Source organism: Mya arenaria, chromosome 10 (assembly GCF_026914265.1).
Source record: "Mya arenaria isolate MELC-2E11 chromosome 10, ASM2691426v1".
NCBI classification, from domain to species: Eukaryota; Metazoa; Mollusca; class Bivalvia; order Myida; family Myidae; genus Mya; species Mya arenaria.
In genome coordinates, this window is record NC_069131.1 from 7,418,337 (window position 1) to 7,522,053 (window position 103,717).

Sequence of the window (103,717 nt, forward strand, 5' to 3'; positions counted from 1 at the left end):
TTTAATTAGTTAATAATTTTCAAAAAATATAGTTCCTTTTATATCTATATAAATGAATATTTAAATGAAATCAACAAAACACGTTTTGGTAAGATATTATTCATGTGTCAATGATGAGTAATGTTCCGTAAAACTTTTAGATGATATCTGTATCCGAACTAGATGCAACTTTAAAATTTATTGGTCTTATAAAGTTTAAAACGCTACATAATTGTGTCACAAAACAGCCTGTGTGAAATACAAACTTTACATGATATTTCTACTCACGTTAAAATGGCGACTGTAGCGTCAGATGGAAAGAAAATGCCTTGATTTACGTCAACGGTCCTTGCCGGAAGTTGTGAAAACGGTGTCGAGCTGAATTATTTCTTTTGGCTCATTTTCTTCTTTCTTTTCAGTAGTTAAACTCCACTGATTCTTATCGAGTTTATGGACATTTTCATTCACAATTTTATGTCAGCATGTTGGTCGTTTCAAGAATTTAACATTGTTAAAAAAATGTATTGACACATTTCTTTGTTTCAAGTATAATTATTATACTTCTAATATTATGAATTATTTTCATAACCTGGGTCTGGGAGAAGGATTAAACATTGTATAGTAACTTTGAAGTTATTCGGCGTACGTACGTGATCCGAACTAAATCTACCGTTGTGATAATATCTTCTCACCAGGAATCAGCATAAACCACAGGAACTGGTATGTAAAAAACAAAAACAAAACAACAACAACAACAGCAACAACAACAACCGAAAACCGAACGATACTGTATGCTGAAAATGAAGTTAAAGAAAAGAACTACCAAGAAAAAATTATGTCTATGAGATATTTAAAGTGCGCTCAAATGAGTCTAGAAGAGTAAATTGGCAGGGGTTGGCTTACAGATCACACACGGTCAGTGTAAGGATGCCCGACTAGTAAATCTCATATCAGGCAGCTAGTAGCAAACGGTTGTTCCATCCTGCACGGCTTCAACAACGGTGAAAGAAGCAAACATATCATGCAGAAGTCAATTGTACCCCCCCCCCCCCCCTCCTCCCCTTCCGAGAAACTTGGCTAAATCGCGGACGAATCCCGTTTAAAAAAAGAATAATTCCCGGCGCGAAAACAAAACCACCGAATTCACTCGGCACGTCCCATTTTCCCCACTATAACCGGTATACTGCCCCGGACCGTGGGGCGGGTATAATTAACTGATGCATACGGGCCTATTCTCTTCTTGCGCTCCACACAATGACATATTAATTATGTATAGATGGCGACAGATATGAAGACCAATTCGCCAGACTAGACATGTCTTCCATTCTAATGCCTCTACAGCCTGACGGCAAGGAAATAGAGAGAAACCGAATGAAGACTTTTAACAAAGATAACATAACTTTCCTATTTCTTCACCATTTTAAATTAGCGCAGTCTCAAACCCCGGTAATAGAACGAAGGCGGGGCTCTCAGTCAAACCCTAAAGACTGCCCGTTGTTTCATTAAAAACTGGAGCCACAATCCATCTTTTCATTTATCTGAAACGTGTTAGCCGTCAGATGGTATCGCACAATTGCCTTTCACATATAATTTTATTCTAAAAAGGGAATATTGAAAATGTTAACATTTTTTAGTCGGAAATGGTGCATTTCGGGCGTGTTTTTTCTCCTATATTGAAATCAAAATTAAACTTGGACGAATAAAGGGGAGGGGGTGCTCCGGGTACACCCCAAGGGTGGGGGCACCGGGTGCATCCCCTCTGTATCCGCTAGTGAACTAAAAGACGTTTAGTGGTAAGTCAATACTTTTTTTCTATTTTCTCTATTTACAAAAGGGGGATAACTCTGACCATGCAATCTACAGAGGTATCACTTCAGTCGTGTCACTTTGAAGATTAAGTTTTCAGTGTAATCATAGCATCAGAATATCCAGTAGACCATGGTCAATGTATATCTTTTTCTTATTTTAAGCAATATAATAAAAAGTTGTTGGGAACTGAATGATAAGTTCAGAGAATGTCAGTTTGGTTAGGGGCGTATCTAGGAATCAACGTAAGTGGGTGCGTAACGTAAGGGCCTACAACCTTTTGACTTGCACACCTCCCTTAAAATCGAAATTTATTTGGTTAAATGTTTTGGCAGGGCGGTACTCCCCCAAGATTTTTTTTTCACAATTTCTAATCCGAAATGGTACATTTTTGGTCGTATTTTATTTCGTTTTCCGCCTATATTGAAATAAAAAGTTATCTTGTACGATTTTAGGGTGCGCCGGGTGCGCCCCCCCCCCCCCTCCTGGATCCGCGAGTGTTGGTTTTCGTGGTTATCATTCTACAGCTGATGCCATATATCTGTTTCATGCCTAGGTTATAAATGCTATAAGATGTTGGTTTTAATTGGGCTTGTTTTTGTAGTTTTTGACATACTTAGTATTGTCTGTGTTGATGTGTATGTTGCCTGTGCTTTTGTGTACGTTATGTATCGCTCGTTAGGTGTATGTTTGGCTTTGACCTTGTACTTTAAAACAGGGTCATCGCTCAATGTGTTGTAATCAGTTACTGGGCTTTTCTCTGCAGTGTTCTTGTATTATTAACGCTATGGTGTGTAATATTTCGTTTCAAGAGAACATTCTATATTGTATGTGGGTTATATTGATTTACAATTGTGTGATATGATAAAAAAAATCCCCGTTTAATTTCAAATTGAGCTACTATGGAATCGTTAAGTGGAGATGCGAATTTCCATTTTATGTTTTCAATATTGTGTTATTTTAACAAGTGTGTTGAAAAGCCAAATAAAACCAACGGCATTCACACTCGTGAAATCAATCAACCCAAAATTGGATGTCATTGGCCGATTTTCTCTTAATGAAATTTTGCAATAAAACAGGCACATTATGACATTTTGCAATGATCCCTCCAAATATTTTAATATAAAGTGGCATTTAACTGTCATGGTCTCATTTAGCCTCCATAGTCATATAGCCTTCAAATAATGGGTAATGTGAATAATTATGTCAAAGATGCACTCTTACTCCCAAACAAGATGTACCACAATTAATACAATTGTTTCAATTTACCCAAAATGATTAATAACTATCGGTGTATAACAGTGGTTTTTATAAAGAATACTGTGTTTAATTTGAAAGAATCTTAGGTGCAAAAAAAACATGGGTTTTCTATCTTATGAGACAAAAGTTGATCACTGTAAATCTCTTAGGACTCACCAATCATTTACTATTTGTGCGTTTCAAGCAATAAAATACACAGTAACAATCTTGTTATCAGTAATTTATATTTTTCATAAATACATTATTAAGTAAAACATTTATTTTTGTTAGACACGTGTATGTATTAATTTCAAATACGAGTGTCACTTTAAGATACCAAACAGGATTTAAACGATAAAAACAGGTATGAATATAAAATTACCAAAAAAAAATATTTTCATCTCAAATGTATCTTCTATTCACAAGATAAATGACGGAAGACAAGGTATCAAATGCGTATTATATATTAATATATTATGATCTTAACGTTGATAAAAGTTAAAATCAGTTGTGCATGGGTATTGCATGTACCAAATGAATGCGAAATACGTGGTGAATTCATTTCTAGATACACACGTTTTAAAGTTCAATAACCCCCTAAGGAAAGTAAAGTATAACCACATGAAACAACTACATAAAACAACAACCATTTTAGTAGAAATTTGCCAGTTGTCAATCAAACATTCAGTTGACCAATAAAAGGATTAAACTTTGTAAATACATGTAAGCACTTTGTAAAATTATCCAATGGATTGACTGATAAATAAACCACCGCCAAATGACCTTGACATTTTGCAATAATTGCCATGGCAACTGGTAGATGCCCGTCCATTTTCGAAGAAAACAATCGTGGCATTGGCAATGTGAGAGCCTCGTTGTGAAAAAATACCTTTAATTTGGCTAACTAAAATACCGATCAAGATATTCACATGAGGCTAGGTACACATGTTGCCGGAGATAATAAGCCCATATAAAGCTTCTATGAGCATACATATGGCCACCTAGAACAGATCGCTCCGCTTCTAACTGTTACCATTATAGGGACAGTGTTTGGGGAAAATGAAATTATATATCACAAACGAGGTACGAAAACATTGCAAGATTGAAGCACAAAATATTTATATTCAGCATGTGCCTGTTTTCATATTACTTAAACAACTGGACACAGCTAAAACTGTGACTTCCTTGATGTAAAAGAAATAGCCATATCATTTACGTTTGTTGACCGTTTTGCATAAGCATTACAAGACATGGAACACACTTTACCATATTATTGGTTGATTGGCGGTTTATCGTAAAAAAATCAAGAAATCGTGTTCAAAAGGTACACACTTCGTAGTTACGAGTTACGACTGTTCAGCCTACGTAGTTGTATCCAGTTACAACTTATCAGCATCCGTAGTAATATCGAGTTACGACTGTTCAGAATCCATAGTTATCGAGTTACGAATGTTCAGAGTCCGTAGTTATATCGAGTTACGATTGTTCAGCCTCAGTAATTATATCGAGTTACGACTGTTCAGAGTCCGTAGTTATCGAGTTGCGACTGTTCAGCCTCCGTAGTTATATCGAGTTATGACTGTTCAGCATCCGTAGTAATATCGCGTTACGACTGTTCAGCCTCCGAAGTAATATCGCGTTACGACTGTTCAGAGTCCGTAGTTATATCGAATTACGACTGTTCAGAGTCGGTAGTTATATCGAGTTACGACTGTTCAGAGTCTGTAGTTATCGAGATACGACTGTGAAGAGTCCGTAGTAATATCGAGTTACGACTGTTCAGAGTTCGTAGTTATCGAGTTGCGACTGTTCAGAGTCCGTAGTTATATCGAGTAAAGAATGTCTAGCCTCCGTAGTAATATCGAGTTACGACTGTTCGGAGTCCGTAGTTGTATTGAGGTACGACTGTTCAGAGTCCGTACTTTTCGTGTGACGACTGTTCAGCCTCCGTAGTAATATCGAGGTACGACTGTTCAGAATCCGTAGTTGTATCGTGTTTATCTTATTTATTTTACCAGTTTTTATGTTACTTACTAAGTGGAATTCGCAAACCATAACTAGATAACCTGTTAATGTTGTGCAGCTAAAAAGGTAATAGGTGGCAGTTCTGGGCACTTTCAAGCCTGTTTTTAGTCTTATGATATTTATCTTATCAAAAAAGTATCGTGGATATTAATAAGTTAGCTAGATAATTATCGCAAACATAAAATGGTTAACACGAAACAGTTCAGGTTATCTTACGGCAGTTATAATTATGCTACCATAGTTTACTTTGTATTGATCTATACATATTTAGGCGTAAATTAATCTTTGTTGGAGAAGATCAGTTTTTATTATACACAATTTATGGGAAAGAGTAACTAATGGCAAAATATATAATATATTAATCCAAATTTAGCTCAGACTAGGAAGAGGGAGATAAATAAATAAATAAATAAATAAATGTATGGACAGAAATAAATTGACTTATCGCACGAAATTGCCTCACAAGCTTAAAGGGGCTGTACTCCGTATGATGAAATAGTGAGAATAAAAAGAAAATTGTCGAAAACTGACATAAACTTGGTATCGATGTGTACAATGCATTGTCACTTACTAACTGAAGTATCACATAGTTTACAATTAATTTATTTTTCGATTTTGTTTTCGTATTTTTCCATTAAAAAAGATTACTAGGTATGTCTACCTAGTAGAATTCATTCCTTATGCGGGATTGGCTAGTCGATGCTATCACATGATAATAACAAGTTAGGTATATAGCTTAAATGTTCCAGGGTAAGCCTTCGTAGCACAGTGGATACAACACTGAACTGCAATTTTGGCGACACAGGTTCGAACTCAGTCTCCGACACGATTTTTTTTTGGTATTTTTTTTTACAATTATGATATCAAAGAGTAACATATTTTATTAAGTAATTGTCCTGAGATTTGTAACAAAATTATTTTATTTTTTTGCTGCCAATCTGGCGTACAGTCCCTTTAATACTACACGTACATTGACGATGGACCAGTTCTAACATTACAATGAAAACTAGATAAAACTAAAACTGTGTTTGATAGCCGTATCATTTTAATTTGGAGACATTTTTGCGTAAAGATGATAAGACAAGTACTAATATGTCATGCTACAGGTTGGCTATTTATCACGTGGTTCGCAAGCCAATAATGATAAAAAAGAATAGTTCATTTCTGAGGTAATTGGTCTTTAATTTAGGGTCATGGGTGGCAATATCGGTCAAGGGTGGTAAAACTTTAATGTTTTGATTTAATCATATATGATATAATCAAAACTTATTTTATGTAATGATATACATTATTTTAATTATGTTTATTACTAGACAAGTAGTAACAATGTTATTCACCATCAATGACCGATAAAGACTGCCACTTCATCTGATACGCGTGACGCCTTTGTTTGGTTATGTATAGATGTACAGAGTATGAGTAAAAACAGAGGCTTTATATGGCAAAGGCACACGAACAAAAGGAAAAGTGATACCCGCACAAACAAAATTGAGACGGAAGCTTTGAAGCTTAGTCTATTATGTCTCGCTTCTCTCATTCCTTCAAGCTGCTTATACTGATGTAAAGGCTGATGTAATTATTCAATATTTCTACTGGTTAAAACATGGTGGATAAATTGAAGGGTATATGACATAGTGCACCAGTCAATTATAACCACGGCCCCAAGGTCCGGGTGTATTCCGGGGATAGCCGGGGAAATGGGCCGTGTTTATACCTTCCAGGTGGCCCCATAGTGCCGGATGAATGCGGTGGTTTTATCTACGCGCCAAAATTAGCGGGGAATGGGCCTTACCTATGGTCCTTGGGTGCGGGGGTATTTGGCGGGGATTTCACCAGCAGTTCGTCCCCACAGGGCGGATATTTTAGCCAGGCTTGGCTGGACCGAAAGTCAAAGTCCCCGCTATTCCCTGGACCGTGGGGGGGGCGTGGTTACAATTGCATAAGTGGTAATACTTGTTTTAGAATATCTCAAATACAGTCATAGCTTACAGGGCGTATTTATGAAAACTGTACATTTCCAATATTAAAATAATACTAGCTTTCATGATGTCATTTGTATATTGTGTAAGTGCGTACAAGATTGTGGTGAATGGTATGAACACACTAAATACATTAACTTTCAGGCATAGTTATAACCGTCTTGCACTGAATGTTAGTTCGCAACTTGTTTACAAGTGACTGGAACGATCCCACATTCAGGAAGTTCAAAATACTACTAGGATATCAGATATAGACATAACTTAGTATTATGCGTAACTTGGGTTTCAAAATGTAATTGAGGAAGTTTTCAACCGGGGTAAATGTATTCGTATTTATTGTCAGGCAACATGCTGAAAGTTTTCATGATTAAAGGTTACCAAGGCACTGACTAGAACCATAATTGAAATACAACATGTATCTATTAAATACAATCTGACCTGTACCGTAATGAAAATGATTTGCATTGAATGAATATTAAATATATATTTTATTTTTACTTTTATCTATTCATCTATGTACTGAATGCACATTGACAAATACATTTTGAAATATATATTCAAACCAAAAATATAAATTCTTTAGGAAGAAAAATGCAAAAAGGTTTCGTCATTTCTTAGATTGAGATGATATTTGAGCTGCTTTGAAGTATTGCGCTATTTTTTATGTTAACTCTTTAAAATACTGCGTATCAGTAATATTGTCCGTGTGTTTATCATGAATATTCGTAAACAATTCAGTTATAAACAAAACTATGAAAACAAAAATGTATGGAAAGAGGGCCAAAGTTTAATATTCCCTGGACGCAAATATGAATCTCATTTTTTCATAAAGTACATATGTTGCAAGTTTTAGGTGAACTAATGAAACCAACGCCGGCCATTGCAATTGATGTTGATAAAAGGTTTTACAATTTACTAGCATAGTGTATTTAGCATAAACACATATAGTTTGCAAAGTGAGTATCATCTCTTTAGTCACCTAATCCTTCAAAACATTACAACTCGCACAGTAAAAGTACCATATCGATTATTTGCTATATGGACAAATGCCCGTCAAATGCCCAAAGGCATGCGAGGAAATAAATAGCGCATGCATAAGACACAACCAAAGATCTGAAACATCGTTCAATGCATATACGCAAGTACGTTGATACAGATGATGACCGTGCACTCCGCTGAACATTATGGTCAACAGTTTATAGTATAATCATCATAATGTATATGTATTGAATAAATGTCTGTAAATTGTGATTCTAAATATCCAAAAACAATGTATACTACCATTTGCCATATTTCAATTGTCAACTTATTGGCATAGACATCATTTGGTCTTTTCTTCCACTGTCTAGACAAAGACAACATTCGGTCTACGTCCCATTCCACAATGAACGTACAGACAACATTTGATTTACTTCTTCCACTATCTAGACAAAAACATTTGGTTTACTTTTTCCACTGTTTAGGCACAGACAACATTTGGTCTACGTCTCATACTTCCTCCACTATGAACGTACATGCAACATTTGGTCTACGACCTGTACTCCGTCTACATTGTAAGTTCAGGAACAGGCAACATTTCGTCAACGACCCTTATATCGTCCACCATGCAGACACAGGCAACATTTTGTCAACGACCCGTACTTCGTCCACGTTGCAGGCACAGGCAACATTTCGTCAACGACTCGGACTTCGTCCACGTTGCAGACACAGGAAACATTTCGTCAACGACCCGTACTTCGTCCACGTTGCAGACACAGGCAACATTTCGTCAACGACCCGTACTTCGTCCAAGTTGTAGACACAGGCAACATTTCGTCAACGACCCATACTTCGTCCACGTTGCAGACACAGGCAACATTTCGTCAACGACTCGGACTTCGTCCACGTTGTAGGCACAGGCAACATTTCGTCAACGACCAGTACTTCGTCCACGTTGCAGGCACAAGCAACAATTCGTCAACGACCCTTATATCGTCCAAGTTGCAGACACAGGCAACATTTCGTCAACGACCATTACTTCGTCCACGTTGCAGGCACAGGCAGCCTTTCGTCAACGACCCGTACTTCGTCCACAGTGTAGCATAGTCAACATTTCGTCTTTTACCCGAATTACGACCACCATGTAGAGACAACCAGCATTTGGTCTACGACACAATTAATGAAACGAAACTACGACACTAAGATGCAATAATTGTTCGTTTCGTCAATAATAAGTGAAGAAAATCAATAAGGTCTCTTTTTTTACTTTTTGTATGGCACAAACAACTATTGCAAAACACTGAAAACGAAATTGTACCATTCGCTAGTGATGTGAAACCGAACACGTGCTGAAACTGAAAACTTCCTTTACAAGCCTCACCTCTGTATTTCGTTCGGGTCTTTCGAGGAGATTGGATGCAAATTAGGTCTGGTATACTGAAGTGACTGTGAAAATGGTGAGTGCAGCATACATTTTATTTTTTCAAACGGTGTACTAAAAAGTCTAGTATAATATGAAAGGAATCGTATGAAAGTCATTGTTATTTTGTTTTGTTTTTTGCTTAAGAAAATACAACATGACATTGTATTGCTCCGATTGCTTGCACTGGAGATGTTAATCCAAACAAGGAGCTATGCATTTCATTTGGCCACTGGGCCTGTTCATGTTGTTTCCAGTTCAGCAGTTTATCTCAAGGACTTAAACAGGGTTTCGTTCTGCACATGTATAACTCATTGTATAAATAAATGCAGAAAATGCATGATGGAAATATAAATAGGCGAAATTCGGCAAGAAATGCAGTGTATCATTTGGATTATAAATTAAAACGAAGAAAATTAGAGATACATTTACCAGGATTTAAACCTGCACACTCACAGATTGAACGTTTTGTCAACTTTTTTATTTCTTTTCTTGGAACGAGCAAATTTTTGCGAAAATGAATGAAAACCAGTGATATAAGACTGCTAACAAAAAATGAGATCGCAGGTTTTCAAAACTTAATGTTTTATGCATTTTTATTCAAGCGTTAGTAACGCTTTTAGATAAAAATCATTAATTTTCGAAAGTAAATATGAAAAACTGCGATATGATCTTTTGTCAGCTGTCTTATATCACTAGTTGTAAGATACTTACGAGTTTTATCTTTATCTGCTATAGTGTACGTGCTTTCCAGGGATTTCACTTCCTGAATGTATGTATATATGTACGCCGTATTGACATTGTCCCATCTTTGTTTACAAGCTAAACACCCGTGATTTGTAGGAAGATATTACCAAAACGAGACAAAGGGACAATAGAATGACGATTTAGACTCCTTTCGTATAAAGGATATATATAGAAGTATAAAAGTACAATTGACAACAAAAAGCTGATGAAAATGTCAATATCAATCACATCAGTTTCGATCTTTTCAAAAAGATTTGACCAACTTATACATACAGAAATAACCTTATATCACAAACCAAAATCATTAAGATAGAACTGTTTGGTCAACTTTTATATTAATTTTTTTTTCAATGGGATTGGCGGCCATCTTGAAAATGGCCGCCATTTTGGAAAAAAAGATGGCTAACGGGTTTTTCCGAATAAGTGACCTATGCAAATTTTGATGCTTGTATCACAAACTGAATGATTTTTCTTAATATTGACTTAATCTGTCGGGCTATTAACAATGTACTAAAAATAACTATGTGAAGAATCACATGTACATGTATTGGTAAAATTAGCCGATACATTGTATTTTAGAAATGCCATGATAATAATATTTTATCTTTCGGAAAAAATATTCCTTTTTATCTATTTATAAATCTGTATCTATTTATTTATTAATGCATTTATTTGCTCACTAATATATTCAATACACTTATCGTCGTATAAGTCAGATACAGTTACTCGTGATTTTTTCAAAAGTGTCCTCTTACAGACGTAAGAAACCGTTTCGCTAGGACGAACACCAATTTTATCCTCGGCTTCGCATCGGTCAAAAAATGTATTCGTCCCAGCGAAACGGCTTCGTACGCCTGTAAGAGGACACTTTTAAAGAACAATATGTATTACATATATTACCTTCCACGTTTAATATTGGAGGCGATATTACCATGATTTTAAATTTCTAGGTCAAAGTCGTCTCATTTAATACTTAAAAAAATAAAGATGCGGCGTTTTCCCCCTTCTCTAAATCCGCTTGTGAATTATTTTGGTACCCATGTTTACTATATAAAAATAGTCGTACTGAATGAAAAAAGAACTCCAGACTACTTGTCATAATGATGACACAACAGTATTGTATCTTTGTTGCAATTGTCGGTCTCCCTGCCTACTTTATAGTAAATAGTCGTAGTGACTGACTGACTGGGAAAGGAACTCCAAAGTACTGGTGACAATGATAGAAAAACTGAATTGTATCATTGTTGCACATAGCAATGCTGTATTGTATCATTGTTGCACATAGCAATGCTGTATTGTATCATTGTTGCACATAGCAATGCTGTATTGTATCATTGTTGCACATAACAATGCTGTATTGTATCATTGTTGCACAAAGCAATGCTGCATTGTATCATTGTTGCACAAAGCAATGCTGAATTGTATCATTGTTGCACATAGCAATGCTGTATTGTATCATTGTTGCACAAAGCAATGCTTTATTGTATCATTGTTGCACATAGCAATGCTGTATTGTATCATTTTTGCGCATCATTGTTTCGCAAAGCAATACTGTATTGTATCATTGTTTCGCAAAGCAATACTGTATTGTTTAATTATTGCACAAAGCAATACAGAATTGTTTAATTGTTGTGCAAAGCAATACTGTATTGTATCAATGTTGCGCAAAGCAATACTGTATTGTATCATTGTGGCGCAAAGCAATACTGTATTGTTTAATTGTTGTGCAAAGCAATACTATATTGTATCATTGTTTCGCAAAGCAATACTGTATTGTTTAATTATTGCACAAAGCAATACAGAATTGTTTAATTGTTGTGCAAAGCAATACTGTATTGTATCAATGTTGCGCAAAGCAATACTGTATTGTATCATTGTGGCGCAAAGCAATACTGTATTGTTTAATTGTTGTGCAAAGCAATACTATATTGTATCATTGTTTCGCAAAGCAATACTGTATTGTTCAATTATTGCACAAATCAATACTCCTTTGTTTAATTGTTGCGCAAAGCAATACTGTATTGTTTAATAGTTGCGCATTACAATACTGTATTGTATCATTGTTGCGCAAAGCAATACTGTATTGTTTAATTGTTGCGCATTACAATACTGTATTGTATCATTGTTGCACATAGCAATACTTTTTATCGTTGTTTTACAAAGTTATACTTAATTTCTTAATTGATGCACACGTTTACTTATGCTGCAGGAGTTCAAATACTGGCTACTGGCTGTTGTGGTGGTAGTGGCGATGTCCTACGTTTCTGTTGAAGGCGGTAAGTTTATAAATGAGCAGTGAAATATAATAAGCTGCAAAAATGGGTCCTTTAGTCCAACTAATGGCTACTAACGGCTGTGGTGGTGGTGGTGGTGGAGATGTCCTACACTTATGTTGAAAGTGGTGTGTTTGTAAATGATAAGTGACATAAGCTGCAAAAGCGAGTCCTTAAGAGAATTGTGTGGTATCTTGATCTTACTATATATTTTGCCCTGAAGCAGGCAACAGTTACACATTTTAAATACATGCAATTGTTCAATTCTACACATATTTCCGAATCATGAAACTAGTTTGTAGTCTGATCAAATGGAATCATTGCATTTGTTCTCAACAACAAACACAGAGTTACTCCCCATGGTTAGTAGTCATAGTAACCGACTGTCAATATTCGTGCAATCTACTACGCAATCCGCCTTGACGACTTCGGAAGAATAGCTTGATTTCATATATAACTAATAAAAGGCCCATATTTTTTTCGATCTCCATGTTTCAATGAGATCATTTCAAATGTTAATTTCAGATGTAAAGATAAGAAGTTCTGAATGATGCAAGCGACTTATCCTTCGTTTTCTACTGAATCACGCGTAAAAAAGGCCCTGAATGCCGCGTATTGAATTCTCATTATAACTATACAGTTGCGGATAACTCGGCACTTTCAAAATTTCATCATCGAGTTTATAATTAAATGATCCAGTCCGATCACATGCATTTGTTTTGTCTCTATAACAAACTTCCTCCACAGGGTTCATATCCGTTGGTGTCTTAAACGACTGTCAACCTGAAATAAATAGATTGTTATGCTTTCGCAGTCCCTCCTTTCACATTACTTTTATTCCAAAATTTCAGCATTTGGTTCTGAGTGCCCAGATGGAAATACATCACTTTGTAACTCATCCGAAGTATGTAACAACAACCTATGTGCTTGCAAACCCGCATACAAGAACATGAGCAGTGACTGCGTGGCTAAAGGTATAATTATTGAAAATGAATTGTAATATGCATGTATACAGTCGAACACCGTTGGCTCGAACTCCAAGGGACCGGCGAAAATACATCGAGCCTCGGAAAATTCGAGCAGAGCGGGAATGCTTACCTTCAGTTTATAGAGATCGGTCCTTTACATTTAGTTAGAGCTAACAAGGAATTCGAGCCAAGCGAGTTCGAGCCAACGGGGTTTGACTGTATATATATAAATTAAACTTTTAAAACAAAAGAAAAGGCCCTTTCTACATGTCTTTTGTTTAAATTATCGACGTGGATTAAAATTTGTTATTTGATATTAAATATACTAGCGGAAAAATGATTGTGCCTTACACGTAATTTGTGTAAATTAGCGTCAAGCCTTTCGATGATTACATGAGGTTTACTTCAACTTTTTGAGACATGACTGTCACTTTAATGCACTATAACAAATGAAGAGGGACACTCCCTCAGAACGTGCGGCAATTTATAAGTCATCGTTACAGGGTCATTTCAGAACTGGTATATTTTCGAATGCACAGTTTCGTTGTTCCGCTAAATGTCTTTTTCACTAACTGTGCTTTCTTACTCATTTCTCCAATTCTAGTTCAACTTGTCATGACTTATCCCTACACTAAGTGACAATACATAAACAAGTCTCATAAACAAGTAATATATGTGATCTTGTCTTAAAATTTTATCGTATTTAATCAGAATACAACGATTCTTGCACTGTCACCCCGGACTGTCAGTCAGGGAATTTAGGAGACAAGGGCGCCTGTGACAACACCACTAAGATGTGTGACTGCAATGACGGCTACTCCTGGAAAGGGGGCATCTGCAAAGCCAATGGTCAGTGGTTGCTTAGATACGTAAGAATTTGCCTGGTTGGTATACTATACTTTTTCGATACACGATTGGGCGTTCACATCTTTTTATTTGAGTTTGCATTCCATGTGTTATGAAGACTTTAATTTACCCCTTACGTCTAAATTTCTCTTTTCCTTCTATCTCTCATTAGATTACCATACCTTTATACAGTATACATACTTATCACATTTTATATGCCATTTAAACGTTTTAAATCAGGGTACAACGATACTTGCAATACCACTCCGGACTGTCAACTAGGGAGTTTAGGAGAGAATGGCACCTGTAGCATGGACACTAAGATGTGTCACTGCAAGGACGGCTTCTCATTGGAAGTGGATATGTGCAGAGCTAATGGTCAGTGATTTATTAGCTATGTGAGTATTTCCCCGACTGTTATACTTCAGTCTTCATTTCGTTATATGTTTCGAGGTTTGCATTTTTTGTTTATTTGAGTTTAAATGCATCTGAATGCATTACATGTGTCGTGCAGACCTTATTTCACCCCATTCGGTCTCAATTTCTCTTAACCGTTTATCTTTACTCGATATAACCATATCTTTTTACAGTATTATCGTTTATCACATATTAATAATGCCATTTTGTCTCATCTTAATATTTAACCATTCTAATCTGATCTTCATATATCACCTTGCTTTATCACAATGTTCATCTTTTTTCAGGATACAACGATATTTGCTCCAACGACACGGACTGTAAATCAGGGAATTTAGGAGATAAGGGCGCCTGTAGCACTCTCAAATGTGGCTGCAAGGCCGGCTACTCCTGGAAAGCAACAGAGTGCAAAGCCAATGGTCAGTGGTTTATTAGCAATGTTAGTATTTGCCAGACTGTTATACTATGCTTGTCTCGGAAAACAAAACCAGATAATTCTTTGGTTTGGTTCAACTTAGCCAAATGATTCATTGATTGGTCAATATTTATCCAATAATACTTGTTGGCCAATTGAATTGCTTGCATGTGCAAACTAACCAAATAATAACCTGCAGATAAGTTACCCAGTTCATGCAATAGGCCTCAGATTGTTATGATATACTTACCGAACAATAACCTGCAGATAAGTTACCCAGTTCATGCAATAGGCCTCAGATTGTTATGATATACTTACCGAACAATAACCTGCAGATAAATTACCCAGTTAATGCAATAGGCCTCAGATTGTTATGATATACTTACCGAACAATAACCTGCAGATAAGTTACCCAGTTCATGCAATAGGCCTCAGATTGTTATGATATACTTACCGAACAATAACCTGCAGATAAGTTACCCAGTTCATGCAATAGGCCTCAGATTGTTATGATATACTTACCGAACAATAACCTGCAGATAAGTTACCCAGTTCATGCAATAGGCCTCAGATTGTTATCATATACTTACCAAACACTAACCTGCAGATAAGTTACCCAGTTCATGCAATAGGCCTCAGATTGTTATGATATACTTACCGAACAATAACCTGCAGATAAGTTACCCAGTTAATGCAATAGGCCTCAGATTGTTATGATATACTTACCGAACAATAACCTGCAGATAAGTTACCCAGTTAATGCAATAGGCCTCAGATTGTTATGATATACTTACCGAACAATAACCTGCAGATAAGTTACCCAGTTAATGCAATAGGCCTCAGATTGTTATGATATACTTACCAAACACTAACCTGCAGATAAGTTACCCAGTTCATGCAATAGGCCTCAGATTGTTATGATATACTTTCCGAACAATAACCTGCAGATAAGTTACCCAGTTAATGCAATAGGCCTCAGATTGTTATGATATACTTACCGAACAATAACCTGCAGATAAGTTACCCAGTTAATGCAATAGGCCTCAGATTGTTATGATATACTTACCGAACAATAACCTGCAGATAAGTTACCCAGTTCATGCAATAGGCCTCAGATTGTTATGATATACTTGTATTTTCGATACATGAATGGACGTTTGCATTTTTTTCATTTCAGTTAAAACACATTTGTACCCAAAACATGCGGAAACCTTATTTTACCTTTGAATTATTTCTCCTTACCTGATATCTTTAGCTACAACTATTACTATATATTTGTACAGTATCCTTTCTTCTCCATTCCGTTTTATGTGATGTCGCCGTCTCTTAGTATTTTACCTTTCTTATTTAGGATACAACGATACTTGCACTGCCGACACGGACTGTCAATCAGGGAATTTAGGAGACATGGGCGCCTGTAGCACTGGCAAATGTGGCTGCATGAAAGGCCACTCCTGGACAGCGCCAATGTGCAAAACCAATGGTCAGTGGTTTAATTGCTATGTCAGTATTTGCCAGATTGTTATAATATGCTGGTCTCGGCTACTGCTGGGACGCGGCAATGTGTAAAGCCAATGGTAAGTGGTTGATTGGCTATGCCAGTTTTTGCCGGCAGCATATAAATCCAGATAATTTTTTGGTTTGGCTAAAGTTAGTCAAAAGATTTATTGATTTGTCAATATTTATCCAATAATGACTGTTGACCATTTAAATTGCTTACGTGTGCAATCTAACCAAGAGATAACCTGCAGAAGATAAGTTATCCAACTTTATGCAATAGGCATTAGATTGTTATAATATACTTGAATTGTAACATACTTGTTTGGACGTTTACATTTTTTCTCATTTCAGTTTAACATACATTTGTATCAAAACATGTGGAGACCTTATTTTACCACTTACGTCTTATTTCTCTTTGCCTGATATCTTTAGCTGCTAATATTACCATGTATAAATTTGTACAGTATAATTTCTTCTCCATTCCATATTTTGTAATGTCGTATTATCTTAGTATTTTACCTTTTTTATTCAGAATACAACGATACTTGTATTTTACCTTTTTTATTCAGAATACAACGATACTTGCACTGCCGACACGGACTGTCAATCAGGGAATTTAGGAGACATGGGCACCTGTAGCTCTGGCAAATGTGGCTGCATTAAAGGCCACTCCTGGACAGCGCCAATGTGCAAAACAAATGGTCAGTGGTTGATTAACTATGATTGATTAGCTATGTCAGTAATTGCCCGATTATTATATTATACTAGCCTGCTCGATACATGATTGCACGTTCACTAGTTCTGTTTATTTAAGGTCAATTACATTTATTTATATACGGCAAAACATAAAGAAAAAAGTTCAACGGTAGAATGCTTTGAAATTGATGTGAAACGAAGCATTTCAGGCTTTGTTTGATTTCTGAAGATATGATATTCCACCTATTTACTTGGATCTTGGTTTCTTGTGTTTTTACCTGGTATTGTTCCTAACATCTTTATTCAATTGGTATAGAAATGTTTAACAAAACAAGAAAAACGGAAAACAAATAAATTCACGTCGCCAAATGATACTAATTGATTGAAACATCCTTAGTAATCACTCAACTGTGCATCCTTAATTTATTCTTAAAATACGGTATTGAAACAGGGATGTTGTGTACACGACCCTCTACATACTGCATGATGGTTTTTAACACGTAGTCAATATTTTTTGTTCATTCTCAGGCGTTTCAGGTCTGACTGTATCTATCACGCTTATGCTTGGAGTCCTCTTGTCCAAACGGATATTTTAGGAACAGCTTCCATCGGCACTGAATACTACAGGAATACTATCATCTACAATAGAAAAATGGAATAAAACACTATGATTTATAAGTCTTCAAAACCCACAACTTCGAGATACACGTAGTTCTTTTTTGTTTTCAAACGAATAAATGCTTGATATTGAGTGTCATTTTCAGACAACTTAAATTAAATGATCTGGAATAAAAATAATGTACGTGTAATTTTAAGATAAGAAAAAGATTAACAAAATAACCATACACTCATGCACACCATGTGTTCGTGTCGTTCATAGTCATTGGTTGTATGATTTGTCCATAGATAGCTTAGAGGGAGATCACCCAATGTTGAGAGGCTATACAATGTTAAGGATATACAGTCGAACCTCGTTGTCTCTAACTCCCAGTGAAAAAACGTCGAGCGTCGGAAAATTCGAATCAAGAGGGATTGTAAACTTTTAGTTTAAATAAATCGGTCCTCTACATCTAGTGCGAGCCAACGAGGAATTCAAGCCAAGCTAGTTCGAGCCAACGGGGTTCGACTGTAGTTGTTATTGTACGCTTGTCCAAGATATTTTTTTATGTACTATACACCATCGACACTGGTGATCAATGTTAGAAATAAGTTTTTGCTTGTTCTTAAGTTAATTTAAATTGATTCCAGAGTTATCGTTTTGAAAACCTATACAATTTTGATGTACTCAACAATAAGATTAACGCCCGACCCACTTAACTAAACATTAAATGAATATATAGCTCCATAAATTTGCTGTTTCCTTAGTTCTGGGAATAATTTAGGTTATGGTCAAACTATATTGTCATTACATGATACGGAAAGAATGAATAACATACAATAATGTGTTCGAATTTCAATATTTAGTGCCGCATACTTATGCTTTAAAAGTAACCAAATATTCATCTAACTCTGTCATGGGTTTATGATCTTTCCACAAACAGTGGATTGGAAGACATTTAGATGTTGACATTTTATAATATTTTAACCCTATTTGTTACTGTATACAAAATAAAATACCAAAAGGAAGGTTGTTAGTTCATGACTTAATGGTCGCACTTATTAATTAGCGGAATTATTTGGCATTCTTAATTTCTTTGAACCTACATGGGCAAGCCTAGTAGTCAGAATTAAAGGGGAGACCACACTTTACGGCTAACGAGAGACAAACAATATCTGAAAACAACTCGGACATACTTCACGTGCACCAACATATTTTTATCGAAAAAGGTAATGATACCGTCGGTAAAAGTTGATATGGTCAGCGCAACCATTTATCAATTAAAGCAAACACAACTATGAGCGCATATATCAACTTAGAAAATACATAATAAGTCAAACAAATCATTTTAGCAGATAAGCTATCCGCATTTACTCAACGACACGATATATACATCATCTGTAAACGAATGAATTGAGCAAACACCTCTAACGTACGATACAGTCATACAAGGACAGCTAATCGACATAGCTCATCAAAGTACATTTAAAGGTTTAAACTACTTGTTCATACAGTCTTATAATTAGTGTTTCACTGTACAAACAAGGACGTGAAACAAAAATCACAAGTACACAAATATGCTGTCGAACGTGACATGACATGTATTCATGACAAATGTATATAAATAACCGGAAAATATATAGTAAATCTCGGTTATGTCACTTTTAAAGCTGCTTATTTAAGGAATGAATTGTGGGGTTGAAGTCATTATCGGGGTATGAACGCAGTTGGGCTAGTCAAAATGTGTGGAGTCCGAATACTTATATTTACACCAATAGTTCATTATTTCATTCAAGAATTGTTAAAAAAATATACTTCATTTCATTTAAGAAATCCTTTCAGTAATCCTTTCTTACCCATTCTGTAAATATAACGACCCGACTGTGACCGGAAACTTTTTTTTCAAATGACGTCACAATAACGCGGATAAGATCAACCACTCAAAATCACTTTTAAACGTAAAATTGAAACACTTATGGCAACAATACATTTAAAATATAATAATTTAACACATTCTAATATGTTGATTTATATTTTACGGGACCTGCTGTCGCAATAAAAATAATAACAAGATCAATAGTTTCCATGTATATTGTTATGCAATGAATTGAGATCCGAACATATCCGAAGATGTTGCGTTCATCGATTGATAAACGCAATTGCCGAAAGGCAGTTCATTAAAGGAATGGAAGTTGAGGTGTTAATATACTGGTATTAATGTTGTTGTGATTTTTATTGATAATTGGGTGGTCAAGTTGAAGGGTATATGACATGAGTGGTCATTTTCGTTGTGCTTTGTTTCTACGTGATTTAGAAAAGCTCCAAAACAGTCAAACGTACAGGACATGTGTTTGCAAACAATGCATCCGACCTTATTGTAATGTTGGCTTTCATAAGTGAACTGAGTGTAGGTGCGCATCAGATCGTGCCTGCTGGGATAAAAATACACTAAATGCATTGAACTGCAGACGTGGTTATAACCGTTCTGCATCAAATGTCAATGTGGAGATTATGTTTCATGAGGATGATGTTATCTCACACTGAGGAAATTTAGAATGTTTATACAAATTCAGATTGAGGCATAACTTAAAAGGGTATGCAAACCTTAAGTTTCGAAATGCGACTGGGGAAGTATTTAAGGAGAGCTATACTACTCACCCTGGCGTTGGCGTCGGCGGCGGGGGCGTCGGCGTATTCTTTAGGGAAAAACGTACTAATTCAAAATGCTACAAGTGTCCTTGATTAACATTACCAAGGAACCAAACCGATCGCATAATGAAATGTTTGTATCGTTATTAAAATCTACATTATCTAATTATTAAATATGTTTTATTTCTTTACTTTTATCCATTCATTTACAGACTAAAATGTTTTTACCAAATACATCTTTATTCTGTTTCAGAATATCTTTCGGCCGAAATTGTTTTTCAAGGAATTTTATTTTCAAAGATTCTGTTGTTGTAATGTTTTTATCTTCTCCATTTGAGATGATATTGAATTTGACATGACGTATTGTGCTTCTTTGATTTACTGCATATAAATCATGTTCTGCGGGTGCAAAGCATGTATTGAATATTCCTAAATATATAAATTATCAACACAACTATTGATATAAAAGTGCATGGAAAAGGGACCAAAGTTGAATATACTCTTATTTCTACCGCAACGCATATTTGCATTTCATATTTTCGTAATGTCATCGCACAAAAGGTAATCCGTAAACTAAATAAAAGCCAGCCACTGCAATGGATGTTAATGTAAGATTTTACACAAGCGTATTATGAAAAGTCACTGAACAGATCATGATCTGTATATTACCCTATCTTGCTATACATAACAAACTCGCGCATTAAAGGAACATAATCACTATCATTGAACCATTAACATTATATTGTATTCCATAATTTACAAAATAACATTACAAGAGGCTTAAATGTACTTGAAAATGAGTGAAATTGATTTGATTTGCGGAATTGGAATAACATGTAGCTCGACGCTTTTACTTTAGTCTGTAATTTATGAAAATGCAAACGCAATAACATAGACAAGCTCAAAAGTATGATAGTGAGTATTTGCTATATGTTCAAAATGCATAAATGCAAATAAAAAACAACACTCATAAAACACAACTTAAAGCAGATGGCATATATGCAAATATAACGCCGACTTTGGTACGTGAGTGGAAATAAGAAAATGTCACTGAACAGATCATGAACTCTTCTTTTAGGGTTAATAGCTTATTATAAATATTGCTAACATCCAAACCATTGGGTTAAAGTTGGACTTCTGTTATAACTGAAAAATGTGAGTACTATATATGAACCCCTTAAGTGTCCTCAACGTAGAACAGTTTTTAGTATGTCCTTCCAAAACAAAACAACAACGTATACTACAACTATCCTTCTTTCAATTGAGAACTTGACGAAAAAAGTGAAAACAGTGAAACTTTATTGATGTCAATATCGTAACGTGATATTCTACAACTATCCTTATTTAAAGCTGCACTCACACAGATTTACCTTTTTGATAACTTGTCTGTACATACATCATGGACAAGACAAGGATTGTACACCAAATGTTGTCTGTACCCACACTATGGACAAGACAAGGATTGTTTGTACAGACAACATTTGGTCTACAACCCTTGTCTTGTCCATAGTGTATGTATAGACAAAATTTGGTCTACAATCCATGTCTTGTCCATGGTGTATGAACAGACAACATTTGGTCTACCATCCATGTCTTGTCCATGGTGTATGTACAGACAACATTTGGTCTACAATCCATGTATTGTCCATGGTGTATGTACAGACAACATTTGGTCTACAATCCATGTCTTGTCCATAGTGTATGTACAGACAACATTTGGTCTACAATCCTTGTCTTGTCCATGGTGTATGTACAGACAACATTTGGTCTACAATCCTTGTCTTGTCCATGGTGTATATACAGACAACATTTGGTCTACAATCCATGTCTTGTCCATGGTGTGGGTACAGACAACATTTGGTCTACAATCCTTGTCTTGTCCATGGTGTGGGTATAGACAACATTTTGTCTACAATCCTTGTCTTGTCCATGGTGTGGGTACAGACAACATTTGGTCTACAATCCTTGTCTTGTCCATGGTGTATGTACAGACAACATTTGGTCTACAATCCTTGTCTTGTCCATGGTGTGGGTACAGACAATATTTGGTCTACAATCCTTGTCTTGTCCATAGTGTATGTACAGACAACATTTGGTCTACAATCCTTGTCTTGTCCATAGTGTAGGTACAGACAACATTTGGTCTACAATCCATGTCTTGTCCATGGTGTATGTACAGACAACATTTGGTCTACAATCCTTGCCTTGTCCATGGTGTATGTACAGACAACATTTGGTCTACAATCCTTGTCTTGTCCATCGTGTAGGTACAGACAACATTTGGTCTACAATCCTTGCCTTGTCCATGGTGTATGTACAGACAACATTTGGTCTACAATCCTTGTCATGTCCATGGTGTATGTACAGACAACATTTGGTTTACAATCCTTGTCTTGTCCATAGTGTGGGTATAGACAACATTTTGTCTACAATCCTTGTCTTGTCCATGGTGTGGGTACAGACATTTGGTCTACAATCCTTGTCTTGTCCATAGTGTAGGTACAGACAACATTTGGTCTACAATCCTTGTCTTGTCCATAGTGTATGTACAGACAACATTTGGTCTACAATCCTTGTCTTGTCCATAGTGTATGTACAGACAACATTTGGTCTACAATCCTTGTCTTGTCCATCGTGTAGGTACAGACAACATTTGGTCTACAATCCTTGTCTTGTCCATCGTGTAGGTACAGACAACATTTGGTCTACAATCCATGTCTTGTCCATGGTGTATGAACAGACAACATTTGGTCTACAATCCATGTCTTGTCCATGGTGTATGAACAGACAACATTTGGTCTACAATCCTTGTCTTGTCCATAGTGTATGTACAGACAACATTTGGTCTACAATCCATGTCTTGTCCATAGTGTATGTACAGACAACATTTGGTCTACAATCCATGTCTTGTCCATAATGTATGTACAGACAATATTTGGTCTACAATCCATGTCTTGTCCATGGTGTATGTACAGACAACATTTGGTCTACAATCCTTGTCTTGTCCATAGTGTATGTACAGACAACATTTGGTCTACAATCCTTGTCTTGTCCATGGTGTATGTACAGACAACATTTGGTCTACAATCCATGTCTTGTCCATGGTGTATGTACAGACAACATTTGGTCTACAATCCATGTCTTGTCCATGGTGTATGTACAGACAGCATTTGGTCTACAATCCATGTCTCGTCCATGGTATATGTACAGACAACATTTGGTCTACAATCCTTGTCTTGTCCATGGTGTGGGTACAGACAACATTTGGTCTACAATCCTTGTCTTGTCCATGGCGTATGTACAGACAATATTTGGTCTACAATCCTTGTCTTGTCCATGGTGTATGTACAGACAACATTTGGTCTACAATCCTTGTCTTGTCCATGGTGTGGGTACAGACAACATTTGGTCTACAATCCTTGTCTTGTCCATGGCGTATGTACAGACAATATTTGGTCTACAATCCTTGTCTTGTCCATGGTGTATGTACAGACAACATTTGGTCTACCATCCATGTCTTGTCCATGGTGTAGGTACAGACAACATTTGGTCTACAATCTTTGTCTTGTCAATAGTGTAGGTACAGACAACATTTGGTCTACAATCCTTGTCTTGTCCATAGTGTGGGTACAGACAACATTTGGTCTACAATCCATGTCTTGTCCATAGTGTAGGTACAGACAACATTTGGTCTACAATCCTTGTATTGTCCATAGTGTAGGTACAGACAACATTTGGATTCCGGTGCGTACTTCGTCCACAATGTAGATCCAAACAGCATTTGAGCTACAACACATTTAACACAACACAACCTAGATGCCATAGTTGGTCGCCATATCAACATGTTTCCTCTGTTTTATGTTGTAAGTCTTAAAAAACTGTTGCAAAACACTAAAAACAAAATTGTGACAGTCGCTTTAATAATATGACTTGCTAAAGATATAAAACTTCCTTTTCGAGCCGACTCTACATGGTATGGAAAAATACCCTGCCACTTCGTTCGGGTCGTTCGAGGAGATTGGATGCAAACAAAATCTGATAAACGGAAGTGATTAGGAAAATGGTGAGCGCAGCGTTTACTTTGTTCAACATTTATTAAAAACTATATACAAGTATATGGAGTTAGGACTCATTTGTTTTTGTATGTGTATTTTTCAGCGATTTAGAAAATGTAACCTACCCTATAAGCTGTGTTTGGTGGCATTCGTTGGGCCAATGGACATGTCCATGTAGTTTTCACTATATTATTATTTTTATTATCATGATGATGATGATGATTATTATTATTACTATTATTACATGTGTCTCTGAAGGAATTGGTGGCTTAACACGCATAGCTAAATCTAAGGTAGAAAGTGCATGCTTGAAATACATATTTCAGATTATTGCAACTTATCGTTTTGATTTTAAATTTAAGAAAAGAGATAGAGATACAGAAACAGAAATTAAATACCAAAATACAAAATACAGCTTAGGCCACACCAAATTAATGTTTAGTTCCTCGGATTTTTGCCAAAAAAAAATTGGAGCGAGCGAGCGAAAAAAAATAAAAATAAAATTTTGTCAGTTTTCATAAAAACCGAAGCGAGCGAAGAGCGAAAAATATATTTTTCCTTATATTCAATATCAATAAGAAAGATTGTTCAAAATAATTGCCCTTAAACCCATTTTAATGCCATTTTGAACTGAACCTCTTATGGACATTGCGAAAATGTCGGAAAACATACTATTTGTTCATCCGTGTTCAGTACAAACATTATATGGATAAATCTAATTTCTTATATAATTAAAACGTCCTTTAATATGACGATCATTCATAATAATAAATAACCCTGCTTTTAGTAAAAAGTTTGAAACAACTTATATAAATCTACCTGAATCAGTTTAACACCATATGCAACTGTATTTAGACATAACTTAGGATTGATTATGGATTTGTAAAAAATGATCACTTACACAGGCATCATCAAACATCAGACTCCATATAACAAAGACTAAATTTTGATGTTATTATCACAGGAAATGCAATGACATGTGCTTATTAAAACAAAAAGAACAAGGGTATTTTTCAGAGTACTTTTTGTACTTTTTTTGGTTATTTAGATGTTTTTATGCACCAGCCATTTGTATATGCCCCCCCCCCAAGTCCGGAATAGCGGGGACTTTGACTTCCGGTCTCTCAAAACCCGGGTAAAATACCCGACCTGCAGGGACACACTAATGGTAAAATCCCTGCCGAATGGCCCCGCAACCCCGAATACCTATGTGAGGCCCATTCCCGACTATTTTCAATATGAAGACAAAATCACATTCACTAGGCACTGAGGAGCCACCTGAAAGGTAAAAACACAGCCCATTGCCTCTGCTGTCCCCGGTATACCCCTGGAACAAGGGCAAGGGGTGGGCAGGGCAGTGGTTACAATTGACAAGTGCATTACAATCCCGGATTATGCTGCAAATAAAAACAAAATATAAGGTGATAAACTTAGGCTTACTTACTTTGAGGTATATCCAAACCAGTGTTTATATCGCTATTTGTGAGAAGATATTTGTTCAAAACTGTTGTTTTGTCAGAATTTGATAAAAAATGAGCTTGATACATCAATTTCGACCAAACAATGACTCATGTTCCAGTTAAGATGACCTGTCATCTTTAGCATCGTCGTAACGAGGTAAAATTTTGGTCCCTTGTATTAGGACTTGAATAAAATAGTACTAAGTTGATCATTCCGATTTCCATTCAAAACGAGTCACTAATTACGCAATATAATCGCTCAGATGACTTGAATAAAATAGTATGAATAAAATAGTACTAAGTTGATCATTCCGATTTCCATTCAAAACGAGTCACTAATTACGCAATACAATCGCTACCAGTCTCAGATACACATGCTTTATTGCATAATGATTGCTTTAAATAATGATCGTTTAGTGAATGAGACGATCAACAATGACTTCAAGCTACTCAAAACATATTTATTGTCAAAAATAAGATTTAATTTCCAAACTTCGAGCCACATTGTTTATACCGGAAGCCGCCATTTTGATTGAATTTATTGAAACTAATGCTAAACCGATCGAGATACAATATAAAAACACTACGCATCGGTAACTTCACTTTAAAAAAACACGAAAACTAGAATAGAAAAATTATACTTGATTATTTTTAGCCTTTTAATAAATTATTACCTGAAAAAAAATGTTTGGCGATCAAAATGGAGGTGCGGGCGCACAAAAAAATAAAAATATTTTTTTACATTTTCAAAAAAATAGGAGCGGTAAATCCGAGGAACGAAATATCAATTTGGTGTGGCCTTACATGTAAACAATTTTCTATTCTGTCTAGTTTGTGCTTCCCTAGGACTTTACTTTCTGAATACATGCAAGTTGTAATGTTAATTGTTTTCCTTATTCACGGGTGTAATTTGTACGAAATTATTACAATTGACAATGCAACAAAAAATTGACTCTTTTCGCATAAAGGTGTTTTACAAATTACTGTAACAGTATTAAAGATGCACTCTTACTCCCAAATTAGAATTACCACAAGTAATAATATTTTTTAATATTCCAAAAAGGATGAATAAATGTCGAAAACAATGGTTCTTATGAAGGATGCCGAGTTTAATTTGAAAAAAGAGCATAAAAAACGGTTTCTACCTTATAAAACTATAGAAGACCACAGTGAATATTTTAGCATTCACCAATCATTTAATATTTTTGCACTTTCTGCTATTAAATACATGGTTACAACCTTATTATCTGTAATTAATATCTTCCATAAATGTATTATTTATTAAGTAGTTAAAGGTTTAATAGTCAAAATTGGTGTTTGTTATACTTGTGCATGTATTGATTTTGAATAAGAGTGTCACTTTAACAATTGACAACAAAAGGCTGAGAAAAATGTCGACATTACTTATATTTATTACAAGCTTTTTCAAACGATTTCATTATATAAATATACACTTATATAATAATGTAAATATAAAATAATACACTAAAGAATAATACAAGAATCACATGTTCTGCTTTCACCTTTGTCAGTATAGCATAAATACCTGGTTGTATTGAGAATTTTTAGGTATCCGTTTTTGATTTATGTTTAAAATTAGTGTTTTGACAGTGATATTATGACGAAGAAAAAAACAACCGGATGTAACCACAATAATATTTTATAATTCTACTTCAATGTGGTACATTAATAGTCAAGATGAAACCCATTGTGATATTGTCAGGTTCCCATGGTTATCATATTACAAATACATTTTGTAGTCTTAATGACAGGGGAAGAAACTCCAGAAACGTGTGATTATGAAACCAATACCGTATATTATCATTGATGCAGATTATGACACATGTTACAGGAGCCCAAGTACTGGCTACTGGCGGTTGTGGTGATGGTTGCGATGTCCTACGCTTCTGTCGAAGGCGGTAAGTGTTTAAAATGATAAGGGACGTTTAATAAATGTTTCGGAGGGATTAAAGAGATTTATAAAAAAATCACTTACGGCACAAAAAATGCATCAATACGCACAGTCAAATAAACAAAAACAAACTGATCTTGATGTTTCAAAAGAAATCCTATCGGTGTCAACAAACTCAGTTCCACGATGACGCATGGTGAAGATGGTAGAGCTAAATCCAAACAAACCACTCTCAAATCACATCATCAGGAAATGCCTCGTCCAGAGATTGAATGACAACAATGTTCATGTGGACCAGATTATGCAAATATCAGGACAAAAGAACATCGTATCTATAAACAACTATAGCCTCATAAATTCAAATCAACATAAGAACATATATATTCAACATCCTACAATCCAGTGAAAATACCCGGTCTACTTCAATGCAAAATGCTCAGTCTAGGTGTACTTACTTATTCATATGCACATCCATCAAAATGACAAAACTCCATGCGGTAATCCGTCAGCTGGAGACGAATTCGCACTATTGAAAGCAACTGTGAAGCTGACTAGCGGTCTTTCAAAACTTCTTACGCCAGACTCGGGTTATAACTGATGACGTCACGCATTTATGGCATTGCTCTTATTATTTATTTGCTTGATTAAAAGGTATTGAAATGTGTAGTATTGTTGTTTTCAAGTGAAACCTTTGAAAATCGGTTATGATAGAGACATGATTTACGGTTTTTTTATTAAAAATAAGAAGTGTTTTTATGTCGGCCTATTTTCTTTCCTGTGGCTGAAGCATCCTAATAACACACAATGCAAATTCTTCACACTAGGACACGATAATGTGTATTGAAGGAACTTTGACCTAGATTTAGACCGTAAGTGAATTATGTCATAAATATAATCTCAAATTCGTGTTTATTTTTTATCAAATTTATTAAACTCCTCATATAAAAAAAGTTAAAGAGAACCTCGGTTTTTTCGTTGTAAAATGTACTCGTTTAATAAATTCGATGCAAAATAATAACTCATTATCCATTTGAATAGCGATAAGGCTACGCCACAGTGTCACTTGTCCTCTTAGTAAGGGCTCTCCGAAAAATACCCAGGCCGGACGATGATAATACAAAAGTTATACTTGACAATCAGATAACGAATGCATGGAGTATAGTAAAACATAGCAGTAAAAGAAAGTATAACATTAAATTAGTTCGTTATTATTTATTGTATGCATTGTATGATTCAGGTAGAAATAATGTCTAAACTTTAAAATAACTTATTTCTAAATAACATCGGACTTTCGTTACAGTAGAACAACAATCTCTATTTCAAAACTTAAATTTAGGGAAACAAAACATATGTATTAATTTCCTTTACGAAAGTCAACAAAAAGGGACGTTTAATTGCTAAGGTCCATTGTCGAAATTCAATGGATTTCGCTGTTTTTCTTCCTTTCTCCATTACAAATCAACTGAGCTGTCTTATTCACTTATATGTCCAAACAAACTTAAAAGCAAATGTATATGGTTCGGATTTAAAACTTTACGCACAAGAAGGAGACAAATTTAAAAATAAATCGCAAGATATCGTCAATATTATACACTAATACTCATAATGATTTTTCTTGTTTTAAGACTAGCGGAAGATATACGTATATTATGCGCGGTTATATTAAGACATTTTGACGGTTGAAATAGTCTACTTAAAAGTATTTTGTTGTCAAACAAATGCAAAAAAAATGCATAATTTGAGCAATATTAGGGAAATGTCAGTATTTCGGATTTCCTTTACTGTCTTTACTAGCTGTTAGTTATGAGAAACATAATTTGTGTTAAACATATAGAAAACAGCATAATTTCACTACATGTACTGTTGATATGTGCAGATTGTCGGAGGTTATGACGGATGGCAACGGCAACTGATAAGCCCCTCCTTATCTGGACGCTGATTGGTCAGTCGTGTATCGACCAGCTGGTTTGACTGACAGGCCGCATCATGTTAATTACGTTGTTTCCGCATTTTTGTTGCGATTTTCCGATAATCTACAATTTACTGTTATTTCATACTCTTTTTAGTAATATGATAAAAAGAAACAGTTTGTTTCAGTGTAAGACCGCCATAAATTTCACCTCATGAACATCAATCATGAAATATAGCTTTTGGTGCTCACTCGGTGAAACATATTCAATTTTCTATTTAACACTGAAACAAACAGTTATCGTCTATATAATGAACTGCAAAATTGTGTCCGTTGGAGAAATAATTCGTATTTCGAGTTAAGTATACATTGTGAGTCAGAAGTAGGCAAAAGTACTTTTCTGAAATGCATACCTAAATCAATTCTACAAATCTTTCAAGATTGTGAATTCATCTTTTGTTCCGATCACATAAACCTTTTCTCTATAACGAACACGCTCCACCGGGGGTTCATAACCGACTGTCAACGTGAAAGAATCCGATTGTAAAGCATTTGCAGTTCCGCATATCAAATTCCCTTTCTTTCAAAATTTCAGCATTCGGTGCTAACTGCACAGAAGATATGCTGAGGAACGGTGAATGCGCGGCTAAAGGTATCATTAATAAACGTTTTAAATTGACATGAGCATAACTAAATAATTTGTTTTGAGTATGCTGTACGAAAGATAGGTTCCTAACTACAAGTCTATGGTAAAAATCAGCAACGTGCATTTCTTATTTGTGGTTATTAACTGGTATAACTTTACATGTACGCTTTCTTTTTTTCCGTTAATACACATGTTGACGATGTAAACATTGAATGAGTAAAGAATCTACATCATTTTACTACATTACTTATTGCATTGATTTATTAATGTATGGATTGATTCATTCATTGTTCCACTCTTCATTCACACATCGTTGGATTGAATGATCCATAATTTAATGATTTGATTCGGCTCCATCCATTCGTTCATTCCTTGATATTTTCATTATTATTGTATTCCCTCATCAGTTGTATATTAATTCATTAAGGTGGCTTATAAACATACTCATCGAATGGCAATACGACAAGAGGTCTCGTGGCATATCTTTAGCCTTCACCTGCTTCCATTCACAGATTTTTGCTTGCAAAATTTAAGCCGAAGATTCCGCATATTTTCGTCTCTTTCCCCAAGTCCACCTCCACATATTAAAACAAAACAAGTAATACTATAGTGTTGTTACTATCAACCAATTCTTTATGTTGATTGAGTTTTTTAGACTATATATATATATATATTTCAGTTATTACATACGCATTCGTATTGGTGTATTGTTTGTTTATTTCTACACTTATGGCGTTTGTTGGACGCCATTTATGCCTGTCGTGAAAAAATAATATGTGATTTTTCACCTCGTACTCAGTAAATGCTTTTGACTTGGAATACATGTCAAGTTCACTCAATGTGGCTTATTTTTCACGTCTCATAATCTAGTTTGATACTGTACTGATTTAGGAAAATAATATAGCATGATCTTATCTTATCCATTCTTTATATGTCATCTTATCTTAATAATTATTATTCAGGATACTCAGATGCTTGTCAAACCAACCAAGACTGTCAATTAGGAAATGTAGGAGCAAATGCCATATGTAAAAATTCGATGTGTGACTGCATGGACGGCTACTCATGGAAGACGGACATGTGCAAAGCAAAAGGTCAGTGGTTGCTAAGTATAGCTATGTCAGTACTTGCTTGATAGGTTACATTACTCTATTCAATGTACTTATCTTATTAGTTACTCATAGGAATTAGAAATGTGCAATGCCAATGGCCAGGCATTGCTTAGCTCTTTTGATTTTTGCCTGATTGTTGCACTATATTTGTCTTATAAGTTACTCATAGGAATTAGAAATGTGCAATGCCAATGGCCAGACATTGCTTAGCTCTTTTGATTTTTGCCTGATTGTAACACTATATTTGTCTTATAAGTTACTCATAGGAATTAGAAATGTGCAATACCAATGGCCAGACACTGCTTAGCTCTTTTGATTTTTGCCTGATTGTAACACTATATTTGTCTTATAAGTTACTCATAGGAATTAGAAATGTGCAATGCCAATGGCCAGGCATTGCTTAGCTCTTTCGATTTTTGCCTGATTGTAACACTATATTTGTCTTATAAGTTACTCATAGGAATTAGAAATGTGCAATGCCAATGGCCAGACATTGCTTAGCTCTTTTGATTTTTGCCTGATTGTAACACTATATTTGTCTTATAAGTTACTCATAGGAATTAGAAATGTGCAATGCCAATGGCCAGACATTGCTTAACTCTTTCGATTTTTGCCTGATTGTAACACTATATTTGTCTTATAAGTTACTCATAGGAATTAGAAATGTGCAATGCCAATGGCCAGACATTGCTTAACTCTTTTGATTTTTGCCTGATTGTAACACTATATTTGTCTTATAAGTTACTCATAGGAATTAGAAATGTGCAATACCAATGGCCAGACATTGCTTAGCTCTTTTGATTTTCGCCTGATTGTAACACTATATTTGTCTTATAAGTTACTCATAGGAATTAGAAATGTGCAATGCCAATGGCCAGGCATTGCTTAGCTATTTCGATTTTTGCCTGATTGTAACACTATATTTGTCTTATAAGTTACTCATAGGAATTAGAAATGTGCAAAGCCAATGGCCAGACATTGCTTAGCTATTTCGATTTTTGCCTGATTGTAACACTATATTTGTCTTATAAGTTACTCATAGGAATTAGAAATGTGCAATACCAATGGCCAGACATTGCTTAGCTCTTTTGATTTTTGCCTGATTGTAACACTATATTTGTCTTATAAGTTACTCATAGGAATTAGAAATGTGCAATGCCAATGGCCAGACATTGCTTAGCTCTTTTGATTTTTGCCTGATTGTAACACTATATTTGTCTTATAAGTTACTCATAGGAATTAGAAATGTGCAAAGCCAATGGCCAGACATTGCTTAGCTATTTCGATTTTTGCCTGATTGTAACACTATATTTGTCTTATAAGTTACTCATAGGAATTAGAAATGTGCAATGCCAATGGCCAGGCATTGCTTAGCTCTTTTGATTTTTGCCTGATTGTAACACTATATTTGTCTTATAAGTTACTCATAGGAATTAGAAATGTGCAATGCCAATGGCCAGACATTGCTTAGCTCTTTCGATTTTTGCCTGATTGTAACACTATATTTGTCTTATAAGTTACTCATAGGAATTAGAAATGTGCAATGCCAATGGCCAGGCATTGCTTAGCTCTTTTGATTTTTGCCTGATTGTTGCACTATATTTGTCTTATAAGTTACTCATAGGAATTAGAAATGTGCAATGCCAATGGCCAGACATTGCTTAGCTCTTTCGATTTTTGCCTGATTGTAACACTATATTTGTCTTATAAGTTACTCATAGGAATTAGAAATGTGCAATACCAATGGTTAGTTATTGCCTAGCTATTTCGGTTTTTGCCTGAATGTTACACTATACCTGTCTTTTCGGGTACACCTGGGAAGCGGAAATGTGCAATGCCAATGGTTAGTGGTTGCTTACTTAAGTCAATATTTGAAGGATTGCGACACTATATTTGTTTTTCGGCCACTCCTGTGAAGAGGAAATGTTCAAAGGCAATGATCAGCGGTTGCTCAATAATGTTAAGATTTCAAGGATTATTATTCTGTTCTTGTCTTTTTACAAAAGCTGTTCCTTATCATATGCATGCATACAATTACATAAATTATGGTGGATTAGAGCACTGAAAACAGTGATAACATCAACTAGTTTCCCGGGTGTACGGCCAATCCACACGCGCACGGTTCCGCTAGTGGACATACCACTGTAAATTGGATAGTTCTTTCAAGAGTATAACTTAAAGGATAGTCGTATACATCTAAATAGGAAAATTGTGAGTAGCATTGTATACAAGGAAATTATAGCATGGAATATTGTTGTGTTGTTGGTAAAAATGTTATAATTAATCAAGCTTGACAGATAAAATCTTTGGAAAGTATTGCTAAGGAGGTATTATATTTATCATGTAATTTAAATACTACTAGATGTTGCTGTTATTTTCAGAAACAGTAGAGTACAAAGGCATGGTTGCTGCCATGATTAGGTCAATCCTTGCCTATAGGTAACCGTCCAAACCTCTGCCCGGCCACTGTTTTGTTTAATTGAGATCGAATGCATTTGAATGCATCCTATTGATTAAAGGAAAATATAAAGACTGATCTTATCTTATCCATTCTTTATATGTAATCTTATCTTAATAATGATTTATTCAGGACACTTATAGAAATTAGAAATGTACAATGCCAATGGTCAGTTATTGCCTAGCTATTTCGGTATTTGCCTGATTGTTACACTATTCTTGTCTTGTCTTTTCGGGTACACCTAGGAATTAGAAATGTACACAGCCAATGGTCAGCGGTTGCTTAGTTAAGTCAGTACTTGCTTGATTGTTTTACTATACTTGGTTTTCGGCCACTTCTTAGAAGGAAAAATGTACAAAGCCAATGGTCAGCGGTTGCTTAGTTAAGTCAGTACTTGCTTGATTGTTTTGCTATACTTGGTTTTCGGCCACTTCTTAGAAGGAAAAATGTACAAAGCCAATGGTCAGTGATTGCTAAGTAATGGCAGGATTTTAATGATTATTATTCAATACTTTATATGTTCAATACATGATTGTACATTATATTTAAAAGTTTTGTTTATTTGATTTAAAATTCATATGAATGCATAACATGTGTCGTGAAGACATAATCGGACCACTTACGTCCTAATTTCTCTTTACTGTATATCTTAACTTTACATGACCACATATAGATTCTTTCTTATACCGCTATATTATGTTATGTTGTCTTACCCTAAAGGTATAGTTTAATCCTTCTATATGTGACCACCCCCAATACTAAAAACAAATAAAAAACTAGAAGCGCCGCAATGCGACGAAACCAGGTTTGTGTTATGGGCAATCAGAAATTATAGCCAATTAATTTGTTGTATGAGCAAGTTCAATCTGCAGCTTCATATAAGCTATATTCTAACTAAGTTGTTGGGCAGAAAAAACATTTTTCTATTTTTAGGAACAGTGACCTTGACCCCACTTCCCAAGCTAGCTCTTCACATAAGCTACCTTCGCTCTAAGTTTCATCAATATCTATCAATGCTAACTTAAGTTATTGGGCAGAAACCATTTGTCTATTTTTAGTAACAGTGACCTTGACCACACACCCCTCAAAAGAAATTCCAAGCTTGCTCTTCACATAAGCTACTAGTACCTACACACAAAATTTCGTCAATATCTACCAATCCTAACTAAAGTTATTGGGCAGAAACCATTTTTCTACTTTTAGCAACAGTGACCTTGACTTTAGCTCCACCCACCTCAAAAGCAATCCCAAGCTAGCTCTGTACATAAGCTACATACACACCAAGTTTTATCAATATCTATCAATGCTAACTAAAGTTATTGGGCGGACACCATTTTTAAATTTTTAGTAACAGTGACCTTGACCTTAGCCCCACCCCCCTCAAAAGCAATCCCAAGCTAGCTCTTTACATAAGCTACCCACACACCAAGTTTAATTAATATCTATCAATGCTATCAAAAGTTATTTGGCAAAAAAACATATTTTTTTTATTTCATGTAACAGTGACATTGACCGTAGCCCCTCCCCACTCAAAAGCAATCCCAAGCTAGCTCTTCCAATAAGCTACCTACACACCAAGTTTCATCAATATCTGTCAATCCTAACTAGAGTTATTGGGCGGAAACCATTTTTCTATTTTTAGTAATAGTGACCTTGACCTTAGCCCCTTCCAACTCAAAAGCAATTCCAAGCTAGCTCTTCACATAAGCTACCTACACACTAAGTTTCCTCAATATATATCAATGCTAACTTATGTTATTGGGCAGAAACCATTGTTCTATGTTAAGTAACAGGCGACCTTGATCTTAGCCCCACCACCCTCAAGAGCAATCCCAAGCTAGCTCTGTACATAATCTACCTACACACCAAGTTTCATCAATATCTGTCAATGCTAACTAAAGTTATTGGGCAGAAACCATTTTTCTATTTTAAGTAATAGTGACCTTGACCTTAGCCCCTCCCAACTCAAAAGCAATCCAAGCACTTCTTCACATAAGCAACTTACACACCAAGTTTCAGCAATATCGGTCAATGCTAACTAAAGTTATTGGGCAAAAACCATTTTTCTATTTTAAGTAACAGTGACCTTGACCTTAGCCCCTCCCCCTCAATAGCAATCCCAAGCTAGCTCTTCACATAAGCTACCTACACACCAACTTTCGTCAATATCTATCAATCCTAACTAAAGTTATTGGGCGGAAACCATTTTTCTATTTTTAGTAACAGGCGACGTTGACCTTAGACCCACCCCCCTCAAAAGCAATCCCAAGCTAGCTCTTTACATAAGCTACCTACACACTAACTTTCGTCAATATCTATCAATCCTAACTAAAGTTATTGGGCGGAAACCATTTTTTTATTTTTAGTAACAGGCGACGTTGACCTTAGCCCCACCCCCCTCAAAAGCAATCCCAAGCTAGCTCTTCACATAAGCTACCTACACACCAAGTTTCGTTAATATCTGTCAATGCTAACTAAAGTTAGTGGGAAGAAACCATTTTTCTATTTTAAGAAACAGTGACCTTGACCATTTTTCTATTTTAAGTAATAGTGACCTTGACCTTAGCCCCTCCCCACTCAAAAGCAATCCCAAGCTAGCTCTTCACATAAGCAACTTACACACCAAATTTCGTCAATATCTATCAATGCTAATTAAAGTTAGTGGGCAGAAACCATTTTTCTATTTTTAGTAACAGTGACCTTGACCTTAGCCCCTACCCCCTCAAAAGCAATCCCAAGCTAGCTCTTCTAATAAGCTACCTACACACCAAGTTTCATCAATATCTATCAATGCTAACTAAAGTTATTGAACAGAAACCAATGTTTGACGCCCGACGACAACCTCATTCAAATAACCCGGTTTTCGTTGAAAACCTGGTTAACAACACCGTGTATTGTACACAACCTCTTCGTATTGATCTTAATCTAATTGTCTTATCAGATCTCCGATCAGAGTATCCTGTAGTGCCGTTTTGGAGGTTTTATTATAGAAATGGACCCTAAAAGGCCCTGAGCCAATAAACAAATAAACAGGAAATTGGCCATTACTGTGACATCAGTGCAATAAGCAGGAGATGCATAGCATGTGATTGTCCTGCCAAAAATTCCCTAAACTAGGCCTTTAATATTAACCTTTTGTATTCAGGATACAACGATACTTGCACTGCCGACGCGGACTGTCAATTAGGGAAATTAGAAGACAAGGGTGCCTGTAGCAACACCACTAACACCTGTGACTGCATGGACGGCTTCACTTGGGAAGAGGATATTTGCAATGGTTAGTTATCGCTTAAAGCTCTGCGAATATTTGTCTGAATTAGATACTATCACTGTCTTTAGGTCATTAAGTTTAAAATTCGGTGTTTTAATAATAAGTGATTAGTTTTCCTCCATGTTACACTTCTCAAGAAACACAGTTTTTAAAGCTAGTCTAAAATATTGATATTAAATACATTAAGAGGTTTGTTAATTACATTATTGGACCTAGATTTCGTTCGTCTTTTCATGTACTGTTACTACCAGTTTTAGAAGTTGTTCGTATAGCTATTGTTTGCATTTGATATTTTAATGAGTAGAGAGTTGATAAACAATACAAGACGAACGAAACATAACTGATATTACATATTCCAAATGAAACTGATTAAAAGAAACGTCCTTATTCATTACTTATCATCCTTGATTAAGCCTAAATACATTGCAAACATATTTTTGTGTACACGACATCTTTACACTGCATTTTGATAGTTATTATTTAGTTCATACTTTTGTTCGTTCCCATACAGATCTGACCACATTTATCACACTGATGCGAATACAGATAAAAAGATTTGTACACGATATGCGACATACTGCATAGTGGAACTTACATTTAATTCATGATTTTGTTCATTCCCAGACGCAGCAGGTCTGGCCATATCTATCACGCTAATGCTCGGGGTCCTCTTATCCAAGACGACACTTTAGGACCAGATATGATCCACACGGGTCACCGAAGGAAAATGATCATCTACAAATGAAACAATAAAAACATTAGGATACATAAGCCTTCATACACCGACAACTTTGGACTTATTTTAAATGATTGTCCAGAATAAATGATTCTAACAAGATTAAATAATGATGGACAACATAACCATAAAATCATGCTTAAGTGTTCGTATCTAACTCTGTCTTTGGTTTATGATCTTTCCACGGAAAGGGAGACCACCCACTGTTAACATGCAATAACCTGTAACGACAATGCTTCGAGCCCTCTTGTACAAAGACAATATTTTATCACCAGTTAGCACCAACACTGAATACTACAGGAAAATGATCACCTATTGATGAAAAAGAATACACACTAGGACATAGAGGATTACTGTTTGTTTCAGTGTAAGACCGTCATATATTTTACCAAGTGAGCCCCAAAAGCTATATTTCACGAGTGGCATAGCATTTACTTTTTGTGTTCACTAGGTGTTCGTTTTTTTGGTGTTCATCGGGCAAAAATTTCGTAACAGTGAATGCTATCGAATTGCTATATCTATCACTGTTTGAAACAATTAATTTTTATTTCACTGATAAATCTCTATAAACAAATGAAAAGCAAAGCAAAATATAATTATTAGTGCTTATCAATTTCAAAAGTTCACCATTCGATTGTTCTAAAGTTAATTCAGAATTTGATATCATTTGAATCATTACACATTAATGGTTTTGACAATGGCTAGATTTTAATGTACTAAACAATAGCTCGCCATTCACATCTACATTGTAGGTCAGACTGGTTCCGTAGTCCCGGGATACAATAACGTTTTGTCCAGAATAAATGATTTAATAATAATTATGATAGAAAATGATAACATGAACAACATACAAGAGGGTGCCATATACCCATGCCTTTTAAATGTTAATCTTACTTTAACAATGGTTTAATGATCTTTCCACTAATAGTGGAGAGGGAAACGTTTAAATGTTGACTTTGTATAGTCTTATAACCATATTTGTTAGCGTATTAATAATAAAACACTGTTATAAACAAGGATGTTATCTCGTCACGTTGCGGTCGTTTATTTTAATTGTCGGAATTATTTGGTATTCTTTACTTCTTGAAAACTTCAGGGACAAGCTTAGTAGTCAGAAGAAAAGCACAGCCCATGTTTTATTGAACGAGGGGTAACAATACACATGCACACACTTGCCTTTCTTGAAACAGTTGAGGTTATTGCCTTGGAATTGTCAGCGAAACACGTGTCATCTGTACCATTTATCAATCAACGTAAACAAAATTATCAGCCATTCGGAGCCAACATCAACTTGTATGCAATACATAACAATTTAAACAAATCATAATAGCAGTTAACTTAACCGCAATATTTGAATGACAAGTTCCATACACCACCAGCTGCAAATGAATGTATGCATCCGCAGCAACATAGAAATCTGCTCTAAGTTACAATACATTCATACAAGGACATCTATCCGACATAGCTCGACTGAGTTCATTAACGGTTTAAGCAATGTGGTCATACAGTCCCATAATGAATGCATCCATGGTATAGAGAATATGAGACCCAGGTTATGAAATATTGCAGAAAGTTCATCGTTAGAAGGATGGGGTTCTAGTACTTACGGTTATCATGAATTGCTTTTTGTATTATATTACGCGCGAACTCGCCTAAATGGACGACGTCGGAGCGTTCAGGGTTGTTTTGTATACACGTGAGTTATATAAAAGGATCGAACCTGACACGACGTATTATTTCTTACTCCTTCTTTCAAAGACATTTTGGTGCCGACACAAAGCCAACTAACAAAACTAATTTCAATGCCAGAGAGGCAAAGGATAGATGTCGCAAAACTATTTTCGGAGTTTGAAGAGGAATTAACGAATTCGAGAGCATCAATCTGGATAAGCCCTAAGTGAGAAAATCGTGCATACATACATTTCTGACTTTGAGACGGAGCTTGTTAACAGTGATGAATATTCCAACGATTTGGAACTAAAAATGCTGACATTCCGTAGACACAACATCCACCCGAGACCACAGACGTTTCCAAGAGAAATGAAAAGAAAAACCGCAATGCAGCAGTTATACAAGTAAACGAACCAACGGTGCCATCGGAAGTGATGGCTTAACTTAGTTCACAGTTTAATCATAAATTGCTTGAACTTTCGCAGCCGAATTTAAATGGTGACATTACCCCATGGCAAACTTTCTGAGACTGCTACGATTCATCAGTGCATTTGTACCACACCCTGTCTGATGTCTAACAATTCAGCTATCTATGACAGTGCTGCCTCGAGTATTGCTGATTTCCCATTAATATATTACGCAAATACCATCGAAGTACTGAAAGAACGTTTTGGTCAGTCGCATAAGATCATCAGCACGTACATGCAGTCATTGCTTGAGCTGTCGCGCATGGAAAATACTACGCACAGTATACAGACTTTCCGTGATAAAATGGAAGCATACATCAAAGGCCTCGAGTATGTAGGCCAATTCCAAGAATATTAGGCGACTTTTTGGTTCCCATCATCAAAGACGAACTTCCGCGAAAGGTGGGACGTTATATGGCCCGTGACCATGGCAACTCACCTCAGGCGCTACCTGAAGTGAGACGAGATATTGATACGAAAATAAACGGGCTTTAGGAAGGAGAAATCTCTGTGCTCAAGGAACCCCGTATTCCAAAGCATCCTTGATCAACCGAGATGGAGGAGCAAAAAGGAAGCTGATGTACAAATGGAAGGTAACAAAACATTAATAATTATCAAAGTCGAGCAACATTTGCTTTCTGCTAAGGTGACCACAGATCGTCTGAATGTGAAAACACAGCCAATGTTGATGCAAGGATTTAATTTGTTAAACGTAAAAGATTGTGATTTAATTGTTTAGCAGGCGAACTTGAATTTTCAGCATGCAAATCAAACATCAGATGTCGCAATTATCAGCGTATACATCACGCCTCTATGTGTGAACAGCAGATGACAATAGGCGAACTGAGCCCGAGAGCAGCTAAAAGTGTAAAAAATAGTGGTTCTAGATGTAATCGAAAATATAAAAATGCTTGGTTCAGTAATGAATGTGAAATTGCAAGGCGTGAATTTAGATTTGCAAATCGAATGTACAGAAAACATAATACTGACGAATTTCGCGCATTGTTGCATATGAAACGTAATAATTATCGTGGTATTACTCGTAAAGCTAAGAGGCAGTTTAATTTTCAACAAAAAAGTGAATTACATAATATGTCTAAAACACAGCCTCAGAAATTTTGGAAAAAATAAAGAAAATTCGAAATATTAAGCCCAAAGAACATAATATTAGCAAAGATGATTTTATGGATCATTTAAAAAATCTTTTTGATGGCGAAACATTCTCAAATGATGTCATTGATAACGGTCAAAATGATGAAAACGTTAATATAGATCAGATGATGATTTTACGTTAGATGAAGTTGTAAAAGTAATAAGTTCATTAAAAAGAGGTAAAAGCGGTGGTGTGGATGATTTAACGCCTGAAATGTTTATTGAATGCAGTGATGTTTTCGCACCAATTTTGTGTAAACTTTTTAATTATATGTATGTAAACTGTGTTTACCCCCAAAGCTGGACAAAAGGTATAATTGTACCATTGCCTAAAAAGGGAAATCTTAATGAAGTTAACAATTATAGAGGTATAACTCTTACAAGTATATTTTCTAAATTATTTTCTATATTGCTGGATAACCGACTGCGGAAATGGGCAGATGATGTTAGCCTTCTCACAGATTGTCAATATGGATTTAGAGGCAAAAGAAGTACTGTAGACGCTATTTTTGTATTGTCACCTATTATTAATAAGGTTATAAATACACTATGATAAAAGAAAGTTGTACTGTGCCTTTATTGACTTTCGTAAGGCATTCGATGTTGTATATCGAAATGGTATATGGTACAAATTATTACAATATGGTGCATCTACAAAACTTGTATCAATGCTTAAAAAGATTTATGAAGATGTAAAGTCATGTGTACGTGTTAAATCGCAATATATGATTATTTTAACTGTAATATGGATGTGAAGCAAGGTGAACCTCTTTCACCACTTTTATTTCTGTTTTTTATAAATGATATGGAAGAGTATCTAAAAATAGATAACATTGACTTATCAATATCGAAGAAATTCAACTATTCATGTTGTTGTTTGCAGATGATACAGTTTTATTTTCATATACAGAAAATGGACTTCAACAATTACTTAACAAATTACACGATTATTGTAATATGTGTGGTATATCTGTTAATATAGACAAAAACTTCGTAATGGTTTGTAAAAAAGGAAATAAAATAGAAAATGTTAATTTGCTATATGATGGTCATAAATTGGATGCTGTTAACAAATTTATCTATCTAGGTATTACTTTATCACAAAATGGAACCTATTTGCAAGCGCAAAAGAAGTTATCGGAGCAGGCACTTCGTGCTTTGTTTTTATTGAATAGTCTTTTTGATGTTATGCTATTAGATATACGTGATAAACTGAAACTATTTGATTGTATGATAAGTCCTATTCTTAATTATGGTTCTGAAGTATGGGGCTTCCATGAAGCCCAAGATATCGAGGGAGTACAACTAAAATTCTTAAAACAATTTTTAGGTGTAAGACAGCAATCATGCAATGCTGCAGTTCATGGTGAATTGGCAAGATTTCCATTAAATTTGTTTAGGAAAATACGAATTATCAAGTACTGGTTCAAGGTTAAACGTTATCCCGAGTCTCTTATGTATAAGGTATTTAATATGAAATCTGTTAATGGCGAATATATAAACACTTGGACAGTTAATCTGAAACAGTTGTTGAAAGAGCTTGGATTTGCTTATTTATTTACATGTGATAATGTAACGAATATACAGATAGAAGCTGTCGTTAGAAGAATATATGATACTTACTTACAACAATGGTATACAAATGTTAGAAATTCAGACAAACTACAGTGTTATGTTAATTTTAAACAAGAGTTTGCAATTAAAAAATATTTATTTTGTATTAATAGCAATAAGTTAAGGATACTACTTACTAGATTTAGATGTTCGGCACACAACCTTAATATTGAAGAAGGAAGATATAGAAACATAAACCGAGAAGATAGAAAATGTAATAAATGTAATATGAATGTTGTAGAAAATGAATATCACTTTTTGTTAGTGTGTCCTCATTATTTGGATTTACATACAAAATATATACCCAGGTATTATATTCACTGGCCTAATACGACCAAATTTAATAACTCGATGTCCTGTAATAATGATAAAATATTGAATAATATTGCTTCTTATTTATCATTAGATAGAAGAAATGCTGCTTAGCATAATTAACATGTCTAAATAAATTTCATGTATAGTTATAGTTCATACTTTTCTCCTTAAGATAAAATGTTGTAAAAATGATCTCATATTTATTTCATATATATATTTCACTCTATTTTGTTGTCATTAATGCCATCTAGTATGTGCTTTGTGTACTGGCAATGTTCTAATTGAATTTGTTAATAAAACTTTGACTTGACTTGACTTGGTCCAGTCATAAATTGAATGACAAAAGGACACTGCCATTTTACATTCTACGACACAGCACGGTCCAATTGTTCGTCTTAATCCTGCGATAGCTAGCATGAATTCCGAACAATATACTACAGGGGCCAACATTTTGTTTGACGAAGGGATACAGTGGTAATTTATTACTGATATTTTTGCAAACAAGATCAAGTTAAGGCAGACGGGAATTGTTATCGTCCACTAAGCTTCTTCTGGCGACTTACACAGAACGTGCGACATATAGCGAAGGCGACAGTGTCTTTGCTTATTGACAGACATGAGAGAATCGGAATTGATGATTTGATAGTTAAAACTATTATATTGCCATTGCTTAACATCCAGAAGATATTAACGTCATTGAAATATCTATAGGGATTCATTGTGGCCCATCGTGTGTCTAATGCCGGAAGTTTTGAAATTCCATTTCTCATTGGTGCGGACTCTTATTAAAAAAGTGTGTTGACACGTGTTGTCAGGGGCAACGGCCCTTGGTAACCGCCGTTCAGCCGTAAATTGTTTATCCACTTTCCGGTCCATTGCCAGCCAGCCCAAACAGACATCCGCTCGGTACATGTTAAATGTCATTACGTCCCCACCGAACTCCCTTGATTTTGAGCGCTTTTTGGACGTTGCCGACCAATTATGACGCTACCTTGATTAAGCGGTTACGAAAAGAACCATTCATATTGCATAAACACAGTGAAATTATTCGTGAACAAAGAGATTGGGGATTTATCGAAGAGGTAGAATATCCCATTCACAACAGTTCACACCATGGGGTAAAAAGGGACCCAAACATCACCCACAGTACGCATTGTGTACGATTACAGCTGCCGTCAATCTGCTAATAAGCTAAGTCATAACCAGTGCCTACAACAAACACCACCTAGATTGAATGACTTCAGGTATACTCGTTCGTTTCTGGTTGAAAATATATGGGATTACAACAGACATCGAGATGGCATTTCTCCACGTTTCGCTGGACGAGAAAGACCCTGACGTACGTAACTCCAAAAAACTGAAAAAGACAGTGATGGAACCTCAAAAATTCTCGCCATGAGATAGGACGCTTTCAACGACATGATATCGTTTCCTGTTAAAGTGATTCAAATGGTGGATAAAATAATTGTCGACAAAGCGAGAAATATTGCAAGCTCTCATCGAAAGTATATGATCCGCTTGGTTTAATTACCCCAGTCACCATTCGTGTCAAGGTCATTTTGCAAGAATTGTGGATCTTGAATTATGACTGAGATTCGCCACTGCCGTTCGAGCTTCAGCAAAAATGGTTAGAAACTGCTAGGGACGTGAGTTTCGTTTGTTCTCGATCATCCAGATGCCTGTTCAACTTTAAATTAGACGACATGGTCAACGCAACAGTTAGTGCACTTGATGTGTTTTCAGAAGCCCGGGGCCTATTTCGCGAAACTTCTTAATAATGAGCTAAGCTCCCTATTTGTTTTTCTTCGATTAATAGTGAAATATTTGCTGTATTCGAAATGTTTTGACTGTATTTTGAAGGAAGCTGTCTGGTTATCACGAAAGCGTAAGTTTTATTTTCCAAAATCAGGCAAAAGTAAAAAAAAAGCTAAACAAAATAAGCTACTTAAGTCTGTGAAACTCAAGAAGGTTCGAGAAATCAGGGCCGGTAGACTGCATATGGTGCAGCCATAAGCATGTTCAGAGTCTATCAAGCATCGCTGATATAAAAACACACATCCTGTGTATCATGTTTATCGTTACAAACGCGTTCGAATCTCATAAAAGTACGAAAGTACTGAAGATCTACTAAACATGTATTACCCTTTTGAAGTTTTGACACAATATCTAATATTCAAGTACAAGCCATTTTGTTGACAGGTCGTATTTTTTTTACAGAAAATCTTCTTTCACGCGTTTTTTTAAATTGTTGTACAGTAATGGCTTAGTAATAGATTAATCGAAATCAACGTATTCACGCACATTATAAGACTTGGGGGAGTGAATTCTCAAGCTTACCTGCTCAAAGATGTTGAGGTTAAAAACTGCAAACTGAACTTGATCGATCAAATGTTCATATAAAGATGAAACCAGCTTAGCTTAAGCTAAAGCGTACTAGATATATATATCTAGTTCATTGAAGCATAAGATGTGAAATGATACATCCAATAATGTTCATGTCAGCACGGTTGCTCCGACTGGCAGATGATGTCTGCGTATGGCCGTTGAGGACATGAAGTTGATTTATGAGTTGATTTTTTGGGTACTTTACGATTAAACACCAACACTGTCTAATAATTTAATTTTAATATTGTTCATATTGCTGTACTGCTGATAACACAAACATGAAATTTGCATAGATCTGTTATCAAAATATAACCAACCTACGAGTTTCAATAATGGACTGCTAGAAGAGTGAGTTATAAGAGTTTTTTTGGAAAATGATTTTTTTTAACTTTTTTTTTTTTTTGTGTGTGTGTGTGTAAATATAACTTCACTCAAAACAATTACATTTGATATCATCATCAAAAGCCAATTGTACGATGTACAAATTTACATGCATTTTCCTTTTAAATGACGGAACACACAGCAGTCACAAACATTCATTGTGTATGATCACCAGGTCCCAATATCACGAAAATTTAAAAAGTTAAATCTCAGTCTTAATCTCAACTCAATTTTCCACATAAAAGCGTAGTTTTATTCAAAATCTTGTATGTTTTCATACTTGTTGAAAATGTATTTTCACATAGAATATGTTACTGAAAGATTTTTTCAATATTTCAACATAACTAATTCTAGAGCAAAACATGGATCAGAATCAGATCATTTATTTACCAGAAGATCATAGACCCACCCATGCGGCCGAATATCATACAAAATACATATAAAATAAATATTGTTAAAATGCAAAGAATTGTACTCAAGTACATTTTTGGCTGTAATTTTTTCCTTTGGAATCTAGACAAAAGGTTTTAATCAACATATTCAAAGATAGAATGTGGTTGTAAAATGTGTAAAATCATATATGTTTTCTATAAATTTTGATGGTAAAATGAGTTGAGATTGAGTTTGAGATTTGACTTTTGTTTTATCGTGATATTGGGGCCAGGTCTGGAGTAACCAATTTAATCACTGTGTTAACGTGGGTTGTCCTCTCCATATTAAAATGTATTTACTCCGGTCGAGATAAAGGGACAAGCAGGTATTTGCCAAATTCGTCAACCGTGTCCACATTAACGCATGCGTGTACCGCCCCCTGTTTGCCTAGAAACGTAGCCTCGTCGTTGATTGGATAAACCGGCTGATGCCAAACGTCAGCGTGGATTTGAACACCAAAACTTCCATCAAAGTAGAAAGCTACGAAATCTTCTAGTTTGATATCATCCCCGGGTAAAGCCAGAAGGGCAATGAATGGGTCCTTGTTTTCGGGAAAGAAAACCTGACCCCCGTCCGGATGGTAGTTTGCTGCTCTCACAAGAACGTGCGTCCTGTTGCGAGGTGACACGTTGCTAGGTAACCGTCCAGTGACGTAGTTCCCGCCTACTGCTTTGTTGATAGCGGTGCATTGGTCTCCTACCCACTTGTACAAAAAGTCCCCGCTGCATTCCCCGCCTAATATACCGGTATTCGGGTACAGTTTTCTCCAGCCTGAAATATGTGTATAACAATTTTTAAAAGTCTTATCAGAATATAAAAATGATACCTCGCAGATGTAGAAGAATATTGGTTAACATCTACATATAATCAAAACAAAACTAAACAGGTTGGCCGGCTAGAACAGTGGTTAGCGCACTCGTTTATTGCCTATGCGACCTTGGTTCGATTCCCAGCCTGGACGTCTGTGAGTTTGGCTTGTGGTCACCAAGTCAGACGAGTGGGTTTCCCTGGATTTCCGGTTTCCACCACAACAAAAGACCACGCTTTCGCGTAACATCTTGCCAACGAGAGATATTAATATTTCCTCTCGTATTAAAGATTTAAAGCTGAAGAGAATGAGTGCTTATTTGAAGATTTTAGGTAAATTTTGATCAAAGCGTATATGATGAACCTTTTACGGGCTACGGTGTTATTTCTACTTTAATTTCATCAAAACTGGCAACTATGGTCCCATAGCCTTTTAGTGTCTCCTTCGTTGCCATGACAACCGGGACCGGAAATGGATCCCCATATTTCGGATCCAGTGCATCATCGTAGTTGGAATAATCGCTCATTCTGAATTAGGAGTTGAAGAACAAATATAAATTATTGATGATGATGATGATGATGATGATGATGATGATGATGATGATGATGATGATGATGATGATGATAATGATGATGCGAGTAAGATGTACGGTTCTTATTACACAATTAAAAAAAAGACTTGATACATTGATACATTTTCTTTGACACAGTGCTTTGAGGAAACGGGACTCGAAAGTGATCTATACTTTATTATATGCCTATCAAATTCCTTATCCAACAGTGCAAATACAGCACGCCGTATTGAAAAATCCGTATCATGATACTGTCATTTTCTGATTCCGTATCATACGAGTACCGTGTGTAATCTCGGAATTAGTTTCGCGTTGCTAAAAATAGCGTGATATAAAAACTGGTAAAATCTGTCAACTTTTATATACATAAAATTTCTAACTTTACTCACGCTCCATAAGCAAATATTCAGGAACATGGTTCTGGTGTTCTTCAAAGAACCATGAGGATAAGCATGAAGCAGAGAACACTTCCAACCTATCAAGACAGATACTTCAGTGAACTAGTTGTTTGCCATTTCTAAGTACATAATTCACCATTTAATTGTAACCACGCCCCCCCCAGGTCCGGGGAATAGCGGGGACTTTGACTTTCGGTCCAACCAACCTCGGCTAAAATCTCCGCCCTGCGGGGACGAACCGATGGTAAAATCCCCGCCAAATGCCCCCGAACGCCAAGGAGCCAAGGTAAGGCCCATTCCCCGCTATATGTAAAGCGAAGACAAAACCAATGCATTCACCCGGCACTGCGGGGCCACCTAAAAGGTAAAAACCTGCGGTTTGGACGGATACGTGTTAACAGACCGAACTCGACGTAATACAGGTCACCAGAAAAGCGTCCTATCATAATATACCCTATATACATGATTCAACACTGACGTATACTCTTTATTATTGAGTAATGCATTATTTGTAGATGCGTTAGAGGTGGCGCATATATTTGGGGCGCACCTCGGGGCATGCGAGTTCTTAACCAGGACCCCGCCCCCCCCGCACCCTGTAAATAAAGAATGCAGCCATCCGCCCCAAACGCAAACCTTAGTAATTGGTCCATTTAGATGTTATTTATTGTTATTTATGTACTAATCGCTATCATATTGACAAGACAAATGGGGGCAAGAAAGCTGAATCTGAACACATTTTATTAATAAACGTTTGGTTTCGCAGGCAGGGGCACACATCTCAAGTTGTGCCCCCATTGTACGCCCTCTCAGGCAAAATCTTGAACCGCTCCTGTAATAATGTTGTTATCGATCATGTATTAATTACAATTACCGAAACACATATTACACTTTTGAAGAAAAAAAAACGTATTCCATTACATGTATTCATTTTCTAAAAAAAAACGTGTAAAACTTACTTAAAAATCTAGGTCGACCAAACCAGTATCCTCCATGTACGTGCAGCTTAAACTGTAACCACTTTGAGCGTCTGCAGCCGCCTAGATAAAGTTTAGGTATCATTGTTAAACCAGTCGAGCGCATACTTTTTTGCAATGATTTTGTACATTAAAACACCCCAGTTCAGTGGGTCTAATTGTAAATACTCCTATAAATATTACGATATTCAGAAACCGATCTGTTGCACGCGTGGTTAATTATTTAATGATTGTATTAATTTATTAACCCCAACGTCATTCAGGTCATATATGTCACAACTTCTTCTTCTTCTTCTTCTTCTTCTTCTTGAACTTACAATATGATATTGCGTAGCAATTGCGTTTAGGTTACTGGCTGCTCAATCAAGAGCCTTTACAGCATCCAGCGTAGAACTGATATCACTTTAGTTGGCAGGAGGTTACAGTCATTCACAGTTCTTGAAAAGAAGGTGTTGGCCAATGTCTGGTCTTGGATACGATCCTGGTACAGTCTCTGATTGCCTATGGTGTTAAGAACAAAATTTTAAATAAATTTCCATGCCCTTTTATGCCATTCGATGTGTATATTTCGATTTATCCAAGTCAAATACAAATATTTTGGGGTAGATTTGCGAGAGTTTACGGAATGCCGCTCGGGCCATCGCCTGTGAATGTATTGATCTGAAACGCGAAACTCGAAGGTACGATGATGAAAATGCGAAATCGCGAAACTACGATGGTGAAACGCGACAGTGTGAGGATGAAAACGCGACAGCACGATGATGAAAACGCGAAATTACGATGATGAAAACGCGATAGTACGATGATGAAATACGACAGTACGTTGATGAAGACGCGATAGTACGATGATGAAAACGCGATAGTAAGATGGCGAAAACGCGACAGTACGATGATGAAAACACGACAGTACGATACTCCGATGTTGAAAACGCGAATTTGATTTAATCGTATTTGATTGCTTCATAATTGTACACTTTTTGACAATGCATGCAAAAGAAAACAGACAAAAGATAAATCTAAGTAACATGAAAAGTATGACATATTTTACTTTGTCAAAAGCAAAAGGGTTGGGCCACAAGTTTTTACAACATTAGAAAACGGCCCTCCCCTAAATCCGAATAAATTATCAAGATGCAAAACATTTTGATTACAAGTGATCTGTAACCTCACAATTAAATTATAAAATTGTGTTGACTGCTACCAACCTGTGTTAAAGGTCGACGTTATATTCTATACACGCTCACGGTCTGACCACTGGAATCTATACACCCCCATTGAAATGTCGTAAAATATATGAAAATTCCTTTATCACTTTTTTGAGATTTCAGATAATAATTAAGACAAAAGATGACAATTTTAAATAAAATAAATACTTTGCAAGGAAATAAACAATTACATCTCACTGTTCCCAAGTTCGATCGACATCGGAATCTATACAGCTATACCGTAGGACAGACAATGGAGTCTTTTCAACTCCAACGTAGCACTAACATTGGACTGTATACAGCTTCATATTAAGACAGATATTGGAATCTAAACAGTTTCAAATTTGAGAGATCTTGGATTCAATTAAGCCTAAAATTTGGACAAACATTGAACGTTATACAGCCCCAACTGAAGACAAGCATTAGAATCTATACAGCCTCAGCTTAAGACAAACATTGGAATCTATACAGCCTCAACTTAAGATAAACATTAGAATCTATACAGCTTCAAGTAGGGACAAACATTGGACGTTGAACAGCCTCAACTGAAGACAAACATTAGGATCTATACAGCCTCAGCTTAAGACAAACATTGGAATCTATACAGCCTCAACTTAAGATAAACATTAGAATCTATACAGCCTCAGCTTAAGACAAACATTGGAATCTATACAGCCTCAACTTAAGATAAACATTAGAATCTATACAGCCTTAACTGAAAGCAAACATTAGAATCTATACAGCCTTAACTTAAGATAAACATTGGAATCTATACAGCCTTAACTGAAAGCAAACATTAGAATCTATACAGCCTCAACTGAAGACAAACATTATAATCTATACAGCCTCAACTGAAGACAAACATTAGGATCTATACAGCCTCAGTTTAAGACAAACATTGGAATCTATACAGCCTCAACTTAAGATAAACATTAGAATCTATACAGCCTTAACTGAAGACAAACATTATAATCTATAGAGCCTCAACTGAAGACATACATTGGAATCTATACAGCCTCAACTGAAGACAAACAGTAGCATCTATACAGCCTCAGCTTAAGTCAAAAATTGGAATCTATACAGCCTTAACTGAAAGCAAACATTAGAATCTATACAGCCTCAACTGAAGACAAACATTATAATCTATAGAGCCTCAACTGAAGACATACATTGGAATCTATACAGCCTCAACTGAAGACAAACAGTAGAATCTATACAGCCTCAGCTTAAGTCAAAAATTGGAATCAATACAGCCTCAAATGAAGACATACATAGGAATCTATACAGCCTCAACTGAGGGCAAACATTAGAATCTATACAGCCTCAACTGAAGACATACATTGGAATCTATACAGCCTCAACTGAAGACAAACAGTAGAATCTATACAGCCTCAGCTTAAGTCAAAAATTGGAATCTATACAGCCTTAACTGAAAGCAAACATTAGAATCTATACAGCCTCAACTGAAGACAAACATTATAATCTATAGAGCCTCAACTGAAGACATACATTGGAATCTATACAGCCTCAACTGAAGACAAACATTAGAATCTATACAGCCTCAGCTTAAGTCAAAAATTGGAATCTATACAGCCTTAACTGAAAGCAAACATTAGAATCTATACAGCCTCAACTGAAGACAAACATTATAATCTATACAGCCTCAACTGAAGACATACATTGGAATCTATACAGCCTCAACTGAAGACAAACAGTAGAATCTATACAGCCTCAGCTTAAGTCAAAAATTGGAATCTATACAGCCTTAACTGAAAGCAAACATTAGAATCTATACAGCCTCAACTGAAGACAAACATTATAATCTATAGAGCCTCAACTGAAGACATACATTGGAATCTATACAGCCTCAACTGAAGACAAACAGTAGAATCTATACAGCCTCAGCTTAAGTAAAAAATTGGAATCTATACAGCCTCAAATGAAGACAAACAGTAGAATCTATACAGCCTCAGCTTAAGACAAACATTGGAATCTATACAGCCTCAACTGAAGACATACATTGGAATCTATACAGCCGTAAATGAAAGCAAACATTAGAATCTATACAGCCTTAAATTAAGATAAACATTGGAATCTATACAGCCTTAACTGAAAGCAAACATTAGAATCTATACAGCCTCAACTGAAGACAAACATTAGAATCTATACAGCCTCAGCTTAAGACAAACATTGGAATCTTTACAGCCTCAACTGAACACATACATTGGAATTTATACAGCCTTAACTGAAAGCAAACATTAGAATCTATACAGCCTCAACTGAAGGCAAACATTAGAATGTATGCAGCCTCAGCTTAAGACAAACACTGGAATCTATACAGCCTAAACTCAAGGCAATCATTGGAATCTATACATCTTCAAGTTAGGACAAACATTGGTGTCTATACAGCCTCAGTATTGTCTTGTACATATAGAGCTTTTAAAAAGTATTTAGCAACAGCTTTGGTTCTTAATCTGTTTTATTGATCATATACAATGTATTATATAACATGAGGTACACTGAATGTAGCAATCACATGCAGGGAAACCTGCATTTTGTAAGAAAAATGTTGAGTTCTCTGTAGCCACTCTACATGTTTATGCATAAAGAACACATTTTACAACAAAGAATATATCTGTTTTATCTTGAAGGCTAGGAATGGACATGTACATGTACCCTATGACACCAATACAATATAATCAAAATAACAAACACATTTAAATTTGTTAAAATGTTTGATAATATACGAATGGGTATTCAATGAAGAGTATAATAAATACAGTTTAAAATGGTTAAACTAAAATGATTTAAATTTGTTAAAATGTTTGATAATATACGAATGGGTATTCAATGAAGAGTATAATAAATACAGTTTAAAATGGTTAAACTAAAATGACACATTTGGTCTTGTTTTGAACAGAAAAATGAAGAGAATGAAGGTACACATAGTGTCAACATAAATACATACTATCCCCAAATAAGAAAATGTTATGATAAAGGTTGATTACTCACCACTTAACATCATAAAAATACATGTAGTTACAAGACAAATTTCAAGTATGTGGATGAAACAAATGGAACACATCCAAGTTAACTGAAGACTCTGACTATGTCTGGATTTATCTTATCTTGCATTGTCAAAGAATATTTTTTCCATATCCATGTTTAATGGAATATCATTACTATTAATATAGATATTCATTATTGTAGTGCATACTTGTTATGTAAGTTAAAATAAATAATGTTCAAATAACAAAGGAAACACATCCAGATTGTCAGCTGTAGTGTGAACTTCATTTTTTCTTTACTTTCTACATGTATGTTAAGAGAACCTTTCTTTTTGTTCTTTGCCTGAAAAAATAAATAATAAAGATATAGATTAAAAGCATCCCCATTTATCAAAGATCAGGGCATTTATCAGTTTATATGCAATACAGGAATAAATGCTGTTAGCAGGAAATTACAAGAATTTCAAATGTATAAAAAACATTTTTGCATAAAGTTTAGTTGTAAAGGATCTTTTAGGATTATGATATAGTAATACTGGCAAATTGAAATTGGAATACATGACACTTAATTATTTCATGGCATAATTTAAAGTTTAACACAGTATTCACATATTTAGAAGAAAACAAATACCACATACATATTATCGTTCTTCAATGCTGCAAGCAAATCCTTATTCGCCACCTCTCGAACACCATTTTGAGTACATACTGCAATTAAATCATAATATAAAAGACAATTCTATGAAAAATATTTCTTTTGTTGATCACCTTCAAAAAATCAAAGTCTTATTATTACCTATTGTGCAAATATTAAGAAGTTTTTTTTACAACAAAAGTATACTATATGGATGGCCTGTACGATAGTATTAGGCAAAATATATTAAAACATACTTTGTGGTTTGCTTTACTGTCATGATATTATTTCAAAGTCTGAAGCAGTTAAATATTCCTAAAAATCCAATAAAGAAAAAGGTCCAATTCTAGGATCACAATACACATGATATCATAATGGAAATCATGATTAAAAAAGGTGTTTTAAACATTTCTTGTTAACATTACCAGACAATAAGACTCTTTCCTGCCTTCCCTCATCATATTGCTCTCAACAATCCGCATAACCTGAAATTATATTTGAATAATGCAATACTTTGTCATTATCAACTATGACTGTAAGTCTTTGTATAAAACCTTTCAGTTCCCACAGTGTTTGATATTCTTCAAGATATATTACAAAAAGAAAAGGAAAATCTTTACTGTGCATGATATCTGATCTGCTTTCATTGCCACAATTGATGAAAATAAAATTTGGACAAATGGAAGCAATTCTCTCAATTAGAATCTGACATTGCATTAAGAATGTTATGCATCAGTCATTTATAACCACAAACACTTGACAAAGTACCATTATGAACCAAACATACATAAAATAACATTCAAATATTCCTCTTTGATATTTCAAACGTCAAAGTAAAATCATATATCTTTTACAGTTAGCATACTTGATCCCAATCCTTTCGTACCACAGTGACACATCATGGTGACGGAGCACTTACAACGTTGACTTGAGGCTGTTTTGTCCATGTCGAAATATTGGAAGTGCAAGTTATAATCCTTAAAAGAGTTATATTATACTAAAACGGGAGCTTAAAGGGCTATCCGGAAATAAAACTAGTTGAAATTGTCGCAGTCAACAGTTTCATGGTTTACTTGGCTACCAGACAAATCGGCCCCTTACCAAATCGGCCCCTAGCTCAAACGGTTACCTTTTCGGCCCCTTACCAAATCGTCCCCATCCCGTAGACGTTTCGGCCCTTAATTTTATTTTATTTTTTATATCTAAATTTATTGTTTAAGTAAAAAACATGTAATTTCATTTTATTCTTTTTAATAGACAAAGCTTTGTACATGCATACAAAGGTAAAGATAAAAATTAGATTTAAAGAAAATATCTGTACACTTGAAAACATATTTTTATTTTATTTCTAAATATAAGTAAAAAACATGTAATTTCATTTTTTTATTTTAAGAGACAAAGCTATATACATGCATACAAAGATATAGATAAAAATAGATTTAAAGAAAATATCTGTACACTTGAAAACATGTAAAGATTTATTCACGAGATATTTTTATAAGACGAAATAGAGTTGAAGAAGAAATGTTTAAACTTCATTTTTTTTAAATAATCTTTATATATTATACATAACTATGTTGCTAATATTATGTATAATGACATGTCCATTGTCTAACATCAGTCTTGACCAAACACCTATCGCCCGCCGTAGATGGCACCAACATTTTTCAGGAACTCCTCGCAGGTGACCTTATGCGAATCGTATGAGTCCCACTCATCCATGATCCTGGCGTTGATGTCCCTGTAACGCTCTCGATATAAGTTATAAATTTTATGAAATTCAGTTATTTATATTCAAATCAGGTATATATAAGGATGAAAAAAAACTATTATTAATCTTATATCGAATACGTATGCAAAACCATACTGGCTTAAACGGTGATTTTAGACAGACGGTTTTATGGCGAATTGTCACATTCCACAGAGGTATCAGGCGTTGAAATTGTGACACTTTGTGTTTACAAGCTTATAAATACGTCTACAAGGTTTGTTCCGACTTTCCCAACCGCTAATTCTCACACTTAGAGATTAATACCAATTATCTCTTCGCACCTCAAACAGAATATTATTTCACTTTTTTTATTACGTATATATTGTTTTACTCTTTTTAAAATGCATTTGAACTATCAAGTTGTATCTTGTTTGCAATTCATATCTATAAAACAAACATTATTTCCTAATTATGTTTAGATAAAACACTAATTGTCAAAAATAATAATTAATAATTATTCTGGAGCAAAGTATACCACATAGATAACAAATTAATGGTTAAAATGTAAAAGGCATTTTTAAAAAACGCAACACGTTTAAAACAAATGGTACCCACTTTTAGAAACGATTTAATATATATACTTACGTTGTTTATATTACTCAAATCTTCTTCAATCAACTCTAAATAACATTAACAAATTAAAGACAATTATTCATTCACACGTCTTTGAATGTCTTTTTCACACCCACAACACTAACAGTTTGCCTTGCAAAAAAGAACGCATGGTTAAAAGACAAATTTTCTTTGAAGTCTTTAATGATCAATTAATAATTAACAGTTATAACAAATAAAATTTCTTAGATTTTCTAACATTTTATATTAAAAATCAGGGTTAATAGTTATTTAGTTTTTTATTATATTTTTATATCAGTCATATCAATGTTTTTCATGCATATCTGTCTATTTTTAAATTTAAAGATTTTATTTACAACTTATTAACAGATCTCATTGACATTTATAAGTCGACCTACAATGTTTTTCTTTATACTCAAGATAAAAAAATAAAATAAAATTAAGGGGCCGAAATGTCTCTATTGAAAATCACTAAGGGGCCGAAACGTCTCGAGTCATTTTAATTAAGGGGACGAAATGGCAGGGCCGAAACGTCTTAGGGGCCGATTTGGTAGTAGGCCGATTTGGTAAGGGGCCGATTTGTCTTGCTCCCGTTTACTTTACGGAAAAATTTAAGGGTGTATAGATTCCAATGGTCAGACTGTGAGCGTGTATAGAATATAACGTCGACCTGTGTTAAAGGGAAATTGAAGACGAATAAATTTAAGGGTGTATAGATTCCAATGGTCAGACTGTGAGCGTGTATAGAATATAACGTCGACCTGTGTTAAAGGGAAATTGAAGACGAATCTATATTCCAGGCAGCGTTTTGATGTACAGTGTATAATTCAGTACATTTGTGATGATACAGATTTAACAGATTTATAGTAAGATTTTTTAACGTTGTAGTGACCGGGTACGTGTAACATGCATACCAGCAGGCGAGTAGTCTTCGGACAGCAATCGTTTTCGGATAGTTTCGATTTTCGCATAATTTTGAAGTTCAATATCAATCGCCTGAAATCAAAGAATTTTAAATACGTTTTACATATTAAACTCTAAAATGCCTGACAAGTTTTAACTCCTCCTTAAACGAAGACATTTCAACCCCTTGATTTCTCACCTTTGGAAAGATAATTAAATAAAGCAATTAATATAGCAATTAATATTTTATTTTCAGTTTGAAGAATATGTTAAGAATGAAAAATAGTAAAATACAGTTCAATAAAAATTATGAAAAAGAAAAATCAAAACAAATATGCACATGGGGATCATATATGAATGAAATATTTATATGTGTTTTAAGTATACATCTCAATGCTCTGAAGTCTAAATCGGATTTTCAATGCAAAAGTTATCTTCAAATACACAAGGACACATGAGTAACAAGCAATTTTAACATGTTGTTGTAAGTTCTCAGAATTCATTTTAATCATTAGTGCTATAAACTGAAAAAAAGTTTGTGTTGTGCAGTTCAATGCGTGAAAATGTCTCCATGAGGATTTAAATGCCTTTGCATCATAACTATTGCAAAGTATCAATCATTGGGAACCTAGTCAAATAGCCCCCAAGTTATATACAGTACACTCCACGCGGAACTACCACTTTCCTCGGTGACTCGGAGGCGTTTTTAATTTATCGCGGATTTCCGCCGAGTACGCAACCTTTTTCCTCGCTAAATTTCGCCGAGTTGCACCGAGTTAGTCGTTTTCTATGGAGGGTTTTATTGCCGGTAGCGCCGGTGATCGTATCGATTTATTGACCTAATTGCGGAACTCCGCGTTTTGTGCATAGCTACTAGAGTACATTGCTTCTGTTAAAACAGTATTAAATAATTAGATAATTAATTTTAAAGTACAGAAAGTTTCTTTAAAAAACAATTATTGTAAATTTTCATCAGCATCGTCAAGCAACTGTTGTTTTTCACATTATGTAATTAAAAGATATACCATAGCGTGCGTTTGTGTTTGTTATTGTCATCTTTCTCTTACTATATTAAGGTGTTGAGAACTTAAATTAGATTGGAGTAATGAAGGTGTTGAGAACTTTGTAAGTGTGAATATTTTTCGGTCTTTTTTCCCTAATTTGCATTTTACCTGACTTATTAATTTATCCGCACTTATCAATGGTTCTAAACTTATTTATAACGCATATAAGTGTAAATCCTTCATCAAGGTAATTAAAATCCCATTAAACACCATTTTATACATGCATTGAAATGAATAACACATTCTATCGGCTTTAGATCAAACAATCACTCTGTGTGACGTCACATAACTCACAGTTTTACCCACGAGGATCTCATGGAGAGCATGTATATTGTTATGCGAATTAATGTGTCTGAGTGGTGTTTTCGAATGTAACTGGAGTATTGCATTTCCAACTTCAAATTCATCACATTAATTAGTTACCTATATCATTGAATGTGTTGACTTTTATTGATGATTCAATAAGTATAACTGTACATAATTGCTTTATACAGTCTATAAGTGTGGTATAAGTTTTAAAGTTTATTGGCAGATTGTTTTACAAAAATGTCATGTATTTGTTTTCTTAATCCCTTGATTGCCATTGTTGTTTATTTAATCCTCCAATAAAAATTTCACACTTTCTCTTTCTACATGCAATACATCGTTTAAGATGGGTATTTACTATTTAACTTGTCACAGTGGTGTACTATACGGTTAGGTAATCTAGCCAGGATAAAAGATGAAAATCAATAATCTTCGTCTGTGAAACTTGGTAAGTGTGAAAGTTACGATTGATGTCCTTTGGGTGTCCGAAAATTAGGTACGCGAAATAAATTATTTTTATAAACAATTATGGGTGTAGCAAAAATTATCAAATAAATTAAACAAAATTAGATACAGTGGGAGATTCTTATCGGTTTTCCTCCGAGTTGCGCGGTGTTTTTACCTCCGAGTAACGCGGCGATTGTAAATGTACGGTCCAGTGATCAGCCTCGGTGGGTGAACGAGTAAAAACGCAGAGGAAAGAGGATTATGATCAATTGGATGTCGTGTCCGCGATGACCAAAATCCGCCGAGGAAAACGGAAAGTGGTAGTTCCGCGTGGAGTGTACTGTAGCCCCCAAGTCAAAACGCCTCCATTTTGGTCAAATAGCCCCCACTTGGAAAAAATATGGTCAAAATGCCCCCAAATTGGTCAAAATGCCCCCATTTTGGTTCAAATAGCCCCACTCCTTTTTTTTATTTGAAATTATATTTGAAGGTAAGTTGTAATATTTTAAAGATATATTGCATTTACATAATTGCTAATCAAACATTTATAAACTAATTTTATGACATAACATTTGTTGAATTATATTAAAGACTTATTAATTAGAGAAGATAGGGCATCTAAATTATCGCATTGTGCAATTATCCCTTGAAGAAAGATTAAAATCAGACTGGTGTTCGCTGCATGGGACCTGTACAGATCTGGCGAACTGACCGACACCGGCCAGCAGAAAAAAGATTTCCTCTATATATGTATACATGCTTCAAAACTAAATGAAACTGAAGATTAGTGACAGCTACAGCTGCATAAGAACATTATTATATTTATTGATATATAATATACATTTTCCTTCCATGTTAATGTATATTGTGTTGTACAATGGATTTTTTTTTTACCATACAGTTTAAATGTGTATTTAAAAGATGTGAAATAAATATGTGAAGAATACAATGTGCAAATTATTTCAAAATTAAAAAAAAAGAGTTAAATTAAATATTCTTGTTGTTCCTTTAATTTTGATGCGTAATCAATATTAAAAGAAAGAAAAACACTTAAAAACTTATGGCTTAGAAACATTTAAAATGTAGAATTGATATACTATTTATAAGTCATGTTTTAAAATGTTTGTTATCTTACTTGGTTAAATTGTCAGATTTATCAATATACAAATAATGTTGTTTGCACTTCATTATGTGAAATTAAAGGTTTAAAAATGTTTTGGAATAACATAAGTATGCATACATACATATAAAAAAAAGAAAAAAAGTGGGGGCGTTTTTGGGGGGCTATTTGACCAATTTTAAAATGTTAGCCAGGGGGCTATTTGACCAAAATGGGGGCTATTTGACTAGGAAGCAATCATTGTACACAATTATAAAATACATTAAACAAATATTTGATATAAGAGGATAACAACACCTGACCTATTTATAGGATCTGCCACAAGTTGTCATATAATACACAATTTTATCAAAATGAAATCAGAAAATATGAGCATGTTTTCAGTGATCAAAATTAGCACAAGACTACAAGCCTGGCACTTGTAAAATGTCTTTCGGGCTTGCTCAAATTAATAAAATTCTGAATTTTATGTAGCAGGGCTTGTTAATTTTTTTTATGCCAAGCAATAGTATAAGAATTCGGGCTTGTTCATCCAAAAGTCATATTTCCACTTCACACCACAGATATTGAACATTCTGAGTGTCCTTTCACTGGCCTTCTATGTAAAACACTAAAAACCTAATATATCTACTCATGGAATAGTCTTTAATTAAATTTACCATGGTATTGCACCCCCTGCTCCACCTTAAGATTATTAAGATGCTTTTAAAGGAGTTTAGGGTGGGCCTGACTTCAACAGATATCGCACTTACATTACCTGATTTCCAGATTTACCAGAGAAAGAAATATAGTAAATACATTATTTATTTTTGATTGTATATATTTTTTATATTGCAGACTTAAATAAATCATCCATTTTTTTTATGATTTATAAATTATATTGGAAACAAAATTCAACATTTTTTCATTTCACTCAAAGGACTGATGAGGCAGTGGAAGCATCCCTGACATCATGGTTATTGCCATTTGATGTTGTTGTTTTGGCTATGGGAGCAAAAGTGTCTGTTTTTCAGTTTTAAAGTTTGCTTGAGTATTGTATTACGAAAAATTATATTGATGATTGTAATGGTAGTGTTTGTACTTTGCAGGTTATCAACAGTTCAAATTGAAACCGTCATTCCCACATGTCAACCTTAAGAGGCCATGCAGTGCTATCCAAGCTGTACCGGGGAGGCTGCTCGCTGTGTGGACAGGTGCGCTATGCAAGTAGGGAGGAGAAACGTCAAGCACGGACGGAAGAAGTGATTCAGTTCAAGGCCCCCGGCACCCAGCCTGCAGAACGAGTGTACGTCTGGGGGCATGCCAGGACTGGAGCCTTAGGTTAGTCATAGGTGCCATACACAGCGAGGGGTGAGTAGGTCCTATGGGATTCTGATCTGTCTCCAGGTAGTTGATAAATATTCCTTGAAATTGAAACAAAATAATTAAAAAATAAATGTACAGAAGAGGTACAAAACAATTTCTTAAAACATATATTCCCAATACAATGCTTTTCAGTTAAAAAGAAATGCCAGTTTAAATAAAATGCTTTTAAAAGTAGGACACCCAAAAATGTCTGCACTGGTGGATTAAATGACGATACATATAAAAACCACCCCTTGTTAAGGGCAATATGCCCTGGTTTTTGGAGCAGAATCCCCTGGGAAGTTTTCTAAAAATTTGGTATGTATGAGATATGGGCACATTTTTTACCTGGCTGCACTATCACAAAAATACTTAAGTCAAATCTCAATCTCAGACTCAACTCATTTTACCATATTGCATCAAAAGTTACATTTGTTTTTATACCTTTTTAAAGCGCATTCTATAACAGAATATCTTGATTAACGCCTTTGGTCAAGATTCCAAGGGAAAACTATTCTACAGCTTAAATAGTATTTGAGTACATTTCATTGTTTTTTAATAATAACTCAAGTATATTTTTGCGCTAGAAGTAGATTGCTTTAAATGATTAATAAATTGTTTTCATCAGTACCATTTATAAATGCGAAAATACATTTTCGAAAATTATAAAAATCATGTAAGACTTAGAATCATACTATGCTTTTATGTGGTAAATTTAGTTGAGATTGAGATTTGACTTGAGTACCCAATATCACAAAAATATTCGAGTCAAATCTCAATCTGTCTCTACTCATTTTACCACATAAAAGCAAGGTATGATTAAAAATATTTTATGATTTTTACTCTTTTTAATAGCGTATTTTCTCAGAGCATGTGTTTAGAAAACCTTTTTGTCCATATTTCAAAGAAAACTAATTTTAGGGCAAAGAAAACTAATTTTAGGGCAAAAATTATAGTTAAAAACATTCAGTTGTACTCAATTCCATTTTCTCAATAAGATGTTTTTTCTTTGGAAGTTTGACTGAAGAAAATAATCAACACATTCAATGAGAGAATGGACTTTTAAAAATTGTATAAATGATTTTTAAATGTGGTAAACTGGGTGAATGAATTGTGATTGAGATTTGACTTCAGTATTGCTGTGAACATGGGGCCTGGGCTATTTTCAGTATTCCCTGGTTCTCTGAAAGCTTCAACACAGCCTGCTATATAAAATCTGGCTTGTATTTAATAACCTTATGATATAATTTGCCAATTTCCAATGTGCTAAACCTGAATGTGATTACAGGAGTGAGGACGTACCTTCGCCCAGAGCGTAGAAGACAGCACGCTGTGACAGAGCAGCCCCGTCCAGCACGCCTGCGATTCATTGATGAAAACCATGTAGAGGTGAGAACAGTGCTCATAATAAGTGTATAGTAACTCGCATTTAGCAGTCCCTCGATGCATACTTTCTTAAATTTGTCTCAGGAACTCACACTGTAGATTCCAGTGAGAACTCATGATGAATAGAATTTTTAACTAATTAAATTAAACTTGTCAAAATCATAACTGTAATAAGGGAAATTTTACATAATATCTACAGATCTAGATGGTCTTAAAATACAGGACCTCAATTTGCTTGCATATACATATTATTTTATACAGTGCTGTCTCATATAAACATGTATTACTGTATCACGGTATATGAGTCATCACTGTAAATAATGAACACCTTGAAATTAGATCCTGTGTACTTGTCATCATACATTGTCTGTGAGCTAAGTTAGACTAAGGTTGAATAAGCTTAAAATTCTTCTGCAATACATTGTTGAACAAGACCTGGATTATAACTCAAGGATTTGAGCAAGCCTGGAAAACATTTTACAAGTACAGGTTGCACTTGCAGGGCTCGCCTGCTTGTATTTTACAAGTACAGGTTGCACTTGCAGGACTCGCCTGCTTGTATTTTACAAGTACAGGTTGCACTTGCAGGACTTGCCTGCTTGTATTTTGCAAGTATATGATAATGTCAGTGAAGCAGTGTATGTCATGTTTCAGGTGAAAGATGTTGCATGTGGCTATGGATTCACACTGTTTGCTGTTGAAAGAAACAGAATACAGATGGTCCTTGGCACTGGGATCAATACAGACTCACAGCTGGGATTCCATGAGTTTCCTAAAAATACAGGTATTTTGTATGCCAAGATTTAGGCTTCTTTTATTGTTTCAGTTATAGCTATTATTATTAAATCCGAAGAGTTATTATATGAGCCGCATCAAACAATTTTTGCTACGAAATACACTTGAATATATTTAGATCATTATTTTTAAGGGGCTTCTTAGCTACTTTTTTAACCGCATTTAAAGCTGCACTCTCACAGATTGAACATTTTGACAACTTTTTTTATTTTTTGTCTTGGAACTAGCCATTTTTTGCGTAAATCCATGGAAGCCAGTTATAAAAGACTGCTTACAAAAACTAAGATCGCAGATGTTTATACTTAAGTTAAAAAAGTTGATGTTTTATGTATTTTTTCTTAAACCGTTAGTAACGGATTAAGCCATAAAGCATTAATTTTCGAATGGAAATATGAAAATCTACGATCTGATTTTTTGTCAGCAACCTTATATCATTGGTTTGCAGATATTGACGCAAAAATTTGCTCTTTCCAAGACAAAAAATAAAAAAGTTGTAAAAATGGTATATCTGTGAGAGCGCAGCTTTAATAGATTTAAAATCAAATGATTGTGATAATCTGTTTTTCTTATAAATTGCATACCGCTTCAAAAGGAGAAAATTAAGTAGTGTCATGACAAAAAAGATGAAGTGAAATTAGCTTAATAGTGTTGCTAATCATGAGCCACTAGAACAGGCTACAGATTTGCAGAGGAAATTGCCACAGAGTAGTGTTATAATGGGCATACTGATGTAATACATGTGTAAATATTTGCAGGCCGAGTGTTGGACTATCTGATAGAGCCAGTGCCGGTTGCTATCCCCGGAATTCCGGAGGGGAGGGAGAGGAATATTCTACAGCTAGCCTGTGGCCGGGCACACAGTGTAATTCTCACAAAACACGGAGGTGTGTGCTTGCTGTTCTGGGGGTGGCTTGACAAGGATAATGAAATTTATGAATACAGTTTGTTTGCTTTAAATAGTAAGGTGTTAAAATGGCTTTAAAACAAATCAACTGGGGTCCTTGTCTCTTAAATGAAACCTTCATACTCAGAATGGGGGTATTAGTCTGTTATAATCCCTTGCCTATAAAATTTGAACTCAGGTAATGTGACAGCCTTTGTGTCATAATTATTATGTCAGCGGCGACAGCATGCAAAAGCTTTAACATAGGCCATAACTTATAGAAGCCCGCCTGGTTAGCTCAATTGGTAGAGTGTTGGACTGTGAATCAGACAACCCGGGTTCGATTCCCGGGCAGACCATGTCACTTGTGTTGTGATTGGTTATGAAATCCTTTCTACGACCATTCGCACTGTACCACTGCCCCTGGCATGTACAGAAGTTGTCAGTTCCTTGCAAAGCTGAAGACACCTAGTACTGGTTAACCCCCAGATAGTCTGCCCAGGATAGGTGTGCGGTGGTTGAACTGTCTCTCTGGGACCCTTCAATGTGCTCACGCCAGGACCCGGAGTATAAACTACTAACACCACAATAACTTATAGTCCAAAATCCTTCAAGATATTCAAATGAAATTTGCTACAAATGTTTCCAACTATTTGCATTATGCACACCTGTAGCAAGGCACGTAACTCTGGTTATATTAATTATGCTATACACTAAGAAAGTAAGCACATATTTTTTGTCTTCTAAACAATAAGTTGGTGCTGGGCTGTGCCCGGCCTGCTGACTATTATAGTTTAGAAGACCCTAAATAAACACAAACCTACTATTACTTAATGTTAGGCAATACGAAATAATTCTTTGTTTAGGGGGATATGGCTGGTTAGGTTTTAGGTGTTCGATAAAGAAATAAAAAAGGTTTTTAAAAATCAAAACCCTGAATATTAATACTATAATAAAATACTAATATACATGTATACTACTAATAATAATACTGAAATAGGTTAAGTAATATATATATTTGAAATAAAAAAGGTACCGGCACTCTTTAAATTAGTGATTTATGAACTTAGGCATATTGAGTGTTGTAATTAAGCTTTACATTATCTTTTCTTTACATCTCATAGAGGTTTAATTAAGTACATTGTATCACATGTTTTTTTTTCTCCAAGGCGGTATAGCATTATCTCTGTTTTGTTCATTCCAGTGTTTTCCCAGGGTAACAATGCCTATGGCCAGTGTGGGAGACCAGTAGTGGAAGGGGAAATCTTCAAGTAAGCTCTGCTTATATTTATTAATGTTGTAATGTGGTAATACAGTACCAAAGCATAGATATACTGCAGAAAATGATGTCAGAAAAGCCTGTACACTGCATCAAAATGACATTATGAAATCCTGTTTTTTTTCCTTATAAGCTAAGATTTTGTCTTATCTTTGGTTTGGTCATCAGCAATGGGGGGAATAGTCATTTTCAGCGATGGGGGTGGGGGGTGGGGGAGTTGTCATCGTCAGTGTGCAAAATCTTGAACAGGCAGACAGACATTACTTGGGCATGATTCTAAAACATTGTCCAGGATACATTTATTAATTTAAAACTTGGTACTTTCTTACTCTTGTAATTGTCCAGTTAAGACCCTGTTAAACAGGAAAAAGTCAGAGGAGCATTGGAATTTTCCCCACTGCACTTTTGCTTTGGAAGTTGACTCTAGCAATAGGATCTTACTGTAGTTTTTGTTCAATTAAGACCATGCTTTTACAAAAGAAGACTGGTTTATTTTAGCGAAGAATAAATATTCCTGTGTTCTAAAGCATTATAACATTTGAAAGAATTTAGTTAATAAGTTAACTGTTTAAAAAGTGTTTTTGTTGTAAATTGAATTTCTTGTTTCCAGCAAAATTTCCAACATTCAGAAGATAGAGGGACTTCCAGATAACATTTCCAAGGTATGATGCTAGAGAAGTTTTACAATTATATCACTCCTCCAGCATGAATGACACTAAGCCATTGATCCAGGACTTGTCATGTGGTGACCCCATATTTCACCACAATGGGTCACTAATCTTTATATCAAACCAAAATGGCACCATATACTGATGATTAAATTAAAATGAATTATTGCCCATAAATTGATAAATGTGAACAAGTTATTGACGTGATAGATATGATAGGTGGTTAGTAGAAGACCCGATATGGGGTGCAGGAGACCATATTCGGGTTCAGTCTTTGCTCTCACCCGATATGGTTTTCTTTGTCCCATATATCCAATATCTGGTCACCTACTAACCCTGTTACTTACATTTTCCTTCTGTTATCTCAATTTTATTTGTCAGTCTATGTTCAAAGGGTTTTCTCATAAAGTCTCCACATAATTAATTGGGTTTCGTTCAACAAATTAAAAAGAATATTTCATGTGTGTAGTTGTGAACAAAACAATACATATATATTTTTATGTTTCTCATGATGACATCCTAAATTCTTTTGGCAATAGTACAGTGTGTGAGATATATTATTTTAACTTTAATTACAATATCATCATTGTATAGTAATACATTTATTAAAGAGTTAACGCTTTACAGAATGCGTATTAATTTTAATAGTGATTTCTCTGACTGAATTACCCTAAACACAACAAGGGTAAAATGGTAATGCAGGTTTGACGTTACTGAAAATATTTATTTTCTTACTTCGAACAAGCACAAAAAGATCATGTAACTGATGCAAAAGCAGCCTTAATGCACATATTATATTAGTCTCAAATGTATAATCCAATGAAATACTATAACAACCTCTGATAACCCCCAACAAGTTACCAGTCAGGAGAAGGTATTACGTGGTAAACACTCGAACCTGTTAATAATAAAGAAATATCTTTATTCTATCAGGTATTATGTGGACAGGACCACACATTGTTTCTCACCTCGGATGGCCAGGTTTTCTCCTGTGGCCTTGGTGCAGACGGACAGACGGGTAATGGTTTTTCTATGTTGTATGGTTACTGGATGTTATCTCTGTTAAAAATAAATTATAAATATTATCAGAATACATTCATATCTTTGAATGATTTCAACATTTCTTTAATTGAAGTAAAGTTATCTCTACTCAATTGTTTCAGACTCTTAAAGTTGATTTGTTCATGTAAATCAAGTTTGAATGGAGTTGTAGCTAAGAGATGACTTAACGTGCATTCCCACAGGGTCCACTATCTCGAAATATCTGAAACATAACAGGTTTTATTTTCTCTTTTCATTTCGCTAATTACTTTTGATTAAACTTGATTTTTGTGTCGCTTGAAAAGACGACATATAGGGGTTACTTTTGTCGTCGGCGGCGGCGTCCGCGTCCCATTTTCGCTTGTCCGGGGTATATCTCCTAAACTATTAGTGGTATCAACTTGAAACTTCATATGTAGATAGATCTAATTGAGGGCAAGTGCAGTGCACAAGAACTGTTACTCTTGCTTCCATATTTTTAGAGTTATTGCCCTTTGTTATTTTTCATGCTTAAAGTTTTGTCCGGGGCATATCTTGTAGAATATAAGAGTTATCAACGTGAAACTTCATATGTAGATAGATCTCATGGAGGGCAAGTGCAGTACACAATAACAGTAACTCTTGCTTTCTTAGTTTTAAAATTATTGCCCTTTGTTAATTTTCATGCTTAAAGTTTTGTCCGGGGCATATCTTGAAGAATATAAGAGGTATCAACTTGAAACTTCACAGCTAGATAGATCTCATTGAGGGCAAGTGCAGTGCACAATAACAGTAACTCTTGCTTTCTTAGTTTTAAAGTTATTGCCCTTTGTTAATTTTCATGCTTAAAGTTTTGTCCGGGGCATATCTTGAAGAATATAAGAGGTATCAACTTGAAACTTCATAGCTAGATAGATCTCATTGAGGGCAAGTGCAGTGCACAATAACAGTAACTCTTGCTTTCTTAGTTTTAAAGTTATTGCCCTTTGTTAATTTTCATGCTTAAAGTTTTGTCCGGGGCATATCTTGAAGAATATAAGAGGTATCAACTTGAAACTTCATAGCTAGATAGATCTCATTGAGGGCAAGTGCAGTGCACAAAAACCGTTACTCTTGCTGCCATATTTTTAGAGTTATTGCCCTTTGTTAATTTCGGTTTTGTCCGTGGCATATCTCGTAAACTATAGGAGGTTTCAACCTGAAACTTATTCCGTAAGTATATCTGATTGAGGGTTCAAATGCCACCTACACTTGAAAATTAAATGGCAACATCATTGTCTATAAATGAATAAAATGCCAATCTAACAGCTATAATGTCGACAGTAAATAATTCGTCAGGCGACACATCCGACTCGCGGAGTTCTAGTATAAACCAAAAGATAGTTTATCAAGATTTACCTGAAAATGTTTTACATATCAAGTCTCAAAACTCTTTAAAAGAGGAAAATCAGACAATTTATACAAATGCTTTTGAGCGTAGCTAATCTTGAGATTTTTGGAGAAAATGTGGTCTGGGGCCGATTCAATCACCATCTTATTGAATATTTTCAATTTAATGAGATTGTCAGAATTTTTGACAATTATTTAAAATACTTGCTACTTTTCATCATATTTATTCATATGCATATATTGTTGACCATTTTCTTGCTTGTTTTCATATTTTTGGTGTACAAACATTGCTCATTTTCTTAAAATTAATATTGGAAAAAAGGCAATTTTTCACTAAAGTTGAAAATTGTCACTAAGATGCTTACTGAATACGACCCCAGGACAACATGGCTTGCTTCATTGTATTCCAGGGCTGGAAACATATGAAAATGTTGGAAGACCCAGGAGATTAATGGGTGACATAGATGGAGTCAGAATCACAGACATTGCATCCCGGGCGGACTGCGTACTAGCTATATCAGAATCAGGAGATGTGTTTGGCTGGGGAAACTCAGAGTACAATCAGTTGTCAATGGTGACGCAGGAAACACAAGTCAGTGTTCCAAAATATTTGCCAATTAAGAATTGTGGGAAGATTACACAGATTGCTAGTGGAGGATCTTCATGTATGGTTTTAAATGGTCAGTTTTCCTTATTATACAGTATTATATTTTCCAGTAAATAAATTACTAATAATCTACTAAAGTAAAGGGAATGTTTACATTGCTGTAGAACTAATATTCTTATTATGGATATGAAAATACAGCCAAAGCTCGCTATGTCCTTGCCATTTGGACCTCAAAAAATATTTTAAGAAAACAAAAAATTTAATAAACCGATTTCTAAACATGTCTAACTAAACCACAAATATTCAGAAAAACATCAAGATAACAGAGTTTGACATAGCGAGTTTCGACTGTATATTGAAGTTCAGTTTTGACTCTGACTGGCAGTATCTCAATAAAGATTCATCCTTATCTAAGAAGCATTTTTGTAAACCGAATTTAAATGAATTTAAAAAGAAGTTCCTCCCTATTATGTTGTATTTTCTTAGAAAAGGGTGAAGTGTATGTGTGGGGTTTCGGTGTGCTGGGAAAGGGACCCAAGGTGGACGTTCTCACACGCCCGAGTCTCCTGCCACCCCCACTCTTCGGAAGGAATGAACTCAGCCCAGATGTTAGAGTCAAACAAATCAAAAGTGGGATAAGCCACTTTGGTGCAGTCACAGGTAGGTTACATTACTGCTTAACATGGATTTGTTATAAAAGAAAGCATCTTTGAAAGGATTTTTATTTTACCACCATAAGCTCCAACAGTTATTCCAAGAGGTTGTGGGTTTATCTCCACCAGGGTACTTTCTCATGGCCTCACAAAATGGACATCAGTATTGGTTTCTACCCAGGAAACAGACTCAAACATGATCCTATAAGCTATCAGTTTTCATTACAGTCAAGCCTAAAGAAATACTATAGTAAGTATAAACTAAATTAACCATGAAATAAAATTTAAAATGTAAACAATAATACCAGCTTATAATTATGAAGTTTAACTAAACTTTACGAATAAATGTACATTGTAATGATTGCACCTGTATACGTTATGCACTGTGCTGTATGTTGCAGACGCTGGTGACCTGTACATGTGGGGGAAGGGTAAACACGGCTCTCTCGGCATCTACAAGATGGATGTACAGTATTTCCCACTGAAGGTATTTTGTGCTTGACTAGTTGTCAACATACAAATAAGTTGGTTTTTATTACATCAGAGAATCTGAGAAATCACGTTGACATGTGCCGCTCTGCATGCAATGTACAATCTTGGGCATAACCTTTGCATTGTCCGTAACCTCCAGGCTCTAGGTATGGTAAACTATAACATGTAGGTTCCATGCATCTATTGTATAATTATTATATGTCTGTATTGTTATTCATGTTTTGATATTGCAGGTGTCCATACCAGCGCTGATACACAGAGTTGAGCTGGGTGTGGATCATACAGTTGCTCTGTGTACCTCATATACCTGAACAAGGCCAGGGCAGAGGAATGTGGTGTGAACTGTGTTATACTAGTCCATTGTCACTCTCTGTACTTCATATACCAGATCGTCCGCCTCATCTAGAGAGAATTTGTAGCATTCCAGCTGATCATATCATATGCAGGACAGGATACCTGGTCATTGTGTGACAATAATTTATAATTATTTAATTGCGCAAGAGGTCAGAGGAAGTGAAATTGAATGTTTTTATCTAAATGTGATTTGTTTAATAAAGTCTACCATAAAACTCGATACATGTAAATCTTTTAGTGCACTACGTCACCAATACACTACTTGTTAGGCAGAGATTCTTATGAACTGAAAAGCCCCAACCCCAGGGTTGGGGTTAGGTTTATAAAAGACAGGTTTAAAGATTATGTTTCATTCTGATTTTTTAAACAAAAATGTTTCATCATGGATGATAACTTTAAAAATAATTTCCTTCAAGTTTCACAGCTCTTTGAAAAGAAAAAAAATGCTCTTAGTCTTTATTTACCATATTTCAAAAAAAGTCATGAGACATGAGATGTTGAAGAAATTGGGACCTATTGATTGCTTTTGGATTTTATTTTACTGTAATGCATTGGATATATTTTTATATTGGAAATGCTTCATCACTTTTAGCTCATTCAGTGTTCTAAGTTTGAATGGTACGTCTTTATTCAGAATCTTAATAACCATGTCATGTTTTTGTATGGCTCCAATGATAGACAGATATTTTGCAACACTATCAGTGTGCGAAGAAAAAACCATTGCTGCATGTCATAGACTTGGTACGATTATCATGATTGGCCGAATTTTGGAATAAGAGCGCCACAGGGTGACCCGATAAATGCTCATCATGAGTGACCTTGAAATCAAAATGGGCCCAACCGGACAATGAACAGTAACATTGTGAAAAGGCATTGAGCAGACATACAGTTCTTAAGTACCCAACCCACAAATATGTCCACCTATATTATTCTGGAATCACTGAAAGGATTTTATGTGAGGAAAATGGAAATGTATTTCTTTTACCCAAAATAATAAAACAAACAAGTTTTCCGGCCTTCCAAGTTTAAAAAGTGTGTCAATTACGCCCAATATCAAAAAAAATAAAACGCAAATATACAAACTGCAGTAACCGTATATATGACGTATTTTGGGTAATTCTTAGATAATAGTAACCTGAAAGCAAAAACCTTTAAAATTATACTGAAATTATACAAGGTCACTAGGTATCCAAATTTTAACATTATGGTAAAGAGTGCAATCAGAGAACTAGCTTATTTGTGGGTTGGAATCCATAGGTATGTTCAGCTGTTTCTGAAAACTACTAGAACATTCATTTGCAGATATAGCAGTCATGTTAATTATTTTAAAGAATAAAATCAACAAAAGAAAAGAGCCAAACTTTGTAATCAGGCAACAAATAGGAATCAAATTTGGAGTCTCAGACTCTAACCTGAGAATGTCATATGATAGATAAAAATGTAGAACTGTGCTTGTTAGTGAGTATAGACTCAAATCGAAAGCATTGACCCATAAAAATGTTACAGTGCAATATAAATATCTTAAACGATGCAAACTTGCGAGACATGCAAAGAACTACTCTTCGTTTTGTTGTTTTGACCAGCAAGACAAAATGTTGCAGTGGCGCTGCATGCCCATCACTGATGAACTGATCTGACGAGGCCAATGAAGACATTAACTGTTGTATAAATATACATACACAGATGTATCACTCGAAAAGGTGGTATAGGTGCCTCTCATCCAGAAGGCTGGAGTCGCGTATGATCATAGGCATATGTTTTTTCTCTCATGGCAGCTCAAAATGGACTGGATTCTACACAGGAAATGGAAATAAGCAGGTTTCATATCATCTTATATTGTATTGTTGTCTTTACAATAAAGCAAAAATCTTTTAGTGTCAAACAAGATCGCCACGGAGCAAACACCAATGGTATACGGATTGTTTTTCAGTACAGCAAGGGGCAAAATAGGAGATTTATTACAGCCAGAGTTATGGGCCTCATTGCACATCTGATAATTTATCTGGCAACATATGTACCAAGTTTCATTTTAAAACTGCTAGAATGGTTTTCGAGTTCTGGCCAAGGTTAAAGTCTGTCCATGACGTCAAGAACAACGTTTAGGCTAAGAGCAATACAGTACATCACTACATCACTAACAGATAACACTAGAGTACTACATTATAGTATGTCACTAAAATGTTTTTCTTTAGAAAACAGGCAAGCTTATTATCATTTATTTCAATTTGAGGGGTTTTGTTAACACAAAGCATTGTTAACATGTTGTATTTTAATACACACAAACAAACAATATATTACTAAGTACAATCAGATTTACAATTTTGTTCTATTTTAGCCTTTTGAATTGAAAGCATCATTTTATCCAGAAAGTTATTATAATCTTCAACTCTTTGAAAGCTTTCAGCTTTTGCTTTTATTGCTTGTTCAAAATTAGCAATATCTGATGCCATGTTGGAAATAGGAATCAAATTTGTATCCAACATATTACCAGAATTACTTATACGATTTTTCACTCGATAATCACTGTCTACAGTATGGATTTCATTTAGCTCCATTGTCCCGTTACTTGGTGTATTTGTCTGAGCTTTAGTAGAGCCAAATGTGTAACTGTTTAAATGTTCCACTGTTTGAGGAATGTTTCCCGCACTTAATTGCTCCCTGGAACTAATACTGCTTGGGTTAGAACTCCCTGGTTCAAAATTCCCCAAACTACCCATAATGCCATTTGTCTGAAGGGATCCAATAAGATCATCAAGAGGTTTTTGTTTTGACAACAGGTTTGCAGCTCCATCATTGGCAATGACTACTGGATTGTGTAGTGGTTCACCAATGTGATCATTAAACACCTCTATTATCTCACTACTCTTCTCACCAGCCTGGTCAGCACCTTCAATGCTCTCAGTTAAGATCTGAAACTCCTGTCCGTCTATGGTAAAGGTGCCTTCTCCACTCTCTTTGTCAACTATCACAACTATGTGATCTTCCCTCTCAACCAATACATGATTATCACTCTCACTCAAGTCATACTCTACATTATTTGTCTCATCTTCTAGCACAGCTGTATCTTGTACAGTGTTTAAATCTATACCAGAAGCTATTTTTAATCTGTTTTCGATATTCACATCCTCATGGCTGTTGTCCGGAACAATGACATACAGTTTTTCATTTTCATTTATTGTGCCAGCCATATTAGGTTTCTCCACTATATTGTATAATATATTTTCTACATTACTTGTCTCATGATCTGTTGATGCTGGTATATCAAGAGAAGTCTGAGGTATAATAGTTATACAACCATCACCAGAGTTTGTTACTATGGCTTCGTCACCTTCAACATAAATGCACTTGTACTGGACTGAATTATCTTCAATATTGAGATCGATATCACCAGTTAAAGTAACTGTTACATCCTCTTTATTAGTTTTTCTCTCAGTTACTAATTTGACTTCTTCACTTTGTTCCCTATCAACTATTTCATCAGCACTCTCATTAGTCAGCCCTTTATCTCCATCTTTCACCGTTACAAATACATCCATTTCTTCATCCTTATAATACACCTTGTAGTTCTCCTTGCCTTTCTCCTCCTGCAGCCTCAGAGTTATAATCCTGTCTGTGTCCTTAGCCTGGAAAAAGGTTTCAACGTCTTTTTCCTTCCAATCATGTTGCTCAATCAAATGATCGGCCAAGCATTCCTTGTTTATGAACACTCTCTTACACAGTGTACACATCACCTTATCCTCTATAACAGCTTCGATATCAACCTTCCTCTTCCTACTCTCTCTCTTATCCTTATGTTGCTTGAATCTATGGGAAGCTAGGACGCGTTTGTTGGAGAACTTTTCCCCACAGAACTCGCACGAGTGGTCAGTGGCGTGCGACATGTAGCAGTGTTTCTTCAAGGATTTCAGGGACTCATAATACAAGTTACACAGAGAACAGTGGAAGTCGGTTCTCAGCTCATGGTACTTGGAGTGGGCTTTTAACTGTCTAACATTGTTGAACCTGAAATATTTGACATCATGAGTTAATTATCAAAGTTACACAGAGAACAATGGAAGTCGGTTCTCAGCTCATGGTACTTGGAGTGGGCTTTTTACTGCCTTACATTATTGAACCTGAAATATTTGACATCATGAGTTCATTATCGAAATATTGGATTTGAAGAAATACTAAATATATATATATATATATATATATATATATATATATATATATATATATATATATATAACATAATACATGACAAAAATAAAACATGTATGATTGTGCTTTTATGTTATTCTTTGTAGCACAGTACATCATGAGCTTACATTATGATCGTATCTTGAATAAAAAAGTTTGATATTTGTTCAAGAACACGCTGGAAAAGTGATATTTGTTCAAGTACAAGCTAGAACAGTGATATTTGTTCAAGTACAAGCTATAACAGTGATACTTGTTTAAGTACAGGCTAGAACAGTGATATTTGTTTAAGTACAAGCTAGAACAGTGATATTTGTTTAATTACAAGCTAGAACATAATATATTTGTTTAAGTACCTGTAGGCTAGAACAATGACATTTGTTAAAGTACAGGCTAGAACAGTGACATTTGTTTAAGTACAAGCTAGAACAGTGACATTTTTTTAAGTACAAGCTAGAACAGTGATATTTGTTCAAGTACAAGCTAGAACAGTGACATTTGTTTAAGTACAGGCTAGAACAGTGACATTTGTTTAAGTACAAGCTAGAACAGTGACATTTGTTTAAGTACAGGCTAGAACAGTGACATTTGTTCCAAGAACAAGCTGGAACAGTGATATTTGTTCAAGTACAAGCTAGAACAGCAATATGTTTTTTTTCAAATTTAAGCTGGAACAGTGATATTTGTTCAAGTACAAGCTAGAACAGTGATATTTAAGTAAGTACAAGCTAGAACAGTGATATTTGTGTAAGTACAAGCTGGAACAGTGATATTTGTGTAAGTACAAGCTAGAACAGTGACATTTGTTTAAGTACAAGCTAGAACAGTGATATTTGTTTAAGTGCAAGCTAGAACAGTGATATTTGTTCAAGTACAAGGTAGAACAGTAATATTTAGGTACAAGCTATAACAGTGATATTTGTTTAAGTACAGGCTATAACAGTGATATTTGTTTAAGTACAAGCTAGAACAGTGACATTTGTTTAAGTACAAGCTAGAACAGTGATATTTGTTCAAGTACAAGCTAGAACAGTGATATTTAAGTACAAGCTAGAACAGTGATATTTGTTTAAGTACAGGCTAGAACAGTGATATTTGTTCAATTACAAACTAGAACGGTGATACTTTTCTTAGAAACAAGTAATCACATGCATTTCTTGTTGTTTGACACTGATTACCTACATAGTAGGTGACATATAGATCAATGCACATTTGCACTAAAGATATCAAGTTAAATAGTATAACCATGGAACTCTTAAGACTTTACCCTTGAGTTAGTTCAAGTGAGAGTATTAATTGCTGCCTACCTTTTCCCACACCTATCACAGGATACAGGCATCTCCCCCTTGTGCCGTAACATGTGTTCCTGCAGACTCTGGTTGTACGGGAAACATTTCCCACATTTCTCACATGTGTATGGCTTATGACCTGAAATAAAGATGGAATACACAATGTACAGAAAAGACTTCTATTAAATATTTTTACACTGTTTACATACAGTGCTTTCAGAATTAAATTATGTTTCTGGAATGTCAGGCCAGAGCAAAAACATTTTAGTTCCGACCTGCCCCACTCAAACTTATTTATTTGATGAAAATTTTCCATGGCAAAAAGAGGTCAGAATTCAGAGATTAAGGGAATTTTTGAAGAAATACATCCTTTTTTATTAATGAATGAGTTAAAATGTTCAAATCTTTCTGATTGGTTTACAATCTGGATGAAAATCATAACTGTCCCAAGGTATGTATGAAGTGTAACGGAAGAAAGTACCGTGGTTGCAGACGATGACAATACACTACATACCCTCATGTAGACTGACATGTTTCCTTAGAAGGGTGGCATTGATAAAACCCTTCCCACACTTCAGGCAAACATGCGTCTTGGTACTGTGGTGTTTCAAGTGGGCATCACGTGACGCCTTTGTCTTGAAATACTTGGAGCAAACCTCACACTTGAACTCACGCACGTCTGAAACAAATATTTGTTAAATTACAAAAACATAATGTGGCACAGGCTATTACTAGAAATATAACAAGAGCTGTCGTAGGACAGCGCGCTCGCCTTCGCCGCTTTGACTCAGAAGTAAATACAATAACAATGTAATATTACCAAGTTTGGTCTATTTATGTCAAACCTAACTAAAATTATTCAATACATAAGGTGACTTTGATGCTGCCCTCCCACCACCCGAAAAATGACGCAAGTCATTCAAATAACTTGTAAGATGGTTGTAAATAATTTTGAATTTTATTAAATGCATTAAATGAAAGGTATAGAAGTTTTTTTTTATTAAAATCCCAACTTGCCCTTAACTTTTACTTGGCTAAAACTTTAACCTAAGTCAATCAGGGGCCATAACTTGTATTAAGGATATGGAGTTATGTAACCTCATTGGGTGATGGTCCTGAACAATTGTGTGAAGTATTAAGTCAATTGAATGAAGGGTATAGAAGTTATTAATAAATATCCCAACCTGCCCTAAAACTTGAACCTAAGTTCCATAGTCAATCAGGGGCCATAATTTGTATAAAAGATAATATGGAGTTATCTAACCTCATCATGTGATGGCTCTGAACAACTGTGTGAAGTATTAAGTCGAATGGTATTGGAGTTTTAAGTGAAAATCCCAACTTGCCCTAAAACTTTAACCGGACACCGACTCCGACGCTGGGGCGAGTAGTATAGCCCACCTATTCTTCGAAAATTCGAGCTTAATACTCAATAACTTGTTGATTTCATTAAAAATCAAATTAAACTACAAGATGCAATTATATGCTCTCACAAAAGCAAAGGCTCAGTTAATCAGGATTTACAATAAATCACCTAAAATTCTTTATTTCAAAAAATCAAACCTGCTGGAGGACCAAGACATTTTACCTGTATGTGACTGTTTATGGGCAATCAGATTTCCTCTTCGGAAGAAGGCTGCACCACACTCGTCACACTTGAACTTTCTCTCAGCGCTGTGACATGTCATGTGACTGGTGAGGTACTCCCGCAGAGAGAACAAGGCACCACAAATCTCACAGCTGTATGGCTTCTCTCCTGCAATGATTCATACAATGTCTGCAGCAGTGACAACATATAGGTCTCATTATAACTAAAGGTAATATGAACATCCAATGCACTTCAGTCTGAAAGGAAACACATTGTAAACAGAAAGTATAACTGTCTCATTTAGACAGCATATTTTTGGATTGTGTAAGACAATTATTTTTATTCTTAAACTTCATAAATAACACTATATCTTCAGTCCATAGCATTCGTTCATGGACATCCTAAGTAAACCTTAATAATTGGCATAATGTTAACCCCAGTTTAAGAAATTTGGTAGAGCACCCGGCTGGGTAGATTCCCAGACTGCCTGCATACTTTTCTGAGGCTGTGACATTTGGTGCACAATATCTGACTTGGGCCTAAGTGCCCCAGAGCATCAGTAAGAGTAACAAGTGAAACATTGTATGTCTATTAGGCTCATTCTGGGAACTATAGAACAAAATTCAATGCAGAGGGTATAACGTCACAGTTAATTTCCTCTGTTAACTGAATGAAATTGTTTTCATGTTGAACAAATCGACATGAAAAGCTATACTTTACCATCTTCATCTTACCTGAATGTACAGCCATGTGTTTCTGGTACACATATTTCGTAGAAAATGTTTTATCACAGATCTTGCAGTTGAAATTTTCATCACTTTTGGGAGCCTTTAGATAAAAATGTCAGAGCTGTACTAATTTTTAATACAAAGATTGTGATCAAACAATGAATGAGTAGTAAAACTAAAAATATTCAGAAAGAAAAACAATTAATTAAATGACTAAATATACACACTTTACATAAATATAATTATGGAAGTTTTTGAATTCATACATTTATACATAAGTGTATTTATAAACAAAATAATGTGCATAACTACAAGCTCTTCAGAAAAACCTATTTTAAATGTATGTTGATTTAAACACAAATACCAATTGCATTTATAATTATATGGGGTTAATGAATAAATTACACTATATTATGTACTAAAATAAATAGTCCTAGTAGCGGTCCATTCATGAAGATAATTAACTTTAGAACTCTAGTTCTACATGTAGGTTTCAATTTAAGATACCATAGCTTACCTTTCTTATAAGTTTTCTTTTTGATGTGTTGGATCTACTGCAGTCACGTTTTCTGGTCATGCTAGATGACTCTAAACATATTGGCTGGTCAGTACCACCAAAACCACCATTTTCAGTGTCATCCATTAGATCTGTTACTTCAGATTTAACTTCTTCAATCAGATGTGCAACTTCATTCAGACTTACTTCCTCTGATTGAATACAAGCGTTCTGTTTTTCTTTACTTCTCACAGACCCCCTCCTGCTCCTCATTAAATTCAAGTCACAAACAGTGCCATCTTGTTTCTGAACTTCTTGTTTTATCGGTATTTGAATTTCTGGTAACTCACTGTCATTTTCAATTTCACTTACACTGCTATGAGCATTTCTAATTAGGCTTATAGCCATTTCTGTTTGACTAACTTTGGTTTCCTTTTGTGCTTTACATTTGCCCATTTTGTGTTTTAAATTTTCGTTACTATTGCCATTTATGGTTTGCTCTTTTATTAACCTGCACAGCAGTCTTGTTGTATTAATGACTTCATTTAGCCTGAAAAACAGGGAATTCTGCTTTAATCTAACATTTTATATGTTATTTGTAATTCAACATAAAATATATTCAATGAAAATCCATAATAAAATTTTCATATATAACAACACAAATGATTACAGTACCTGTAAAAAAACATTAATAAATTAAAGACACTAATTCATTCACACTTTTTTTAACATCTTTCATACATGCCATATTTTCTGGAGACCATTCAGGGGGATTTGTTCAAAAGGCTGAAAATTCAGGGGGATTTTGGTTGTAATCAGGGGGATTTTTTTAGCAGGTCTAAGTTGGCGAAATTTTAAAGTATTTTTAGACGCAAGTACGAAAAATGTATTCACATATAGTTTGCTTTGAAAACCTCTTAACTTTTTCACTATAAAGAATTATTTTTTGTCATGATTTATCATATTCTTATGATACACTGTCATGTCATACTGTAATGCACTTGCAGAACAAAATATGTCATTGGAAAAATATGTTTTCGTGATAATTAAATTAAATTTACCTTCCTCTAAAGTCTTTTAAAAAATTGTGCTTAATTCTATCAGCTTGATGACTTTCAGACAATAAGAGAATCAAATAAATAATTTTAATTTCTTCCGTCCAAAATAGTAATATTTCTTTGCCTTTGATTATTACTACAAATTAATTGATCACTTGTTGTAAAAGTTTCCTTTCACTCACATACTGTGGTTTCACTTACTTTGTCATTATTGCCTGATGTAAAATTTATAAAGAATTTTTTTTTTTTTTTTTTAATTCCGGGAGATTTTTATCTCCCGCCGGGAGACCGGGAGATGGATCGAAATTCCGGGGGATTTTCCCCCCCACCGGGTGATATGGCATGTATGATCTTTTCACACCCACAGTTTGCCTGGCCTTGATCAAAGACAAATTTTCTCTAAAGCCATTATTGATCTTTTCTATTTTAAACGGTTGCTGGTGGTGTGTAAGCTCAATTATACTTGCAATCGCGCCTTGCCTTTTGGCGAGTGCTCCGATAAGATTGATAGTCATTAAAGGTTTTTGAACTCAGTGCACAGACAGAATGTAGTCCATATAAACAACCACTTCAGAGTCTTTGACGATTTTTGTTAAGGGGACATAATGAATGTCCACATATTAAAAAAGTTCCCTTAACGCACATTATTATGGCTAAGACAGAATGTAACCCTGGTCAGAGCTACCCTGGTTCTTTAGCATGCACCAGTGTATAGCACTGGACCCCCATTTATTGTCCGTACCGGAAGACAATTAGTATTTATTAATGGTGCGGCGGGGAATTGAACCTTTATGCATGGATTGGCAGTCAAGTTTGTTACCACTAGAGCACAGCTCTGGGACTATATTTATCAGTTGTAACAAACTTTCTTTCATGTAAAAAAGGGCCGATACATCTCCGTAATCAGGAGCCGAAATATCTACAGGATGGAGCCGATTTGGTAAGGCGAGACTACCGTTTCAACTAGGGCCGATTTGGTAAGGGGGCGAATGGTCTGGTAACCTTTCAAATAATTTAATCAGGGAATGAACATTTTAATAAAGGGATCTTAAATAAATTCTAACACCTAACTGCAAATCACATAAATGTTCAACGAAACGCTAGAAAAACGAATACATACCAAAATAAATCGCATGGCAACTTTTTATATAAGGGAAGTAACTTCATATTTAACCGTTCTTCAAGAAATCAAAGGGAGGTTACTCGAGTCACGAGGGTCACGCTTCAAGGGTCATGTTTACAAATAAAGTTTAACACAAAAGATGACAAAAATGATACAGTCCGATGAAAATGCACCTCTCATCTCCCAAAAGAGTGCGGGACCAGAGAAAGTACACAAAGGTTATGGTTAAACATATACAGTATTGTAGGAAACTAGCAAATGTAACATGCATTTTTAAAAAAGGAGACAAAACAGACCCAGGAAATTACCACCCCGTGTCATTGACTCCTGTGATTTGTAAACTGCTTGAGAAAATAATTCGGGCTGTTATAGTTGAACATTTGTCCCGTCATAAACTTTTGTCAGACTGTCAGTATGGCTTTCGTAAAAACAGAAACACTATTATCCAACTACTGTCAGTATTGGAGGATTGGACTGAAGCAGTTGACAATAACATTCAAGTTGATACAATATACCTTGACTTCAGAAAAGCTTTTGATAGTGTACCACACCGTAGACTTCTTAAGAAAGTAAATGCATATGGTATTTCTGGACAAATTTTGAACTGGCTTGAAAACTTTTTAAATGGATGCAAACAAAGAGTAGTTGTTGATGGTCAAAAATCTGATTGGAATCCAGTTTTGTCAGGAATTCCCCAGGGCTCCATACTTGGGCTGATTCTTTTCATAATTTTCGTGAACGATATACCGGATGTAGTTGGATGCCTCTGTAAAATGTTTGCAGATGACTGTAAAATCTATAATAATATTCTTTCCGCAACTGATCAACAACAGCTTCAGGAAGATATTGACCGTTTATGTCAGTGGAGTAAGGACTGGTTACTGAAATTTAATATTAAGAAATGTAAAATTGTGTCATTTGGTAATGAAAATTTTTACAATGACTATAACATGATAGATGAGAATGGAAATGTTCACCAACTTGCAAGGAATTTTTCTGAAAAAGACCTGGGTGTGCTCTTCGCAAATAATTTGAATTTTGAAACCCACATTAATAATACAGTCAACAAAGTAAACAAAATCATTGGGCTTATTAGAAGGAAATTCACCTTCATGGACAAATCCTTGTTCTTAACATTGTACAAGTCTCTTGTTCGTTCCCACTTGGACTATGGAAATTTAATATACTTCCCATACACGAAGAAATGTAAGCAAGTTCTGGAGAATGCGCAACGTAGAGCCACAAGACTAATACCTGAATTTCGTGGACTTTCCTATCAAGAACGATTGAATGAACTGAATCTCCCAACATTGGACTACCGTAGAAAAAGATTTGACATGATACAAGTTTTCAAAATTATTCACGAAGTTGATGATATCAATGCAAGTGTATTTTTCAATTTTGCGGACAATAGTGGAACAAGAGGTCACTGTTTGAAGCTTGCAATGCCTAAAGCTCACAAGTCTATTCGATTAAATTCTTTTGGACATCGTACTATATCCATTTGGAATGGCCTTCCACATAATATTGTTACATGCAGCACCGTGAACAGTTTTAAATCACAACTGGATAAGTTATGGGCACACAAACGTTTTGATCTAAGTGATGTGTATTAATTTCATCAGCAAACAATCAGACTGGAGTGAATTTCAATATTTTCATTGATAAACAAAATCAGATCGGAGTGGAGATTTGCATAGAAGTAGTCTAAAGGGATCAACTAGCCTAAAGGGCTAAACATTTCCCTAGAAGACACAAGGTAGACACAAGGTAGACACAAGGTAGAAGGTAGGAACAATGGAATCCTCACCTTTTTAGAAAAATAATGTACAAGACGTATTGTATAATTGTTGGCCTATGCACCAGTCAATTGCCACCTGGAAGGTAAAAAAACGGCCCATTTCCACGGTATACCCCTGGACACCATATATATGATTCTAAAATTGAAAAGAACATTGTTATAGTAAGTTCTAGTTAACAACGTTATTAAAGGGACTACTGTAGACACCAGACTGTGGTCCCAAAATTGGCAATTACAGTATTTCATCAAAACAGGCTAAGAATGATCAATACGAACTAATATGAGACTGATGATACATCGTTTTAAAAGATTAAAATGATAATTTAGCGCTGTCTCAGCTGAGAATACCCATTTAAAAATAGGGCTTAATGATTTCCAGGTAAAGTGTGTATATTTAGTTGGTTGAAGTCACGTGATGAGTACAGATACATATACCGATGCTATTTTTAAATTTACTGGAATTTACATGGTAGACAAACCCAGTTAATTTTTTTTTTGAAAAATAAACAAAAACAGCGAAAGATATGTGTGTGGTAAGCGATGTGATACGTCAGTCAGTAAGATTGAATGCGTTGTACACAACAATGTCTATTTCATGTTATTTTTAACAATTTTCTTGATTTCTTGCAATGGTTTCATCTTGTGTCTATTCCTTTTAAAGGCTGCGATCATTGTTAACTTTAAAGTGTGAACTATTTTATGATTTGCTCATATATTTGCATGAAACAAGTTCAGCTGAAACAGTTGTCTCTAACCTTATTAAGAAATGCTGGAAAACACACGAGTTTCCATCCAACTTCAAGTCCAAAAACAGTTTAAAGCTAACAACAATGCCATTTACAACATTGTTTATGCACCAGTCAATTGTAACCACGGCACCCCCAGGTCAGGGGAATAGCCGGGACTTTGACTTTCGGTCCAGCCAACCCCGGGTAAAATCCCCGCCCTGCTGTGACGAACTGATGGTTAAACCCCGGCCAAATGCCCCCGCACCCCAGAGATTCTATATAAGACCCAATCTTCACTAAATTTGGTGCTATGACAAAACCACCGCGGTCACCCGGCCCTGCGGGGGCACCTGGAAAGTAAAAACACAGCCCTTTTCCCCGGCTATCCCCGGTATACCCCTGGACCTGGTGCATTACTTTAATACATTTCTGAACAATCGGACCATTGAGTGTAAACCAAGAATGGGCCTTCAGGGAAACTTTATCATGTTTCCATGTAAGGCCTAGTCCATATAAACAGCCGCTTCAGAGTCTTTGACGATTTTTGTGTTGGCGACTCTTACAGGGAACACAATAAATATCCAAATGTTAAAAAATGTTCCCTAAACCCGCATGATTGTGGCTATGTAAGGCCATAAGTCTCTGTAAATCCCATGCAAAAAATAACTAAAATTCTATTCAAGATTTACAAACAGTTATGAACTCTTATAAATCAAACATTCATAGCAATACCTGGTACCATACTGATATTTATCCAGCCAGTAACAGAATTTGTTATAAATAATGACCCTTTTCTAACACATGTTTTAGTTGTTTTAGTTGTTTACATCATGTAAGTACACCTAGCTACATTAATTGCCTGACTTGGTCCTGCCAATCTTTTCATGTTTAAAAATTATAGAATTGACAGAATGTATTAAAAAAAGAATGATGCATTACATGACAGTAACTTGCCAGTGTTCTGATTTAGTTTTTTTATATCTACCGGCACTGACCTAAAAACCGGTTTGAAAAGCGTCCAGTAAGGGTTAAGAGGTCCATGCTCTAAAGACTAAAGATTCTAAAGACGTTTAATTGTAATGTTATTTTTTTAACCTTTAGGCTGGGGTTACCGCCACGTCCTGGCTTTCCTTGCATTCTTCGGCTTCTTCAATGTGTACTGCATGAGAGTGAACTTGAGTGTGGCTATGGTGGACATGGTTAAACATATCAATGACTCCAACAACAGCACAAGTGATGAATGTCCAGATTCCAACACAGTCAATTCTACAAAGGAACATGTAAGGTTACTTTTAGTTTTGTTTATTCATGCACTTAATGTATTCTGTTTTACGCTTTTGTCACTCAAAGAAACAAATTCATTGTTTTAATTTGATGGAAGTAACCTTGGATTGACAACATTTTCCTTGGTAAATCACAAGTCTAAAAGCATAAACATCACAACACATTTTTACATATGAAAACTCACTTTTTTGAGGTGTGCAGTATGATGCAATAATTCCCACAAACAATTAGATTGTTTATTTGAATTCATCATGGTCTGTCTGCACCTTTTGGCTGCATTATGGCTTGACCCGGCAGTGAAGCCATCACGACTTAAATTGTGTTGAATTGCCTTAAGAAATATGAGATAGAGTAAATTCTCACCTTGCGGGAACAAACTGTTGGTAAAATCCCCACCAAATGGCCCACGCGTCCCAGAGACCCTAGGTAATATCCAGATATAAGGAGACTTGAAGAAACAGAGTGAGATTATAACAAGGGATCCGTGTACAATACCCTAGGTTTTTGTTCTTTACCATTCTCGGTGTACTGACACAGGACGCAGTTTCCCTAGGTTTAACCAGTACTCAGTATTCCTACCCTTTTAAAGTTGAGCGCTAGGCAACATCTTTCGGTTTGACTAGGGTGGGGTCTTAACCTGCGACCTTCTGCCCCCCTAAGCAAACATTCTCCCATTGAGCTATGAAGTCCACAAAATTATATATTTAATATATAATTGTAAAAAGCATAAATGGATACGTTTAGTTTGAATATTCTTATTTTATTCAAGCAATAAAAATATCTACTAATAATTCATGTGACAATGAATGATGATTTATTAATAACTATGAATAACTGTACTGCAATATTATGTAAATTATTTTTATTTCAGGTTGGAGAGTTTGGCTGGAGCAGAGATCTGCAGGGCTATGTTCTGGGCTCGTTCTTCTACGGCTACATTCTCACCCAGATCCCGGGAGGATATCTGGCTGAGAAGTTTGGGGCCAAGTTCTTGTTTGGTTTTGGTGTCCTGTGCACAGCAGTGTTCACCTTGTTGACGCCCCTGGCTGCTCGCTGGAATGTGGGTGTGTTTATTGCTGTCCGGGTGCTGGAAGGCTTGGGAGAGGTGAGTATAAATGAATTGTGACAGGTCTTAGAGTGAATATGCTGTAAGCAATGTTATAGCTTTTTGTTTTCAAATGAAACTATGGTTGCTATAGTTAAGTTTATGCTAATTGATTTTAACTCGCTTGTGCAGACAATTTCAAGCTGATATAAATAACTCTCAAGACAGTTTTGGAACGTTCCTGGGCTGAATTCAGTACTGTGTCCTTTTTGAGAGGCCATAAGAAACTTCAAAGCACCCCTGTAGGGGACTGACCTTCAGCGTCTTGGGTGAGAGTTGAACTCGTATACCACTAGACCCCTCTCACCTTGTTAGACCACACTTTGATGTGTATTAAATGTCTTGGGTAGTTTTAAGGTAATTAATTTTTCCTTTCTTTTTTGGGTAAAACCTACTTCGTAATGCAGCCCAATACAGAAAACTGAACAAAATTACTTAATAAATCCCCATTTCTGCTTGTTACAGTGTAAAAGTTCCAAGGCAAATATCTGTTAATTGTTTAAAAAATGTTATGTTGTCTGTTGATTTGCAAATATTTGACTGCAAACTAATTTATTTTATTCTGATTCATAATCATTTGAAAGGCTTTAAGTATATGTAAAATTCAAAATCAAACCTGAGCAAGAAAAGAATACTGACATACTTCATACTGGACAACAAGTCTGCTTCATACTTGTGAACAAGTGTGCACAAGGAAATATAACCATTTATATATGCTTCATACTGGACAAAAGGCCTACACAAGGATATATAAATGACTATACATGCTTCATACTGGAGAAAAAAAACTGCACAAGGAAAGATAACTAACTATACATGATTCATACTGGAGAAAAAACCTGCACAAGGATAGATAACTGTATATACACGCTTCATACTGGACAATAAGCCTGCACAAGAAAAGATAATTGACTGTACATGCTTCATACTGGACAACAAGCCTGCACAAGGAAAGATAACTGACTATACATGCTTCATACTGGACAACTAGCCTGCACAAGGAAAGATAACTGACTATACATGCTTCATACTGGACAACTAGCCTGCACAAGGAAAGATAACTGACTATACATGCTTCATACTGGACAACAAGCCTGCACAAGGAAAGATAACTGACTATACATGCTTCATACTGGACAACTAGCCTGCACAAGGAAAGATAACTGACTATACATGCTTCATACTGGACAACTAGCCTGCACAAGAAAAGATAACTGACTATACATGCTTCATACTGGACAACAAGCCTGCACAAGTATAGATAACTGACTATACATGCTTCATACTGGACAACAAGCTTGCACAAGGAAAGATAACTGACTATACATGCTTTATACTGTACAACAAGCCTGCACAAGGAAAGATGTACATACAGCATACAACATGACCACCATTATTTTATAGTCATGACACAATCCCTTCTAAAGACATACACATGGAATTGTTTAATCGCTGCCAGAATGAGGGAGACTGTGTTGAAGCTATTCTTTAAAACATGTGTTTAATTTGCATTGAGCTTTTTGCACTTTATGTTAAAAGAGATATTTATCTTTGCCAGTAAAGCTGTCAATAATGAAACTTTGCTGTACATGTATATGAAAATAACCTGAGCTGCTGGTATTGAGCTTCAAATGTGACGAGTTTCATGAAGCATCAGTCTTATACACAGGATAAGTCTTATGAGTGAAGAAGGGTCTAATCACCTTGGAATTATAATTACATTGAATTTGAACACATCAGTTGTTATAAAGATAATTTTGATGAGATTTTTGGAATGGATGATATTATGGTGTGTTGCTCTTAAAAAAAAATCTTTAAAAAACCCACATACTACAACAATACTGAGCTTGTAGAAAATTATTCATGGGTTAACATACATGTAGACACTTTATGTCTTTGATTGCAGTTGGTCTTACCCTCCCATTTCAGGGCGTCACGTTTCCAGCCATGCATGCCATGTGGTGGAAATGGGGACCATTGTATGAGAGGTCAAAGTTGACAGGATTTTCATATACAGGTTTGTTTGAGATTTTTTAAATCTAAACTATAAAGGTCTTGTTGATGTTTGATAGCACAACTGGTATCATTTATTTGCATTTTTAGCACTATCATTTAAGCACATCAAAAATCATGTTAGTGTTAATTGTTGTAAGAGCAGTTCTAAAAACTGAAATATTGTGCAGGTACGATATAGACCAGGAGACATGAGATGGCTCTGATAGCACTTGATCATTACATGTGAATGAAATCATTCCTGTTGAGGAGAGCTCTGATAGCACTTGATCATTACATGTGAATGAAATCATTCCTGTTGAGTAGAGCTCTGATAGCACTTGATCATTACATGTGAATGAAATCATTCCTGTTGAGTAGAGCTCTGATAGCACTTGATCATTACATGTGAATGAAATCATTCCTGTTGAGTAGAGCTCTGATAGCACTTGATCATTACATGTGAATGAAATCATTCCTGTTGAGTAGAGCTCTGATAGCACTTGATCATTACATGTGAATGAAATCATTCCTGTTGAGTAGAGCTCTGATAGCACTTGATCATTACATGTGAATGAAATCATTCCTGTTGAGGAGAGCTCTGATAGCACTTGATCATTACATGTGAATGAAATCATTCCTGTTGAGTAGAGCTCTGATAGCACTTGATCATTACATGTGAATGAAATCATTCCTGTTGAGTAGAGCTCTGATAGCACTTGATCATTACATGTGAATGAAATCATTCCTGTTGAGTAGAGCTCTGATAGCACTTGATCATTACATGTGAATGAAATCATTCCTGTTGAGGAGAGCTCTGATAGCACTTGATCATTACATGTGAATGAAATCATTCCTGTTGAGGAGAGCTCTGATAGCACTTGATCATTACATGTGAATGAAATCATTCCTGTTGAGGAGAGCTCTGATAGCACTTGATCATTACATGTGAATGAAATCATTCCTGTTGAGGAGAGCTCTGATAGCACTTGATCATTACATGTGAATGAAATCATTCCTGTTGAGTAGAGCTCTGATAGCACTTGATCATTACATGTGAATGAAATCATTCCTGTTGAGTAGAGCTCTGATAGCACTTGATCATTACATGTGAATGAAATCATTCCTGTTGAGTAGAGCTCTGATAGCACTTGATCATTACATGTGAATGAAATCATTCCTGTTGAGTAGAGCTCTGATAGCACTTGATCATTACATGTGAATGAAATCATTCCTGTTGAGTAGAGCTCTGATAGCACTTGATCATTATATGTGTATGACATTATTTCTGTTCAGGAGGTGTTCAGTTGTGATGGATATTGGTCCCCTTTGGTGATAACTCTAGTTTATTTCAGGTGCCCAAATGGGTACAGTGATTTCAATGCCGATATCGGGTTACCTTTGTGACAGTGGGTTTTTGGGAGGATGGCCGTCCGTGTTCTATGTGTTTGGTATGTTTTGCCATTGAATTGTTCTTGTTAGACAAAACATATTGATTATAATGTTGTGTTTTACCTATTCTGACATTCAATTTTGTAGTAATCTGAAATGGTGGTATACAGGTAATACTGTTTGGATCAGTGGCTACAAAAGGCAGTGTAGGTTGGGTCAGCAAAACCTCTTGTGGAATAAAACTTAGATATTCATTATCCAATTATTATGAAACTTGGTGAAAGAGTTTGTTGGCTTAATGTCTTGTTCAAGCTCAATCATCGGGTAAATTGTCTCAGTTACTAGAGTTATGCCCCCTTTACATCAAGAAAGGTTTATATCTTGTACAGACAACATCTAATGTTTTTAGTATCCATTCATGAAGAATGTTTGTGACCACGTTTCTAAGCTTACTATCTCAATCAAGTTTAATTGAGGGATAAATTGCCTGAATAACTCAAGAGTTATACCCCTTGTTCATCACAAAATAATAGGTTTGTCCAATTGGTATTATATTTAATTTGACTATAATTGGTGCTCCAAACAGGAGACTCATCCAAATTCCTCTAATCCTAGTTTTCTGTTATGAAATCATTGAAATGATGTTAAGAGTTATTTGAAAGTAAGATGCTTAAAAAGATTTCATTTCTCAAGGGTTTTAAAAATAATTAATATTGTTTAAAATCCTCTGGTCAGGTGCTCTTGCATGTTTGTGGTTCATTCTGTGGATGATGATGGCCTATAACACGCCTGCGGATCACCCCCACATCTCAGTAGAAGAAAGGGAATACATTGAGTCTTCTGTGGGCAGAAAGGAGGTGAGTGATGGCCTTAACTTATGATGGCCTATAACACCCCTGCGCATCACCCGCACATCTCTGTAGAAGGAAGGGAATACATTGAGTCTTCTGTGGGCAGAAAGGAGGTGAGTGATGGCCTTAACTTAAGATGGCTTATAACACCCCTGCGCATCACCCGCACATCTCAGTAGAAGGAAGGGAATACATTGAGTCTTCTGTGGGCAGAAAGGAGGTGAGTGATGGCCTTAACTTATGATGGCTTATAACACCCCTGCGCATCACCTGCACATCTCTGTAGAAGGAAGGGAATACATAGAATCTTCAGTGGGCAAAAAGGAGGTGAGTGATGGCCTTAATTTATGATGGCCTATAACACGCCTGTGGATCACCCGCACATCTCTGTAGAAGAAAGAGAATACACAGATACACAATATACATAGAAAATATGTTGGTTTTGGTGTATATATATATATACATGTTATACTGACAGTTAAGGTACAATATAAAATGTTGATGGGCTATAACATAGAGGGTAATTTCACCTTAAAGTTAGCAACATCAATAAATATAGCCCACTTTGGGAGTTATTGGCTCATTATATGTTCGCCATTGCAGGACCTAGCAACACCATGGGGCCCAATCCTTCGGTGCCCAGCTGTCTGGGCAATAAACGTGGCCCACTTTGCCAACAACTGGGGCTTCTACACAATGCTTACAAGTCTTCCCGGCTACATGAAAAATGTCCTTAAGTTTGACCTCAAAACAGTAAGTAAACAGATTCAGATTCTCATCAATTTATAATCTGCTAGATTACTTAATAATCTATGATATTCAGCTTGCTGCTACAGGGGAGAGTCCACTGGCACAAGTTTTATTTATTTATTTTTTAGACCCTAATTATGTATAATGATAATATAAACCAGTGTATTCAATTTAATTTTATTCTTATTAATATATTCAATTCATGTAATCTTGTGGATTGAAGCTATTGAATTATTGACCATTTTTATCTATTCATACTTGATCAAGATGGCCTAGATCAATGAGGAGATCTGTGTTTTGTCCCTGTTCTTTAAATATTTGTTTTTATGGCCCCAATCATAGGGGAAGGGCATATAGAATTGCCCTTGTCTGTCTCTGCGTACGTCTGTCTGTGATTCCGTCTATAAAGATTATGCCAAATTGTGTCATTCAAAACTCAAAAACTTAATTTAGCCAAGAGTCAAGTAACCTTGGCAGAATGTTATTTAGATGATAAAGTTGCGCAGCTGGGTTTTCATTCCCCTCGCCACTTAGTGAAAGTTATAGTGTGTTAATTAGCAAATTTCTGGACTTGTGTCGCTCAAAAGTAACTATGATTTCACTTAGAGTCATATAATCTTAGGGCAATGTTGTGATGAGGTTGTGCGTCTGGTATTTTGTTTCCCGCTGCACATACTACAATCACGGTTTTGGCCCTTGAATTAGCAAAAATTGGCTTTTTTTTTCTTTTTATAGTTTAGTTGCTAACAACTTCAAAATTATTAGTTATGCACCAGTCAATTGTAACCAGGGCCCCTCCAGCCAATCGCGGGTAAAATCTCCACCCTGCAGTGACAAACTGCTGGTAAAATCCCAGCCAAATGCCTTGCACCCCTGGGACATTCTAGGTAAAGGCCCATTCCCAGCTATTTCGGCATGAAAACAAAACCACCGCATTCACTTGGCATTTCGCGACCACCTGGAAGGTAAAAACACAACCCGTTTCCCCCCCTATCCCCGGTATACCCCCGGACTTGGGGGCCGTGGTTACAATTGACTGGCGCATGATACACCATGAGATCTTACAGGAATGTATTTGATGTTATTAAGTTGTTGAACTCATCATTTTGATGAAGATTTATAGAGAAAGTACAAAATAATGGCACTTGGTTTTGTGACAAACACAGCATGTGGGGGCATCCATGTACTATGAAAACATTTCTAGCACCTCTTGGTAAAATTCTTTTATTTCTTACTTAAACATTAACAAAAATTCAACAATTTAAAGTAAATAAACAAACTTGCGCTGCCGTTTTGCCCTGCTTTTCTGACATGAAATAAATGCAGATTGTCAGGCTAATATTAATGACCAAACTGCACTCATTTTTAGACTATGTGCGCATGCGCGCAGGGAGTCTTAAGACCGCAATCTCCAAAGAACTACTTCTATTTATGTCGTTTTAACCCATTTTTTTTTTATCTCAATGCGCTTTATGTTTAGCAGAATGACGTCGAAACTATATAAATAGATTAGTTGTATTGCAGTCCGAGCAGTCTGAGTTCTTGCTTGTTCGGCTATTTCTGCGCTGTATTTCTGTATCCCGGCATTTTATTTTTAGCAGAATATAACTACTTTTAGATCATTATATTTATTAGATTAATGTGTGTCAAAATAATGGAGGCTCTGGTAGGAAGGTAACATAATGATATTCACTCTGAGGTTAGCCCAAGATGTTCCAGAAATTATTACCGACCGCAAGTGTCCCATCGCCTGCAGGGTTTGTTATTATAACCTGGCGTGACCCTGAAGCACGCTTATTTGTAATGGTGCATTTTTTATATTACTTTTATGAGATAAGAAACAAAGATGATTGTCTGAGTGTCAAAATAGTTGTATCTCAGGTTTCGCGTTGCTAATGCTTCAAATACTATGATTTACCTGCTACACAATAACAAAATACTACTCATTCTATGATTTTTAGGCGTTTATATTTCTAATAAGATGTTTCCATTTTTTTGCATAATAGCTTCGTTCCGGTGTATTCTTGGCATAGTTTTAGACATTAGGCTTTCAATTTATATTAGCACACATGCCCTGATACGACAGTGTGTTATGCATACATGAAGCAAAGTAGTTCGGATTAAACCTGTAAAACATCCAAAGAGTGCGAATCATTCATAACAGCACTAGTACTATTTCTACACAGATACCTACATAAAACATAAATAACATTTATTTATCAATAAAACTTGAAAAAGCACAATCATATTCTCATTCTTAGAACAGACAATTTCCGATAATCTAAAAATATGTTTGTCCTCACCGCGGGAAAACGACCATCTGATAAGCTCTGCAATTTGAAAGGAATTATTGCTAAAGTTTTTCATAAAATCAAATCAAATAATTTTCCTTAAACAATTAAAACGTGTATGTTCATAAAACTTGCCTAATGTATGATATCTAATCAAAGCAACAAAAAACCTTTAGAAGCGATTGAAAGGGGCATGCATTATAACTTTAAATACATGGGGATGGGGGATACATCGACTGAAGTGATAAGCTATGGCAGTATGCATTTCGATTTCTCTTTGCCAGAATGCTTTACTGTCAGCGTTACCATACCTTGGCTGCTGGTTAGGCCAAAACTGTTCCAGCTTTACAGCTGACTATCTGCGCAGCAATGGCTACCTTTCCACCCAAGCAACTAGACGTCTTCTCACCGTTTTTGGTAAGCCTTTGGAAAAAACATTTATGTATTGTTTTATGAGATTCTTGAAGTTATAAACTTGTACCGTATTTCAAAAGTTTTCTTTCTGTTTGTTTATTCATTCCAAATTCTCTCCCATATTATATGAATTGTAACCAGGATGCAGAGCTCTTGTTGTTCAATATATACATATCATGTGGATGAATGTACAGGAGTGGTTAGTTTTGTGTCAAAGTTATTGTGTAAATTATAATGTTTTTGGTTATTGAGTATGTATCTGCCCCTTTTCCTTTTTGCGGATAGTAATCTTCATTTTCTAACTGTATCCAGAGTAACAAATATGTCAACAAAATAGAGTGGCTACAAAATATTGCAGATTTTGAGATTTTGCACACAGTGTACCTCTCTTATGTAACCTGAGCAGTCTCCATAAAAAAGAACAACAAAGGGGGCTTACCACATCATTACATATATATATATATATATATATATATATATATATATATATATATATGTGTTTGATGAATTTGCTCCCTTGACTAGTTCACGTAGATCTTTCAAAAAGAGGTGTTTATGACTTACTGTAAAAGTATAAAACTTTCAGCTTTCAAAGGTTACCCTATTTAAAGTGACACTCTTATTCAAAATCAATTCATACACATGTATAACAAACATAAATTTTGAGTAATAACTACTTTCTAAATAATGCATTTATGGAAAATATTAATTACTGATAAAAGTATTGCAACTGGGTATTTAATAGCTGAATGGAAAAAAAATATTAAATGATTGGTGAGTGCTAAAAGATTAACTGTAATCTACCATAAGAACCATTGTTTTTGACATTAACTCATCCTTTTTGATGTACCTAAACTATTGTATTAATTGTGGTAAAGCTTATTTGTGAGTAAGAGTGCATCTTTAATCCTTTTCACATTTCCAGAGCATTAAATTGCGACTTATAGAAGCTGTTTTTCTGTCTGCTTGAACACATCAACTGCTGTTTGGACTTGTTTTTGTTATTATTGCACACGGTTTTGCAACAACATATTATTATTCACTAATTATCTGTCACTTGAAGTGTATGTGTATGTCTCTGGAGGCCTAGGAAAATATCATCCCTGCTTCCTACAGACTACAAAAACAGTAATTTTGTCTGGACTTCGTCAAACTGTCTTCCCATATTAAGATAGCTGATTGCATGACTTAGAATTTAAATTGCTCTTGGAATTGCATTTGTGGTCTGTATTATAGTGCAGTTTAATGGTAAATTTATAAGAATTCTTACCAAGGCGTTTTTGTTGCCTTGTCAATCTTCTATTTTATATTATCCATCTTGCTACTTAGTGTCCCCCTGGTAGACTAAAACCAACCTCTGTCTGTTGTAATGAGCATGAATTAAATGGTGTCTTTCTGTCATTATGACGGATTGCTGTAACAAGCCATTAGTTGGCTATATTTTGGCTTTTACAAACTTTCTGGGCTTGTCAGGCATTAAGCATCATAAATCTATGTAATTCAGTGTCTCTTTTGCTTGTGGCATAATGTTGTAATGTAATCAAGTGTCGCTATTGCTCCTTCCTCTCATGGCATAATGTTGTAATGTTTTCAAGTGTCGCCATTGCTCCTTTCTATCATGTCATAGTGTTGTAATGTAATCAAGTGTCGCCATTGCCCCTTTCTCTCATGGCATAGTGTTGTAATGTAATCAAGTGTCGCCATTGCTCCTTTCTCTCTCATGGCATGGTGTTGTAATGTAATCAAGTGTCGCTTTTGCTGCTTTCTCCTATGGCATAGTGTTGTCATGTAACCAAGTGTCGCCATTGCTCCTTTCTCTCTCATGGCATAATGTTGTAATATTGTCAAGTGTCGCCATTGCTCCTTCCTCCTATGGCATAATGTTGTAATGTAATCAAATGTCGCCATTGCTCCTTCCTCCTATGGCATCATGTTGTAATGTAATCAAGTGTCGCCATTGCTCCTTCCTCCTATGGCATAATGTTGTAATGTTATCAAGTGTCGCCATTGCTCCTTCCTCCTATGGCATAATGTTGTAATGTAATCAAATGTCCCCATTGCTCCTTCCTCTCATGGCATAATGTTGTAATGTTTTCAAGTGTCGCCATTGTTCCTTCCTCCTATGGCATAATGTTGTAATGTTATCAAGTGTCGCCATTGCTCTTTCCTCCTTTGGCAAAGTGTTGTCATGTAATCAAGTGTCGCCATTGCTCCTTTCTCTCTCATGGCATAGTGTTGTAATGTAATCAAGTGTCGCTATTGCTCCTTTCTCCTATGGCATAGTGTTGTCATGTTATAAAGTGTCGCCATTGCTCCTTTCTCTCATGGCATAATGTTTTAAATTGTAATGTAATCAAGTGTCGCTATTGCTCCTTTCTCTCATGGCATAATATTGTCATGTTATCAAGTGTCGCCATTGCTCCTTTCTCCTGTGGCATAGTGTTGTCATGTAATCAAGTGTTGCCATTGCTCCGTCTCTCATGGCAAAATGTTGTAATGTAATAAAGTGACACTTTCTGTCTCTCTCATGGCATAATGATGTAATATACTTCAGTGTGTACTGTCACTAATGCTTCTCTCTCTTATGACATAATGATGTAATATACTTCAGTGTGAACTGTCACTAATGCTTCTCTCTCTCATGACATAATGATGTAATATACTTCAGTGTGTACTGTCACTAATGCTTCTCTCTCTCATGACATAATGATGTAATATACTTCAGTGTGTACTGTCACTAATGCTTCTCTCTCTCTCATGACATAATGATTTAATATACTTCAATGTGTACTGTCACTATCGCTTCTTTCTTATGACATAATGATGTAATATACTTCAGTGTGTACTGTCACTAATGCTTCTCTCTCTCATGACATAATGGTGTAATATACTTCAGTGTGTACTGTCACTAATGCTTCTCTCTCTCATGACATAATGATGTAATATACTTCAGTGTGTACTGTCACTAATGCTTCTCTCTCTCATGACATAATGATGTAATATACTTCAGTGTGTACTGTCACTAATGCTTCTCTCTCTCATGACATAATGATGTAATATACTTCAGTGTGTACTGTCACTAATGCTTCTCTCTCTCATGACATAATGATGTAATATACTTCAGTGTGTACTGTCACTAATGCTTCTCTCTCTCATGACATAATGATGTAATATACTTCAGTGTGAACTGTCACTAATGCTTCTCTCTCTCATGACATAATGATGTAATATACTTCAGTGTGTACTGTCACTAATGCTTCTCTCTCTCATGACATAATGATATAATATACTTCAATGTGTACTGTCACTAATGCTTCTCTCTCTCATGACATAATGATGTAATATACTTCAGTGTGTACTGTCACTAATGCTTCTCTCTCTCATGACATAATGGTGTAATATACTTCAGTGTGTACTGTCACTAATGCTTCTCTCTCTCATGACATAATGATGTAATATACTTCAGTGTGTACTGTCACTAATGCTTCTCTCTCTCATGACATAATGATGTAATATACTTCAGTGTGAACTGTCACTAATGCTTCTCTGTCTCATGACATAATGATGTAATATACTTCAGTGTGTACTGTCACTAATGCTTCTCTCTCTCATGACATAATGGTGTAATATACTTCAGTGTGTACTGTCACTAATGCTTCTCTCTCTCTCATGACATAATGGTTTAAATTACTGAGGCCTTTGAGATTTTTTGACATTTTAAAACTGCAGTAATGCATAGTTATTTTATGTTAGATCGTTGGTAGGAATGACCCCTTTGATATATCTGAAGAACAAAAATATTTGTTTAGGGTAGATGTCACTAAATATAGCTCAGGTCATATGACACCAAAGCAGAAGTTCATTCCTGTCAAATGACTGTGGTCATATGTTGTGAATTACTTTAATATATCTGAGTATTTAATATTCCAGGCCTAGCTGTCCCTGGCATTCTTATGATCTGTATCCAGTTTGCGGGCTGTAACCACACAGTGATAGTGGCGCTGTTGGTCCTTTGTCTCACGGCTGGAGGGTTCACCATGGGAGGTTTCCAGGTCAACCACATTGACCTCTCACCAAACTTTGCTGGTATGTAGGCTGGGATGATACCTACAATGTACATTGATTTCAGCTAATATTTACAATATTCCTTTTTTCACAGGCTCGTAATAATATGTACAAGTTACATACAACAACAACTAGTATATGTATACTTTTTTGCACTCACCCTTGGACTTCATGTTCCAACAAATTCATTATATATTTTTCGACAGGAGTGTTGATGGGGATGTCCAACACTTGGGCCACGATACCGGGCTTCCTTGGCCCAGAGGTTGTTGGATGGCTCACTACCAAACATGTATGTACTGGTTAAGGCTGAAAAATATATATTATGCGCATAACTAACCAACCTTTAGTAGTGCTCTTTGGCGCTGGATAATCAATTTGTATTAAAGTAACTCAGTAAAAGTGTGAGGACAAAATAAAAGACAGAACAACAGATAATGCTTCAACGGAATGCCCTGTTGACAGAGATAGGCTCTTCTTCATTTTAGTCAGTTCGCTCTTTTTCCAGGACACAAGACAACAATGGCAGATAGTGTTTTACATTGCTGCAGCTGTGTACATATCTGGTGCAATAATCTACTGTATATTTGCCCGGGGCACGGAACAACCCTGGAATAACCTTGAGCAATCACAGGGAGTGTCCTTCAAACGTGCCGTAGATACTGAGGTTTCTGTGAACAGAAATAGGGGCACAGACAGAGAAAAACGCCTAGTTACCGTCAGTTATGATTGACGACGCTGGTTGGATTATAGATGGTATTTTGTATCAGTGTATCGAATGAAACAATGCTGCAGTCATGACGTAATTGTGATAGATCCATCATGTGTTTCTGGTCCTGATGGAAAAAATCAGACTTGAGGGCACGCGCATACGCCAATAACGAGTCTTGCCCAGACACCGGCCATGCAGTATGCTGGAGGGTCAGACTTTTTTTTTCGATCCGGACTAGGGCACATGATTGATCACACCTTAAATTACTCCATTTTAAAAATAAATCGACATAGAAAACGCCTTTTTGTTCATTTCACAAAAAAGGCGTGTGACGTTGTTTACTGAAGTCATGACACCTTTTACTTTTTTATCAATGTTGACATCAAATAGATCATCTAAAATCACAGTTTTAAACAATTTATTTAAAAATACTTTTATTGAATTATTGAAATGATTATTGAAATGATATGAATATTCTCACATTATTTGTACAGTTGTTAGTCATTATTGTTTTACATACAGTAAGAGAAATAAGAAGTTGCACGATGTTGCTTGCGTATAATTCATCTGACATGGGGGGGGGGCATTTTTTTCTAGCACGCTCAATTTCACCGGAAATGCCTATCTGGTTTGTGGTTTGCATGTTTGTTAGTGTTCTACGTTGAGGATCTACAGAAGAGGGAGCTGGCTGAGGGAATTCGCTCCACTGTCTTTAGAACGTCAAACTTGAACATTAACCATTTTGGTCTTTCGAGTAAGTCGCCTGTAATCACATATTTTTTTGAGCGAAAGTTCAACCGCCAGTCCACTCTCCTCATTAGTTTAATTACGGCGATGGTGAATAGTCGCTGAATTGTCTGTAAACTTGATTTATTATGGGTATGAAAACATCTAAATTGTAAAACGGTTGTCTGCTTTTTAGGCAAAATAATCAAATTTGAATTAATACAATGCAGTTTTACACAGGTTTGTTTTGATATATTGTATTTATTCACCTTAACGGGATCTTTCACTCCCCTTAAATGATCGTGATCGCCTTTCTTTCATTTTATTTACTCTTATCTTATTTTGCAATGACTAACTATTTACTCATTTTGCATTCAACAAAGTGGTTTATTCCAACGTGAATGTGATCTGAAAGCAATGAAAATTATGAAATTTCGGTCACTTTACTGAACTATTATAAGTTCAGGTGCAGGACATTAGCATTATTTGATTTGACCTCTTCCTTCTCTGTCAGTTAAAAAACACAGCAAACGGCACAGCGGTAAACAGAAAATAGAGGGTTAGTATTGCATTCTACAAAAATAATTTTTGTCTCCACTGTCAGACATGATCTACTAGTACCTGAAATTGAGCTATAGATAATTGGACCAAACCTTGACGGCCTTGTGCATCTAAACCGGCTTTATTACTGAATTGTTAGTTACTGGGGTGGTCTCAATAAGTGGTCCCCATAATTTTTATTGTCTAATTCGAGGGGTGAAAACGAAAAGATTCTATATGCTTCTTTATTTAATGTCACTTAGAACATTTTCGCATTCACTCCTCTAATTGAAAGGTGTTTTTTTAGTTGTGTTTTTTATTACGTCTTGTATGTTATTTGATGTATGATATTATTTTATTTGTGAGTCAATGTTCAAACGGTGCAACTAATTTTATGTATGTTTGAAACTACACGTAATATTATCTGTGATATACATGTACTGTGTGCAATGATGAATACATGAATGATGAATCCATGACATATTGTGTGGTGTTCTTTCTCCATCCCATCTAAATGCTGTGATTAAAAGACCGAAGGCGTGGCCCTGTAAGCGGCGTAGACTGCGCTATGGTTCATTTGGAATGGTTAAGAATCAATAAAGATATCTTGTTTAAAGTCTTCATTTAAAGCAAAATATTGCCTTCCGACGTAGAATTTCTGACGTTATTTATCACGTGGTATACTCACAATGAAGTTGAAACACGCTCCGGTCTGTTACCAATATACAGTTGTTTCATGGGCATTTGTGTAACAGTCAAAACTGTTGTCCCGGGGTGGATAGGATGACTTCTGAACCATTGTCCCGAGGCCGAAAGTATAAACTGCTACCCGCGCGTGAGGCTATGTCATGGGTACGTCATGGGTTTTACTGAGATTCTAAAAATAAACTGCATATCGTTTACACTCGTGAATTTCCGGTATTTGTTTTGAAATTTTAATTGTTTCGTGGACAATACCAAAGAAACTTCAAGCGCTCAATCGTCTCGGACGTAAACAGACAATGTCGGGATTAGAATATGTTTCTCATATTAATCCTGTGTTTGAACAAAATATATAATCAGGTAATGAAGGGGTTCTTGCATGGGCATTTGTGTACCAGACAGAACTGTTGCCATCGGCATATCGGCCTCGGGACTTTAATATTGTCCAACAAATGCGAACAGACGACGGGTATTATGCACCAGTCAATTGTAACCATGGCCCCCAGGTCCGGGGATAGCCGGGGAAATGGGCCGTGTTTTTACCTTTCAGGTGGCCCCGCAGTGCCGGGTGAATTCGGTGGTTTTGTCTGCCTTCCCTGGGGTGCGTGGGCATTTGGCGGGGATTTTACCATCTGTTCGTCCCCGCAGAGAGGAGATTTTAGCCGGGGTTGGCTGGACCGAAAGTCAAAGTCCCCGTTATTCCCCGGACCTGGGGGTTGGGCGTGGTAACAATTGACTGGTGCATTAGTATATCGTAACACAAGTCCACTAGTGACATGTCTATCTCGTGAATTGATTTTTTATATGTATATATGAGGATTTTATGTTCGTTTTGTTTTGTTTAAATTATCAGACGTTGTTAACGTAGTGTTAAAACATGTAGATATTTTTAGAAATAATGTTCTATATACTTATTAGCATTATAATATCAATATGTTTTTAGGTAATTAAAATACGAAGTTGCATTCTATTCCAAATATCCGACATTTTAACGGCTGCCGTATAGGAGAGTGGTTGGTAGAGGCTAAATAAGTATCTTCCTATGTAAAGTACGCACATATACATTCATAATGTATCTCTACTTGTGTATTTAAAATAAAATAACAAGTTCTAACAAAAATAGTGTTTGAAAACATCTAATGGCGTTAAAAATAATAGATCCATTACCTAAAAGTCCACAGCAAATGAAAAGTATGCCATTAATGTATAAAAGCACGCAGTTTTAAACAGTTAAATTTACGCTAAGGTTGTAAATGTGTAAGTGTTTTGTGTTGATATGGTTTGAACGAAATAATGAAAAGATCAACGTTCACAATTTATATATTGCACGTCGATGCAATGACATTCGGCATGGAACTCTTGATGTATATATTTTACCCCCTTTTTATGCACCAGTCAATTGTAACCACGGCCCCCAGGTCCGGGGAATAGCGGGGAATTTGACTTTTGGTCCGGCCAAGCCCGGGTTAAATCCCCGGCCTGCGGGGACAAACTGATGGTATACCCCCGACAACTGCCCCCGCACCCAAGGGACTCTAGGTAAGGCCTATTCCCCGATAAAACCACCGCATTCACCTGACACTGCGGGACAACCTGGAAGGTAAAAACACGGCCCATTTCCCCGGCTATCCCCGGGGGAGGCCGTGGTTAAAATTGACTAGTACATTAGTAGAACAAGTATTCTATCTCAAATACAAATGAGAACAAATGTCACGGGATATTTGCACAACATAATGGGACACTGTTTAGCTAATAATCTTACGCAATGATAAAATGTTTCAGTGCAACCTGATATGGCCGTGAACTATACATAAACTAGTTTTAAGATGATTTATTCATTCAATTAGTATTATCTTCCATTACAGCGTGATCAGGGGTTAAGCATAATCATGAAAACTACGACCTTGTAAACCAGTTATATGTGTTGACTCTCATGCTTTCAATACCATGCATATACACCTAATTAATGAGACGGTGTAAGAACGTGGTTAACTTTTAATTTATTTTTTTATTCTAAATGTAAATTAACACCTTTGTTAACAGGTTATAATCATTCAAACCATTAGGACGTTGTCCTAAGTTTACCAGTTTGAAGAGAGCGAGTTGCACACACGTGTGCTTTGTGACGACAGTTTTCAATATTTTAGGGTTCTTCACCCAAACAGTCGTCAATGAATAGTATACAATATATATATATTTATACATCTGTAATTCTTCAATAATGGGGGAATAAAAAAGATTGATTGATTGATTGGATTGATTGATTGGATTGATTGATTGATTGGATTTGATTGATTGATTAATTGATTGATAGATAGATTGATTGATTGATTGATTGATTGATTGATTGATTGATTGATTGATTGACTGAATGATTGAAGAACATGTATATCACATTTATTAGGATTTTTTTTATAACATTTGCAAATTGTTCTGTAAGTAATAAAAATCTTATAATTTTTAAAATCAAATAATCTTCAAGAGAACATTAACTCAAAGGACAATAACCTTTTGCGTATCTGTATTATGATAAGTAGGACAAGGTTGAAGATATCTGTTTCATAAATTAATCAAGAAGTGGATTGCAATGACGTTTAACCTCTATAAATCGATTTCATTATTTCGTTCAAAATTATTAATTCACCGACCATTGAACCTTTGTTGTAGTTCTTGACCCCACAATACCAAGTTAGGACTGTCATTGTTTTATTTAAACGTTTCAACTATTCGCAAT

The 103,717-nt window shown here is 35.5% G+C and overlaps 5 protein-coding genes, 1 long non-coding RNA gene and 1 pseudogene across 7 annotated transcripts; 4 read left to right on the forward strand and 3 right to left on the reverse strand.

Moving 5' to 3' along the window:
• The first annotated feature begins 9,364 nt into the window (after positions 1 to 9,364).
• LOC128205929 (multiple epidermal growth factor-like domains protein 11) lies at positions 9,365 to 18,915 on the forward strand. Its single transcript, XM_052907991.1, has 9 exons — positions 9,365 to 9,463; positions 12,383 to 12,449; positions 13,298 to 13,420; positions 14,126 to 14,263; positions 14,501 to 14,638; positions 14,965 to 15,096; positions 16,444 to 16,575; positions 17,162 to 17,293; positions 17,817 to 18,915. Exons 1-9 carry the CDS (start codon positions 9,461 to 9,463, stop codon positions 17,882 to 17,884), a joined length of 933 nt encoding a protein of 310 aa, XP_052763951.1. The 5' UTR covers positions 9,365 to 9,460; the 3' UTR covers positions 17,885 to 18,915.
• Positions 18,916 to 24,508: 5,593 nt separating this feature from the next.
• LOC128205930 (uncharacterized) lies at positions 24,509 to 39,111 on the forward strand. The gene is made up of 6 exons (XM_052907992.1): positions 24,509 to 24,598; positions 27,903 to 27,969; positions 30,467 to 30,523; positions 31,480 to 31,611; positions 37,233 to 37,364; positions 37,983 to 39,111. The coding sequence occupies exons 1-6, from the start codon at positions 24,596 to 24,598 to the stop codon at positions 38,048 to 38,050; spliced, it is 459 nt and encodes a 152-aa protein (XP_052763952.1). The 5' UTR covers positions 24,509 to 24,595; the 3' UTR covers positions 38,051 to 39,111.
• A 7,695-nt stretch (positions 39,112 to 46,806) lies between these two features.
• LOC128205320 (uncharacterized) lies at positions 46,807 to 48,353 on the reverse strand (annotated as a pseudogene).
• A 4,606-nt stretch (positions 48,354 to 52,959) lies between these two features.
• Positions 52,960 to 55,148, reverse strand: LOC128206865 (uncharacterized). The gene is made up of 4 exons (XR_008256605.1): positions 54,978 to 55,148; positions 54,538 to 54,597; positions 54,117 to 54,186; positions 52,960 to 53,821 (listed from the first exon to the last, which is right to left on the reverse strand). It is a non-coding gene; the product is annotated as an uncharacterized LOC128206865 (long non-coding RNA).
• A 1,952-nt stretch (positions 55,149 to 57,100) lies between these two features.
• Positions 57,101 to 71,386, forward strand: LOC128206177 (RCC1-like G exchanging factor-like protein). Of its 2 annotated transcripts, none has more exons than XM_052908482.1 (12): positions 57,101 to 57,269; positions 61,385 to 61,616; positions 62,929 to 63,029; positions 63,681 to 63,810; positions 64,577 to 64,705; positions 65,909 to 65,975; positions 66,594 to 66,645; positions 67,585 to 67,669; positions 69,471 to 69,740; positions 70,154 to 70,327; positions 70,722 to 70,807; positions 71,046 to 71,386. In XM_052908482.1, exons 2-12 carry the CDS (start codon positions 61,421 to 61,423, stop codon positions 71,121 to 71,123), a joined length of 1,368 nt encoding a protein of 455 aa, XP_052764442.1. In that variant the 5' UTR covers positions 57,101 to 57,269; positions 61,385 to 61,420; the 3' UTR covers positions 71,124 to 71,386. The 2 variants fall into 2 exon arrangements, with proteins under 2 accessions (XP_052764442.1, XP_052764441.1); XM_052908481.1 differs by having other exon boundaries at positions 57,102 to 57,322.
• A 2,018-nt stretch (positions 71,387 to 73,404) lies between these two features.
• LOC128206166 (uncharacterized) lies at positions 73,405 to 81,647 on the reverse strand. Its single transcript, XM_052908467.1, has 7 exons — positions 81,628 to 81,647; positions 79,471 to 79,999; positions 78,960 to 79,053; positions 78,226 to 78,393; positions 77,152 to 77,316; positions 76,656 to 76,776; positions 73,405 to 75,168 (listed from the first exon to the last, which is right to left on the reverse strand). The coding sequence occupies exons 2-7, from the start codon at positions 79,903 to 79,905 to the stop codon at positions 73,464 to 73,466; spliced, it is 2,688 nt and encodes an 895-aa protein (XP_052764427.1). The 5' UTR covers positions 79,906 to 79,999; positions 81,628 to 81,647; the 3' UTR covers positions 73,405 to 73,463.
• A 76-nt stretch (positions 81,648 to 81,723) lies between these two features.
• Positions 81,724 to 100,760, forward strand: LOC128206983 (sialin-like). The gene is made up of 11 exons (XM_052909748.1): positions 81,724 to 81,848; positions 85,261 to 85,439; positions 86,315 to 86,548; positions 88,478 to 88,565; positions 89,896 to 89,991; positions 90,668 to 90,789; positions 91,387 to 91,536; positions 94,109 to 94,241; positions 98,169 to 98,324; positions 98,510 to 98,595; positions 98,812 to 100,760. The coding sequence occupies exons 1-11, from the start codon at positions 81,770 to 81,772 to the stop codon at positions 99,034 to 99,036; spliced, it is 1,548 nt and encodes a 515-aa protein (XP_052765708.1). The 5' UTR covers positions 81,724 to 81,769; the 3' UTR covers positions 99,037 to 100,760.
• Positions 100,761 to 103,717: the final 2,957 nt, after the last annotated feature.

Bases quoted from the DNA above. Each gene is read 5' to 3' on its own strand.
- LOC128205929 (XM_052907991.1), top strand. The intron at 12,450-13,297 runs GTAAGTTTATAA...CCAAAATTTCAG, and splicing joins CTACGTTTCTGTTGAAGGCG to CATTTGGTTCTGAGTGCCCA. The intron at 17,294-17,816 runs GTCAGTGGTTGA...GTTCATTCTCAG, and splicing joins GCCAATGTGCAAAACAAATG to GCGTTTCAGGTCTGACTGTA.
- LOC128205930 (XM_052907992.1), top strand. The intron at 27,970-30,466 runs GTAAGTGTTTAA...TCAAAATTTCAG, and splicing joins CTACGCTTCTGTCGAAGGCG to CATTCGGTGCTAACTGCACA. The intron at 30,524-31,479 runs GTATCATTAATA...ATTATTATTCAG, and splicing joins CGGTGAATGCGCGGCTAAAG to GATACTCAGATGCTTGTCAA.
- LOC128206177 (XM_052908482.1), top strand. From the start codon at position 61,421: ATGTCAACCTTAAGAGGCCATGCAGTGCTATCCAAGCTGTACCGGGGA. The intron at 65,976-66,593 runs GTAAGCTCTGCT...TCTTGTTTCCAG, and splicing joins GTGGAAGGGGAAATCTTCAA to CAAAATTTCCAACATTCAGA. The intron at 66,646-67,584 runs GTATGATGCTAG...TTATTCTATCAG, and splicing joins TTCCAGATAACATTTCCAAG to GTATTATGTGGACAGGACCA.
- LOC128206166 (XM_052908467.1), bottom strand. From the start codon at position 79,905: ATGGGCAAATGTAAAGCACAAAAGGAAACCAAAGTTAGTCAAACAGAA. The intron at 77,317-78,225 runs GTAAAATGTCTT...TATTTGTTTCAG, and splicing joins CCATAAACAGTCACATACAG to ACGTGCGTGAGTTCAAGTGT. The intron at 75,169-76,655 runs GTAGGCAGCAAT...CAAATATTTCAG, and splicing joins TGTGATAGGTGTGGGAAAAG to GTTCAACAATGTTAGACAGT.
- LOC128206983 (XM_052909748.1), top strand. From the start codon at position 81,770: ATGACAAAAATGATACAGTCCGATGAAAATGCACCTCTCATCTCCCAA. The intron at 91,537-94,108 runs GTAAGTAAACAG...TCTCTTTGCCAG, and splicing joins TTAAGTTTGACCTCAAAACA to AATGCTTTACTGTCAGCGTT. The intron at 94,242-98,168 runs GTAAGCCTTTGG...TTAATATTCCAG, and splicing joins ACGTCTTCTCACCGTTTTTG to GCCTAGCTGTCCCTGGCATT.